The 139478-nt window shown below is 37.0% G+C and overlaps 1 protein-coding gene and 1 pseudogene across 14 annotated transcripts; one reads left to right on the top strand and one right to left on the bottom strand.

Moving 5' to 3' along the window:
- Positions 1-5501: 5501 nt before the first annotated feature.
- Positions 5502-120004, bottom strand: RAP1GDS1 (Rap1 GTPase-GDP dissociation stimulator 1). Of its 14 annotated transcripts, XM_045570646.1 has the most exons (17): positions 118666-119993; positions 118176-118245; positions 118028-118106; positions 105007-105117; positions 80523-80645; positions 75343-75468; positions 54498-54644; positions 39972-40100; positions 32591-32716; positions 23113-23256; positions 22253-22384; positions 20815-20949; positions 19785-19910; positions 18930-19069; positions 18226-18352; positions 11989-12117; positions 7339-9170 (listed from the first exon to the last, which is right to left on the bottom strand). In XM_045570646.1, the coding sequence occupies exons 1-17, from the start codon at positions 119757-119759 to the stop codon at positions 9043-9045; spliced, it is 3066 nt and encodes a 1021-aa protein (XP_045426602.1). In that variant the 5' UTR covers positions 119760-119993; the 3' UTR covers positions 7339-9042. The 14 variants fall into 14 exon arrangements, 13 of the variants coding, with proteins under 13 accessions (XP_045426602.1, XP_045426577.1, XP_045426575.1 ...); XR_004983140.2 differs by adding an exon at positions 5502-5597 and having other exon boundaries at positions 8980-9170; positions 118028-119996; XM_045570621.1 differs by having other exon boundaries at positions 118028-118993; positions 119072-119995.
- Positions 120005-131564: 11560 nt separating this feature from the next.
- Positions 131565-139478, top strand: part of LOC118721691 — a 14522-nt pseudogene continuing 6608 nt past the window's right edge.

Below are 139478 nucleotides of genomic sequence, written 5' to 3' on the forward strand. Positions count from 1 at the left end.
GGAAACTTCTACTTGTATGAGCCGTTTTAAGTGGGGGCTTGGATATCCTCGGACATTGGCAGGTGTTGGAATTCTCCAAAGGGACGCCTTCTCAAAGAGCCGAGTGTAACCGGCTTGAGTTAGCAGGGCCCCTATTGCATAAGCGCTCCTGACTCAGGGGATGCAGGGGATGTGAGGACACTTTTGGCCTCAGGAGAAGGCCTGACTCAGCTAAGCAAGGGCTTGCTAAATCCCCGCAGTCACCACAGGGGCTGCCAGCCCTGTGAGGGCACAGGAAGGTCAGCACCAGCTCCCTCCTACCAGCAGGATGGGGTGGGTGCAGGCTTGGGCACAGCTTGCAGCTGTCTGTGCTCCTGACACTTGCCAGACGGCAGCTGTCATGGCCCTCGGAACATGACGTCTTTCCTCAGAGGGGTGAAACGTGCAAGCTCGCACAAGTCCTAACAATGCTCTTGGGTCAAATATTATTTGGCCCGCTGCGAGCCATGGCCTTTCCCATAGTGCTGCTTCTCTCCCCTAAGGACCCGTGCCCCTGCCTGCTGCCTGCACAAGAGCTCCCTACGGGTCACAGACACAGGCTTCTTGTGGCCATAGAGTTAAAGGGACTGGGGAGGTGGGCCAGCAGGGATTCTAGCAGGCTAGAGGCATAGGCCCTGTCCAAAGGCGGTCACAGCCACAGTCACAGCCACAGGCTGCTCTCCTGAAATACAGCACCCCGGATTGCCAGAATTCACCATTTCAAAAGTCAGAAAAATAGTTTTATGCAAAATTGTCCCAATTTTAATTTATTTATATAAATTTCTAAAAATTTGTTTTAGAGAAAGGGGGGTAGAGAGGAATGGGAGGGAGGAAGGAAGGTAGAGAGGGAGGGAGGGAAAGAAAGAAAGATCAATTGGTTGCTGCACACACGTGGCCTAACTGGGAATCAAACCCTCCACCTTTTGGTGCATGGGCTGAAGCTCCAACCCAACGAGTAACAGCCGACAGGGCCATCCAGATTTTAAATGTTGACAGCTGTTCACTTTCCTCCACTTCTTTTTTTCAAAATACCAAAGATGTATGTGCCCCCTGCCGGTTTCCTGTGTGTGGTCTGTAGGAAGAAGCGGGTTAGCAGGGCCCTAGCATCCTGGGGGTACTACATGAGGATTCTCCTGGAAGAGGCGGCTCTCAGCCATGACTCCCCGCCCCCTGCTCCTGGTGCTGGGAGACAGTTACAGGTCCGAGCGGGGGCCACAGGCTTGCAAGAGCTGCACGGGGTGCGGGCTGTGGTTGATGAGTGTTGGCAGGCAATTAGGCTCCAACGAGCTGAACACCAGCTCCGTTGGGTGCTTGGAGGGGTTCTGTGCCGCCTCCTCTTAGGAGGCCACCCTGACACACTGGAAGGGGGTGGTGAACGGTGAGTGGGTGCAATGCCTAGATGTCCAGCATGGAGGCGCTGCCGCCACTCTGCCCTTGTGCCCCCTCCTCCCTTGTGGTAGGCCCCCTTAGAACAGTCATTCTCAGCTGGTGTGCTGCGAGAATTTTTAAAACCTGCAATACTCCACTACCTAGTCAGGGGCTCTGATCTTTTTTCCCTTAGATTGGATTGTCAACATGTGAATGAATCAAAATTACACTTTTTATTTTCTTGCAGAAAATATATTTTTGGGTGTGGCACAGAATTATAGTGATTGCTTTATGTGTGCCAGATATGACAAAGGTTGAAAATCGTTACCTTAGGACAGTGGTGGGCAAACTGCGGCTCTCATGTACTAATGTCTTTAACCTGAAGTCAAAACTTCTGGGTAAGGGTAATGCCTTATGCCAGTGGTTGGCAAACTCATTAGGCAACGGAGCCAAATATGAACAGTATGACTGAAATTTCTTGAGAGCCAACATTTTTAAACTTAAACAACTTCTAACACCACTTATTTAAAATAGACTCACCCAGGCGTGGTATTTTGTGGAAGAGCCACACTCAAGGGGCCAAAGAGCCGCATGTGACTCGCAAACTCATTAGTCAACAGATCGGCAAACCGGGGCTGGAGAGTACTTAAGGCTTAGGAGACTAGGGAGGGCTTGGCAGGAGCACGGAGTGTCCCGGAGGTGACAAAGGGACGAGGGGATCTGGCAGGTGCAGAGGCCACACGGACAAAGAAAGGAATGTGGCTGCTGGTTCAGTGTTAGGGGCAGGAAGTGGAGGCACTGCCAGTTTTCAGTCTAGGAGCTATCCTCGATCAGCACTCAATGCTCACAACTTAGCACTTGAGGTTTGTTTTTCCAAAACTGGAAACGTCTTAGTGTCCATATGTGGGAAAATGGCCAAGTAAATTATAGAACATCCATATACTTGAAGAATATGTGACTAATAAAAGGGGGGGGGGGGAGTTTGCGAATAGAATTCTGGGTAATGTGGAAAAAATGCTTGTTATAAGTGTGTGTGTGTGTGTGTGTGTGTGTGTGTGTGTGGTGAGTGTGTAAAGGATGTAGCTACACGTGGCATAATACTTTAACCACTAAAACAGGGCAGCGGCCATGGGGAGCACGCTAGGACAGCCTTCTGAAACCCTGTATCACACGTCAGCTTCCCAGGCCTGTGCTTCACAAAGGGACTGTCAGATCGGGTTACGAGCAGCCATTTGTTCAGGTAACTGTCCCCCGTCAGCAGCTGCACTTCTGGTTGCTATACATCCTGCTGACTCCTGTGGCTCAGGGCAGGCACTGCCTCGGTTATCCTGGTGTGGGGAGGGAGGGCAAGGCGTAGGAGAGGGGAAGCAGGGGTTATCAGGTACTAGACTGATATTTTGAAGCTCAGTGGTCACTCTGCTCTGTCACTTCCCCTAACTTCTGCTGGGCACTAGGAGGTGGAAAGGGTGGATGAGAAGAGTGGAATGTGAGCCATTAACTTCTCCTCATCTACTTTCCTTTCCTGCACGAAGAAGGAAATCATTGTAGGATGGGCATGGTGGGGAATAGGTTGCATTCTAGAACCTTAAAAAAAGGGAGTGTGAGGAGAAGGAATCGTCTAGTGATAGTTGGCTCCACTGAAATCAGGGACTATTTTGGATTCCTGCAGAGATGGGTCTGAAATTAGTTACTCAGGTTAATATTCCCTCCCCATTGTTTACCCTGATTAGGGTGGCACTTGGTATTCTTGGGTTGAGTTGCAATCTACAAGGCTTTGTGATCCTCACTCCTTCACAAGTCCTAATTATAGGTCCTTGTCTGATGTGCCCATGCTGGACATGGCAGGGCTCAGCGTGGCGAGGCTGAGCCGAACAGCGATGGATGGAGGACAAGGTCAGAAGGTGGCCAACCTGCTCTGGTCCTCGCGGGGCAATGCTGACCTTGGGAGAAGGGTTTGCATCTGAGTGCTCAGCCACCACGAGGGCAGAGACAGAGCAGCTGGCGTGGCTCTGTTCTGTAAATGGCAATACTTAAAAACAAACCAATAAGCAAAAACACCATCTGACTAGAAGGGAGGCCTATTTTTAAAGGAGGGATGGCTATAAAATTCAAAGTGAGCACTCATAGAAAGATATATTTTTACAGTAATCTGAGGGTACACCCAGAATTTCTCCCCCTCAGAATTCTTCAGGATTCCTGGGAGTCAGGAAGTGACAAATTAACAACTATAATAGTAAGTGTTGCCTCTCAATTTTACTTGAAAATAGATTATATATATATATATATATATATATATACACACACACACATATATATACAATATATATATGTGTGTGTGTGTGTGTGTGTGTGTGTGTGTGTTGAGGTCTATTATTACATTAAAAGTTTATATACTGGAAATCTGGTTAAAGCTTAAAAAATTTTATCTTAAGATAGCAGAAGTATAATAAATATCTTTAAAGTTATTTAATTAAAAAAATCATATGTGGAATCTAATGAAAAAAATAAGCTGATGAACAAAATCGATCCACAGATAATAGAAGCATGGAACAGACTGTCAAACCTCAGTGGGAAGGCAGGGGAGGGTGAGTGGATGGGAAGAGATAAACCAAAGAACTTGAATGCATGTATGCATAACCCATGGACACACACAGTGTGGTGACGGTCTGGGTGGGAGGAGACGGTGGGCTAGAAGAGATTAATGACAGAAAAAGGAGGCATATGTAATACTTTCAACAATGAAGATTTTTTTTAAAAATCCCAAATTCCAAAGTAAGATACTTCAAAGTACAACCGAGTTAGGCTTTATTCTTTCTTGAGGATAAAAAAAATCTAGCTTATTTTCTTACAACCTAATCCTGAAATGGGAAATTCTCTATATATGTGACCAAAACCAATTGGATACTATGAAGTGCTACACGCCACCGAACATGGCTTTAACTCTATGGCTAAGCAGATTAAAACGGCACGCATGCCTACCAGAAAAACCACGGACCTCTGAGCATGGACAAATTCTAAAAATGTGTTCTGAGGCCTGGGGTAAATCACTTCTCACCCGAGTCCCCATTTTCGAGCCCTAACCCCCCAACTTGCTCCATTTTGATTCCTTGAAGGCTGCATTGGTGAGGCTGCGGACCAGAGAACAGGGCTGCTCATGCATCACTCAGATCCTCTGGATGCCTTGGGAAGTGGGAGACTCTACATTCTTACTGGACAAATATGACACCAGGCAGCAGGACTGAGGGGACATCAGGAGAATTGTGGGTATCAATACTTATGTATTTTTCGGCGTATAAGACGACTTTTGAAACGAAAAAAAGTCAACCGAAAATCGGGGGCAGAAAACCAAAACTGCACAAAAATTACCTGCAGATCTTGACAGCAAAGTAAGTGTTTTCTTTGAAGTGGGGGGTAGTCTTATACAGCGAATATAGGCCTAAACCTATGTTTTAACTGTAAAATTAGGGGGTCGTCTTATACGCCGGAAAATACGGTACATGGTCCAAGTTTGGTCTAATTATAATGAATGAATTGTCATTATACTAAGTTCCTATCTAGTGTTATAAATAGGAGAATATGGTCCATTTTTGACATGCCATTAGATTAGAATCTCTGTAGCCATAGCTAAAAAGTTTTGGTAAAATGTTTTTATTTGTTTTCTAGGCAGAAACAAAGTGTGGATAAGGAAATAAACTTTTAAAAGTCAATTAAGAAGGAAATAAAAATTAGTTAAATTTAGAAAGGAACATAAATTCTATTCAAGACTCATTTCCCCCCCCCTCCCCCCTTCAAATACTGTAGCTGGGCATTCATGGCATATAAAGAGCAGTAACCTGTGGAAACCTCCAACATCAGCCTGTCTAGTCAAGAACCATAATGACAAGTAGGCTGTCACCAGTGGATTCACTACCATCTGCCTTCATGCAAAACACATACCATTTAAATGTAAGAAAAAACATACATGAACAGGTATGTATATAAAAAAAGTATATTTTATATATACTGATAAGTAATTGGGCAGCATGGAAAATGGGAAGGAGGATTCTGTTTCTATATTGAGAAAAAAACTCATAGCCTTATTTATATTGACTTAGTGACAATACTGAGCTACTTACTGTTCTTCCCACTTGACATATGAAGAGATAGGAAAAAGAAGTGCTGGTGGGGACCTACATTCAAGGCCTGCTCCGTAGACCTGACCACCTTAGCCTCTGGGGGAAGGACACAAGGGGCTACATTCTGCATCGACAACTGGGTGCTCCTCAAACTACTAATAGACACTCTGTCTCCCATTTGGCTGTTCTTTGAGTTCCTTTAGCTGGGAATCCTGCAGTGGGGACAGGGGAGTGTAGGTTAGGCCATAAGGTATCACAGTTCCATCCAACTTTACCTTCAACAGCTAAGTTTCAATTGTCACAAAAACCCTGAGAAGGGTTTTTATATTAATGATCCCATTATTAAGATGATTAATACTTATCATATTAATAATGGGATCATTAAACTCATCTTAATCAAGTAGGGAACATTAAACTCATCATATTAATTCCTTACAGGCCCAGAGAGTAAGGTATTTGGTGATGAAAAGAACCAGGATGTGATACACATCAGACAGCATCCAAAGACTTTACTTTTTGTACTTATCACACTTTAAAAGTGTTTAGCACATCTTAGACACACCTATAAAACACGCATCTATGAAGCTTCACAATATATAATTACACATGGATGCACAGAAAATAAGATCTCATCTTTGAAAAAAAAATCCTGTTTTCCTGGCTACAGCTATGAAGATTCATCCCTAAAATCACTAGGTGCTTTTTAATAGACACTCGTATAATTCTAATGTTATGTCTTAGAGTTTAGAAGTGGCTTTTAAACTTACCTGATTCTATTAACAGTTGGATATAAAGGGTAACGCTCACCAAGGTAATTCACATATTCACCCCTTGTGTTCAGCAGAATTAGATAATAAACCTTCTCATGATACCAAAGAGCGTTTCTTTTTCACATGTTCACATGCAGGGTCCCTCAGAACACTTCACGTGAATGCTTATATCTGAGAGCGGCATTCCATTCCATTCAAGAGGAAATCGTTTTAGAACTGAAGAATTTTGTTCCACATCGCCATGGCTATCAATATGCTCAAAACCTGTTTTAGCAAGGGCAACACTAGATTGTGGGCCAGTATTTAGACCATTTTGCTTTGAGTAGAGTGGGGTTGCTGTTTGGGCGAGGGTTAACAGGATTCCAAGGAGCTAATGCCGTGGGGAGAGAGGGTGGGAATACATGCTAGTGCATTTCACTCACCCATCTTCTTCCCTCCCATTTCTGGTTTTGCTCTTCATCTGTGATCTAGTCCTGGCACAAGGTGGTAATTCAAGCTTTGCATTCTCTCCCTTAGAAAGCACTCTTAGTGGGCAGCAAGCTAAAGGTGGCCTCCATTGAGATACAGGAGATAAAGGTTGTGCTGTCTGTGGGCTCCTACCCACTGTCATGGCATAGCAGCACACCACCCAGTGTGGGGAACCTCTGTCACCGTAAGGGCACAGGCTTCTGTGTCTTGTAGAACAGCTGCTGATTTGAATTGCATGTTGTTTTGCTGGAGAGGAGTTTCTAGCATATCAGCAAACTGATTGCTGGTACTAGACAGAGAATGGCACCTCTCAAATCTATGATTTGTGGGTGCCTCTGTTCTGAGGTTTTTCTGTATAATGGGGAAGGATCCTACCTTCAAAAAAAAAAAAAAACCCCACAAAACTCTGAAGTCAGACAATTATCTAAATCTCAGTTTCTCTAGAAATCTATCTAGAATTTTCTTGGGCAGTATGGAAGTTTCATGGAAATCGGAATTCATTCAACAAATATTTACTGAGCACCAACAATGAGTAAAGCACTGTTCTAGGAGATGGAAATAGAAGTAAATTATACAAACAAACCAAATGATGCCATCACTATGGTTTGATATACAACTTATTTATTTAGTTATTAATATGGACAGTCTTTACATTACAGATGTCTTTCAAAACTATAATAAAATATAGTCCACTATCCAGTCCAGGAGAAGACAATAAACAAGATCCTTCTTGCAGTAAGTGTAGCATATAGCAGTCCCTTTCTTGGGCATCAGGGGAATATTCAGTCAAAGGGTTCTTTATCTCCACTGGGGTTTTAACTTTCTTGGATTATAGCTGTTTCAGAGTCCAAAGTCCAATTCTGATCACCTAGAGAGGTACACCATGTGGAGAGGAAGGAGCCGCTATCCCTGGCTGCCCATTCTGTTCTGCAGTCCTTCCACATTGCAGCCTATTCTACCTCTCAGCCATTGTTTGTCAAACTTGGGCCCAGGGAGAAGGCAGGTATGTACAGGGACGCTTTGATTAATTTACAAAGATTGTGTTTCAAAGCTCTAACAATCCATTTGGTGGTGGTAGTGGCAGTGAAGAGTACATTATGGTTCTCCAAGGAGGTCTTCTCCTCTCCTGGGTGCCGGTGCTGTCACCTTTCCTGAGAGCCTTTAAGATCTGCAGTTCCCTGTGGGAAGTGGAGTTGGGACTCTAAAAGCCACTGGAATGAGGCCACCTGCAGAATGAACTGAACTGGCTACTATGGCTTTATAACCTGCTTCCTTCCTTTAATCTAGACAAAGGTTTTTAATGCTTTCCTATGTCCTGCTAGTTCTAATATGATTTAAAAGGACTATGAGAGGAAACCTCTTGCTTTTATGCTGAATGATGAAAAACGGGGGGAAAAAATCCAGTCTCCAATGAGCTACATTTGTTTCCTTAGTTGAAAACAAATGCCAAAGTGACTTTTACAGACAAGTGTTGGACAACCCTGATTAGTTGGTGAAAAAGTTCTAAAGTGAAACTGCATATATATATAAAATATAGCCAAAAATCCAAGATGTACTAGTGTAAAAGGGATTCCAGCCCTGTAGTTTCATACTGAAAACTACAAATGTTTTCAACATCAGGTTACTGATGACAGCCAATTAACCATGAAATTAAAAACCCCAGGGAAGTTTGGCCAAGATTGTGGCAGTTTCAAGAGTCTACATAGTTAGGAAGAAGGAGAAACCATAGGGTAAAGAGTTAGAGCACTGGATTTTATTTAACTCTAGGTACCATGAGTTTGACATTGGTAGGTAAGACTAATGAATGAAAAGCCATACAGTTTTTTGGTCACTGTGCTTACCAAGCACCGAAAAAAAAAAAAGAAAAAAAAAAAAGGAGCTATTTTTACTATTCAATATCATCTTTAATAAGCTAGACAGATCCTGCTGCATTCTTGTTTTTTGCTAATTTACCAGTACATTATTATGTAGTTTACCAAGTGTGAGGAGCAAGTCAGTATGTAGTACCAAGTTAACATCATCATAGGACTACAACATGCACATTCTACTTAATGTAGCTCAAGCAACAGGAATACAAAAGAACAGTTATGGGTGGAGACTTGTTTTTGACAAATTCATGTTCACATTAACTATGGGTTTAGAAATCTTATTAGGCAGGTACCTACAGAGTTCTTCGATTGGTATTGCAACATTACACGCATGCACAAGTGATACGGAAGAGAACGAAGCAGAAGAGGCACCCGGATGGAGGACAAAGGAGAAACCAGAGATAGGACGATGCCATTATCAGGGAGGGGCAGTTCTCAGCTCTCCACAGTAAGTCTCTGCTCTGTGAGAGAGGCCTGTTGGGCAACACTTTTGTTCTCATGACTGCGAAGTTTGGATACAACATCTAGAAAAGCCAAATCCTGTACTTCCTTGTGTAGAGATTCTGGAAGACAAAAATCAATATAACAGACACATATATCCAAAATGTTTATTTGGATGATAGATAAAACTAGAAAAAAGATACCATTTTAGCCTAGAAAGATAATCTTTAGAGATGTGTTATAATAATAAATAAGTAAATAAATAAAATCAGAGGACCTTTACTTGCCACATTAATATAAAGATAAATCAGATGTCACATTTTATGGTCTAAGGGTGATTAGGGTAATGAGTTATAATTAAACAGAACTCATTGTGTGATCTCAAGATTTTAGTTATATAGTTCAAATATGAAGGTTAGTGACTTAGATCTGTTTCAGATTAATTTTGTGGCAAATAGAAAAGGTTATATTTTACATCCATTCAATAAATTCTATGAGACTAGGCTCCCTTTTAAATTTCCTTTTTCTGGCTTTTCTTATTCTATTTAACCTCAATTACAGGAAAATTTAGGACTTGTAAGACTTTGAGAACTACTACATGGAAAGACTGAGATCCAGTAAGTATAAAGCAATCAGCATTCCTCAAATTGATGGCTTACTTTAATGAGATTGAGGTATAAAACTAGAACCAATGTTTTTAGTTAAAATAGAAAAACCCATATAAAATTCACACAGAATCTCAAGAGACTAAATAGCCAGAACAAGCCTGGGGGGAAAAAAGAGAGAGAGAGAGAGAGAGAGAGAGAGAGAGAGAGAGAGAGAGAGAGAGAGAGAGAGAGAGAGAGAGATATGAAGGTCTCACACTTCCTAATTTCAAAACTTACTAAAAAGCTACAATTATTAAACAGTATAGTACTGGTATAAAGACATATAGAGAGACCAACGGACATATAAGTACAGGAAGTGCAGAGAGCATCAAACAAGATGAACCCAAAGACATATCATAATTGAAATGTCAAATGTTAAAGACAAAAAATCTTAAAAGCAGCTAGTTACCTAAAGGGAGCTCCCACAAGACTGTTAACTGATTTCAACAGAAACTTTGCAGGCCAGAAAGTATTAGCAAGAAATATTCAAAGTGATGAAAAGCAAGTACTTATAACCAAGACCACTCTAACCAATAAAGCTATCATTTAGAATCAAAGAACAGATAAATAGCTCCTCAGACAAGAAAAAGCTAAAGGAGTTCAACACCAAACTGGTATTACATGAAATGTTAAAGGGTCTTTTTTTAAGAAGAAAAAGAAAAAAAATAAGATAAATATGAATAAAATGGCAATGAATACATATCAACAATTGAATCTAAAGTACAAAATAAATAAACATAGATACAGAGAACATTTTAGTGGTTTGTCAGATGGGAGGGAGTTGGATGAAAAAGTGGAAAGGGTTAAGAACAAATTGGTAATAAAAGAATAGTCATGGGGATGTAAAGTACAGTATAGGGAATATAATTGATAATATGCTAATAATTATATACGGTGTAAAATAGGTATAAGATTTACCAGGATGACCACTTAATATGTTATAGAATGTCTTATCCTGGGGTATACACCTGAAACTAATAAACTATTGTATGTCAACTATAATTGAAAAATTAGAAATGATGTAAAAAATGTACCCCTATGTTCACTGCAGCTTTACTTACAATAGACAAAATATGGAAGCAATTTAGCTGTTCACTGATAGATAAATGGATAAAGATATATTTATATACAATGAAATATTATGTGACAATATGGATGGACCTAGATGTTACTATGTTAAGTGAAAAAGAAATGTCAGATAAAGATAAATAATGTATGATTTTACTTATATGTTGAATCTAAAAACAAAACAAATATACTAACAGAGATCAAAAGGATGGTTAGCCAGGAGGGTGTGTAACAAAGTATAAGAGATTGTTAGGATAACATCCTAGCATTCACATTTGAACAAAGATGAAGAGGAATATAATCATTGATAATTTTACATGGTGGCAGATGATCACATCGTAAGGTATAAAAATGTCAAATAACTATATTATACACCTAAAACTAATGTAACTAATATAATACTATATACCGACAAAACAGAAGATATACAATCCAACAATATGCTGTCTTAAACTTCAAATATAATGATATAGCAGACTGAAACCAAAAGGGTGTTTGTTATTCAAAAGAAGATAGGAGTGTAGTTATTTTAATATTAGATAAAGTAGATTTTAAGTAAAGAAAATCATCAGAGACAGAAACATTACATAATGGTAGCAAGATCAATCCATCAGGAAGGCACACCAATCCTAAAAGTTGAATATACCTAGCAACAGAGCTACAAAACATGGGAAGCAAAAACTGATAGAACTGATAGAAGAAATGGATAAATCCATCATTACAGTTGAAGACTTCAGCACTCCTCTCTCAACAATGATTAGTCAGTCAGAAATACAGAAACTCAACACCACTACCAACCAAAGGATCTAATTGACATTCAAAGAATACTCCACCCAATAACAGCAGAAGACACATTCTTTTCAATTGTCCATGGAACATATACCACAAGACATGCCAATGATTACTTTAAAAAGTTTCTTAGCTAATATCATGGCATAAAAATCAGAACTTGTTCTTTATATAAAATATTTTAAGGTTGATGAAACTTACAGGTATTGATTTTTAATACTGATTTAGCTTATATTTGCTATATAGTGGGCTTTTAAAAATTTATTATAGTAAGAACCTTTTGGGAATATTTTCAATGTAAAAGTAATGCTATAACATCCATAAACTAATTTCTAATGTTTTTTAAACCCAAAGCCACCATTTACTATTATTTTGTATTTAATAATGTCAAACATATGTTGATGGATAGAAATCAAATGATAGAGGAAATACTTACCGGATCCCATGAGAGCACAGATCAGAACCATGGAATTATATTTTATTTCAGGAGCACTTCTCTCATCTATTAGCAGTTTGTGTAAAATCTGTACAAGTTTAGTACTTTCTAGATCTTTCTCAGCAGTGTCTAGAATAGGAAATAATTAAAGTAGCAGTTATATTCATTGTTTATGAACCACTACAATCTGAGTAAACATTGCTTCCTTTTCTATAAACTGATCATATGAAACTTTCCAAAAGGGACTGATAAATAATAATGATCTAGACATATGATACTAAATTCAGACTTTATTAAAAAAAAAAATAGAGCTAAATTTCAGCAAACGTTTTAAGTTTAAACTAATATTTAGAATTAAAACATTCCTTTTTTTTAAAAAAAAATATATATTTTATTGATTTTTTTACAGAGAGGAAGGGAGAGGGACAGAGAGTCAGAAACATCGATGAGAGAGAAACATCGATCAGCTGCCTCCTCTACACCCCCTACTGGGGATGTGCCCGCAGCCAATGTACATGCCCTTGACCTGAATCGAACCTGGGACCCTTGAGTCCACAGGCCGATGCTTTATCCACTGAGCCAATCTGGTCAGGGCTAAAACATTCCTTTTAAGTAAAGCAATTAAAAATCTTTTGTTAAACATATACAAAAGCAGAAAAGAGAGTATAACGATACCATGTGCACTATCATCTTTATAAATTATCATGGTCAATCTTGTTTCATCTATCTCTAGTTTCATCTACCTATTCTCACACATCTCAAATTATTTTAAAGCAAATCTTATAAATTACATAATTTCCTCCATATGTACTTTAGGTTGTATTTATCTTTAAGCGATAAAGAATGTTCATTCCTATTAAAACCCCAGCAGGGTTTTCTATAAAAATAGATGAGCTTATACTAAAATTTATATGAAAAGTTACAGGTCCTAGAAGAGGCAAACAATCTTGATTAAAAATAATGAAGTGGGAGAGATTCTTCTATCTGATATTAAGGCTCACTATATAGTTGTCAAGATAGAGCTGTATTTATTGATACATAGATCATAGGAACTGATTATAGGACTCCAGAAATAGACCCACACAAATATGCTCAACTGATCTTTGACAAATGTTCAAATCATTTCAATGGAGTAAAGGGAACCTTTTCAACAAATTAGACAGCTACAAAGAAAGTAACCCTGACTTAAACCATACTTTATACACATATTAACTCAAAGGGGATCACAAACTGAAGTGTAAACTTTTAGAATATATAAAGAATCCTCAAAACATTAGAAAATAAACTAAAGATAAACAGGTATTTTACCAAAGAATATATGATTGAAAATAAGGACATGGAAAGATGTACAACATCATTACATTTTAAAAAATGTAAATTAAAACCACAATGTGATATCCCTTGTAGCTATCAGAATGGCTAAAATAAAAAAGTAGTGACAACACCAAATGCTGATAGAATGCAGAGAAAATTAAACACTTATACAGTGGCAATATGAGTGTAAAATGTTACAGCTACTCTGAAAGACAATTTGATTTTTTTTAAAAATTAAACATGCAGTTATCATAGAACCCATCAATTGCATTCCTAGGCATTTAGAGAAAAAAGTTTATGTTCACATATATGTGAATGTTCACAGTAATTTTATTTTTTGAAGACTCAAACTGCAATCAGTCCACATGTCCTTCAATAGGTGAACGGCTAAACAAATTGTGGAATACTATTTTGCAATAAAAAACTGAGACACAAGACACATCTGATGACTCTTTAAGAAATTATGCTGAGCAAAAGAAGCTAATTCCAAAAGGTCACATACTACATGATTCTACTTACATAACATTTAAAAAATGAAAACATTTAGAAATGAAGGGAGATTAGTGCTTTCCAGGGGTTAGGAGCAGCATGAGAGGTAGGGGTGGAGGCAGGTGAGTGTAGTTATAAAGGGATCCTTGTTTTCTTATAACTTATTCAGTATCTTGACTGTGGTGGTAGATATACAGACCCACACATGCAAAAGACAAAACAAAACAAAAACACCTGTATAAAAAATTCACACATATATAAAGGAGTATAAGTAAAACTGGGGAAATTTAAATAAGGTAGGTGAATTATATCAATGGTTTAGAATATTATACTATTTAGTTTTGCAAAATGTTTAGCCTGAGAGAAAGTAAGCCAACTATACAAGGAATATCTTTGTAGTATTTCTAAAAACTGCATGTGAATCTATAATTATTTATTTAAAAAATATAAGATCTCTTTATAGCTTGGAAAATATAGTTTTCAAAGTAGGTTGTGTATGAAAAGATAGTATAGGTTTATTTTTATATCTTAAGCTCAATGAACCTAGGAAACAATTTTTTTTAAAAAATGTATGTATTGTCATTTTATATAGTTCTATGGGAAGGTGACCAGATCCAAGCAAATGCTAAATTATCAAGAAGCTTCAAAATTACAGCTTGTTTGGAAGATCCTGGCACAAAACCAGATTTATCCCAGGGTGGAAGGCCAAGGATATTCTGAAAATGCTCCTGTATTTTAAGCCACTTAAAGTCAGTCTCTGAACCCAGTTTGGTAGGCGACATCCTCACCAACTCCTACTCCTCCATCCTAGTTTCCATCCTTTAAAGAGGTCTGGATTCTAGACCAACTCACATAATCTACCCAAACCATGTGGAAATCACAGGCGTGGCTAGAACTCAAACTGACCTCCACAGCCTCTCAACAACTACTGAGAGTAAGCATACATTGTCTTGAAGTCTTTTATCTTCAAAATTCAAAAAATTTTTGAGAATCCAAGATGGCTGCACAGGTAAACACCTAGCCACAGCTGCACACTAACAATTTCAATAAAATACAACTAAAATATAAAATGGACATTACCCAGAACTACGGGAAAGCCGACTGACTGGAAATTCTACAACGAGAAGCAAGGAGAAAACCAGAAGGAAGAGCGGAGGAGCTGTAAAAGCCTAAGGTACGGAGACATGCTGCGCACGCTCTGAGAGGACGGAGCCGAAGAGGAGGGAGGCTGAGTGCCTGGCTGGCATTTCCTAGCAGGAAGGAGATAAAAGCTCTGACTGTGCTGGGCCCCAGTTCCGACTGCTCTGAACCCCAGTTCTAGGCCAGACCCCGGGGACCCAGGCTCATCCAGAGGGAGACTGGGCTGTAAGGTGGAACCCCAGGGGAGCGGCGAAAGGAGGTCCCGGAGGCGCGCACATTGTGCGCAGAGAAGGGACGGTTGGCTGTGCCGCGGAATTGCCCTGGCGGGAAGGAGACAGGGGCTCCAGACTGCTCCGAAAGCCACCTCCAACCCCACTTTCAACTGAGCTGAACCCCAATACCGGGCTCATTGGGGAGAGCCTAGACTATTTGGTAGCAGGTGAAAATCGAGGGCACCTTTCTCTCAGAGGCGCTTGCAACGAGTACTGAAGGACCCTGAGACTCAGGAGCAGTATAGGGCGGGGCTGACAAAAGCCAAAGCTGTAGGAGGCTCCACCCTGAAACCCCGCCCCATTAGGGAAGCTGCGAAAATGCCGAGATGAAATAGATCATTGTGAAAGAAATGGAGGACAAAAAGAGACTGGATATAGAGTTCAAATCTATGCTTATAAGGTTTTTCAAGAATTTCTTTGAAAAGATCGATAAGACCTATGAGGATATGAAAAGGGATCAATTAGAATTAATAAGGAATCAACAAGAAATGATAAGGGATCAACAAGAAATAAAGAATACATTGTCTGAAATAAAAAATATTATACAGAGTCCTAAAAACAGAATGGAAGATTGCAAGAATCAAGTCAAAGATTTGGAACATAAAGAGCCAGAAGACACTCCTCCGCAGAAGCTAGAAGGCAAGAGAATCCAGAAAATTGAAGATAATGTAAGAAACCTCTGGGACAACTTCAAGCGAACCAACATCAGAATTATGGGGGTCCCAGAAGATGAGAGAGAGCAAGATATCGAAAACATACTGAAAGAAATAGTGACAGAAAACTTCCCCCACCTGGTGAAAGAATTAGACTTACAAGTCCAGGAAGCGCACAGAACTCCAAACAAAAGGAATCTAAAGAGGACCACACCAAGACAAATCATAATTAAAATTCCAATAGCAAAAGACAAAGAGAGAATATTGAAAGCAGCAAGAGCAAAGAAGGTAGTTACCTATAAAGGGGCACCTATACGATTGTCAGCTGATTTCTCAACAGAAACCATGCAGGCCAGATGGGAATGGCAAGAAATATTCAAGGTGATGAATAGTAAGAACCTATAGCCAAAGATAATCTATCCAGCAAAGCTATCACTCAGAATCGAAGGTCAGATAAAGAGCTTCACTAATAAAAAAAAAAGCTAAAGGAGTTCATCACCACTAAACCAGAATTATATGAACTGCTGAAGGGGTTTCTTTCGGAAGAGAAAGTAAATAAAGATAAAAATTATGAACAACAAATACATAACTATCAACAAGTGAATTTAAAAACCAAGGAAATTAAAAAAAAAATCTGATGAACAATATTAACTGTTGAATATAATAGAATCAGAGGTATGGAAGGGAAGTGAACTGACGATTCTTGGGGAAAAGGGTAGAAGGGGATGTGGGAAGAGACTGAACATAAACAGTGCACCTATGGATGAGGACAATGGGGCTGTGGGGAAAGGGCAGAGGGTGGGGTGGGAACCTGGTGGAGGACAGCAATGGAGGGGAGGGGGGAAGGAACATTTGTAATAATATGAACAATAAAAATTTATTTAAAAAATAATAATAATAAATAAAAAATAAAAATCTGGATGAAGATTAAAATAAAATAAAAAATTCAAAAAATTTTACATCCTACTTATGATTTTTTTTAAAAAACTCACAACCCTGTAAGAAGACAAAAATAGAAATTTCCTATACCCCACATATGAATAAATGTGACACTGGAGGAAGATATACCATGTGTATCTTTTGGCCTTTCCTTCCTGAGAGAGGGATTGGTGGGTTCACTTTCCCCAGTGTGAGGATTATGCACATAAATCTTCAATGGAAAAAAATCATAGTATTTACCTGCAATGCTTTGAACTGGACAGGACACTAAGTAGAGTCTTCCTTTGTGTAAGGCAGCCCAAGGTGTCACCCACAGGCCATGTGACACTGACTGTCCCCAGCTGACTACATTAGAGGCTGGTTCCTAAAACAAAGGTGGCTACCCATAAGCTAAATGTGTATGAGCAAGCTTCTCATGAACAATTCTGACCAACAGGGAAGCTATATGCTATAAGACAGACATTAACTGCATAATTTAAACACTGTATTTGGAGAATTCTGAATATAAAACACACAGAAGAATGACATAGAAGGTGAAAATTAAAATGAAGGCAATGGTATAAAGCAAGAGAGGGGAATGTCCAGTCCAGGCCAAGGGCCATATAAGGCCCACAAAATCATTTGATTTGGTCTGGCCTGGCAAGACATTAGAGGTGAGTTAATTGACCAAATATAGCAGGCTAATTTTTAAGTTGATAATTTTGTATGGCCCCTCAAATGATGTTATAAATATCCAAATGGGCCCTTGGCATAAAAAAGGTTCCCCACCCCCACAAAGCAATAGAAATCAAGATAACAGAAGATTAGCAACAGAAAATTTAGTGGTAGAGATGGAAGGCCTGGATAGCTGGAAAAGTAGAAAACCCTAAGCCTGTTGCATTATAAAAATGGTTTCATTTCTCTGAGGCCTGCTAAAAACGAGTTCTATGTTCCCTAATTGCTTACAACTTGAGATAACACTTTAACTAACCTTAAAGCAAATGTTGCCAAAAGAACACAACCAAAAGGGATAGCAGTGGTGACAATCTGTAGAATATGGTTTTCCATATACTCATATATAGATACAAACACACACTGGCAAAATGCTTCTAGTCAAGGTTCTGACTTCTTTTTTTTTTTTTTTTTTTTTTTTAAATATATTTTATTGATTTTGTACAGAGAGGAAGGGAGAGAGATAGAGAGTTAGAAACATCGATGAGAGAGAGTCATCGATCAGTTGCCTCTTGCACACCCCCTACTGGGGATATGCCCGCAACCAAGGTACATGCCCTTGACCGGAATCGAACCCGGGTCCCTTCAGTCCCCTAGCCGACGCTCTATCCATTGAGCTAAACCGGTCCCGGCAAGGTTCTGACTTCTATTCCACTCCTGTGCTTCCTTTTATCCAAGATAAAAATAAAAGAAAATAAGTTTGTCACTAGGGTACTTACCCAATTCTAAAGCTGCTATTAGTGCCAAAGCAACAAGGGCCTCATTCTGCATTATTACATGTTCACTAGTTGCCATGGTAACTAGATGCTTGATGCCACCACTCTGTACAATGGTTTTAATTACATCCTATAACAAATAAATATCACAGAATTATAAACCTTAATTTTCAATATAAAGAAGCTGCATTATAATCAGTCAATTCATTGTAATTTGAGTGTCCTGTATGAGTCATTACATTATGAAGAAAAAAGCTTGAACTACTACCACCATTATCAGCATCAATGTCCAATGTAGTAGTTGCGGTAAAAATAGTAACAGCAGCAACCTCCATTTACTGAGTACCTGCAGTCAACCAGGTACCAACTGAGCATTCTATATGTGATCTCACTGAATCATCCTCACAACACTCACAGGTAGGGAACAGCCCAGTTTTTACTTAGAGGTGAAGACACTTGACCAAGTAAATAGAGCAGATAAATTATGAACTCATTTCTGTTTAACTCCAAAACTCTACTCTCACCTATTATGAATACAACAAAATTAAAAAGCTCAATCTTCAATTACTATATTTTCAGAACTTTTGATTAATGTATTTACAGATAAATTCATAAAAAACTCAAGCTTATGATGTACAATCTACAATATCGGTTTTACAAAAATGCCACTCAAATGTTCTTAGTGAAAGGTTTCTTCGGGAACTTACTTTTGATTTACTGTGTCGTATGAGGGCAGAGAGCAGTCTGTTTGACTCTCCCATCACACCAGCATGGTCTTTAGCTTCACACCATTCCACCAAACGCTCCACTAACTTAATATTCTTTCCCAGTTGTTCAGCAGCTTCTGCTATTGGAAAGAAGGCAAACCACAAAGGAATGAATCACTGGTAGGCAATCAACTGAAATAAAGAGTATGCAAGAAAATTACATGCTTAAAAAAACAACACAATTTTATTAGAGCAGGAACTGCAAACATAGTGTCCCATATCTGAAGGACTATTTGGCCTTTCCTATAAAGTTGTGGACTTCAGTACAAAAATATAAAAGAAAGCAGCTTCATATGCTTCCAGGTCAGCCTGGTAGTCTGTTAATACTCTGTCAAACTATAATAAAGAATTTTTAGGACGACTCTAAGGAATCAATAGAGAAAAGTTTTGAAATTTAGATGTAAATAAACATAATTCATTCCAAGGTTTCACTGCTGTCTCTGTACACAGAAAAATGATTTCCCTCTTTGCAAAGCAAATTTTTAAAATGTCATTATATTGAAACATGATGATTTTGAAGATGAGGTAAAAATGGGTATGGAATGCTAAAAAAAAAAAAAAAAAAAAAAAAAAAATCAGGAACTGCAAATAGAAGCCATGTAGTTTCCACTTAAAGCCAATTATAACAAGCATGAGAATTAATAAATGGGTTCTAAAACCAATCTCTTTTTGTCTTCATTTGCTATTTATCTTTATGATTACATAATTCTGAAAGCTGAAAACAAGCCCTTTTTCACTAGAGGCACATTGAGACTGTGATAGCAAAAGAACATCTTGGGAAAGCATTTCTTTTACCTTGTGCATCTATTAACATTCTCAATGTCCCCAGAAGTTTGAACTGAACCGGGGGCATTTCGGATTTAAGGAATTTCAAAACTGCCTCTGTGACCCCAGCTTCTAACATCTTTGCTTTATTTACAACTAGAAAGAGAGGGGAGGAAAAAAAAAAGGCCATGATTAAAATGGTGTTAGCATTCTTGATGATAATCATTCAATTCAATAAACATTTATTGAGAGTCTTATTATCTCTAAGGCCCTATGTTTTATATTTTTCTATTTAAAAAAAAAATCTTATATCCCATTTGTCTATAGGAGCATAATATACAAAATCAAACCTAACCTCTAAACACTTACCTAAATAGTTTGTAAAGGAAACCTGATAATGTTGCCTTCTATTCACAGAAAGCACAATTTCTCAACTCTGTTTTTTACCTCTGTTTTTGACCAGCTGTGTTAATATAGATGTCACAATAATTAATAAACATCATCTGCTATATGAAACAAACTAATTTCATATAGATTATATCTTCATACAGTTATATTATTTTACCTAACTAGAAATTTAATTTTAGAAAGTAGAATAAAAGAACATTTTAAATCATCTTCTATATTATTTCCAATGATAATGTGATTCCATGGCTTAAGTCTTTAATCCAAAAGGACACATAAGGGCTATTTTTAAAAAATTGTATGTTTGCAGGAAAATACAAACTTTAAAAGTCATTCTTTAGGAGGCTCTATTAATTGATGCCATTATCTTACCTAAACTGATGATGCTTTAAAAAGTGTAACTATACAATATAATGAAACTCTTAGGAGTTCACAGAGGGTAATAGAATTATTTGAATGATCTGAACAAAGGCAAGATTATGCTTGTACAATCTCAGAAAACTAGTTTATCTTCATTTATCAGTGAAAAAAATGTAAACAATTTGAAGATTTTTTTCCTTGGTCAGGGCAGATCTACAAAGCACATAAAGTAAAAATCTTACCAAAACAATAGATTTTATTTCTTACATCGTTGCCTTCCATCCTTCAGTCTTACCTGGAATGGCCAGGTTTCTGAGGGCACTTAGTGCTGCATGCTGTACCGTTACATTTCCATCTTCTACATGTCTGTCCAGTAAATCCGTAAGTTTCTCTACTATTCCATTGTCTACCATATGGATACAATTTCCATCTGAAGAAAAAATATTTTTTTCCCTCTGAACAAACATTTATAAATATTTTTTAATGTTGATGCCTACCCATTATCTACATTAGTGAAAATGGAACCATAGGGAAATCTAACTCTCCCTCAGATTTATAATTTTTTTCTAACTGAATGAGAAGTCCGATGAAAAGATTCTTAAAATAGAGAGAATTTTAAAATTAAGAAAACACTCTAGCTTAAACATATTGGAAGATAAATAAGTAGAAACCTCATGCTTAAAATGTCCACCAATAGTGAAGCATGCCTGAGTTCTGCCACTGTGACTGAGACAGTATTCTATATTTTGTTATCAATGCTGTTAGGTTATTTTTTAATGATAGAATTTTTGAAACATTTATAAAACAGAGGATGTTAAAATAAACCACTATTTATACCCCATATTTAGCTTAAACAATTATTAATCTTTTGCCAGTCTTAATTCCATCATTAAGGAGTTAATGATGGTTCCTCAAAAGAAGGAAATGAAAATGGAATAAGTCATCCACTATAATATAACAACAGTTCATTCTGCAATAAAATCAAACTAAACACAAAAGCAACTCATATTCCTACACCAGACTTCAGAAATAAATATGGAAGTATGGTGTCTCCAAAATATTAAGCTAAATTATTCTAACCTAAACCAGAGAATTAGCCACACTTAAGTTTTATAGGTATAAAAGTACAAATTGAGATACTACAACCCTACAATGAAAATTCGGATCATTAAATCCAAAATAAAGTCACCAGGCAAGAAAGACTATCCTTCTAAATCAGATGTGAATTAGAATGGGACTCAAGTTTATCAATCTCTGAATTGCCGAGTATTCAAATGACTTCATAATTAACATTCATGATCTTTCTTTCATAAAACAACAACAAAACTTTTAAAAATTGATTTTTAGAGAGAGGAAAGGAAAGGGAGAGAGAGGAACATGGAAGTGAGAGTGAAACATCTACCATCTGCCTCCTGCACACCCCCTACCAGGGATGGAGCCTGCAACCCTGGCATGTGCCCTGACGGGGAACCGAACCAGCAACCTTTTGATGCACAGGATGACGCCCAACCAGCTGAACCACGCTGGCCAGGGCTGTTCCAAGATCTTTAAACTAGCAGAACTTAGTGTTATTCCATAAAATATATAATTAGTTAGAAAGTCACTATAAATATTTCATATCTCTGAAAACTTTAGGTAGCAGTACACATACATATTACGTGCAATTCTAAACTGTTTGGTTTTAGTACATGAAATGTCAAAGGAAATTTTAAAAGATGCAGCAATATGCTTACCATTTCTGGCAAAATTTGCAATCGCCAACGCTCCAGCAAGCTGCAGCTGGTGGTTATTTGACGGAATCCAGGACAGCACCCTTTGAAACACATTACCTCTTCCTCCTTCAAATAATTTCTGCATGGATTCATCTGGAGGTAAATGAAACAAACAGATAAGAGGAAAATAATGTTGAGTAACAAATCCATATTTCTAAGTAAATAGCCAATGGGGAAACTATATACTTCAAAAATGAAAGAATTTATAAGGGGAAAAGTAATGCTTCTTTTTTACAATAAGAATCATTTTAGTAGAGACTGGACAAGAAACTTTAGAGTTCTTCTAGTCTAAGTCCCAAGTAACTATCTGGCTTTTAGTCCTGTGGTGCCACAGCCGTCTCTTCTATATAACAGCTCTTGAAATAGTGAGAGACAGTGAAGCCCAGCCAGGAAGGTTCAGTGGTTGAGCATTGACCTATGAACTAGGAGGTCATGGTTCAATTCCCGGTCAGGACACATGCCTGGATTGCAGGCTCGATCCCCAGTGTGGGGGGTGTAGGAGGCAGCAGATCAATGATTCCTTCTCATCACTGATGTTTTTATCTCTCTCTCCCTTTCCCTTCCTCTCTGAAATCAATAAAAATATATTAAAAATACATACATACATACATACATACATACATAAATAGTGAAGCCTCTCTTTTCCAGGCTTATTATCTCTAGTACTCTCTATGTTCCTTTAAGATTTCAAAACCATCACATCAACAGGATTAAATGAGATAGGAAAATGAAAAATGCTTTACATAGTGTTTTCAAAAGAGACAATAAATTTTTCAGAATCTGGCACCCATGTTCTTTGGTTGGTATAAATTATAACTCACCTCCAAGAAGTAATAAAACCATTAGATCGGAAGCAGTTTTGAGCTCAGCAATATCATCCTCTTTGTCACTATCCACTTTCTGTTGAACAATCTGTAGTAGACATTCTACCAAACCTGCTTCAACCAGCTGTAGTTTAATAGCATCTAAAAACATAATGTGAACAAAATAATCAAAACTTGAGATGAAAATAGAAATTCTGGAATAAGCAATCCATTACGAAGAATTACAAGAAACCAAGAAAACGCATAATTTAGATAACACACATTAGAAGATTTGAGTTTCAAAAGAAAGTGTCTGACAGTGCGGCCTAAATACAGAGAAGCTTTATTTCATTTTTCTAATTGAAATTGTTATCTTTCACAATGTTTGGCAGCTCCTAAACAAACTAATTCTCAGCTCTGAAGGTAAGTACTATCAAGCCACTGTTATTCTAAATATTTTATGCTCATGTTTAAAAGTCAATAAATAAGATATCCCACACTGTCTAAATTAAAACACACATACCTGCTACATAAAGCTAGAATATATCTATTAGTGAAGTTTAAATACAAATTATTTAAAAGTAAAGAGCTATTAGTAAATTGTAAGCTATATCACAAGTACATTTGGATTCATATTTGTATAAATGTTATCTTTCCAGGGTAGTTAAAAGATCTATAACTTTCTGAATTTTAAGTCATTTTTTTTTTTTTAAAGGCTTCAGGTTTTATTAATTTGAACCTTTTTTGGGTGATGGATACATATATGGTAGTTCATTATACTATGTTCTCTGTATATCTGACTAGATTTTAAAATTGCCATGACAGGTTAAAAAAAACACAACAACTTTCAAGCTTTCTGATGGATAATCAACAAAATAAGAAATTTTAGAGAATTTACATTCCAGTTGTATTTTTAAAATTTATCTTCATAGCAAATTCTACTCCCATATCAAATAATTTTGTTTATATCTCCCTAATAACAAATACTTTTTCATTATAGAATTTACATCATTGAAGATTTTACATTCACATCCATATGTGCCTTCTCCATCAGAGTAGATACATATACACCTCATTCATCTTCGTATTTTAACCTAAACTGGCCCACCTAAATGCTTTGGATATACCTAATACTACCTAGAAATACATTTGCTATACAGCAATCTTTAAACTTATACTAGTTTTATTTCTCAGTTGGATTTTATTTTATGTATAAGTTCTACAGCAATGGTTAGTATTTGGGAGAAACAAATATTTATTTTTATACCTAAGACTTTATCTTTCAGGCAATTTTAATGTGTAAAACTTGAGGATTTTGTTTTGTTGTTTTTTAAACTAGCAGGAAAACTGGTCTTTATATTATTTCCAAATACATAGAATATTCAACATGGAATATTTTTTTAAAAGGTACATTTGCACTGTGCCATGCTGAAAGTAGGGCGTTTCCTTGGTTACAGAATGCTAGGGCTTGAAATGTGCAGTGACTAGAAAGCCATGATGAAAAAGCCTTAAAAATACAAAAAGCAAAACAATAACAACTTTTGAATCATACAAAATCCCAACTGAAATGTAGGAATCACTTTCCTTTGCATATAAGGAAAAACAAGAATGATATGTTAAGGATGGTCCAGAAATAAGTTTTCAAAGATATCATTCAATCTACTGCACAGTTACAAAAGAAAAGTGAAGGTGGTGGTGGAGAAACAAATACAAACGTTATTTTGAAACATTGCAAGGCAGGTTACAGGTAATTCTCTGGCATAAAAATTGACTGAAGGTCATAATAAAAATTTCCTTTGGCCAAACTAGCAAAGAGATGAAAAACAAATTTCTCCCTACAGAATAAGAGCTAAGGCATTTAGAAAATTAAAAATTTGTCATGATTAAAGTTTACAGATCTCTCCTCTCACAGTTTGACTATAATCACTCTGTCACACAGACATGCACTCACACATACACAGCTGGGAGACTTAAATAGCCTTATTAAGGAGGATTAGCAAGGCATTTGTTACAGCAGAGAGTCCGTCACACACCTATCAACATCATTCTGTTCAAGGACATCTACCCTGTTACCCCGAAAATAAGACAGGGTCTTATATTAATTTTTTCTCCCAAAGTTGCGCTAGGTCTTATTTTCAGGGGATGTCTTATTTTTGGGGAAACATGGTACCTTTATCACCACCCTTTGCGCATATATATATACATATACATACATACATACATACATACATATATATATATATGCGCACTTATGTATCCATGCATATATGTATGCATCATACACACACACACACACGTATTTAAAAATCATTTCTAAATGGTTTAAAAAGTCCCACATTGCAGAGAAGTGTATAAAAATGTGCACTTAAATAACCAATAACCTTGTAACTACAACCTAAACCAAGAAATTCAGTCTGGCTGGTTTGGCTCAGAGGTTGAGCAACCCAGGAATCAAGAGGATATGGGTTCAATTCCTAGTTAGGACATATGCCTAGGTTATGGGCCCGATCCCCAACAGGGGGTGGGGCATGCAGGAGACAATCAATTGAAGTTTCTCTCTCATGAATGCTATCTATCTCCTTTTGTCTCTCTCTAAAAATCAATAAAAGAACAAAGGTTTAAAACAAAAATTTAATTGCCAACAATCCAGGAAGTCCCTCTGGGCATTCCTGTCACAAATCTCTCCCCTCCCTCCATCTCTCTCAAATTATTTTCCTAACTTTTATGGCAATCACAACCATACTTCTTTTCACTGTTTCACCGAATAATCACTTCTAAAAACTACAATAATTTTATCTTGTTTTGAATTTTACATACATGAAGTCTTACAATATGTATTTTCCAGTGTTGGCTTTTTCCTTTTTATGTTTATAAGATTTGCTTTATTTTTCTAATATATTTTTATTGATTTCAGAGAGGAAAGAAGATGGAGAGAAGAGAAAGAAACATCAATGATGAGGAGTAATCATTGATCGGCTGCCTCCTGCTCACCATACTGGGGATCAAGCCCAACTCCTGGGCGTGTGCCCTGACTGGGCATCGAACCGTAGCATCCTGGTTAGACTGACACTCAACCATTGATCCATACCAGCTGGGCTACATTATTGGTTTTTCAATATCTTCATTTCGTTTCTTAACTATATATTTTTACATTCTCTAAATAATAGAGGCACAGTGCACGAAATTCATGCACAGGGGGAAGGGGGAGGTTCCCTCAGCCCAGCCTGCACCCTCTCCAATCAGGGACCCCCTGTGGGATCTGGCCTAAATCGGCAGACAGACATCCCTCTCGCAATATGAGACTGCTGGCTCCTAACTGCTCACCTGCCTGCCTGCCTGATTACCCCTAAACGCCTCTGCCTGCCTGTCTGATCACCCCTAACTGATCCCCTGCTGGCCTGATTGCCCCCAACTGTTCTCTCCTGCCAGCCTGATCGCTCCTAAGTGCTCTCTCCTTACTGCCTGCTTTCCCCAGCATGTCTGATGGCCCCTAACTTCCCTCCCCTGCCAGCCTGGTTACCCCCAACTGCCCTCCCTTGCTGGCCTGATTGCCCCTAACTGCTTCTGCCTCAGCCCCCACCACCACAGCTTTGTCTGGAAGGAAGTCAGATGTCCAGAAGATGGCTTGGCAACCAGTCTAATTAGCATATTACCCTTTTATTAGTATAGATTACATTGCATAGGACTGCTTAAAGGGGGGGAGGGGGAGAGGTGAAGGAGCCTTTTTCAGCAGGAGATGCTCTTTGCAGACAAAAATATATAATCCCTATATCTGGACTGATAGCCAGCCATATGCACTATATGGCCAAACTGGTTATTAAAAAACAGAACTACTTTCTTACACCTTACACCAAATAGCTGTTGCCCTTAAAACCCCTCCTCAGCCCCCACATTAGGTTCTGCCTTCACAGTTCACCCAGATTAGGTTCTGATTGGTTGGTTTCTATGCCAGTCAGTGTCAAAAGCTCTGCCTCCTAGGCAGCCATTGGCTCCTTGCAGTTCACCCAGATTTGGTTCTGATTGGTCGGTTTATATGCCATTCAGGGTCAAAAGCTCCACTTCCTAGGCAGCCATGGGCTCTTCTGAGAAATCCAGAACAGCCCCACTGACAGCTATCTTTCTCTCCAGGTCTGATCCGCAGCCTCCATGGCAGCTAGGGTTCAGGCCTCCCTGCCCCCCCCCCCCCCCCCCCCCCCACCAGCAGCCGTGGAGGCTGCGGATCAGGCCCTGCCTCTCTCTCCCAGTCTCTCTCTCTCTGGGATTGGTCTGCAGGTGCTGAGGCAGCAGTGAGGTCGTTAGGCCTCCAGCCCAGCCCTGGGACAGCGGCTAATGACCTCACAGGCTCACCTTGCCCCACCCACCTTCCACCAGCTTCGCTGTGATAGGAGCCTGTGGGCTTGCAGGGGAGGAACCAAGAGGTGCTCCATGCACTTACTGGTGACCGGATGTCCATCTGGGTTATGATGGCCCTAGGCTATTAGTCTAGATACCATGATTTATGTATTCTACTGTTAATGAATATGAGTTGCTTACATAATGGAAATGAGCTGCTTACAATGTTCATCGTTTTGAATAGCTAGGGGCCCGGTGCATGAGATGTGTGCACTGTGTGTGTGTGTGTGTGTGTGGGGGGGGGGGGGGTCCCCTGCACATTCTCACAGTCTGGGACCCCTCAGGGGATGTCCACCTCCCAGCTTAGGTTCGATCCCCCTGTGATCGGGCTTAGCTGGCAGACATCCCTCTCCCAGTCTGGGACCCTCACTCCTTACCCCCCACCTGCAGTGGAGGCAGTGGGAGACTCCTGCCACCACCACTGTGCTCACCAGACATAAGCCCAGCTTCTGGCTGAGTGGCATTCCTCCTGTGGGAGTGCACTGACCATCAGGGGGAAGCTCCTGCATTGAGCATCTTCCCCATGGCGGTCAGTGTGTGTCACAGAGACTGGTCGTTCTGCCGTTAGGTAGATTTGCATATTAGGCTTTTGTTATATAGGATGCTGCTATGAACATTCCTTTAATGATTCCTGGTGCACATATTTCTGGATCATAGGGAATAAATAACTCCAACTCAGTAGATCCTGTTTTCTAAAATGTACCAATTTACTTTCCACCAGCACTTGATGATAACTCCTACTGCTACAAACCTTCATCAATGCTTGGTATAATCAGGCTTGTCAGTGGTATGTAGTATTGTATTTTGCATTCCCTTATTATTAAGGAGTTGAGCATTAATCCTTATCCAAGGATATGCGTATTGATTTTAGAGAGAGGGAGAGGGAAGAGAGAAAGATAGAGCCAGCAATCTAGGTATGTACCCTGATCAAGAACTGGTGTATGAGATGACCAGTTGCAAATATTTTTATGTGTTTAATAGCCATTTGGACTTTATCTTTATCAAATACTTATTCTAATCTTTTACACATTTTCCCCACTGGGTTTTCTACATTTTTCTTAATGATTTGTGGAAGTTTTAACATATTGTACACATTTTCTTGGTTATATGTTGTAAATATGTTCTCTCCCCCACTGTCTTCCTTTTTATTCTTAAGTGTCCAAATTGATCATTTTTTTCCTTTATGGTTAGAATTTTTTGTGACCTAAGAAAATTATTCATACTCTAAGATCTTGATGATATTCTCCTACCTTATATTTTAATATAAAATTTCTGGTTTAATTTTCACATATAGGTCAATAATCTATCTGAAATTAATTTTTAATATAATTTTAATATAGTATAAAGTGGGGATATATGTCTCTCCTATTGTATTTTTTTTTCTTATTCCCAGCACTGCTGATTGAAATGACTGTACTTCCTATACTGTTTTACAGTGAATTCCTTTTACTCCCTAATAAATAAACATCTATAAACGTATCCATTTGTCTTTGGGCTATCCTGTTCTACTGGTCTTTTTTCCATTCTTGCACCAGTACCACACTGTCCTTTAATTATTAGAGTTTCATCGGAATAAATCTTTAAATATTGTTATGCAGTGAAACAGTTCTGCTGCTATCTTGTTCTCTTTCACAGTATCTTGGCTATTCCTGGTCTTTGGGGTTTTGGTTAAACTTCACTGAGTCTACAGACCAAGATGGGTAGATATAACTTCATTAGAGCACTGAGGTTTCCAACCTATGAAAGTGATATAGCTTCCCATTAATTTAGATCTTCTCTAATTTCTCTTAATGATTTCCTATAGTTTTCTGCCAGAGATCTTAAATATTTATTAGTCTGTCCTTACAGTATTTAATATTTTATACTATGGTAAAAATGTATTTTTTAAAATGAGTTTCCTATTTTCTTTGCTGGTACACAATAAAACCATTTTTAGATTTTGTTTGTTTGTTTGTTTTGGCTAGCAATCTAACTAATTTTGATTAATTTTTAAAAATTGATCTATGGATTCTTTTGGATTTCCGACATAAACATATAACCTAGAAATAAATATTGTTTTATTTATTTCTCTACTATATATTTCTTTCTTATTTTACTGTACTGGATAGTTCTTACAATAACTAGAAATAGGAATGATCCTTTTTAGTCCCAACATGAAAGGAAATGCTTTTTGTTTCATCATTATATTGTTTTCTGTAGGCTTCTGGTATATATCCTTTTCGTTCTCTTCTAGTGCTGATTTGCAAAGTTTTTATAAATCATGAATGCATAGTTAATTGTATTAAATGCTTTTCTTAATCTAAGAAGATCATATAATTTCTCCCCTTTAATAATTTTTAATGTAATAAGATATATTGATTATATTTTCACTATTAAAATGTTTTATATTTTCAGAATAAGTCCCATTTGCTTTGAGGATAAATTTTAAATATATTACTGGGCTTCATTTACTAAAATTTTAAGGGGGAATTTGGATCTAATTTCATGGTGAAACTGGCTTTTAATTTTCATTCTTGTACTATCTTTCTATTTGGTATAAAGATTACAGTAGTCTCATAAATTGGTGAGTATATCTGCTTTTATTATTCTCTGGAAAAATTTAAGATTACTCAGCTTTTCTATTTCTTCTTGTGTCATCCATACTTTAAAACGTATTGGCATCAACTTGTTCATATATCCTCTTAATAATTTCTGTAAGATCAGTAGTAGGATCTCTTTTTACATTCTTGATTTTCATTATATGTCTTCTCTCTCTCTCTCTCTTTTCTTTCTGATCAACTTATGAAGGATTTACAAGTTTTATTAATTTACTTCAGACTCAACTTTGGTGACTTATATGCTTGTATTCATTTTGTATTTTCTATCTTACCAATTTCAGCTCTTTGTTTCCTTCTTTCAATGTTGTTTGGCTTCCTTCCCCCTAAGTTTCTGAGATGAATACTAAGCTCACTACTTTTACTTTTTCCTTTTCTAATATATTCATTTAAAGCAAAAAAAATTCCTCTTAAGTATGGCTTTACCTACATCCATAAGAGTCTTTTCATTTTCACTACAGAAAATGTCCTAATTTCCATCATGATTCTTCTTTGACCTCCTAAATATTAGCAGTGTTATTTTTAAATACCTAAATAGGAATTCCTAGTTATATTTTTATTAGACAACCCACATAAGTCAGGGAACATACTCTGCAAGACTGCAGTCCTTTGAATTTGTTGAAACTTGTTTCACGACTATGATTTAAAGTGTTTCATGTGTAGTTGAAAAGAAAGGGCTCTGTAGTTGGGTACAGTGCTCTGAAATATGTCTATTAAGCCAATTTCTTAATCATGTTGTTCACATATTCTATATCCTTATTGTTTTTCTTTTCTTTCTGAACTTCCTTTTGATTTACCTTTCAGTTTGCTTAAATCTTTCCATAAATTCTTCCATTAATTTGGTAATTATAGATGGTTTTAAAAAATTATTTTAGCAGTCACATTAAAAGTTGAAATCTTTGAATAACCAGAGTCTATTGGTACTTTCTATCCTGTTCTACTGGTCTTTTTGCCCATCCTTGCACCAATACCACACCATCCTTTAACTAATACAAGAGTCTTTAAGACCTTTCACCTCCTTCAAGATTTATGTTTATTTTGGGATATATATATATATATATATATATATATATATATATATATATATATATATTTAAACCCCACCATAAATTACTTATTTATTTTTAAAATCAATGTTCATGAAATTTATCTACTTACTAGTTTTTTGCTCTCTATTTTCCTATGCATCTAACACCTTCCTTCTGGAAGCATTTTTCTCTCACAAACACGCATTACAATTTCCTTTAGTGACTGTATAGTGGTGGTGAACTTTGTTTTTCATCTGAAAATAACTTTATTTTGCCTTCAATTTTGAAGGGTATTTCACTGAATTTAGAACTCCAAGTTGACATTTTTTTTTCAGTGCATAGATGTTTCACTGTCATCTGGTTTTCATTGTTGCTATTGAGAAGTTAGCTGTCAGTTGAACAGTTGCCCTTTTAAAATAAGCTATTTTTTTTTTCCTGGCTATTTTTAGATTTTTGTCATTGGTTTTTCTATAATTTCAATATGATGTAGATTTATTTTTATCATGTTTTAGATTCATTTGGCTTCTTGAATTTTTTGAAATTCTCTACCAAAATTTCTTTAAATACATCCTCTGCTCTCTACCCTCCTCCCACCCTTTTGGGAATTCCCAGAAATGTATGTGAGAACTGCTCATTTATCCTCTGTATCTCTTAGTATGTTTTATGCATATTGGTTCTTATCTTTCTGGATGTCCTTTCAATCTGTTTTCCAGTTCACTAGTTCCCCAAATCAACTACATTTAATTTGTCATTTCCATCCATTAATTTGGGTTTTATTTTTCAATACCAGAATTTCCAATTTTTTTTTTTTCAAATTTGTCATGTCATGTTTTAGAGTTTTCAGTTTCCTTCTAAAATTTTTAAGCTTGCTTTGAATAATAAGCATACCTGTTTTGAGTCAATGTCTAATAATTTCAATATCTGGAGATTTGCTGCTGTTGCCTGTTCTTAGTGCTGGTTCTTGCTTACAATGTCTTGTCTCCACATGTGTCTGGTCCTCTTTGATTATATGCTAGACACTGTATTTGAAAAATTATTCATATGGAATGGTTTATTTATTCTGGATCACTCTTATTCCTAGGGTGTATCCCTTAAGATTTTTCCCCCCCAAACACAGGAGTAGTTTACCAGTGTCTACACTGTAGACAGGCCAAGAACTCCAACTTTCATCCTCTTTGCTCTGCAAGGGTACAAAAGTGGGTTTCAGGCTCTCAGCTACCTTTCCCAGATCAGCATAAGAATGTGTAAGCTATAGAACCATCTTTATCAAGACTTCCAAGTTGAATGAATTTGAACAGTAGCTTTGGCCAATGTAGATACAGTTATGAAGTAGATAATGTAGCTGAAGTTAGAGATATCTAAATTCAAACTTTCATCATTAATAAATCAATTAAATGGCTAGCAATTAAATAATGTCAGAAAAAAATGGAAAAGACCTACATGATAAAAAAAAAAAAAATCAAGATGCATTTATTTTCTCACCATTTTCTGCCAATGGAGCAAGAACTTCAAAAATCATTTCCCTCTTATCATGTTCTGTTTGTTTCTGGAATAGTTTTACCATCTCTTCAGCAATGTTTGTACTGGCAAACTGTTCTTTACTGGACTCTGTTAAAAAAAAAAAAAAAAAGGAAAATTTATGGTAAGCAAATAAAATTAAAGTCAGAAATTGTTTGTTTCCTATTACTTCCAATACTTGGTCATTGTATACCATTACAGATAAACACTCTTCAAATACAGGAATTATCAAATCCTTTTTCTAATGCCCCTGAAAAGAAAAAAAAATGACTAAGGCTTTAAAGAAAATGTTCTAACCCAATTATGGTCAAGACTATAAAAAAATGATCATTACCATGACATAGCAACAATAAAATTACTAAGTTTTAAATTCCGTTTCAAGGTTTTGTCAAAAAAAAAAAATTACTCAGAACAGACTGAACTTTATGTGGTTGAATTAAAGATGACTAATCTTTATATCATTAAAGTGGTGTGAGTTCGCACTGATCCTGATATGCCTATTTTAAAAGCCGATCAATTCTTCACATGTATTTGGGGTCCCACTCATTCTTGTTTTTTTCACATATCCAACCTCTCCTCCATTCTAGAGCATCACATAAAAAAAGCAATATAAAAAATAACACCTTCCCTTTACTCCACTTTTCTTCAAATATCATCCATCTCTGTTCACTTTTACAAACAAGTTTCTTAACAGCATTGTTTACATACACTCTCTACTTTCTTAACTCACATGTATTAATTCCTAATCTTACTTTAGGCTGGTTTTGGGTCCACACATAATTGGGTCCATTTCTTTCCAATTCTCTTCTCAATTTCTTTTGCTGTATCAGATATCATATTAGTTTATCTATAAGTTTCTCTCAAAAGAATTCTGAACAAATTCAATCTACACTGGTTGCTCTCTGTTTAGGGGATACATCCTGGAATTTTTTATGAAAATTAAAACTTTTCATTAAAAATAGATATCTTTCATATCTATTATGAAAGATGAAGCATCAGCTTTCTTAACCCTTCCCCTCCCCCGTCTAAACCATATACCTCCGTATTCTCAATGTAATTATAATGTAACTAGAGGCCTGCTGCATGAAATCAGTGCAGGGAAGGGGGAAGTCCTTCAGCCTGGCCTGCACCCTCTAGCAATCTGCAATCGCTGGCTCCCAACCACTTGCCTGCCTGCCTGATCTCCACTAACCACTTGGCCTGCCTCCCTGATCACCCTAACCCCTCTGCCTGCCTGCCTGATCACCTGTAACCACTGTGCCTACCTGCCAGATCGCCCGTAACCACTCACCTGCCTAATCAGCCCTAATCACTACTTGCCTGCCTGCATCATTTCCCCTAACCCATCTACCTACCTGCCTGATTGCCCTTGACCACTCTCTTGCCTGCCTTGGCCCCACTGCCACAGCTTTGTCCAGAAAGACAGCCGGAATGATGTCTGGAAGGTTGTTCGGCTATCCAGTCTAATTAGCTTATTACACTTTTATTATTATAGACTAGAGGCCCAGTGCACGAAATTCGTGCATGGGTGTATGTCTGTGTGTACCTCAGCCCCGTCTGATCCTCTCATATATGGGACTCTTTGAGGGATGTCTGACCCACCGGGATAGGGCCTAAACGGTCGGACATCCCTCTCACAATCCAGGACTGTTGGCTCCCAACTGCTCACCTGCTCTGCCTGATTGCCCTTAACAGCTTCTGCCTGCCAGACTGATCACCCCCTGACCACTTCACTACCAGCCTAATAGAAACCTAACTGCTCCCTGGATGACCTGATTGCCCCTAACAACCTTCCCCTGCCAACCTGGTCAACCCTAACTGCCCTCCCCTGCCAGATTAGTTGCCCCTAACTGTCCTCCCCTGCAGGCCTGCCTGCCCTCAATTGCCCTTCCCAGCTAGCCTGGTCACCCCTAATTGCCCTCCCCTGCATGCCTGGTCCCTCTCAACTGTCCTCCCTTGCAGGCTTGGGTCCATCCCCCCCAACTGTCCTCCCTGCAGGCCTGGTCCCCCCCAACTGCCTCCCCTGCAGGCCTGGGCCATCCCAACTGCCCTCCCCCACCAGCCATCTTGTGGGGGCCAACTTGTGTCTTGGTGTGATGGTCAACTTGCATATTACTCTTTTATTAGATAGGATAAGAAATATTAGATGATTACCTTTATTCTAAGAAAATTCAAATGGGAGCAGATCACCTAGAGATGGAAATAATGACTGATGAGGCCTTCTGCCTCTCTTGGGAAAATGATAACAACCTGAATTATTTCAGGGATATTTGTGTGATCCTGCTATTGTTCCTGGAAGTTTAATGTAGGGTAAATGTGAGAATAAATGCTGAATAGGCAAAGGGTAGGTCTTGTCTGTTGGCTCAGAGCTCCATCTGTGCCCTTCTGTGCTTCCCCGTAGTTCAGGGGAAACTGTTTCCTAGATGCCCTTGGCAGCTAACTTCTCACTGCGGAGCCTGGGCAGAGTGGAGACGCTCCACTCTCTGCTCCTCACTCGGCTCAGCCAGGGTGGTGGCAGGGGCAGGGGCAGGGGCAGGGGCAGTGCAGTCTGAAGGTGGTTGTCTTCCTTGGCAGCACCGTTCCAATGGCAGCAGCACGTTCTCAGCAGCCTCAGCAGGGCATGATCTGGCTCCTTTATCCATGAGAGTGAGAATGGCTTCCTGTAGCTATTAATCTCTAACTTCACTTTTGTTTTCCTTCTCTTCTAGCCTTTCCTTTCCAACCCTTTGGTAACCAATTCCCAATATTAAATTCTATCTGTTTGAAATACCTAGTGGGGGCTCTATTTCTCCACTGATGCAGGTAAACCCACAGCCCAGACTATGCAAAGAATAATATGAATGGGCTGAAGGAGGAGGAGATCATTCATAGGCCAGAAAAGAAAAATCATATAGGACATCAGGGACAACATACTATGATTTATTTTTCCATTTTGGGGGAGGGGAGAGAGCGCGCGCGCGCGCGCGCGCGAGAGAGAGAGAGAGAGAGAGAGAGAGAGAGAGAGAGAGAGAGAGAGAGAGGTGAGAGACACATAAATTGGTTGACTTCTGCCATCTGCCCTGAACAAGGCTGATGATTTGAACCTGCAACCCAGGTTTGTGCCCTTGAACCTGAGATGCTTCAGTGGGCAGGTGGACACTCTAACCACTGAACAATGCTGGCCAGGGCCATGCTATGATTTCTGATGTTAGCAGTTGCAGGTGGTGATAAGACTCAGAGTACAGCCTTGGAAATAGTGGCAGAGATGAAGTGAAAGTGTAGTTTCAATGTAATTGATGATCTTTTAACTGGAATGTGATAGTGCTACTTGGTTCATTCAAGTTACTGTCAAAATAAGGAACAATAATTACAGGATATAAGATAGGGAGAAGGATGAGGGCATGTCAGACTGTGCCATGAAGGCTTGGAGCAGGCGCTGTGTGTGTGTCCGCTGGGGGCCTGCTCCCAGACTCGCTGCAGAGGCACCCAGAAGGTACCCCGTGCGTTCTTCTCTCCGGCTCCGGGCTGTGCCATGCCTGGCCCCTCCTCCTGAGTTGGTCATGACCATTACGCATATTTCTCATATATATATATATATATATATATATATATATATATACACACACACACACACACACACACACACACAGATATATATATATATGTGTGTGTGTGTGTGTATATATATATATATATATATATATATATATAAATTACTAGTGCTTTAATAATATACTATTTCATTTGCCCTGCAATTATTGTTTTCTCATTTGCTTTCTAAGTTCTTATCATAAATTTAACTCCAAACACTCCATCAGTGTCTAATCATCTCTTACTAAGCCCATTCACTTTTAACATTTGGTCAATTTCATGTCCTATACAAATTTCCCCAACCCTGACGTCAGCAGCTTTCTGATTTGTTCCAATCTTAACTGGGTGCTCTTTGAACACTGACCATTTGGGGCTCTCATGTCACCATACTACCAGGAATTTTTGTTTTCTGTTGGATTTCTTGTATCCAGATTCCTACGTTGAATTCTTTCATAACTTAATTACCTTGCAATGGTGGAGCACATCTTACAGCAGTTTCCAGAGGAAAGTTATGAAGTATATAAATTTTCTGAGATGTTCATGTTTGACAATGTCTTTATTATAACTCTATTTTCTTTTGGCTGCCAGTGTTGTTTTGAGACAATTGATGGGTACTGATTCACAGTCTTTTGTATACAATGCCTATAAAATGTTCTTTTCTCCATTATCCTAAAATTTCTCATTGATATGCTACAGTCTGGGCCTATTTTCATCTATTAGGTAAGGCATCTGACAGACCCTTCCAATCTATAAAATTATGTACTTTAATTCCATGATAGTACTAGAGGCCAGGTGCACGAAATTTGTGCATGGGGTTGGGGGGGGAGGGGAGAGTGGAAATAACCCCTCAGCTCAGCCTGCACCCTCTCCAATTTGGGACCCCTCGAGGAATGCCCAACTGCCTGTATAGGCCCAATCCCACTGGGCCAGCAGGGAGAACATTAGGGGCGATCAGGCCTATACAGGCTGTCGGACATCCCTCTCACAATTCAGGACTGCTGGCTCCCAACAGCTCGCCTGCCTGCCTGCCTGCCAACCTGATCACCCCCTGCCAGCCTGATTGACGCCTAACTGCTCCCTTCCCAACCTGGTTGCCCCAACTGCTTTCCCTTGCTGGCTCAGTCACTCCTAACTGCCCTCCCTTGCCAGGCCGGTCACCCCTAACTGCCCTCCCCTGCTGGCCTGGTTGCCCCCAATTGCCCTCCCAGCAGGCTTGGCTGTCCCTAACTATCTACCTCTGCAGGCCTAGTTGCCCCTAACTGCCCTCCCCTGCTAGTTTAGTCACCCCTAACTTCCCTCCCTTGCCAGCCAGGTTAGCCCTAACTGCCCTCTCCTACTGGCCCAATTGCCCTTAATGCCCACCCCCCTTGCCAGCCTGGTCCTCCCCAACTGTGCTCTCCTGCAGGCCTGGTCCCCCACAATTACCCTCCCTACAGGCCTGATCTCCCCTCCCCCCCACTTCCCTCCCTTGCCAGCCAAGTTGCCCCTAACTACCCTCATCTGCTGGCCTTATCACCCCCAATGCCCTCCCTTGCAGGCCTGGTCTCACCCAACTGCCCTACCCTGCTGGCCATCTTGTGTCCACATGGGGGCGGCCATCTTGTGTGTTGGAGTGATGTCAACTTGTATATTACCTTTTTATTATTTAAGATTGTTATATAGGATAATAGTATCCCATATTCATACTACCAGGAATGTGTTATGACCTTGATACATAGTTGTGTCAATCAAAATAATACTATGTGATTTGTTAACTCATAGGCCCCATTAAGCCTACTGAAAAGAGAAACAGTATGCTGGGATATACATGCTCTACTTTGGTGGTGATATATAACCTAGCTATTACATGGGCACAAGACTCATGATATAAACTCTAAAAATCTTCGAAAATAAAGGGGGTGAGAGCAGCAACAGCTGGGAACAGAGTATGAAACTGGGCTAAACTAAATTGGTGCATATCCATTTTTTACTATAGACCAGGGAAATTTAGGTGGTCTATATAATTCCCAAACAACTTCTAATATCTTAACACAGGCAATTCATATGAAATGTTGTTTGTTTCCATTACAGATTTTACAGTACCAGGGATTAAAACACAATTTGTTTTAATCTATAAACTATACTGAACACAAACTCTCACATTCCATTTTAATAATGGAAAGTAATAGCTTGTGAAAAGTAAATAAATATTCTTTCATTCTTAATCTTACTTAATATTGGAAATAATGAGACAGTATGAGAAAGAAGAAAAACAGAGGGGAGAAAAAAGGTTCACAAATATCAGCAGATGACCCACTGAAAAAGAATGAATTTTAAAATTAACTGTGATAATCTCTGTTCTTTTAACTTGAAGTCAAAGCAAAAGTAAAGTACTGAAATCAAGATTTTAATAATGTATAAGGACCTAAACTTTCAGTTAGAAAATCCAAGTTTAGAGTTCTGGTGCTTCTGTTTATCTGTAATAATAAAAGCAAATATGCTAATTAGACCGAACAGCCCAACGACCTTCCAAATGTCATTTTGGACATCCTTCCGGATGAAGCCACAGCAGCAGGGGCCAAGGCAGAGCAGTTAGAGGTGATCAGGCAGGCAGGCAGGCAGGCAGTTAGGGGCAATGAGGCAGGCAGGTAAGCAGTTAGGGGTGATCAGAAAGGCAGGTGAGCAGTTATGGGTGATCAGGAAGGAAGGCAGTGTGGTTAGGGGTGATCAGGCAGGCAGGCGAGTGGTTAGGGGCAATGAGGCAGGCAGGCAGAGACAATTAGGGTCGATGAGGCAGGCAGGCAGGCAGAGTAGTTAGAGGCAATGAGGCAGGTAGGCAGGCAGGCAGGTGATTTGTTAGGAGCCAGCAGTCCTAGATTGCGAGAGAGATGTCCAAGGAGTCCTGGATTTCAAGAGGGTGCAGGCTGGGCTGAGGGACACCCCCCATTCTGTGCATGAATTTCATACACTGGGCCTCTAGTTTATGTATAAAATAAGAATAAATAATAGATTTATTTTTTGTAGTAGCTATTATATTTACCTATGACAAAACATCATTTGGTTTCATTGTCTCCAGAATAAATAATTTATGAACATAGTTGTGCAGTAAATTCAGACTAGGAGTTGTAACTTCCTATTATGGGAAGGAAGGAGAGAGGAAAGAGTACTACACGTGATATAGAGAAAAATAAAACAAAGAAAAGGAAAACGGGTGCTGGGGTCATTAGTCCTCTTCTCTGCTATAACTGGACTATTTCTAGCATTGGTCTGTTTTTGCCTGACTTCTGATTTGCAAGGAGTTCTCATAATTTTTCTATTCCATTACAAATATATTCTTATGAAAAATTGTCCTATCATTTTTAGGGACTTTGTAAAAAGAGGAGGAGAGACCGTAGACTGATAGATTCCTTTTCATTTGAAAATGCAATAAATTATGAAGTCCTTTCTTTTTGCCCTAGAAATATAATTACTTGATTTTAAGATGATCACTCATGTAAAAATACTAAAGTCAAGGGTGATCATTTTAAATGTTCAACTCTATTAAATAATATAAATACAACACTTAAATTTCAATATATGAAACAATTAGGGAAGCAAAAATAGTTCTCAATTTTAAATAATACAATTTTAAGATATACTTCGATCTATATTTCTTTAACATTAAAGCAAATATCTATAATGCTTTAAAGAAATAATCTAATATAATCTAAATGGGTTTCCATGTTGTTAATATCCAAAGAAAAATTTAAGTACATTAATAAGTTGACTACATTAGTGGTTCATGACCAAGACTTACCAAGTTCTGCTAAATTGCCAAATGCTACGAGACACATTTCTGTAAGAGCTGCATTTTGGTAGTGGATGCCCAGTAATGACACTAGGGTAGGAATAACACCCATATTGATAAGCTGAGCCTGAAGGGAATCTGCAAAATCAAACAAAAAAATTTTTTTTGTACCAAAGAGACATTAGTAAAAAGAAAAACACCTCTTATTCTCTTTATTGCAAACTCAGTACTATTTCAATGACAGTAAAATAAAATTAAGTCCATTCATAAAATTGTATTGAAAATTTAAAGACATTAGTTCAGAAGAGTTGAGTCTTGAATATTTCCAATAATTAAAAGAAATTTAGAAATAAAAATAATTGAAATAATGCATCAAACATTAGTGTGTGTGTGTGTGTGTGTGTGTGTGTGTGTGTGTTTAAAGAGGCTCTTATACCTTTGCAACGTAGACTTTAAAGATGTATAAATGAATAAACATTACCATTGGTTTTTAAATAAAAAGGTTAGACTGGGTAACATCTGCATCACAAGAAATCAGAGTATATAAAAAGCATTTTTAAAAAGCAAGTTTTAATAAAGACCAAGAGAGAAGACAATTAGAATAACTTAATAAAGAATAAAAAGTATAAACATGTAATTCACAAAAATTTTTAATTGCAGCCGAGCATTCTCCAATGACTGCTAGGATGTTTCAACAAGGAAAGAAAGAGTTACTTAAAATATTTTTCTTCTCAAATTGGTATTTAATAATAGTAACAATCAACAAAGAAAGGAAAATTTGGCTTGATAGGTGAAGAGAATGAAAATGAGGTCAGTATGGTTTTGTCATCAATGCTTGTCTTCATATTCTAAGAAACTAACTGAATTTAAAGTACTTAATATGACTTGGATTTCCACAATGCTTCTTCATTTACAATAGAATACCTGTAACAAAGTTGAAAATAAATAAACCAAAATGCCAACCCTAAGTACTGCTTCTTAGAATAAGATAAGACATAAACACATGTCTATGCAAAACATCAAGTTACTGTTGATAAGTGGTTCATCCAAAGATACAGGAAAGTTATCAATTATTTTTCTTTAAAAATTGTATGTCATTTTCAAGCTAATAATTTTCTCCAAATTCTAGTAAGTTGCCTACTGGGAATCTAAAGATAAAAATCTGTTTTTCACAATACAAATTTTCCTCACAGCATGCTTTCCTTGACAGTTTGCTTACTAATCTCTTTATAATTCTTAACCTATAGATACGGATCACTCTGGTTGAGTGATTACCAGAAAAGATCATAAAGACAGGGTTGAGCTGTATCACATGCCAGATGATTATTCACCTGGTGGTCTTTATAGTTAATTTTTCCTACCTTTAGAAAGTATGAAGAGATAGCCAACAGAGGCTGATGGCCCTGAAAACTGATGAGTGGACAATTACAAATATTATCTCGTTCAGTTGTGGGAGACTATCTATACTAGAAAGGGGCCTATAACCAAAACAAGAATAAAAAACAGGTCTCGGGGGGAGGGGGGGGAGGCGGGTGGAAGGAAGTTTAAATTTTGAGTTCAGATAGTCTAAAACAATTTCAAATTTTGCAATAGAACTATTAAGACTTTTAAAAAGAGACAGAAATAAAATAATCAACTAAATGATCTGTTTTTAGGCTTTTGATGTTCAATATTTTTTCCTAACTATACAATTCAGCAACTAATAAATGATTCACAATATGCATCTTATAGGCAAATTACTTGTTATAGGATACAGTATTATACCTATATTAGAGGCGCAGCACATGGAGAAGCTTTCCAAGTTAGAAATTACGTGGATTACTTACCAGTAGATAGAGTTCTTTAATATTGAGTCACCTGCAGATCCTTGCTCTTTAGCAGTATTTTAAACTTTCAATTATTTATTTATTCGTTTTTACTACCTCTTCAAATACCGCAGAGCTGTTGAAATCATTAAATTTCAGGTATGTAAGCGTGAGCACTAGCGCATGCATTGAGTGTGAGTCAAACTCCGCTATATATCTGCATATATGTAAGCATCACACACCCCCCTCAGTACTGTTGGTACAAATCATAAAAATCCCACCGTCCAGGGACATTAGAAGAATAACAAATTCTGCAAAGGAGATAACTCAACAGGAGAATGCCAGTTAGAAGATGATGTTAATGGTCTCCTAAATGGGCATCTCTACTACTTTCATGGACCACTTTTACAGTATTATGAATTTTGGTTCCAGGGAAAAGAGTGGACAAAAAGTTAAGAAATGTTTCAGAGTTTCATACAATCTTTGGCATACAAATTGAAGCAATAATATTTGAAATTGTGATAGAGCAGGAAAAAAAAATGTAGCTCATCACAATGGCACATGGTGTGACTCGCCATAATTCAATAAAATCATGTTGCTTCATGAAAACGTATTTTACTACTACCCAGGAGCAAATTAATTGTATACTCACATACAATAAACCACACACAAGTATGAAGAGAAAACTGTATAGTTATCCAATGAAGAGACTCACTTTAGAATACTTGGCTGTTTTCTTTAAAATCTAATTCTATGATGCTAGCTAAAACAAAATTTATGCTCAAATAACTCTAAAATCAAGCAAGGAGACTTGGATAATGAAGGCCCAGAAGAAGAAGAAAAAAATTTAACAGGTTGATACTAATTTTCTTATGATAAGCAGGCATCCTAGAACATGGTTCTCAAAGTAGAATCTCCAAAACCCTTCTAGGATCACAAAGTCAAAACTACTTTCATAAATTTATCAATATTTTATTTGCCTTTTTACTGTATTGACATTTGCAATGATGGTGAAAACACATTGGCAAGTAAAACTGCTGGGGCTTTAGTGTGAATGCAGTCAGTGACACCCAATTGTATTAGTAGTCATATTCTTCACCATCACACAGTAAAATAAATGCTATGCTTATTTAGTATTTTTAAATTTTGAAGTTATTTTTCATACAAGTGTTATTTATATTAACATATAGTGGGGTTTTATTATTTTAAAAATACTAAATAATTTTAAAAATGTCTCAACTTATGTATTATATTTAAATACATATATTTAAATATATATATTTATTAGAGGCTCAGTGCATGAATTCATGAATGGGCGGGGTCCGGACAGCCTGGTCAGGGGTAGGGGTCATAGGCGGTTGGCCGGCATGCCTGATGGTCAAAGTCCTGGTCTAGGAGACAATTTGCATATTAGCTTTTTATTATATAGGATATAAACTGAGTGGCCAGGTTACTATGCATTCAGAGATCATAATAATCTGGCCACTCAGTGTCCAAAAGAGTCCTGACACTAAATGTTTAAGGACCACTGCCAAAGAATTTTCTAATTTTTACAGTAGACCCAAAACAAACACAAACAAACAAACAAAACTATGAAAGAGATTCTGAAATTCAGCAATGTGTATGGCATAAGTGATAATAAAAAAATAAAAAAACATACTAGAAATTCTTGATATTGGTGGTCAGATATTTTGAGCAAAATTACATTAATTAAGCACATAACCATCTGATTTTGCTTACTTGAGTAGAAACTCTACTTAAGCCTAGAAGAATATTCCATGACTGAGTCTGTTTGCCTATTTCAGTTACAACTTAGTATGCTATCAATAAATATTTGGGGGGGAGAAGGCTAAATAGGAGTCCTGTGTGTGTAGAATAAAGTAGTATTAATTCTTTTCACTGGAAGCAAATGATTATGTTGAATCACTTTTTTAATTGCCCAGAGATGCTGTGAATGGACTTCAAAGGATAGTAGCTGACATTAATGTTATCTTGAATGGTACCAGGATAACTTTTAAGTTAAAGACTAAGTGGAAGAAATTCTCAGTACCAGAAACACTTCACATCTCTAGATCCATTTGAGATAGTGAAATAATGCACGACTGATACTTTCTGCCTCCCTTAATGAATATCAGCAACTCCAGTGGAATGTTTATTCAGAGCTCAATAAACACAATTCACAAAAATGAAACCCAGGCCCATACACAGCACACAGTTATGTGTGATAGTCTTTAGACAGCACAATGTCATAAACACATCTGAAGACATTTTAAAATTGCTCCTGACACACATCACAGACAAATACTGACCAAAATACAGAATCACACAATTACATAATATCAGGATGACACAGGCCCTACATGATCTATGAGGAGGAAGAGATAGAAAGGCACTGAGAGGGTGCAATACAGATGTATATACAAAGAGATATAAGGCAATCAATGCATGCGCTGGTGTGAACACTTACCTACCTACATTTGAATTTCAATGGTTCCAGGTTCTTCAGGTCACACTCATGGAAACTCCAAAGAATGGAGATCTGGAGAGAAGATCTCAAGTTGAAGAACCTTTTCCCCCTGAGTTTTAAGTTTAATGTTTAAAAACATTGGTATAGACAGATTACAGGCCCAGAAAAGTATGCCAAGTAATTCAGCTGATGTTGATCAGTTACTTAATAGAAAAAGTTTCTTAAGAAGATTATAGCACATGTTTATCTCATTCCTAAGAAAGGCTCTTACAATGTTATAAAACTTTTTAAGTTTATTGGTAAATATGACTTAATGGATAATGAAACTTAAAATGACACACCATTCAAAACACAATTTCCACATTAGTATGTACATATGGTATGTATATTATTCATAGTATAAAGAGTATCCTATTTAAAGGTTTACATAAAAACCCATCTACAGTTAAATTAGTTATATACAGTTGAAACAATAAAAACAAGCAAATATAAATCTTGATGTGATGTTCTAATACAAATTGGCTAAAAACCATTACAGCATAATAAAGACTGAGTAAAAATGCCCTTAACTAATGGCCTATTTTATTTCCAAGAAAAGATAAATTAGAAATTACATATCTATGAAGTAAAACTTATAAGTTTAAGCAAGTTATAGTTCACTCTAACACTAAAAAATAAACTGTCTTAAATACAGCTACTGAGAGGATAATTCACAGCTAAAAACACAAGTACAGGTTCAAGTAAAAACTTCCTTTTACGTTACTTATTACTGAGTATCTTTTTGTTGATTGATAAGGAATGTAAAGAGCTGGTATTCTAAACTAGTGTTGATCATATAAAACTAAAAAATATTTATGTGATTAAAATTAATCTCAAAATCAATTCTTTTAAAAGCCCTCTTTACACAAAAGATGCATTATGGGCTTTGCACCAAGATTATCCCAGTAATATAAGTCCCAGGTTATACATTTTATTGACAGAAATTTCAAAGAAAAAAAAAAAAAAGAATCAAGATTCATTTGTATTAAGAATACCAGAGGTTTAAAACAACACATTTACACATCACATTTTTTGCTTTCTAAAAATGTGGAAAAGAGAACTGAGAAGTTTTTCCTGCGTTCTGAAAATAAGTCGCTACAGAACAAAATTTCCCTCTTGTAAGCGCTCTAGAGATAAAGGACCAAGTTACATGAGTAAGTGTAATGTAAAACAACAGTAACAAGAAAAGATTCCAAAGCAAAAATCAGAAGAGGAAGAAAAAAATGTAATTATTATTCTTAAAGAGACGTATCCATTTGTTTTCAATCCAACGACATCTAGAGTGATTATGTCTTAATCTAGATTTTTTGTCCCCTAGACTCATTAGGTTATATTATTTACTACAGATCAACTCTTCTTATAATGTATACTGCTACAAAGGAAATTTCTACAAATATATCTACTCTGATTACAGAAAACTCTGCACTTCCATCTCACAAAGAAATTGGCCTTTTAAAGGTTACAACTGAATTTGTGTTTGTTTTAAAGAGGACTGCTGCCAGCTGTTTTTTAAGCATCTCTTACTGAGAGAAATAAATCCAGTCTCTGCTCTCAGATGGCAGTGCTGAGAGAAAACCGCTATTTAAAGTATAAATTTACACCTAAATGAAGCTAAATGCCAGATTAACATTACCACATGTATATCTTATAAACATATGTGTTTAATATAATAATATAAAAATTGTTTTACAAAAGGATTAACTGGCTTTTTTAAAAATAAAAAAGCAATTATTAGTAGTTACCCTGAAACATTACTATCATTAAAGTTTAATTTCTTTATTGATTATGGTATTATACATGTGTCCTTATTCCCCTATTACTCCTCAATCCTCCTCCCCGATTCATGCCCTTACCACCCTGTTGTCTGTATCGTTAAGTTTTATACTTTAAAATTACATAGAAGTGATTTGGGAACACACAAATATTAATAAGGCACAGCTCTTATTATTTCTAGTTAATTCCCATTTTCCAAATAGTATTTAATTTTAAAATTTCTCTTAAATAAAATATAGGTAGTTTGATGTTAACTGGATTTTAATTGTAGTAGAATTACTTTAAAAAAAAGAAATAAAACTATTACTAATTTTTATATAAGTTAATTTACAAATGATATTTTTCTACCTTAAATTTCTCTCTAACCGGATATTTTTAAGTGGTCTAAATTAAATATACATTGATATTTGGCCAAAATCTATTATTTATCTCTAGCTTTAAAACTTGTACATGGTCCATATTCATATGCCTTGATGTCATCATACTTCAATGGTGTAGTGACATCAATAATAAAAGCAAGACCTGGCCTCTCAATTTTACTATTACTATTTAAATATTAATTTTCATATATATATAAATAAGTATTCCATATACAGAGAAAATTTCTCTATGTGCTTCACATTTTGGAATCCTATCAATAGTTGAAACATAAATATATACTTATACTAGTACAATATTAAAATGTGGCAATAACTACGTGAAAATATACAAATGTAAAAATTAAATGAAGGCAGAATAACAAAGATTACTTATTCTCTTTAGAATTTACAGCATGAAATAAATGTTAAGAGCTGTTTTTAATTTTTAGTTACTTAATTCCATTCAGGCCATGAGTCTTTCAAGAAAAATTCCAATTTGGGAATTCTCTATATCTTATGAAGATGAGTTAAAATCAGAAAGCCAACTCTGTCACCTCAAATATTCACTCTGAGGAAATTCTTAAAAATAATATTCATTAACATCTATGATTAATCATCTCTAGTTCAGACATAAAACAAATTAAAAAAAGAAAAACATATTAGGGAATGACAAGCCGCAAACATATTTTGTTATTCTGCTGCCCTCACTTAAAATTGGGTATTTATTTAGTATCACATTGCTGAGTGCACTATAATGATCAGGATCAATCCAAAAGCTGACAATCTGAGAAAAGTATTATTTCTGTAATATAATACCAAACTTTAAATCATTAAAAAAAACAATTATAACCACCATATACAATGATATATAAAATATAATATCATATTTTATAATAAAGTTTAAGATTCTTTCATTTAGAAATTCATTCTATAATGGCCAAAGCTGAATATTAATACCAATACTTGACCATCTGAAATTAAACCAAAATGTGCATTTGGTTTATCTCTACTATAAACTCAGTTCTTATCTTAGTCTGCCCATTAAGTAGCAGCTTTATTATAATAACTGCTTAGGAGGATTCTGATGAAATACTAACTAGCAGAAGGTACAAAAACAACTAATTTCTCTGACCTTCCATAAGACAATTTGTTAAAATTAACATTTATAACAGAATTTCATAGAAGCAACCTGCTATAATAAATTGATAAGTTCTATTGAACAAAGAGTAAAAATTCAGAGTTATTTCAAAGAAAATAACAGTTAGTAAAGAGCTGATATATTTTTTAAAACTTTTCAGCTTCACAAAAAAAGTCATTTACACACTTTAAGTACTTTGACAACTTGGGCTTCAAAAGAAGTGAATTTAAAAGTATATCTCCAATGCCTTTATAAACAGAAAACAACATAAATGGTATATTAGAAAATTAATATAATTTTAAGAAGACAATGAATTGTGAAGATAAAATTTTACATTTTTGAATTTTGTTTTCATTAATGTTAGGTAAAATGTTTTTAGTACTTAGTAAATATATGGAAGTATTAATTAGATTGTACCCACAGTAAATACACTTTGGGAATAGTTCCTCAAAGCAAATCATTTCCTAAACATCTAACTTCTGAGAAAGATTTTTTCTTACCTGTAATAAAGTAATACCAAAATATAATATACTCAGGGTCAAACTGCTTTTTAATTTTTAATTAAAACTATTCCTATATATAATTATTCCTATATAATTTATATTCTTCATTTTTTAAGTATGAAGTAAAAACAAGTAAGCCAAGGTTTCGAACTGAGTTCATTAAGATAATAACGGTATAAGCAGAATTATGAAATTGTTGCTATTGGTTGAAATGAAATTAATTATATATTAAGTGATCTTTAAATTAGAGGAGAGAAAGTACTTTACAGGCCTATTTTCAACAACTGAATTTAAGTATTAGACTTATTTAAATTCAATTATTATGCTCCAATAACAAATCCCATGAGCTGTAGTTCATAAATTGCACAGATGGCCTTTCAACCATAGTTCAGTTATCATTAAGTCCACATAAAAATAAATGTGAGAATATCCTGGAGAGATCTCAAGAACCATATACACACACACAAAGAAAAGAAATTCACCAACAGAGTTAAGATAATAGAGAAAAATCAGCTCTATATGTAAAAATCATATATACTAGTAAACACATACATAAATATATGTATCATATATAGGATATCCAGCCAAAATGTACACACACTTTGAATTCCAATGGGTTAAATCTAAAAATAAAGAAACATCAATTGAGCTATCAGCTATTCCGTGCATATTTTTGGGACATCTTGTAAATGATATAGGACACATGAAGAAGACAGTCCATAGACTGTGTATACTATTATATATCATTCATTTTAGAAGGAAAATAATTTTTCCTTTTTTATGCAATGTTTAATTCCTTAGTTTTCTCTTATGGCATAGTTTATGTAAAATAACTATAGTCATTGCTTTAATATTTATTAATTATTAATTTGCTTTAGAATTATAACATATTTATCCCTGTATTATGTGTCTCTACCTACCATAGGTATATTGGGAAATACATTAAGCTCTTAATTATATATTTATGACTAATAATGGTTACTTACAATAAAAATGGTGAACACCAATAGACTCCCTAATAAGGTGTTAAATTATGCTGGTACTTTGCTGTAATATCAGCAATTTTCAACCGGTATGCTACAGCACACTGCTGTGCCACTAATTTTTAAAACATGCAATACCTGACTATTTAGTTAGGGCCACTGACCGATTTTCCCTCAGATCAGGTGTGGGAATGCCTGGCCCATTGGCCGTATTGTAACACTTGCTCTGACCCTGCCAAGGCAATCACAGGCAGGACACGAAGTTCAATAAATCTAGTTGTGGTTTTTTGTTTTTTTATATAGCATCATAACTTTTAATTTGATAATTCTGTATGGTCCACAAATGATACAATAATCATCCAAATGACCCTTGGAGGAAAAAAGGTTCCCCTCCCCTGCCTTAGATTGTCAAATAAAAAAATGACAACAGCCTACAAAACAATAGCTGTCCAGCATGAATAAATCAAAATTATATATTTTTCTCAATTCACAAAAAAATGTACTTTTGGTATGCCAGAGAATTGTAGTAATTGTTATATGTGTGTCATGAGATGAAAAGTTTGAAAAATTGCTACTTTAGACTACTGGTTTGTTTCTATTCAAATTTCAACCAACTTTCCAGTATACATATGCAGATTTATCAAGTTTGTATATTTTATTGATTTTTTACAGAGAGGAAAAGAGAGGGATAGAGAGCTAGAAACATCGTTGAGAGAGAAACATCAACCAACTGCCTCCTGCACACTCCCTACTGGGGATGTGGCCGCAACCAACGTACATGCCCTTGACCGGAATCGAACCTGGGACCTTTCAGTCCGCAGACCAACGCTCTATCCACTGAGCCAAACTAATTTTGGCAATTTTTAACCACAGATTCAACACAGTTAATATTAGCATGTTTCCAAAGTCACTTTCTGTTACTGCCATGCAGATGAATATGGAAAATCAGCTAGTAGAGTGGACAAGAGTTTATAATGCTTCTAATTTATTTAAAGACAGCATGTATTCTAATATCACTTTTCTTCCAAGTTTCAATTTTGGTAATAAAAAATTTTTAGACAATACTAAATATCCAGAAAAGTAAACTAATAAATATTTAAATATTTTCCAAACTCCTACTATATGCTAAAATGGTGCTACAGTTGAAAACAGCTATATGTGAAACAAATTTTCAGTCTTCACTGCAATATTTGACACTGGAAAACAAAAGCTAGGAACAAAGATGTTCAAGAAATTAATGAGACAAAAATATCTTCAATAATAAGTTTGCGTTCCTCATTTATAAAATAATTAAAACTTTAAAGTTGTAACTAGATGAAGAACATATAGGAAGTTCAATACATTTCTTCAAATTGGATGTCAAAATGTCAATATGCTTCCTCTTAATTATAACTGTTAAATAGTTCTATTTTAAAGGGCTACAGCTTTGAAGAATGCTTATTTACCATGTGGAAAACAGATATAATTTTCCCCTAAAGCATAAATTGAAGTAATTTTTACTAAACAAAAAGTTTTTTCTTATTCTATTTAAACCTGATTTTATTTATACAATATTACTGATATGAATTTTCTGGCAAAGTAATTACAACTTTTTCTATTCATGTATTTCACACTCACCTGAATATAAAAAGTTTTAATTGCTTCACCAACAAGGAAACAAAATAATATATTCAGCTCATAGCTTATAAGTATATCATTTTGAGTGAGTTCAAAAGTTTTAAAACTAAGGAACCTTGAATTGTATGCACATTTATAAACGGGTAGAAAAATACCTTTATCGAGTAAGCATTTTCACAATATATGCCTTGCATGTGTGTAGGGAAATTGTTTTAGTCCCTATTTAATGGATTTAAAAATTGTGTATGATCAGGGTTAATCACTATATGGATAGAAATCAACATATCCTAAGTCTCAGTAGGGTGTCAATCTACTTTTGGGACTAATAAAAAATTTGAAAATATTCTTATCAGAGAAACTACGTTGGCGAGTCTTTGTGACCATTTCTAATACTTATCTTTATATTTAAATTTTTTATCTATGGAACTAAATAATAACTCCCTATAAATAAGGCTTAAATTATTGGGTCCATGGGTACAGTTTATTTTTCTGCTAGAATAACAAGGAGGTATTTATCACCCAACTATTCTACTCAGAAAGTAGCAGAGGCTTGTATACTCATATTCAATAGTCAATACAGATAAAAAGGAACTTCATTTATTTTACCAGTGCTAATAAAACGTGGCTCCCAAGTTTCATAAAGTTCTGCTGTTTTTTTGTTTCAGTGACTCATCTAGGTGGACAGGATCAAATGATTTAAAGTTAGCCAACAAAACCTAGAATTTAAGTTGGAAATTCTTTAAATGCATATTTTAAAGAAAAGAGTAAATACACACAAAACAAAGATGCTTAATAATTATGCAAATGAAAACTTAAAGGAATAAAATGTAAGTTAAATAGTGTCATGGATAAAAAGAACCACTTCTTAAACTATGATCTTCATGAAAGATAAACATAAAGGAAAGCAGAGGAAAGGGGATAATTATAAGTTTGGCATTTGTTCCTTTAAAATACGAAAATTGACTTTACTTCTATTTTACCTAACAAATTTAAAAAGCTGCATTCAAATTGCAGCTCTTAGGATAATGGAACAAAAACACCACTGCTCCAATAGTGGCCTAAGAAAAGATAGTAGAGTTTTCCAAAGTATGTAAGTTATTTCTTGGCAATACTTGCACACCAGGGAAAAAAAACTACTCCTACAGAAAAAAACACACATATTATGCATTTTGACTGTGCACTCATGGTTTTAATCATTGTTTTCAGTGCACTTCTCTAAACATTGCCATCCTATAACAAGCATGTCAAACTTGTGGCCTACTACGAATATTTTTGCGGCCCAGCCAATATAATGGTATGTAAGAAGCATTTTAATAAAAAATTTTCAACTTAATTTTTACAATATCCTGCTATACCATAATTACTAATAATGAACTACAATGTTCGTTGATGACTGATTACTATAATCGTGCTGCATTCATTTTCCTTACACGCAGGCACACCATTTCTCTCCACTAACTCTAGCAGCAAATATTTTAGCAGCCGATTGCCACGTCATTAGTTTTGGACTCACTTGTTTGGTGTGTGTACAACAGGAAATATTTCGTTTTCGGAGAACAAGAAGATAGGTTTATTTGCATTACGCTTATTTATTTGTGCAGCTATTCAGTGTCTGGTAAGTTAATGTTCAAGAAAAAATATTAATTTTTATTAAAATGTTCTATTATTTTATGTTAACAATTATTTACTTCAGCCCTTTGTATTTAGCATGTCTCTACTGAAATAAACCTATGTTTCTATGAAAATTGAAGCTTTTGTTTTTTTGTGGCTCACAAACTTAAACCTTGTTTATTTGGCCCATGTTAGCCTTTGTGTTTGACATGCTTATTCTAGAACGTAGATTCAATCATAGGCTCTTTTGGGTTAGAATTGGTGATGTTCTTGACGACCATCTGGCCATGTGACATGCTTTGGTACAGACTTTTGAGCAACAGCTTCCTCAAAGGACAAACAAGCAGATTAGATGCATACCAAGGCTAGTTTTTTATACCCAAAGCTGCTGTCACTCCATGACTAGTTTCTTTCATTTATCTTTCTAAATTATTCTCCCCCTTAGCATTTGTCCCACTTTTTCAGGTGTCCAAACATGAATGAAATTGAATAGAAAGGAAGCAAAATGAACAACTGACCAATGATTTCTTAATGCAATTTAGATACCCATGCTTCATGGTCAAATTTAAATTACTTAGGCACTAGCTATTCATTTTATAGGTTACCCAGACTATTGTTTCTGTTTCTCTTATTCATAGTTAGGACATTTTCTTTTAAAAAACGATTCCATGACAGCACAAGTAAAACAGAAGGAATTGACCTTGTAACAAAGACTACCATTTGTTATTAGTTTGGGTTTAATAGACAAGCCATTTGATGAAAGAAAATTATTATTATTATGGATAATTTTAACTCAGATTTAAAACTTGTTTCTCTTGGATTAATGTAATCCCAGGAAACATTCTGTTTAACTTATAAGTGCTAAAAAGGCAAATGTAATTGAACATTTAAAAATCAGGTGTCATGTGCAAAGCTGGATTTTCAGCTTACCTCCCTCCCCATAATGAAAATATTTGGTATCATTTGACCAAATTGCCATACAGAAACAACTAGCTAGAGAAGAGGGTAGTGGTTCTACCCTTTTAATGGGACAAGAGCCACAGCCCCTGCTATTTGCTATAATTTCCAACACCCGGTCATGTGTTATGGACATTCTTTTTTTTTTTTTTTCTTTTTTCTTTTTTTTCAATTATTGAGAATATTTCTTTGAACCCATGACTATTAAGTGAAAAATTTTTAAAAATATGCCTCTAAAAGGCCTTATGTTTCTAAAACACATGAAAGTTAAGAATAATATTGCATGGTCAATATACAAATAAAATGTCTCTATCATAGACTTCAACTTAAAATGGCATTATGAAATAAATCACAGAAAGAACTAATTTCTATTGTAGGAAACTACTAGAATTTTAACATCTGACCCATAAAGTAATTCATATAAAATAATAAGTAAATCAATTTTATGACAATTAAAAGTATAGTGAAACCTTCATGCCACTCTTTTTATGTTCATTTGATTAACAACCACACAGGCTATAAAGTACTTATTAAATTTCTCAATTTAATAAGAAATCTGAATTGCTCTAAACTTTATTTTTACAATGCTAGATTATATTAAAATTTTTTGTTATTCTTACAATTAAATCTAGTATCTAGATAAAATAACTTATAAAGACAGTCTTTATGGTTGTTTTTTGTATTTACAGTGTTTATGTTTTAAAGCTACTCCTGGTATTAATATGAAGTAATTAACATGAAGGTATTTTTTAAAAAATCCTCACCTGAGGATATGGCTTTATTAAGTTTAAAGGAAGAGAGGGAGGAGGGAGGGAGGGAGGGAAAGAGGGATGCGGAAAAAAAGAAAAAGAAACACTCATCTGTTGCCTCCCATAAGCTCCTTGTCCAGGGACCAAACCCAAAACTTAGATATGTGCCCCTGACCAGGAATCAAACTTGTCTGCGACCTTTAGAGGTATGGGACAATGTTCATATCCCAAATGAGTCACCTGGATAGGATAAGCTATTTAAATAATTTATTTTTTAAATGCTCATAGCAAGAAATCTTAAACCATACACCATTGTTGTTTTGTTTTGTTTTTTTAGTTCCTTTAATAACTAGTGTCATTTAATAAATTGGACCATTCTGTGTTTTTCAAAACTGTAATTTTATGTTAATTACTAATTTTATATGTCACAAATTCTTTGTTCATAATGTTTCCAAATATTTTTGTTTTTTGCTATAGTAATGATGATTTTTAGTTTCTCCCCCCGAGATAAAGCAAGTTTTCAATTTTGTTTACCATTCTCATTGCTATAGTTCATCAGCATGCCACAAAAGACAGTCAAGAGCTTCTCATTGGCGGGATCTGTTCTACCGCACAGTGACCTTAAATGGTCAATTACAATCTGTGCACCACCTGCTTGGTCAACTGCATTTCTGCCCTCATCTGTAAAACAAAGAGTTAAATTTAAAATAAAAGAAAAAAGAAATGTACCTTATAGTTTCAAATATAAAACATAACAGTGCTATTCCTTATTTAGTGAGTAAAAATATAAACCTAAGAAGAAAATTAAGTGTCTTTTTGGAAATACAAAACAAAACAAATAAACATGGAAATGGGGTGGGATGGGGAAAAGAGATAACCACTTCCTAAGAGAAGAAAAGATTATTTCCAATGGCATCAAATAGGAGCTTAAAGAACTGTTTTAGGAGTTTATGACTATCTCATGAAATTTCCTTCTCCTCTTTCACAAATGACAATTTTCCATAAGAAGTAAAAAAAAATAGAAATTAATATTCTTTTGGAAATTTTTCTCACCTTGAAAACCACTAACTATATCTTTCTATCAGTGGTTCTCAAAGTTAGATATTATCAAAGGAAATTGTCTATGGCATAGTATAATTCTAGATCACAATATATAATGCCTAAATATTAGGACTAGGGTCTTTTAAATGACATTTTCTATGGTGCATAAGCATGTTCCTTTTTTCAATTCTTGGTAGTTTGTGTACCTCACTTTTCCTTTTTCTCTTCAATCTAGAACACACCAATATACCAGTAGTTCAACGTTACAACAAATGGTTAAATGATGGTCATACGTACATATTATATACAACAGATGTCATTTAACTATTGGAACATATAAATTGCTTTAGAATAATTTCTAACCCTGGAACATAAGAATGGAAAGAGATGAAAAAAAAAAAGTCTTTCTAAATCTGACTTTCTTATATAAAATATAGAAGAATCTAGGAAAAGTTCTGTCCAACAGTTTTGACAGCCATAAATATAAGCCACATACATAAATTTAATAGCCACATTAAAAATGTAAAAAGAGGTTAAAAATTCATTTTAGCAATATATTCTATTCAATTCAATATGTCGAGTATGATCATCCCAACATGCAATCAACATACAAATTATTAATAAAATATCTTACATTCTCTTCAAAATAAAAGTATTTTATACTTACAGCTACATGTCAATTCAGACTAGCCACATTTTAATTGCTCAAAGAGTCTAATCTGACTAGTGGCTTATCACACTGGATAATGCAGCTATAGAAGCATTTAATAAGGATCAATAAAAGAAATTGCTCACGAAGGAAATATAGCTATCAAGTTAGTAAATAAAGAACTTTCATTTTTCTAATGAAAGAACTGAAACTAAGGTCCTATATATTGAATCACTGTCTATTAATATTATCTATATATATAAAAACCTAAGAGACCATTACGACCGAAACATTTGCTATGATGCGCACTGACCACCAGGGGGCAGACAATCAATGCAGGAGCTGCCCCCGGGTGGTTAGTGCTCTCCCACAGCCAACCTCCTGGGGCCGGCAAACCTCCTGCAATCCCTCCCCTGGCTGGCTGGCCGGATTGGCCCTCTCTACAGCCAGGCTGAGGGACCCCACCCGTGGATGAATGTGTGCACTGGGCCTCTAGTATAGCTAATAATATTAGTGAAACAATATGTATCATTTCTTATAATATACAAAACACAACTTATATAGCTTTGTATCATAAATACCTGCTTCATAATTTCAATATATTTTAAGAAAATCCACAGTAAAATGAAAAGTTTTTTGTCATTTTATTATATTATTATATTATTATATAGATTATATAGATAAGAACAGGGCTCTATGCTAATCAACTTTAAAAGATCATAGGAAATTCTTAATTGCCAGGGTAACTTAATTGTCAGATGAGCTAGGAAGAAAGTTTTATTTCATTTAGAAATTTAATTTCCAAAGTTTTATTTTCTAATAATATTATAAATTATCTGAATTGCTGAACAATTTGTAATTGGATGATGATGGAGAAAACTGAACATTAGGATTACAAATATAAATGTTCAGACTTTCAATAATGTGAACATACAGGATATACCACCCTTTAAATTACAAAGTTCAAATATATTTTTATTCTCATTGCTGAGTAAATATGAGATTTCAAAATATAAATAGTGTATGCTTTGAATTTAAAAAGCTTAGCATTAACTTCATGTACTAGAAAACTAAGGCTTAGAAACTATGTGAAGTCTATCTGCAGTGAACTGTAAAAGCTAAGCTGACTTCTCAAAACTCAGCTAGTCAATATTTTAAAAATTCACCTCAATATATTTTAATACAAATTTGTTCATCCAATTTAATGCAATATATAAGAATACAAGACAAATTAGATATTTGTGTAGCAGAGCCATAGTGTGTTTTTTTTTGCTTCCTTTTCCCATTCCCTATCTTCCCCCCTCCTGCCCTGTTTGGATTGTCTACAACATTGCTTTTAACTCATGTATTATTAAGAGTTGGTTGCAGGGAATAAACTCAAGAAATAACATTATTACCAAATTTGAGAAGACTAGCAAAGGAAAGCACAGATAATAATAGATATCTGAGTTGAAAAAATATTAACCTACACTACAGGAATGTTTATACCCATCTTTCTTCCCTCTCTCCCCCCTTCTTTTAACCAATGAACCAGGGAAATAAAATTAAGAGAATTTTATTTATTAAAGTTTTTTTTTAAAATCAGAGAATGCAATGAAATAAATTATAACTGCATTCTTTTACTGAACTAAAAGGAGCAAAAGTCTTTAAGGGCATCTTACAAATTATTTAAAATATCTATTAAGACACGTGTAATGCACAAGTCCATATTTTAAAACTTCACTTCAATATATTTTAATACAAATTTGTTCACCCAATTTATTAATGCAATATATAATACAATTAGAAGACTAATTACATATTTGTCTTGCATAACCACAAATATATAATTTTTCTTCCTTTCATTGCTTCCCTTTCACATTCCCTATCTCCGAATAAACTATTTTTCCAGTCAAGATAGCTCTATAGATTTATGTTATTATATTGAAATAGTATTATTATTCACTTAAAAATAATTTCCAAAGGTTCTTTACATAAAAATGTCTTATCTCTGGATGCAGGTTCACTTTTAACTCTTATCATAAGTAACTTGTGATTGTGAAGCAACCTGAGTAGTTACCTCAATAAAATTCGTATCTTTATTTTTCTGTCGATTAAGGTATTACATATGTGCACTTATCCCCCTTTTGCCCTACCCCCACTCATGCCCTCACCTCCCTGGTGTCTGTGTCCTTTGGTTAGGCTTATAAGTATGCATACAAGTTCTTTGGTTGCTCTCTCCTCCTTAACCCCTCCCTCACCTACCTTCCCTCTGAGGTCTGATCGATGCTTCTCTGTCTCTGGAACTATTGTTGTTCATTATATTCCACAAATGAATGAGATCATGTGATATTTATCTTTCTCTGACTGGCATACTTCACTTAGCATAATGCTCTCCAGTTCCATCCATGTTTTTGCAACTGGTAAGAACTTCTTTTTTGTACCGCCGCGTGTATTCCCATTGTGTAGAGGTACCATAGTTTTCTAATTCCCTCATCTGCTGATGGGCACTTAGGTTATTTCCAAATCTTAGCTATTGTAAATTGTGCTGCTATGAACATAGTGGTGCATATATGTCCTTTCTGATTAGTGTTTCTGGTTACTTGGGATATACTCCTAGAAGTGGGTTCACTGGGTCAAATGGGAGTTCCAGCTTTTGAGGAAATTCCTTACTGTTCTCAACAGTGGCTGCACCAGTCTGCATTTCCACCATCAGTGCATGAGGTCCTTTTTCTCCACATCCTCAGCAGCACTTGTCGTTTGTTGACAGGTGTGAGATGGTACCACCTTATTGTTTTGATTTCCATCTCTCGAATGATTAGTGGCTTTGAGCATGTTTTTATATGTCTCTTGGCCTTTCTCATGTGCTCTTTCTAAAAGTATTGATATTTATTTAGGTATGGTGCCCATTTTTTCATTGGGTTATGTTTATTTCTTCAAGTTGTATAAGTTCCCTGTAAATGCTGAAGTTTAAACCCTTATAGTGATAAGGGCAAATATGTTCTCCCATACAGTGGCCTTTCTTGTTTTCTTGATGGTTTCTATTACTGTACAGAAGTTTTTTATTTTGATGTAGTCCAACTTATTTTATCTTTAGTTTCTCCCTAGGAACTGTATCTGAAGATATTGCTTTGGCATACGTCTGAGATTTTGCTGCCTGTGGAAACTTCTAATATTTTTATGGCTTACAGTCTTATGTTTAAATCTTCAATCCATTTTGAGTTTATTTTTATATATAGTATGAGTTGCTGGTCTAATTTCATTATTTTGCATGGATCTGTCCAATTTTCCCAACACCATTTATTGAAGAGAATGTCTTGACCCCATTGTGTGTCATTGTATGTCTTTGCCCCCTTTGTCAAATATTAATTGAGCACACTGGTTTGGGTTAATTTCTGGGTTCTCTATTCTATTCCATTGGTCTACATGTCTATTTGTGCCAGTACCAGGCAGTTTTGAGAACAGTGGCTTTGTAATACAGCTTGATATCTGGTATTGAGATCCCTCCTACTTTATTTTTCTTTCTCAGGATTGCTGGGTCTTTTTTTATTCCATATAAATTTTTTGAGAGTTCGTTCTAGGTCTGTGAAATATATTGTTGGCATTGAATCTATAGAATGCATTGGGTAGTATGGATATTTTAAAGATCTTGATTCTATAAGTCCATGAACATGGTATGTTCTTTCATCTGATTATGTCTTGTCTTCCTGTATCTCTTTTTAAAGTGTGATGTAGTTTTCTGAGTACAGTTATTTTACCTCCTTAGTTTATTCCTAGCTATCTTCATTTATTTGGTACGATGGTAAATAGGATTGTGTTTTAAATCTCTCTTTGTTAGTTTACTATTGGTGTATAAAAATGCCATAGATTCTTTGGCATTAATTTTGTATCCTGCAACACTGCCAATTATTAAGTCTAATAATTTTTTGATGGCGTTCTTAGGATTTTCTATGTATACTACCGTCATCTACGAATGACAGTTTTACATTTTCTTTCCCAATCTGGATACCTTTTATTTCTTCTTGTTGTCTAATTGCTATGGCTAGCACTTCCACTACTATATTGAACAGAAATAATGAAAGTGGGCATCCTTGTCTCGTTGCTATTATTAGTGAAATGGGTTTAGTTTTTGCCAATTGAGTATGATGTTAGCTGTAGGTTTGTCACAGAAGGCTTTTGTTATGTTGCGTATGAGTCCCCCAATTTACATTTTGTGGAGGGTTATCAGGAAAGGGTGTTGGATTTTGTCAAATGCTTTTTCTTCACCAGTTGATACAACTATGTGATTTCTATCTCTTAATCTGGTTAGTGATGTATCAATTTTATTGATTTGTGAATATTGTACCATCCTTGCATCCCTGGAATAAATCCTAATTGTGTATGGTGTATGATCTTTCTAATGTAATACTGAATCTTACTTGATATAATTTTGTGAAGGATTCTGGCATCTATGTTCATGAGGTAAATTAGCCTGTAGTTCTCTTTTATTGTGTTGTCTTTATCTGGTTGTGATATTTAGGTAATACTGGCTTCATAGAATGAGGTTGGAAGTGTGCCTTCCTCCTGAATTTTTTTGAATAGTCTGAGGAGAATAGGTTTAGTTTTTCTTTGAATGTTTGGTAAAACTCCCCAGTGAAGCCATCTGGCCTCAGGCTTTTTGTTTGCTGGAAGCTTTTTGATGACTGCTTCAATTTCTTCCATGGTTATCGGCCTATTGAAATTTTTAGATTCTTCCTAATTAAGTTTGGAAGGTTGTATTTTTCTAGGAATATGTCCAATTCCTCTAGGTTGTCTAGTTCATTGGAACAGAGCTGTTCATAGTATTTAAAAAAATTATTTGTATTTCCATGGGGTTTCTTGTTATTTCACCTCTTTTATTTCTGATTTTGTTTATTTGGTTCCTCTCTATTTGGTTCTTGTGAGCCAGGCTAGAGATCCATTAATCATATTTATCCTTTCAGAGAAACAGCTCTTGGTTTCATTAATTTTTGTTTTTGTTTTGTTTTGTTTTTTTGTCTCTATGTCATTTATTTCTGCTCTGATCCATGTTATTTACTTCATTTGCTCTCTCTAGGGTTTTCTTGTTGCTCTCTTTATAATTCTTTAAGTTGCAGAGTTTGATGACTTATTACCATTTTTTTTTTTCGAGGTAGGCCTGTAGAGCTATAATTCCCTTTCAGGTCTTCTTTTACTGTGTCCCACATGTTTTGGGTTGTTGTGTTTTCATCGTTATTCATTTCCAGGATACTTTGAATTTCTTCTTTGATCTCTTTGGTAATAACCCAATCATTGTTTAGTAGCATGTTATTCAGCTTTCAAGTGTTTGGCTTGATTTGATTGTTTTTATTTAGTTAATTTCTACTATTATGCCATTGTGTTCTGAGAAGATGCTTGATATGATTTTGATCTTCTTGAATTTGGAGAGACTTTGCCTGTGACCCAATATGTGATCTAACATTGAAAATGTCCTATGTGCACTTGAGAAGAATGCATATTCCGTGCCTTTGGGGTGAAATGTTCAAAGACATTAATTAAATCCATCTGATCTAGTAGGTCATTTAGGATTGCTGTTTCTTTGATTTTTTGTCTAGATTTATTCAGTGATGTCAGTGGGGTACTAAAGTCCCCTACTATGCTTGTATTGTTGTCAATCTTGCCCTTGATATCTTCTAAGAGTTTTTTGTTTTGTTTTGTTTTGTTTTGTTTTATGAACTTGGGTGCTCCTGCATTGGGTGCATATATATCTACCAGGGTTATACCCTCTTTTTTTATGGATCCCTTTAGTATTATGAAGTGGTCTTCCTTCTCTCTTGTTATGGCCTTTACTTTCATCCCTTCACTTTCAGTCCATGAGAATCCCTTGTTCCGAGATCTGTCTCTTGTAGACAGTATATATATGGCTAATTTATTTTTCAATCCATTCAGCCACTCGATGTCTTTTGATTGGAACATTTAGTCCATTTACATTTAAAGTTATTATTGATAGGTACTTGTTCGTAGCTATTTTTATTTTTTGTACCTGTGTTCCTTCTTACCTTTTTATTTCTTCTTTTTATACCAGTCCCTTTAGCATTTCTTCCATTACTGGCTTGGTAGTGATAAAACCCCTTAGCCTTTTTTTTTTTTTTTTTTTTTTCTGTGAAGCTCCTAATTTCCCCCTTCAATTTTGAATGATGGCCTTGCTGGAGAGAGTATTCTTGGATTCAGTCCTTTGCTTTATATCCCTTTGTAAATTTCCTTCCATTTCTTTCTAAACTAATGTGTTTCTGTTGAGAAGTCATTTGATAATCAAATGGGAGATTCCTTGTATGTAACATTCTGTCTCTCTCTTGAAGCCTTTAAGACTCTATTTGTCCTGAACATTTGCCATCATAATTACTATGTGTGTTGGTGTGGATCTTTTTGGGTTCATTTTGTTTGGGACTCTGTGATTTTTTTTTTTTCTTCTTCTTCCCCACATCAGGGAAGTTTTCTGACATTTCTTCAAATAGGTTTTCTAATCCTTGTTCCTTTTCTCGTTCTGGCACTCCTATTATTCGTATGTTGCTTCGTTCCATGTTGTCCCAAAGCTCCCTTAGGCTCTCCTCCTGTCTTTTAATTTTTTTCTCCAACTGGAGCTCTGTTTGGTTATGTTTTGCTTCCCTGTCTTCTAACTTACTAATATAGTCCTCCGTTTCTCCTAGTCTACTGTTGAAACGTTTCGTGGTGTTGTTTTTTTTGTTTTGTTTTGTTTTTTTGTGTTTTTTTTTTATTGCAGCTATATCACTCTTTATTTCTTCTTGATCCTAAGTTAATTTTTTTCATCCACCTGGTTTATGGACTGTATCGCTCTTATTCTGATTTCTTTTTCTGTCATATTGCATGCCTCTGTTTCACATAGCTGCTTTCTGGCTATTCCTCCTTTTCTTTCCTTTGGAGGTTTGTCTCACCATTTTTGCTTTCAATGAAGGATCTAGTTGTTGAGTTATACAGAGGCTGCTCCTCAGTTGGCAGCGGCTCCTCTAGTGGATGCTGTTTGTAACAGTGGTGGCTCCTCTAGCTGGCCAGGAGCAGGCTGCTCACGCAGTTGCTGCTCCTCCTAAAATTTGTATCGTAATTTTCCATAATTTTAAGTTACCCAACCACTGGATAAAGTGTAGCCCAGCAAATCTGTAAGCCTTGCTATATTTTTTAATGATGACTTGTCACACAAGTTAGTTTTCAGCATAATTATGTTCTTTCTTCACACTATGTAAGAGCAGGGCTTTATATAAAAGAAATAGTGCACTTCCAGTACTGTTAAGCAGCCAAAAGCAGATAGTAGTAAAATATTTATATCTCAAAAAATATTGTTACTAAGTTTATTTCATTACCAGGTACAAGTTATACAGTAAGCTGGAAAAAAAATATCTAAAAACACCACTGAATAAAATTATCATGATGTATTATAGTCTATGCCAATTTCTGATTTTAGTTACATTTTTCCCCCAAATAGGCAGCAAATATTTCTCCATTTTGTACTATGCTGCAAATGCCTAGTACACAATAGGCACTCAATATTTACTGAATGCCTAGGATCTCTGGCTAGAATTTGGTAAGTTATCATTCACTTTAAGCATGAATGTGTGTGTGCACATTTTTATGTTTTAATCACCACATATGGTTTAAGCTTCATCTTCTTAAACTTTATTTCAATGAAATCATGTTGTATTTATTGTGCTATGCCTACCTTCTTACACTCAATAATATGTTTATAAGACCCATCCACTGTTTTATTCTTCTTTGCTGTAATATACGCATTGTATAGACACATCACATTTATTTGGCTGTTCTTTTTCTGATTAATACTTGCGTTGTTCCTAGGTTTGAGCAATTACTTATAATGCACAGACAGTATCATTGGTTCATATAATCTGTACATCTTCCACTTTTTTGATAATGACAAATAGGTTTCCAAAACCAGTGTACATTTCCCTCCAGTAGTGTGTGAGCTCACCTCTTCACTACTACTTCGGTATTATTTGATTTTTAAAGTTTATGAAATTTAATGGATGAGGTAGAAACTATTTCAGAGTATAAAAGGAACAAGTCTTTGTGACAGTCACTCTGATGTATGTTTAGTAAGGCTGTTAATTTTGTATCAAGAGTATACAGCATATGAAAAAAGAAACCCTGAACAGTTTAAGAGGGAGGGGAAAACAGAGAGTGGGCGGGGGAGACAGAAAGAGGGGGAGAGAGAGAGAGAGAGGGAGAGGGAGAGAGAAAGAGAGAAAGAGAGTGAGAGAGAGAGAGGTAAATGGATACACATATAGATATGAGAATTTGAAAGAAAAAAAAGACAGCTAATAGAAACTGACTATAAAACCTATGTAATAGTATAACTGAAGTAAATTCTGGATCATTTTTACATTCATGTTTACAGAAAAGCCTTATAAATTTTATCATCTCTATCATCACCAACTTTCCTAAATGAGAAGTTAAAAGGCTCAAATCTTTGATAGACTGAGGAGGACAACTGGGAGGCAACAGGGTGCTGGGTGTGAAAGAAATCCAGAAAGTGCAGCGTAATAGTAAATTCTGTCTAAAATTAATTTTTCTAAATATCGATTTATTTTTATAATTTAAAAGTCGATAAATTTCATGCTACTTTCCACTTTTGTGGCTTAATATCACTTTAAATTCTCTGTATGAAATACATTAAAAATTTATTTTTAAAACTATGCCTACATACATATTTGATCTTAATTTCCCTCCTACCCCTAATTATTTATATGATAACAGGCTCTTGGTTCCCTGTGTATCCATTTGGTCAAACTACTAGAAGTAACAATTCTTTGTGATATCAGGAATAGTTACTGTGCTAATAATTATGATGCAGCACCTCAGAAAATTATGACTCCATGAAAAATAAAACCAAGTTGGTCCGAAGGTTGAGGGTGATTGTTAAGCTGATTAACATTGTTAAGCTGAAAAATAAAACCAGGAGCTGGTCAGACTAGCTTTCATCTAAAATTTTTAAAAATTAATATTTGGAAAAATGAGAAAAAAAAAGTATGTGTATGTAGATATACTGCTGAATTCATTATCTTTTGTATTTTCAAAGAAGTTTTAGCAAATGAAAAGAGTCCACCTTTAACATTCTAAAGTGTTATGGATTATGCTCTGCCTCTCCCTCTGTTGCTATAAAAGCAGCATGCACATAACACTTGATGGGTGTTAATTAATGATGTTGGCTATGCATAGGCTGCACACACATCCACACACTACAGTGAGGCTTAAGAGTGTTTGGCCATAAAGATTGATTTTTAAGATTACTTAATTAAAAGCACCTGACCATTCACTGGGGGAAGGGATCCACCAAAGGGGGATGTGGGCACCTGCACAGTGAAGTGAAGGTGATACAAGGAAGGTACTTGTCTGACAGTCCATCCCAGGAAACCATGGATGGGCTGGGAGGAAGCCACTGCAAGCATGCGTAATCTTGGAAGGTTAAGAAATTCCCAAAGAATTTGCTCTCAAATTCCCCTTGTTCCCTCTCCCTCTCTTGCTCCATGACCTGAACTTGCCCGTGGGCTAGCTGCCATGTGGTCTTAAGCAACTGCATGGCCCATGGCCATGAGGACCCTACGGGCAACAGACTGCAACTGGGAATACAGGTTAAGCTAGCCAGTTGCTGGACTGGACTGTGCTTTGATATGGAGCAAAAATTCTTGTCAGTGGCCTTAACCCTGCTGAAGACAAGTTTGAAATTTTTCCATGATGGGAAAAGGGAAATGGGAGATTTGAAAACAAGGGGTTTAATTCCATAAAAATAAAGATCACCTATTACTTAAAAAGAAAAAGTTTACTTGATAGCCCAAGAGAAAGCTAAGGCACTTAGCAGACAAATACAAATGACATTTTTATTGTATATGTACATTAGACACAATGCTCTGATAAGTGAATTAAGATGACGTATAAAAACCACTTCTTCTTACATTTAAACTCTGACTTTGTTTAAAGAAATTATGATTAAATACCAGCATTCTTAATTAAGATTTGGAAAATATGAATTCTAACTCATCTTCCTTTATTAAATCCTAAAAATTATATACTGAAATATCCTTGCCAATCAGTTCAGCAAGACAATGATAGCATAGTCTTAGTATTAATTGAGAATCAATTTTTGAAGATTCATCTCTGAAAAGTTCTTTGGTATCTTTTCTAAAAAAATATTTTTAGAGTTATCATGAATTAAAATATTAAGACCAATCTATATAATAGTAGTTATAATGCAAATAAATAGAAGTCGACAGACAAAATCTATTTCACATATAATCGGTAGGAACTTGAAGAGACAAAGAGGCAATAACACAATTCCTATATCATTATAAAAATTCATGGAGAGTCACACATCCATTCATTGATATCTATTTTGAAATCAAGTAATTTCTAAAACTCCAAGAGATGTGCTTTAAAGAATAATATTTAGAAACACAGTAAAAAATAAACAAGTTATACAACTGTCTAACTCTGTAAAATTATAGGCCTTGTAAGTATGAACAAGTCCTTAAACTGTACTGCACAATCTTTTTGCAGGTCCCGTCATATTGCCCATTATGACCCATCCAAATAGTCACAACTCTATAAAATTCCTCCCTTTCCCAACCTCTGCAATCTTCATAGGAACCATGATTCCTACTTCAGAGAGAAACAGAAGACATCTACAGAAGATAAAATCTTCTTCCCTTTTTTACCCTCTCCACTATTAAATGTAGAATTATAGGTAACTATTTCTAATCATTTTCAGTATCTCATAAGTTAAGTTCAATTATAGCTAATAAAGGGCAAAGGAAAGGAAGATTTATTTCAATAGAAGATAAAACTTTTTCAAGTAAAGAAAGCTGTTGATATGGCATAAGCTTAAGGTCTCTAAAGACATGAATGGAAAGAACATCTTATGATGAAATACTAGGACTAGGCTTGGTTGTTAGAATGGGAATTATAATTTTTTGTTACCTAAAATGTTAAATGTTAATTTAAGAATTCCGAAGAAAGGTAGAAGTTATTTTTCAAAATTTTTAAAATATGCATTTTTATTGATTTCAATGAGAAAGGGAGAGGGAGAGAGAGGCAAAAACATCAATGACAAGAGAGAATCATTGATCGGTTGCCTCCTGCATGCCCCACAGTGGGGATCAAACCTATAACCCTGAGACGTAACCTGACTGAGAATCAAACTGTGACCTCCTGGCTCATAGGTCCATGCTCAACCACCGAGCCACAGAGACTGTGCTAGAAGTTTTTAATATTAGAAAAAATGTAATATCATTGAGTTATATAAGCTTTGAGTTTTATTAAGTTTGACCACAAAAAAGCCCCTTAATTTCTGTTGATGTCACTTTCTGATCTAGAAAAAGAAGCAGACAACTGCAGAATGCCCTTTTAGATCTGACATGCTCTCATCATTTCTGTTCTACTGTGTCCTTTTTGTGGACAGCGGAAGCAATATGCTGTGTGTGTGTGTGTGGGGGGGGGGGTCCTTTAACACATTAAAATAAAACCTTGAATTTTGCCATTGAAGCTTTCCAATCATTAATCATTATAAACCAGACTCTCATTTTTATTTTCCCCAGTTAAGTATTACTAGAGCCTAAAAAGACTAATGGCAAATAACTAAAAAATTTGTTTTATAAAATAAGCTGTAAAACTGATTTATGAATACTTTCTGGCTGAGTTCTGAAATTGATACTGTCTAGAAGCAATAATCGTTGATATACTCTCAGTGAACAAATGGTGATTCAGAATAGATGCTTAAAGTCAAAACAATTACAACTTGTCCTAGCCGGTTTGGCTCAGTCAGCCCGCAGACTGAGGGGTCCCAGGTTCAGTTCCAGTCTGGGCTCATAAGTTCCCCAGGCCCTGTTGAGGGTGCATGCAGAAGGCAACCAAAGAGCGCTTTAGTTCTCAGTGAATGCAAGCCACAGGTATTAAGAATTTTAGAAGCCTTAGAAAACTAAATGAAAAATATTACTGAAAATCCCCAAACTACACCATTGATGAGTTAATGAAATGATTGAGTTACTTAAATTTACCAGAATTCTCAGTAAATAATGATCAAAATAAACAGCAAATGTCTTTATTAAAATGTGATTTTTAAAAATTGATTGTGATCTTTAAATTTATATTATTAGGTCTAGTAATAATTAATGTAGTTTTCTAATACTTTTTAAAATCGAATTTATTTAAACAATACAACAAAATTTAATCAACAATATAGTTGCCGTTGTTTTCTACTACTTGTGCCCAATGCTCAGGAAGCATTTTAATCCCTCTGTTGTAAAATTCTTGTGATTTTGATGCAAAAAATTTGGTCAATGCATTTTTGAGGCATTCTTCATTATTAAATTTTTTTCCAAGAAGAAAGTTTTGCAAAGAACGAAACAAATGGTAATCGGAAGGGGCAATATCAGGAGAATATGCAGGTTGAGGGAGAACTTCCCATTCCAACTGGCGCAGTTTTTCAGCAGTGATTCTTGCAGTATGCGGTTGTGCGTTATCGTGGTGAAGAATTACGCCCTTCCGATTAATCAGCACGGGTTCTTTTTCTCTTAAATCTTGGGCTAACCTTTCCAATTGGGCACTATACACTGCACTTGTAATGGTTTGGTTAGATGGTAAAAGTTCATAATGAAGAATTCCTTTAAAATTCCACCAAACACACAACATCACTTTTTTCTCATGCAAGTCAGGTTTTGGCGTGGGCTGCAGAGCCTCATTTTTGTCCAACCATTGAGGCCGCCTTTTCAAATTAACATACAGCACCCATTCTTCATCTCCGGTAACAATTTGCTCTAAAAACGGCAAACGGTTTTGATGAGAGAGGAGCAAACTGCAAATTGTGACTCTTTGATTACGGTTGTTGTCGGTCAACTCATGAGGAACCCATTTTCCAAACTTTTGAACTTTGCCAAGTGCATGCAATTGACTGGAAATTGTTTTTTGTGAACAATTTAAAGTTGTCACAAGCTCTTGTTGGGTAATTTGAGGATTTTGCACCAAAAGAGCTTGAAGAGCTTCTTGATCAAAATTGGACACACGGCCTCGACCACTCTTGTCATCTAACGAAAAATTTCCCTCGCAAAATTTCTCAGACCAACGCTGGCATTTTCTGGCGCTAACTGCATCTTGACCAATAGCACTACAGATGTTTTTTGCAGCCTCAACTTGCTTTTCTTCCTAATTGGAACTCGTAAAGCATGCAGTGCCGAATATGCTCTTCATCCGCCATCTTCTTAGCCCTAGTTTTGCAACAAAAACCAAACCAAACACAAACTTTTTCAAGCAAAACTTGTTAATTGCACTTCACACGTTCTGTAGATACCACGTGTTTGAAGGTTATGTCAATACAAGTCAACGCCAAGCAAGATTTTAAACGAATGTTTAAAAACGACATTAATTATTACTAGACCGATAATTAAAAAAGAATAAAATACCAATATTTTTTCTAAAAAGTTAAAACACAAATTCATGATGCAGGTTTATTCATGAGTATATTTTTACCCTGTCTTTCAGATTCAGTAGTTTAATATCTTTATCTGTTTGAAATGTTATGCTTTTGTGATGCAGACATGGAGGAAGAACACATGGAGAAAAAGGGAAAAACAGTTTATTAAAAAATTTCACAGAAATTAAATGTTCATTATGTTCATAAGTATATTCACGTAAGATCTGTAAATTATGATTCCATAATATGAAGTAGATTATCCAGCAAAACTAAAATATTTTAGGAATAATATTAACTTAGATTACTGATTAATGATATATGGTACATTGCATAATCAACTAGTCAAGTTATTTAAGACCTCTCATCAAATTAGCATTTATTCCCCTGCCTTTATCAATCTTTTGCAGGATACCTACAATGTTTCACATACTGAGTTAGGTTTGAGAAATACAAAGACAGTTATTCACAGTTAAGAAGAGAAAAGCATGAAGAAAAATATTTAAGCAATAAACACAATTAAGTTTTCAGAGTACAATGGAAGCACAAATAAAGAAATTAGTTTTACCTAGAGGGTTTAGGAAAAAAAGATTCATGGTCATATTTCTCAGAATGTCCTTCAAGTCCTTATCTGTATTTATTATATGAACAAAGAAAAAAACAGTATGTACTTTACTGTTTAGATATCTGATGGATTATCTTCCTTAGCAAAGCTATTAAGAAAAAACTTATGTAACACAAACTACCGGGTTTCCCCGAAAATAAGACATCCTCCGAAAATAAGACCTAGCGCATGGAAAGATAAGACATCCCCTGAAAATAAGACCTAGTGCAACTTTGGGAGAACAAATTAATATAAGACATTGTCTTATTTTGGGGGAAACAGGGTATATAAATTTGAAAATGTGTAATTGATGAGATTTAATAGTTCTGAACAACCCAGAAACTACCAACACAATAAAAATATCAAACATTTCATCACAATGAAAAGATTATTCATGTTCCCTTACAGATCATCTCTCCCTTGCCTCTGGCCCTAAATAACCCACTGTTTTTCTGGATTCATACAGTATGTAATCTCTTATATCTAGCTTCTTTAATTCAGCCTAATGATTTTAAGATCCACCAATAGTGGCAGGTATGTTAAATGACTTATTCTTCTTTACTACTGAATAGTATCCCATTGTATGGCTACATTACTATTTTTACTTTAAATCCATTCATATTTAAAGAGATTTGTTATGTTTCTATTTGGGGACTATTGTGAATAGAGCAACTATAGAAATACACCAGTCCTTTTCTGAAGCTGACTTTAATGTAAAACTTTTCTAATTAATCTTGCAATAAATAATCACCCAAATCACAAAATAAGAAAAAAATCAGAGCTAAACGAAATATGTGATAAGAAGTAAAATTTGAAAAGACTATGAAGAAATTATGTCACAATGATTCAGAATAATAAAGAAGGAAAGGGACGAGACCTTCATGTAAGATTTATGCAATTGACGCTACTCTCAGAAATCATGAAATATTTTCACCTGTAGGCTTGGCTATTAGTTGATCAATTTTAACATCAAATTACTTTTTAAAAAGTTGCGTGTGATTTCCACACAGTTATGGTTCCCTGAAAAATTAGAACCCATCAATATCTTTACTAAAATTTAAAATGCATTTTACTCATGATCCAGGTGCAGGCAAAATGCATGAAAGCCTAGATTTAAAAACAAAAGCTATAAATGTTACCCCAGTGAAATTATAAAAATGACTCATGAAAAAAAACAACCACCATGACTGTTAAATATTCATATGTCAAAAAAGAAGCACAAAGCTTCTTGTGACAGAGCATTATATCCAGGTTTAAAGTCTGCCTTCATGAGGAAAATTCCAAATATTTACATTTATAGTGCAGGAACAGGAAAGCACAAGTCCCACAGATGCAGTATAAAATTAGGTCATGGCATGGCATAGCTCATGTGTGTCTGCTGATAGTGGTATTAATTTCTGTAATCCAATAGATTTCTCACATCAGTCAAAATTTTTTGACAATTATACTTTTCTCAAAAAGCCTTTATATAATAATGAAACATCTATAAATCACCAGACATTTCCTAAAGAAATCACTAAAGTTACACTATTTCCTATGTTTTTATATACTTATTTTATTAGCAGAAGATTGTGGTTACATATAAAAGAAGTAAATTATTTCCATAAAATTTTCTTAAATGACTTCTAAAGAACATTCAGGTAACAATGGAAATAATTTATTGCTCCAATTAGTCCAACTGCTCAAGATCAAAATAAATTTTATTCCAATTATTTTAGAAATAAAAGATGCTTTTGTATCAAACTATTTCATGCTAAAATAAATCATGCTAGTCTATGTGTGTGTGTGTGTATGTGCACATGTCCATATAGCTCTGATTTAAAATTCAACTTGAAGTGATAACAGTACAGTTTCTCTAGAAGTACAACTCTATTCAGCAGGAAAAGGTTAATTATTCACCTTTTTTTAAGGCATAAAAAATTAAAAAGATTCAATTTAAACAGCAAAAAAGGCAGTTATTCAATTTTAACATGTATTAATTTGAATTATATATTATACATATTCTCGAATGTATTAAACACATATATTTAATATCATGTAATCATTTTCTTCAAGCTTCTACTATCTAACTTTTAAACAGTATATCCCATATCAATTATTTCCTAACCTTAAGCAGTAACATATACAAACAGGAAAAAACTTCTTCCATCATCAATTTATCCCTATGAATTATAAAAGGTGTAAATTTAATATGGAGCTCTTCAATACTGTAAAACTATTTAAATATATCAGCAATTTAAAATGTGCACAGCTATATAGACAAAGCTAATACTGAAAGAAAGGGCAAAGATAGCCATATAAGGAAGATAAAATAACTCATTGGAAAGGAACATGTAATTATACAGGCCAAAGATGTTCATTACTGAAATGTTTAAACGTGTTTGTTTGTTTTTTAATTTTAGAGAGAGAGAAACCTTAACCCTGACTTTAGGGGTCAAACCCGCAACCTGGGTACATGCTCTGACTGGGAATCAAAATGGCGATCTTTTGTTGCATGGGACAATGCTCAACCACCTGAGCCACACCAATTAGGGGTAATACTTCTGTTTATTTAAAATCACAATCCCTAGCATATTCCAATCACAACTTTGCTGATTTCTAAAAATGAAATACAACTTTCTTTTTTGATAGAAAAGGTTATTTTGCCAAAGTCCAAGAGCAAGAGAGTTTAAAATGTTGCTTATATCAAAAGTCTGCTTGCATAGTTCTAAAGAGAAATCTATAACTGAAGTGCCTTGAATATTTTCTGGAAAAACAGAAAAAAAGACCAGGTATTTTAATGTTTCCACAAAGCGATTCTTTCATTTCTATATGCAAGAGACAGCCTGGGAATTAAAAAGCTCATCAACAATTAAGCCTCACTATGTCCCATTGAGCAGTTTTATCGTCTGTTACCAGATGTTAGCATTATGTAAGATTGTTTCCTCCCATTAGGAAGCTTTCCTAAGATCTGGTAAAAGCTAGTAAAACTGAAATCTAACCTATTTTCAAAAGATTTCCATGGATTTATATATAACTGAAATATGCTTGCAAACACTTTACTTTTTAATATTAAAATAAAAATCTGTAAAATAGGCACACATTTCTCAAATTTATATTTCTAACAGTGAATTCATTGTGGTTCTTTACTATCATAAACCTAGAATTATTCTGAATAAACTCACACAAAAAATTATACATTTAGAGTATATAAAATGTAAGTAAACATTATTCCAATGTATAAGGTTTATAAAACACAAATGTGAATTTTAAAACATATTATTTATAAGAAAAAGACTTCTTGTATTTAAAAGACTTCTTGTTATTTATAAGAAAAAGACTTCTTGTATTTATAAGACTTCTTGTATTCTTTGAAGGATAATAGAAAACTACATTCTCAAGATGGAAAGTTAAAATTAAAATAGAAGCCATTCAAAACTTTTAAAAAGAGAAATCTAATTTCTGGGTCCTTTCAAACTGCCAATTGTCATAAAATATGAAAAATACATTTCAAGTAAATTCACAAGTCAATTACATAGCATCATATTTATAGATTTTTATGTTATTCTTGTAATTCAAATATAGGTACTATGTTTTTCCTACAATTCTTTGGAAAAATCAATAAGAACTTCACAGAAAATTAATTTCAAATAAAAGGTAAATAAACATACATTCTTAGGAAAATTATATGCATAAACAGGACACAATGAACACATTTCATCAAATGATTTATAGTAATAAATTACTTCTTATATTAATTTTTAGGACAATTAACTTCATTTTTCTTAAAAAAGATTTAAAAGTATAAAAAACAGCCTGTATTCACTATGCTCAATTTTCCATGGAACTATAATTTCCATTAAATTAAATGAGAACAAAGTGGCTATAAATATTACTGATAAATGAAATTTAAAAAACGAACATCATAGCCTAAAGATTTTATACTGTATACCTTGTAAGAACAGAGTAAATGGATATGATAAAAACACTATAATAATGGACTGCGGTTTCATCAAAATAATAATAATATTTATTAGACATTTATTACCCTAACTTCAAGGATCTTTAGAACACAGGAAATAAAATTACTCTGTGCCCATAACAACCAGAGCAATATGAAACAATAAATCACTATGGCTGTTTCTTCTATTTTAGCAATATTAATTGAAACTCAAGGCAAAAGTATACTAAACAGGTATCTCCTATGTTCAAATAATGGGTAATTCAAGAATAACTAAATTAAAAATATTAAAAAAATACTCTGGATAGCCTTAAATTCTAAAAATAAAACAGGATTGTAATGATCAGTGCTCTCCAAGTATATGCCATCAATCATTCACAATTACTCTGTAGAAGTCTTTATAATATATATTGTTAAAATTAATCATGTAAAATATAAATAAGTGGATCATTCTTGAAAACTAACATTGTAAGCTATAGTGTTTAATAAAAACATTAAGTATGAAAATGTAAATTATAAACATACAGCACTAGAATTTTGTAAATAAAGTTAACATCCTAGCAAAAAAGAACTAGCATCTATTTCTTCAGACATAATAGTTAATGTTCCAGAAAAAGGAAGTAAAGGAGAATATAGGAGGCTAAACTTACCGCCACTGCTACAGACAAGTTATGACTGAAAGCTGTAGTTTTAACCCTTTTTTCAATTTCTTTCTTTTATCATAAATGAATAAGTTTATTACCTTATGTAATATCTGGTTTATGTGCACAAATCACTATTGGAAGCACTGCCTATTATAAAAAGGCTTTGTCTAGTGTGTTTACAACAAAATAGAACTCATGTAAAAGGTGAATCATAAACTCAATGAAGAAAATAAGCAATAAAAGTTATCCTAGTTATATAATAGAATTAAATTCCTAGGAAATTTTAAAGGTGAAATTTAAAGTATTTGTTTTGGGCTCAGAAAACATAAATCTAAGGAAAATTAGGATAAATCTAATTAAATTAAATGTACTCAAAATTTTTCTATATTTTGCTTACATATATGTGACAAAGGAGAAGTAGGAAGTGTAAAATTTTTGCAATATATCCATATCCAAGTTCTTGCTTTCTTTTTTTGCCTATAACAGTGTGTTACAGAAAACGGTGAGGGTGATAATGGCTTTGTGACAAATAGGAATGGACTCAATGCAGATGTAGTAGGCCAATCTAGCTTTTGAGAAGGTAATAGTTTTTATGGTTTTACTGAATTGCAAGTAATTAAAAGTATATTTGGACTGCCCTGGCCGGGTTTGGCTCTGTGGATAGAGCATTCATCTGTGGACTGAAGGATCCCAGGTTTGATTCTAGTCAAAAGCACATGCCCAGGTTGTAGGCTTGATCCCCAGTGTGGGGCGTGAAGGAGGCACTCGATCAATGATTCTCTCTCACATTGATGTTTCTATCTCTCCCTCTCCCTTTCTCTCTGAAATCTATAAAAATATGTTTTAAAAAAATGAAATAAAAATTTATTTGGACAGACTTCAAAACTTTAAAAAACTGTGTTCATAAACATTCTCATTCAGAGACAGTACTGTCATATAGATCCATGTTAGTGGCTTAGCCTAGAAAAGACAATGCTAAGATTAAAAGGGAAATTAGTCTGAAAAATCATAATCTTTAAGCAAAAGTTTATAAGTGTATCACTGATATTTCAACACTTACGGCTATCATAGCATATGTTTCCTAGAGCCCTGCCCGTTTGAAGCAGCACTTCCTGGTCTTTGCTATTTAGCAGCTGCACCAGTGGTGAAATCAATCCAGCATCCACACATGGAGTTCGCATGAACTCTGAAAATAAAAGACATATTTAATTAAAAATCTAAAAATTCACAAGTTACATATAATGTTCCCTAATAAAATAAATACTATTAAAATGGTTAAAGTGGCTTACCATTGAAGAGTACATTTCTGTTCAAAATTACCATTGGTATTCTACTACATGCTTCATGAAAAAGTACACAAAATGAGTGGGGTCGTATTTTCCTTTGCTAATAGTCTGCCATAAACCAAAAGGATTTTTAATTAACTTACTTTATACCTAATTTATCACCATTTTCTTATAATGATTGTATGTGCTTAAGAAGCAGCATGTGAAGGTGGAAACACTGGTAATAGTCTTTCCATGAGCCTGATAATGAAAGTACAGCAGGTCCTCAAACAGCTTGTTCTGTTTAATTCTGTTTTGTTAAAATGCTGATGAGATGCAGAAGAAATCTAAGTCTTGTTTATATCAAATTAGCCTATGGTAAAATCAGTTTTGTCATCCATTGTTTCACCACAATTCTATGAACCTATTAATAACACTAAGTGAGGACTACTATATTACAGTTACAAACTAAGCCATCAAATTGCATAATTTTCACTCTATATTTTCCAGAAATTCAAAATACAATATTTTTATTAGGTCTAGTAATAATTAATGTCGTTTTCTAATACTTTTTAAAATCGAATTTATTTAAACAATACAACAAAATTTAATCAACAATATAGTTGCCGTTGTTTTCTACTACTTGTGCCCAATGCTCAGGAAGCATTTTAATCCCTCTGTTGTAAAATTCTTGTGATTTTGATGCAAAAAATTCGGTCAATGCATTTTTGAGGCATTCTTCATTATTAAATTTTTTTCCAAGAAGAAAGTTTTGCAAAGAACGAAACAAATGGTAATCGGAAGGGGCAATATCAGGAGAATATGCAGGTTGAGGAGCAGATAGGTGTTGATCAGGCTGGCAGGGGAGTGGTTAGGGGGTGATTAGGCTGACAGGCAGAAGCGGTTAGAAGCAATCAGGCAGGCAGGCAGGCAGGCAGGCAGGCGCGTGGTTGGGAGCCAGCAGTCCTGGATTGTGAGAGAGATATCCAACTGCCTGTTTAAACATCTCTTGAGGGGGTCCCAAATTGGAGAGAGTGCAGGCTGGACAGAGGGACCCCCCATCCCCGTGCATGAATTTCGTGCACCGGGCCTCTAATTCTACATAATAAAAGGCTATTATGCAAATTGACCGAATGATGGAACAACCAGTTGCCATGAAGCACAATGAGCAACAGGGGATAGATGCTCAACGCAGGAGCTGCCCCCTGGTGACAGGAGCCTTTCCCGCCTCAGCAGCAGTGCTAAGCCATCATCAGACATCCAGAGGGTGTTCCCAGACTGCCAGGAAGAGCAGGCCGGGCTAAGAGACCTCCCTTAACACCAAGTGCATGAATCTCATGCACCGGGCCTCTAGTCATAAATATACCTTTTCCATTGATAAGATTCAAAAGAACCATCTATTCCTTATCTTCATTCCTACTCCTTATTAAAATTCATTTTATGGATCACTCATATCTGCTGCTGTTCCCATACATTTGATCTAAAGCCTCAAACATATTCTTATACTTCAAACCTTATTTTCCCTTGGGTTTATAATATACCATTCTAAATTTAACACTCCAATGATACCATCAGAGTCATGATTAGACAAACTTTTATAGAATGTCTCATGAGAGACTAATACAAAATTTAAGGATATAAATATACCTAATTGATGAAAGTTCTCTAATAACCAATATTAGAATCATCCTTTTGAATATCACAACTTACTGAATGTTCTAGTCAATAGAGATCTAGTTCTTCAAACCATAATTTATCCTACATAATCCTTTCACTCAGCGAGGGTGAACTCCTTAAATGGTACCACAAGTAGCCGGGACCGGTTTGGCTCAATGGATAGAGCGTCAGCTTGGGGACTAAAGGGTCCCGGGTTCGATTCCAGTCAAGGGCATGTACCTTGGTTGCGGGCATATCCCCAGGAGGGGGTGTGCAAGAGGCAGCTAATCGATGACTCTCTCTCATTGATGTTTCTAACTCTCTATCTCTCTCCCTTCCTCTCTTTACAAAATCAATAAAATATAGTTTAAAAAAAATGGTACGACAAGTACCCTCCATAAACAATATCCCTCTTTTCCTTCATTTCAAATTCTTAGAGCATATCATATAGGGCTATTACGTGAACTGTTACCTCTGAAGCAGCTTCTTTTCTCCCTAACATAGCTATTAAGTCAAGAGGTATTCCTCTCTACCTAAATAAAGGATTGCATTTCTATCATATCTCTTACTCACCTCTAAATTACTGAAAATCCCCTATAATTTAAACTCAAAGATTAAGAATATTTTCTTACTTCTAAAGCTAACCTTTAAGTATATTGTCAATGTTTTGTTTTGAACTCAGTATTATGAGATATTCTATGACCTACTGAAAATTATACTATATAATAGTACTTCCATGGTTTCAATGACTATAGAAAATGACACATCAGTCTACTTATCTACCTCTTAAATTAATAGTTACTTTAGAATCTATAGATTTCAAACCTTAAAATAACTTGTCACTAATTCAAATTAATCAAATTAAAGGCAGATCTTCATTATGCTTTTCATCTCTCCCAATGCCTAGTTTTCAACAGTGAAATATTTAAATGACTACAAAAATAAAAGATTTAGGAACAGTCTGATTTGCATTCATTTCATAAATGGAATCTGTGGTTACATCTTTTTTTTTTTCCTGTTTGTTTTGTTGTTGGTATTCTTTAGGTAATGGTAGCACTGATGAATTACTATTTTTCTTTGCTTTTATGTTCTAATTGTCTATATCAACCTATCTTTCAAATTTTTGATGCTGTAATTGATACTCAGTATTCTTGAAATGAAAAAGGGTAAATAATTACAGGAAAATTGTGGATTAAGTAAAACTGTTCTGAACTGAATTTTTTATTCCAAAGCATATAAAGAATACTTTAACCCAGCCAGTGTGGCTCATTGGTTGATCATCAACACGGAAACAGGAGGTCATGGTTCAATTCTGGTCATGCCTGGGTTGCGGGCTCAATTCCCAGTAGGGGTGTACAGGAGGCAATCAATCAATGATTCTCTCTTATCATTGATGTTTCTCTCTCTTCCTCTCTCTGAAACCAATTTAAAAAAACAAAAGAATACCTTAAATATACAAAATGTTATATTTTAATTAGCTCAATTTTTTTAAAAGATAAAATTAGTATATTCCTCAGCTTTTTCAATCAATGTAAAAGCATCACTACCAGTACCTGGAGAAAGTAAACTTCTTCCAGAACCTTTTGCTTTTCAAACAATTTACTTTTTAAAGCAAGGAGTGCAGCCCCCATTAGCTAGTTTTAAAAACATGAAGTTACCTACTTCAGATGGATAAATGTGAAAACATACCAGTAATTTTTCAGGAATATGTTTAAAATAAATTGATCTACATACAGAAATATAGATATTATTACAGAATGACTGAGATGGTCATCCTCTCTCAAAGTGGTACCTACTATCTACATCCCTGGTATCTGGAAATCTATATTGTGATTCTAATGAGATTAAAAATCAACGACTTGATCTTAAAAATAAAGCTTCTTTGCATCTAAGAGTCAGATAGTGGTTGGTCTATATCCGTGGCCGGCAAACTGTGGCTCACAAGCCATGCGGCTCTTTGGCCCCTTGAGTGTGGCTCCTCCACAAAATACCACGGCCTGGGCGAATCTATTTTGAAGAAGTGGCATTAGAAGAAGTTTTAAAAAATTGGCTCTCAAAAGAAATTTCAATTGTTATACTGTTGATATTTGGCTCTGTTGCCTAATGAGTTTGCCGACCACTTGTCTAGATTAACAAACTATTTCTGAGGGGGATCTATTTTCAAACTAAATCTGCTTCATAAGTTCTTTGTTGTCCTGAGGTAATCACTGCTAATTCACAGCAGTTCAAATCTGCTTGAGGTATATGAAATATTTCAAGACCTGAATGTTTATGACCAGCTGAATCCAAAGCACAGTATAGTGATAATATAATTATAATAGCTATTTGTGATTTAAATATAAAAACCTTACTGAAGCCTGAAAGACATTTTGAGAACCTCTAAACAAATGAAAATAATGTCATGGTAATTTTCTATTTGGTAATACATTTATGAACAAATTGTTTTACTGGGCTAAAAACAACATATATTGGTATTGTACAAAACCACCTGACATAGTGATTACACAAATGAGGCCAGAATTAAATTTTTTTTCTTAAAAGTGCAATTTACTAAAATAAAATGCCTAAAACAATATACTGAGACAAACTAAAGGTATTCCATTTAGTTTGGCCCTCTTTTAATGTTAAAAACTGCTTTAAGTCAGGGTTTTCTCAAATTGACCAAATTAAAAAAATCATATGCAAATATTTCTGTTACAATAAATTCTTGTAAAGAATCTCTTATTAGATATAAACTATATGTAATGGGATGGATTAGCTATTATATGATCTAAGCTTTGCTGTCATTATTGTTTTTCCAGAATATTCTTAAATGAAAATTAAAAAACTAAATGTTTTCCATGAAGGTAATGCAGAAAACAGAACATATACTCCAACTGCTCTGTTGCTGTCAAGTGCCAATGTCAGGAGGATAGACCAGACTAAAAATAAATAGTTCACACCTGGGTACAACACAAACAATATATACATTTAAAAGAATAAGCTAAGCTCTCTATGACAATAAAGATAAATGATTCAGTGGCAAGTTTAAGAATCCTATAACCAAAGTAATAAAGGATATAGGTACATCAAGGACTAGTAGTGTTTTCCTTTAATTCTACTCTAAAAGAAGGGAATAGCAGATGCGAAATGTATAAATAAAATGACTATAAGTATAGTCATTTTAAACAATTACTCGAAAAAGGCAAAGAAAACAAATATAAAAAAATGAAAAATGTCTAATCTACAAAATTAAAACATAAATTAATAAAACATACTGACAATTAAGGTGTAAAACTGAAGATGTTCCCAGCAGAAAAGTTCTTGAGGAAAACCTCACCATTTTTGGCAACTTCAGCTATGATGTTAGCTACTTTGGCTGTGCAGGGAGACTGTGGAATCAACAGAGTTTCAAACAATTGAAGTATTCCACTTTCTTGGATTTTTTCGCTTGTTTCCATATCTGAAAGAGATATATACAAAGAGCTTCAATAATAATCTTCAGCAATAACCTGACAATTTTATATACAATACATTCTTCAAGAATTCTCACCATCCAAATGAAAATTTGTTCAGTTTACATTCAAATGTATGCAATTTATATAAAACCAGTGCATGAAATTCGTGCACGGGTAGGGTCCCTAGGCCTTGCTGGCAATCAGGGCCTTCCTTCCCCTGGCTGCCAGCTAGGGCTTTCCTTTGCTCCATGATGCCCCTGGTGGGCAGCACACATCACAGCAGGTGATCAAACTCCTGGTCGGTAAACTTCCAAGGGGACAATTTGCATATTAGCCTTTTATTATAGAGGATTACCTTCATTTCCACAACATGCTTTTGAGTTTTTGTACAAAACACTTTATAATGCAATCTTTTATCTATCTACAGTCAGATTATAAAGGAATTGTTTCTGAATATACCATTTGTATACTAAACTTACTTTTTTAATGTCATTTCCAAGCCTGTCTGTTCAGAGTAGGAATGTCTTTTTTCTACTTCCCTTCTGAATTCTATGACAGTGTATTATTTTTACATATATTTACACACTTGGAATGATTATAAAATTAGTGTTTATTTACATAGTAGAGGCCCAATGCACAAAATTCGTGCAAAAGTAGGCCTTTGCTGCCTCGGCCCTCGAGGACCCAGCTGCCTCGGCTTTGTGTGGAAGGTCATCTGTTTGCATATTATGCTTTTATTATTATAGATAATTCATTTTCAAGATTTAAAAGAATCTACAGAAATGATTTTTTTTTTGTTTGTCTGTCTGTTTGTAAATGCCTGTTTTCAAACTGATGACCATTCTGGTTCAAGCACTGATAATGCAAAGCAATGGAATTGCAAACATCAAAAATCATTTCACTTGGTCTTTATGCAACCTCAATTTGTCGACTATTGCAGTTTTGTACCATAAACTTTGTTATGTATCTCCATTAAAAAAAAAAAAAAAAAAGTCTAGTAGCACTTTAGGATAAATTTTCTTTGTTCAAAGCTTAGTCTGACTTCACATTATTTCATATCAGTTAAACATGAAAAGGAGTGAAAATTAAGTGAGTTATCAGCTGTTAAAGTGTGTGTGTGTGTGTGTGTGTGTGTGTGTATAAATATATATATATTTGGACACTATATATACCGTGGGGCAAAAGTAGGTTTACAGTTGCCTACTTTTGCCCCTCCCTTTATGGTTTGCTATATGCTGTCATAAATTTTTAAAATTAGCAATTAAATGAGCAAAAAAAAATCACCTCATATTTTATATGGAGTGATAGAGGAAACTGTATTTCTATATGACTACTATGTTTTTCATTCAACTCTTCAAACCACCTCTAATGATGAAAAGAAGTAGTGAACAGATTTAGTGATATAGAAAGTCAAGAAACCCCTAATTCTATCTTTTTTTTCCTACTTCTATCTTTGATAAAATATATAGAAAGAACTTTTCAATGAAACCAAGTTACTTCATGTATCTGTTATTAAAAACATGACCTATTAAAAATAAAAGATAACAAGAACACCTGAAATGAAGATGCAAATAAAGAAAAAAATCAAGGAAATAAAACATAAAATTGCTATTTGATGCTAAACAATGAAGAAGCATAGCAGCCCTATCTGGTCTAGTTCAATGGGTAGAGCGTCAGCTTGTGGACTGAAGTGTCCTGGGTTCAATTCCAGTCAATGGCACATGCCTGAGTTGAGGGTTCGATCCCCAGTAGGGGGCGTGCAGGAGGCAGCCAATCAATGATTCTCATCATTGATATCTCAATCTCTCTCCCTCCCTCTCCTTCCTCTCTCTAAAATCAATAAAAATATATATTTTTTAAAAGAGGCATGGCATATGTTTAAAGATAGAGTGGTAAGCTTATTAAAACATTCAATTTAAAATTGTTTCTATGTATAGATCCTCTATCTTTACATACTTTAAATATACACACTAATAAGAGAGAAGTCTAAAGATTTCTTAAGAGACTAGTAGCTTATGTGATCAATAGAGTAGAAAAGTAATTTTAGTAAAATAATGAGAAATTCTACAAAAATAATGCATTTTTTTATAGTAAGTGCAGATTAGTGCAATGTTTTTCAAACTGTGGGTCCCAATCCATTAGAAACTCTGAAATGCATTTAGTGAACAAGGACCAGCAATTTCTTGAAGAGACCAGAATGAACAACACCAGCAAAAGCAACAAAATAGGACAAATTTTACCCAGAGTAAGGTAAAAACAGTTAGTGAAACTTTGAATTATTATATGCACATGCGTAATTAACTGTATGTGTATTCCTACTGTATGTAAAATGTATTTCTAACCACATGCTCTGGTAAAAATGTTAAGAATCGCTTTGCTGTGCACTGCTTGACTACCCAGGGTTATAGAACCATAACACTCTCTTATTATCAAGAGAAGCTCGAGTTGTCAAATGGCTAAAGCAATAGGAAAGTGTATAGGTACTTATACTTCCATGTATTTATTATCTTTGAAAAAGTAATTTGCATTTCATTTATATGTGTTTATCCATGACATTGGTACTACAGATAAGTAGCCAAGATTATGCAATGTTGAAACTCAATCAATGCATTTTCTTTTCCTCGAATAAGCACAGTGCATTTTCACACAGCTAGTACTATTTTAGTTTCTAACATTTTATGTACTACAAAAGATATACGTAGTGCTTAAGACTTTATTTATTAGTTGAAAAAACAAAAAACAGATGCCCAGAAAAATGCAGTAAACTTGTCTAAAAGTCACCCATCATACTAATCACAGAGCATAAACATCAACTTCAGATCCTACTGAACTAACAAACTGAAATGTATGTCACCTGGCAACCACTGGTGTTATTTTTTACAACAGAAAACTTAAACATAAATAGCTGAAACCTGTCCTCTTGTATGCTGTCACTTACTAGATTTCTTATAATTCACATTATTCAAAATGTCATGTACACATAATGGGGACATAAATATAGCAGTTGTCTTTTTAGCAAGCCCATTTATAAAATACAATGTGCCCTTTTGCTTTGGTTTTGTTTCATGGATTAAAATAAGTTTTTAAGGTACCACCTGAAAACCTCACACCAAATTTCCATTCATTTTTTTTTTTTTAATCAAGAAGCCAAAAAGAAAACCCAATTTTCCATAGTAACCCTCTTCCTTTTCTGACCAGAAGATGTACAACCTTAGATTGCCCCAGGGGTCTTGTGCCACCATCTATTAGTGCTAGGACAAAAGAGTAGGAGTATGGCATAAGGCATGGATCTTGATTAAATGTTAAGTCAAGGCATTTATGTGCTTGGAGGCAAGCACTTAACTGCAAATCACCCATGCGTGTCTCCCTTTGACTATAACTGAAAGAAAAGCTTAACATCAGAGCTGATGGGGAAAGAGGAAGAATGAAAACAATACAAAATTCTTATACTCAGATGAGACAGACTTTCCAGATTATAATCCAAGGAATTGGAAGAAAAGTTATACTAAGATGAATCAAGAATTTGGGAACAGTGTTTTTTATGCTATTGTCAGAGAAATAAAAGGAATAAATATAATCCTCTCTCATGTAAATCTGATTTATAATTTTAAAAAATCTAACAGGAATTCTATTTATTTGGTAGCATCTGGATTTCTATATAGGTTTAGAATTTAAAATCAACAGTTGGAAATTACCCTTCTTTCCTGTGGCATAAATACACAAAGGACCAAATACTGCTTTTCACTAAAATGTAACTGTTCCATAAAAAATTACAAAGTTTCAGCCTCATTTCATATATACTTTCTGCACTGGCATTACATTGCATTTCAAATGCACAGTGATTTGTGAAACTAAAAGAGGTTCTCAGATATCTGTGAGTAACCTGAAATTATTTTAAAAGAGCATTAAGTAGTAGTCAGCAATTAGTATTTGCGGGTCTAAATAAAGGAAGGGGTACTTGTAAAAAAAAAAATCAAGTACTGAGCTCAAGAGGCCTATAAAAAGGTAAGCTTTTCATTATTTTTGCCAATCTACTATAGACATTTAAAAATATATATATTTTATTGATTTTTTACAGAGAGGAAGGGAGAGGGATAGAGAGTTAGAAACATCGATGAGAGAAAAACACCTACTAGCTGCCTCCTGCACACCTCCTACTGGGGATGTGCCTGCAACCAAGGTACATTCTCTTGACCAGAATCGAACCTGGGACCTTTCAGTCCACAGGCCGATGCTCCATCCACTGAGCCAAACTGGTTAGGGCTACTATAGACATTTTAACTACATGTCTTTTAAATGCTTTCAGGAATCACTATCTTTCTCCCACTTCACATTTAGGTGCGGTGGTAAAATTGTCTGAGTATGTCTACAAATTACAGGCGCTGGCAGTTCTTGAGTTTTAAAGGACCCATATATGATAGGCAATTGCTCCTCTGAAGTAATATCTGTAGGTCCTACTGCAGAAGTCATATCCATCACAGCAGCCCTTGTAGTGCAGGAAGCGCTCATTCTGTCCCTGTAGTCCTATGTCCACACTTGACTTGGCCTCCTGGTGGCAATAAGCAGTTTAGTTATGAAACTGCCACTGACAAGGGAAAAGAAAACTGAGCAATCAGGTCAGGGAACTTTAAAGAAGAGCACATCAAGAAGCTGGGCTACAATGGCATTATGGGGAGGAGAAGGTAAAGCACCGCTTGCAGAACTTCTCAAGGTCAACCACCTGGTAGAACAGAGGAAATAAATGAGATGGGAATAACTCATAATTTAAGATATAGCTTGAGAGAGGCTGAAGTTCACAAGAAAGCTGCCAAGTAAATACAATAAAGAATTGGCTTTACAGTTAAATACCAAGATGGGTTTTTCAGGTATGCTACTATTTACAATAAGTTGAATTTCTGATGTTCTGTTAGCATATAGGCTTCATGAGAATAAATTAATAAAAAGCATTTGATAACAAATTTACAGTGAACTCCAAGTTAGAAAAACAAAAATAATGACTGTTATTACTATAACTCACTTGGGTTAAAAATATATTTAGATAAATTGACAGTATTTTTTCAAGTAATAAAAAAAATACCTTTTTTTAAAGCAATAAAAATACCTTTTAAAATCTGTGCAAAAAAAAAAAAAAGAAATTGAAAGGGGAAAACCCCTCTCGGGGGTGATGCATGCATTTATCAAATTAAACTCTTATCTTCTGCAACAGCATGGACAAATCTAGAGGTTATTATGCTAAGGGAAATATTGTAATCCAGTCCATGAAAGACAAATACCATATGATATCACTTATATGTGCAATTTAATGAACAAAATAAACTGAGAAACAAAACAGAATTAGACATGGATATATGGATCAGACTGACAGCTGTCAGAGGGTAGGGGTGAGGGTAACTCATGAAAGAAAGTGAAGGGATTAGCCAAAGCACAAATATGCATAATGCATAGGCACAGACAACAGTGTGGTGAGGGGAGGTGTGTAAAATGGGGACATCTGTAACAGTGTAAACAATATTAAACAATACAAAGAAAAAAAAATTAAGTCTTACTTAAAGAACTAGTATCTTTATATTACATATCCAGAGAATCCTTATAACAGATTTGGATTGACTGCAAGTACCAGGAATATGACTTAAAAAGGAGGCATGTGTATCCTTGTCTCTGAAAAACTACTCACTTCTCAAGGGGTAAATTTTTAGAATAGGGTGTAACAAGTGACCTTGCCCTGGGCAATCTGATCCAAATTCAAAACTTCATTTACTAGTACAACACAGACCAGTCCCAAATCCCCTCTCCTTTTTCCAACTGAAAACAAAGCATTTGCACTTGGAAATACCATAAATACCTGAAATTTAACATTCTTCAAATAAAATTTACCCTCTTTTTCTTTAAAATCATTCTAGTCTCTATCTCAGTGAAAGGCAGAGAACCCACCTCAGCCAGAAGCCCGCAAATTTTTTATTTAGAATGATTGCAAATATTTCTCTTTGAAAATGAGTAAATGCCTATCAACCACCCACATTCAATCAGAACCGGAGTTCCAGATTCCATCTCACTAGCATCTTGTGCATCTATCCTTTCCTTTATACATTCTTATTATATCAAGTTCTTAGTTCTGACCTTTATTAAATGCAACAGCCTCCTCACAAGTCTCCTGAACTCCAACCACAGATTCCTCCCACTGCTCCTATCAGTGATCCCCAAAGATACCAGAATAAACTTCTGGAAATGCAAATTTTGTCACTCCCTAATTTAAATATTTAAATGATTCTCCTAACTTTTTTGTTTTTGTTAATCCTCACCTGATATTTTTTGCCTTCCAGAGAGAGTGGATAGGAAGGAGGGAGGGAGAGAAACACATTGAGAGAGAGAAAACACATTGACTAGTTGCCTCCTGCATGAGTCCAGATCACGAAACCTAAGTACATGCTCTTGACCAGGAATCAAAACTGAGACCTTGGTTTCAATGGCTGACATCTAACCATTGAGCAATAATGGCCAGGGCTCCAATATTCAAGCACATCCGTAATATTTCCCAATCCTATCTCCTGATACTCTTCCATGACAATCTATATTCTAGCCACCCTAAATTATTTTTAGTAAACCAAATTAATCATCTTATTTATTACTTCCTTACTGCATTTGTTCCCTCTGAAACATCACACACTCCCTATCACTTTAGCTAATTCCTATTCAAACTCAGTGTGCTCATTTAAAGGTACTTGACTGATACATTATCTTAAATTTATTTATTTATTTAATATATTTTATTGATTTTTTTACAGAGAGGAAGAGAGAGGGATAGAGAGTTATAAACATCGATGAGAAAGAATCACCAATCAGCTGCCTTTTTTTGCACACCCCCTACTGGAGCTGTGCCCACAACCAAGGTACATGCCCTTGACCGGAATCGAATCTGGGACCTTTCAGTCCATAGGCCAACGCTCTATCCACTGAGCCAAACCGGTTTCGGCTACATGATCTTAAATTTATATCAAAACATTTTTTTAAATTCTGAAAGCATTTTCAAACATATTCTCTATTTTTAAAACAGGTCAAGTGAGATAGGCATGCTAGGTCATGTTCTCTTCATATCACAAATAAGGCTCTATAATACGATTATACTGGAAAAACAAGAAGAATCCAGTTTTTATGGTTCCTATTTCACTGCTTTTCCTACCATAACTGTTATTTTAGAAGAGATATGGTGATGACAATACCCTGACCAGATTTGTCAAGTTATTATGTGAAAAAAAATTTACTTAACATATTTTGCAGGAATAAGAACTACAGTGAGGCAACTGAGTGATAAGAAAGTGAAATGTGTTTAAAATATTTAAAACACAGAAGAGGTGGGTTAAAGTTCAGGCATGACAAATGAGAAGGCCATGTTTCTAGGAGAAAATGTGAGCACAGAAAGTGGGGCAGGGGGAAATGAATAAAATGACATTTCTTTCACTGATGAGACCCTTTTTTCCCCAATAAGGATTTTAAGCAAATAAAAGGAACATGAGATACAGGAAGTAAAAGGATGTATGTAGCTATGAAAAGAAAAGAGGGCAGAACAAAGACACACTTTACACAGTGACACACTCTCAGAAACAGGTCTTACTAAAACATTAAGTTGTGAGAGTCATTTTAGAAAATTACAAGTGATTTTGGTAGTCTTGCAGTCATTTCAATTCTAGGATAATGTAAGCTGTGGGAGTCAAAGAAGTTACGTGTGTGAAAATCATCACTAGAATAAGCAAGAAGATCTGTTAGTTTGACTATTTTCTTTAAAATAACCACTAACTAGGTCATAGAGTAGTTGCTAAAAAAATTAACATCTGTATGGTTAGAAAACAAATGAAAGATATTTACTGAGAAAATAAACACTAGGAGGAATTGTGTTAATGATTAGGGTAAAAGCAGAGTATATAACTAGAACTGTTCACCTAGAAGTTCAAAGTAATTACTGAAGAAAATGAGAATACAGTAAAATAGAATAAAGGAACATTTTCAGTAAAAGACCCATCTCCATCCTATTGTGAAATACCTAGGTGGAAAATATGAAGTAAACAAATCCAGAGATCTGGCATATACACAACTGGATTTTTTGAAGACCTTAATTTATTAATGTTAACCAAAAGCCTACAGAAATATATACCGTTCCTGAAATAAACAAATTATTTCCTAAGGAGCATCTTAAAAAATGAATGATCCACCCTAGCCGATTTGGCTCAGTGGATAAAACGTTGGCCCACATAGACCAAAGGGTCCTGGGTTAGATTCCGGTCGAGGGCACATAGTTTGGTTGCAGGTTCCTACCCAGCCCAGGCCCAGTCTCTGGTGCAGGAGGCAACTAATCGATGTGTTTCTCTCACATCGATATTCCTATCTTTCCCTTTCTCTAAAATTAAATTGAAAAATATACTTGGGGGGGAAAAAAAAAGAAAGAAAAAGTGATCCAAGGAACCCACTTAAGGAAATATTACTCTTTGTAAACAAGTCAATGTGATGAATGCAAAATTTACTCCTCTTTTTTCAGGAAAACAAAAAGAAATAACAAAAAGTTACATATACAAGAAAAAAGAGTAAGGAGTGACTTAAAATGGGCATTACTCTTAAGTCTGGCAAAAGGAAACAGTTAAATAGCTCATGGTATCATCTTAAATTAAGATATAGCCCTAGCCTGTTTGACTCAGTAGATAGTCGGCCTGCGGACTGAAAGGTTCCAAGTTTGATTCTAGTCAAGGGCATGTACCTTGGTTGCAGGCACATCCTCAATAGAGGGTGTACAGGAGGCACGGGATTGATGTTTCTAACTATCCCTCTCCCTTCCTCTCTGAAAAAAATCAATAAAGCATATTAAAAAAAATAAAAAAGACATAATTTAAAAATGCCCAACAATAGATGAGTACTACTGTGGACTAACCATCCAAAAGAACATTATGTAATCATTAAAACGCCATTTTAAAAGTTCATCATGTTAAATGCTAAAAAAAAAAAATGCTATAAAAAAGGAACCTACATTTACATGGCATAATGCAAATTTTATAAAATAAAAAAATTATAATTTTTTCTGTTTTCCAAATTGTTTACAATAATGCTCACATTATTTTATAAGAAGAAAACCTATTTCAAATCTGTATAAATCAGGGCATACTACTATATACTTTCATACTGTACTCCAATTGGGAAATTTATTAGCTCTCAGTTCACCTAACTGTGAAATCTAGAAACAGAGTGAGCTTCCTGAATGATCTTTTAGGGCTCCTGCTCCATTTTTCTGAAGTTTCCTCAACTCACCTTTGTGTTAGCATTATCAGACTAGTTCACATCATAGTAGGAAAATGGCAATAAGTTCCCAGTCTTAACAGGCAAGCAACAAAACAAACAAACACAAAGTCCCATGGTTCACAGCAATTAAACTAATATGACTTAATTAATTTGGCCATATAAATGCCACACCATGTATTGATTAGTTTGGGCCTAAGAGAATATCAGTGAAAGGACTCTGTGACTTAGGGAGTAAAGATGAGGGTCATCTCACTCAAATCTCAGAATTTTCCCAAAGAGGAGAAGGAAAAAGAGCAAGGGAGGTAGGTAGGGGCAGAGAAGCGACTCTTAAAAAACAAATAAACAGAGTATAAAAGAAGCAAAGAACTGTTCAAGATCTGTAGTGACTTGCTTTATTAAAAAACTCAATGAAAGAGAAAGCAAATCCAAGTAAAATCATGTTGGTTTGGTTTAAGTAAACCTGAAAAGTTTTGAAAGTTTGTGGATATAGATTTCAATTTCCTCTCAAGTATAATCCTTGAGAGCTGAAATTTAAAGTTGGCAAGTGAGGCTCAAGAAAGGGCTGAGAATGGGGAAGAAAAAACAGATTATTATTATTAACCAATAATCAAATTTGATGCTAATTTCCCAAATGTTAAAAAAAGAAAGAACTTAATGCTGAAGTGATAAAAGAATCAATAATTTATGTAAGATTTTGGCAGAGGTTTTTAATGATTAGGAAAAATGTCTAGGGTATAGGTTATATGTGACATAGGAGTTGTTGACTATAAGACATTTTGAGAATATTAATATCTTAAAAAGTGTAGATTTTTAGAAGACTATGGAAATAAATGGAGAAAAGAACAAACCAAAGCACTTCAAGAAAAGTAATATACAAGACTGTCAGATGAAATAGTAATTGTTACAAAATAAGTCATGAGACAAAAATGATTATTTTATATCTGTGTGAAGAAGTCAAGAATATGACTAAAGAACCTGTTGGTAAAAAGCTGTTAATTTATTTAAAAATATCTTGTCTAGAACTACAACTACACTGAATTATTCTGAAAAGAGGAGGAAATCCAATACTTTTCAAACAAACAGCTCTTCTCAATATACTTTAGCCACAACAATGACTACAAAACCCATCAACTCTAAACTGAAAAGAGAAGCAGACTTCAGGCCACGATAATCTACCAAGAGTAGAGTAAGCATATGTGTTGAATTTAATTATCGCTGATAAAATAGTAACTAAACTAAACAATGGATCTTAAAATACACACTGTACTGAAAAGCTATCAGTAAATCAACACACATTAAATCATGGAAGTGACTGGATGCATTTAATACACTGATTCAGCATTAAATACTTAAAAAGTACCAGATAATTGGCTAACCAGATGCATATTTGCTCTCAAAGAGTTTATAGTTTAGTGAGGGAGACTAGTATAGTTTGAATATCTTTTTTTTAATATATTTTATTGATTTTTTACAGAGAGGAGGGGAGAGAGATAGAGAGATAGAGACGCCAATGAGAGAGAAACATCGACCAGCTGCCTCTTGCACACCCCCTACTGGGGATGTGCCCACAACCAACGTACATGCCCCTGACCGGAATTGAACCCGGGACCTTTCAGTCTGCAGACTGACGCTCTACCACTGAGCCAAACCGGTTTCGGCAGTTTGAATATCTTGATAAGAATCCCACAACAGTTCGGATGGTGTGGAGGCCATGGTCAGCGCACATGCCCAAGGTTTTGGACTTGATTCCAAATAAGGGTCTGCAGGAGGCAGCCCATCAATGATTATCTCTCACCGAGTTTTTATCTTTCTCCTTTCCTTTCTCTGAAATCAATAAAAAACATATTTTCGTAAAATCCCCCAACAGACATAATGTACAGAGGTGTTAGGTAGGAGATTAGACATGAGCAGCTGCCCTGGGGTCCTGACAGGGGACAGAAACACTGCCTTCAGCCACCTTTCTACGGGTGGCCTTGCAGTCAACAGTTCCTGAAGCAGACCACCAGAAGGCAGTTTCAGAAAGAGCTGGTTCTCAGCTCAAGGTCAGAGGAAGATGACATGACCTCAATGCGACCTTACTAGAACCCCAGACTAATTTACAAAGGGTCAGTCAGAAGCACAGGTTAACATGTTGCCTGGGCTTGTGATGGCATCAGAAGTGGGGGCAGAAAGCAGTCTTGTAGGGCTGAACCCTTATCCTGTGGAATCTGACACTACATTCAAATAGACAGTGTGGGAACTGAGTTGAATTGTAGGACGCCCAACTAGTGTCCAGAGCATTGCTAGTTGTTGGTGTGAGGGACACCTGCTTCTCCTACACACTGGAATTGGGTCTAGAAATCTAAAAGAACTGGCAAAATATCCTTGACCCTTGATTTGGAGATGTTTATACTTTTTTAAAATATATATATATTTTATTAACTTTTTACAGAGAAGAAGAGAGAGGGATAGAGAGTTAGAAACATCGATGAAAGAGAATCATTTATCAGCTGCCTCTTGCACACCTCCTACTAGGGATGTGCCCGCAACCAAGATACATGCCCTTGACCGGAATCGAACCTGGGACCTTTCAGTCCGCAGGCCGACGCTCTATCCACTGAGCCAAACTGCTTTCGGCTGTTTGTACTCTTTATGTAATAATGCCCTTTGTAGACTGGGCAATAGTAATGTAGGGAATAGTAATGTATAGCACCCAAAATGAATACTGAAAGGTTTTCAAGTTGGCCCTGGATTTACTAGATATAATGGCATTAAAGCAATTGCTTAGGTCTCTATGTAATGCCCAAGACAAATATCAAATTGAAAATCCTACAAAATCAACAAGGGAAAAGGTCAAAACAAAATGTCCTAAAATAGGAAAGAAAGCAGAGTTTCACAGGGTGGCTCTACTTAAATGATAAGGAGAAAAAGTGTGAAGGAGGTCTGTTGATGGTGCCTAATTCAGGAGAACAAAGGAGGAAATAATATTAGTCAAAGAAGAATTCACTCTCTTAAAGGAGAGAGGATGAGAAATGATCATAAATCTTATCTAATAAAGGGTAATTAACCATCACTCTGTCACAAAGATGGCAGCGCCCAGTCCTCTCACCCCCACCAGAGTCCCCCAGTCCTGTGGGAGTGGCCAATGAGAGCAGGAAGCATGAGCAGCCTGGAGGAATACTTGCTTTGTTGCTATAGCGACAAGGCAAGTGTTCTGACCCTGGCCATGGATGGGCCTCTGGGCTGTGAAGAGCCTTTAGTCTACTAGGGGTGTCGAACTCAATCAGAGAAGGGGCCAAAATCTAAAATCCAGCCTAAATCGCGGGCCGAATGGTTTACTGAACAGTCATAAACTGTCATTGTGATGGAAACGCAGCAGAGTGCAGTGATGACAGCGCGGTGCGGGCCACATTGCAAGGCCTGGCAGGACGGATTTGGCCAGCGGGCTTTGTGTTTGACACATGTGGTAGGCAGTGGGCACAGAGCACCCAGGCCCCGCTGACAGCTACCAGCACACAGATTTGTGCACAGGAATACTAGTAAGAAAATAAATCACAATCTTCAAGCCATATAACTAGAACAAGAAAAATTGCAAGATGGTTAAAGAACTTTCCTATCTCACAGAATTTCCAATCTAGACCAGAATTTTTTTCTTCAGAACTAGTTTTGAACACTCCTACCCTTTGGATTTCTAAATTATTTTTTTAGGGTGGGGTTTATTGTGTTACTTTTTTGTTTTGTTTTGTTTTGAGGATCTCTAAACTTTCTAAACCAATGCCAGATACTCCCAAAACACTACCTTCCTCCTTTCACTGCTCTTCAGCAGAATTCAGCTCTCTTTTCCTCGCCTTTTAGCCCAAGACTGAGAGCTTGAAGCTTGGGTTATTGTTTTCTTAGCTGAAAAATGTATTTTTGAAGTCATTTGTCCTCTGGCTTCATGCGAAAATTAGTTCTCTATCTGCCCCATTCTCATCACTAGCATTCTAATAACCCTCAAATTCAATGGAGCTTACTCTCAAGTTTTCTCTCTCCTACAATTCTTGCTATCATCCTGAACAACTATGAATCTACATGAAACGGTTAATAACATGGCCTCACATTCCTTGACTTTAATAAATGACCAAATTCTCTACTGCACTTTAACAATCCACCCCACAATCTCACAGGACCCCCTTATTATGTAGAACTGCTCAATGGTTGAAAGCTTAAATTTGGAAGTTACTTTCTGAGCATAGTCTTCTATTCTATCATGTATTTTATTTCTCTAATACAGGTCTAGAGCACGAATTTTGTGCAAGGAGGCAAGGGGTGTGTCTCTCAGCCTGTCCTGCACCCTCTCCAATCTGAGAGCCCTCAGGGGATGTCCTACTGACGGCTTAGGCCCACTCCCTGTGGTTCTCTGCTCTCTGAAGGGCCTGCCTGCTCCACAACATGGCAACTGCCAAGCAGGCCGTACTGGGTGCTGCCTGTGGGCTGCACTTGCCTGCTTCCATGTTGCTGTGGCAATAGCCAAGCAGGCCATGCTGGGGAGCTGCCTCCTCCCTGCTGTCAGTCTCCATGGAGGTGATGAAGTTAATTTGCATACTCACTCCTGATTGGTTGGTGGGTGTTGTGAAAAGTGATGGTCAATTTGCATATTTCTCTTCTATTAGTATAGATTAGTGAACATTTTTAACTTCACTGAAACCTCTAATCCTTCAACTTCTTTCTTCCAAATCTATCAGCCCTCTCCATGCTTCATTTCATCCCTACATACTCTGAAAAATGATCAATGACTTCAGCAATTTTCCTAAGACTCTATCTATTTCACCTTGCCACTCAATCCCTGACAGTGGATAAATCCAGCCATGTAGGTCTTCCTGTTCTCTAATTTTAAAATGTTATGTTATTAAATATTAGAGGCCCAATGCATGAAGTTCGTGCACTGGGGGGGCGGTCTGCCCCCTCTCACATACTGGGAACCCTCAGGGGATGCCTACCTACAGCTTAGGGAGCGGGCCTAAGCTGCAGTCTCGTGGGAGACGACTAGACTGATCAGGGAAAAGCACCAGCCCCATCACCCCTCTGCTGGAGCCACTGCCAGTCACCACAGCCACAAAGATGTTTTCATCAACAGACTCCAGTCCCTTCACCATGAAAAAAATGACAACTTTCTTTAGACATTTTTAAGATGTGTCTTTCAAAGGAAATGACATTTCTTTCTCTTTTTTTTTATCCTCACCTGACTATAAGTTTCCATTACTTTTAGAGAATGTGTTAGAGAAAAGGAAAGAGAGAGAAAGATCAAAGTGAGGGGAACACTTTGATTGGTTGCCTCCTGCATGAGCTCTGACCTGCGCCCCAGCCTGCAACCTAGGTACATGCCCTTGATCAGAATCTAACCTGGACCCTGTGGTTGGCAGACCTAGGCATTATCCAGTGAGCCAAACCGCCTAGGGCAGGATATGACATTTCTTAGCCCTGCAGCAGCGAACCTTCGTGTTTTTTTCTCCAGGAATATGGTGGAAAAGCTCTAAATCATCTTTTTGGATTCTTATACCCAAGTTACTAATAATATTACCCTGTTTCCCCGAAAATAAGACAGTGTCTTATATTGATTTTTTTCTCCCAAAGTAGCGCTAGGTCTTATTTTCAGGGGATGTCTTATCTTTCCATGCGCTAGGTCTTATTTTCGGGGAAACACGGTAGCAGTGGCATACATGGAGCTTAGCCAATGAGCGGTCAGAAAAGATGTTTCCTCTGTAGTTCACACCTATCTCTTCTGATTGCCCAGCCCCGCCCCCAGCCAAGGCCGAAAGCCTCTGGCAGAGGCTCAGGCCCTGGGCAGGGACCCCCAGCTGGCTTGATCGCCTGGCTCCGCCCCCAGCAAAAGTTGCAAGTCTCTGGCCTAGGCTTGGTCTCTGGGCAGGGAACCCTAGCTCACTCCAATCACCTGCAGGAGACCCCAGCTGACTCCAATCGTCCAGCTCTGTCCCTGGCCAAAGCCGACAGCCTCTGGCCAAGGCTCGGACCCTGGGCACCGACCCGCAGCTGGCTCCAATCGCCCGCTGATGGCCAGGCTCCACCCCTGGCCAAGGTCAGCAAGGGCAGGTGGAAAGCTTGGCTTCATCCATTGCTGGGGAGACCCTAGCCTCCCTCATGCTCTCTGTGGCAGCAGCCATCTTGGTTGGGTTTATTTGCAGATTTGCTCCAGACTGACTGGTGGGCATGACTTGAGGGTGTGGTAGAGGTACAGTCAATTTGCATATTACTCTTTTATTGGATAGTATGTTAACTAGCACCACAAGATAAGTTCTCACTTTACAATCTTAACTAGACCTTCTGCATTGTTCAGTAATGTTTTAGTTAACTCTAGTTATTTCCCTGTTACATTTCCTAAGCCAGAAATTCTAAACATTTACTACTCTCTGTGTATACCAAAAAAAAGTATACTCGGGGAAGATAACATCTGGAAAAAGGAATAAGAGATCCTGAAAACAAATAATCTTGCCTGGTATCAGAGTGCAAATATTTTTACTCCTTCATACTTAACCATGAAGTAAACTACCCCTAACTCCAGTCTCTAAGAAAAAGATAGATGTCCTCTTTTTTCCTTATTAGCTAATCTGATTTTTATTTGCTTTCAGTAGTTTCCCTTAGCATGATGCTAGAGTGAGTTTGTACCCTTCTCCCCCAATTATGTTGAAATCTAGCCCCAAATGTGATGGTTTGGGGAAGTGCTTAGGTCATTAGGGCACGCTGAGTGGGATTAGTGGCTTTACAACTAGAGATCCTAGAGCGATGCCTCAGTTCTTGTACCATGTGAGGTCCCAGCAAAAAGTCATCTACCTATGCGTCAGGAAACATACCTCAGTAGATACCTTGAACTTGATCTTGGACTTCCCAGCCTCTAGAACTGTTAGAAGTGCCATTCAAATCTAGGCTATTTTGTTATAGCAGCCCATGTGGACTAAGATACATGGGATGTCTCTCATAATTTGACCTCTTACTCCCTTTTCCAGATATTATCTTCCCTGAATATACATTTTTTTGCTAGCCATACCAAAATTTTCAGTTTCTAAATGAACTAGATTTTCCTCCACCACTATGACTGTGTACTTTGCTTTTTATGCTTGAATGTTCTTCCCATAATTCCTGGGTCCTCACATTAACTGGGTGAAGTACACTATATTTTCAAAATCCAGAATTCCCTGATCCTGCTCATCAAAATCACCCCCCTTCCTAATACTCAATGCTGTAATTGTGTCCAGCTGTTAGACTAAAGACCTGAGAATGAATAAGATTACTCAAGGAAAATATATTTTTACTGAGTCCCTCCTGGGGATATAAGCTAAAGAAGACAAGTCATAACCTCACAGAGCTGTCTATTAGAGAAATATTTTAACAAATGATGACTGATACTACCATGGAGGTTAAATACAACAGCTCCGTGAAGATCATGGAAATCTTCATAAATAAGGTAACATTTGAACTGAATTTTAAAAGATAATAAAACATATAGTAAGCAGTAAAGAGAAAATATATATTCTACAAGAAAGAAAAAGCATTACTAGCTGAGGACAGAGATCCTAAATTTCTAATAGCAACATTCTATACCATTGGGTGATTTTCTTTTTTTACTTTTTTTTTTTTTTGAGCGGGGGGTGTGTGTGTGTGTGTGTGTGTGTGTGTGTGTTTGTTTTTGCCAGCAGCTGAAGACTATTAACATTGGGAAGTGAAAAGGCACATGGTTGATATTATTCAAAGTTTGAAGAAAAAGGCAGGTAGAAGGAGAATAGTATGGAAGCAAAACACCTATTTATCCATCATAACCCAGGTGAAATGTCAGTCCCTGTACGACATTCAATTTACAACTGTGAGTTGAATACAGCTCTCTGTTTCCCCAACATTTTATAATCAGCTCTACTATATAATGTATTAAACTCTATCAAAATTTAACTATTACTGGTCTGACTAAACATTTCAGGGCATGGTACAAAATATATGGTGGTACCCAATTAATGCTAGTTCAACAGAATTGTCTTGCCCTGAAGGAATTTACAACTCAACAAATGAAAAAAGAATATACAAATAATATACACTGAAATAAATTGGAATAGAGGAATGGATAAACAGTTATAGATGGAGCAACTGAGTAACATGTATTGATGTTGTAGTAGTTGTAAGTATTTCTAACAAAAGAACTGAGCTTTTTAAAAGACTGTCTTATATTTTAAGAATTCTCTCAAGAATGAGACTTTTATAGAATTACTTACCAATTACTAGCTCATGCAGAGACTAAACTTTTCACTTTGCATTAAGCTAATCAAGTCCTAGATTATATTTTTCAAAAGCAAGCATATGCAAAAATGTTCTTTAAATCTTAAGAAATCATTGTAGAAAATTACCTTGTCTTCTTTATTATCCCTCCCACATGCATATATCAGAAAGAAAAGATGAATAATCCACAACTGTTATAATGAACCAAATGACAACATTCTGTTTGCTCCTTTAAGCAAAGAGGAGAAAAGACGTGTATGTAACAACCATAGGAAAGTGAAAATCACAAGCATCTAAAATGAATTCATCTTATAGAACATTGTGTGCTACAACCTAGACTCTGAATACATACTTCTCCTTAAAAAAAAACTAGACTACCATTACTGTGCCTTTTGGAGCCTTGTTTGGGGGCTTATCAAAATGAATATTATAAAGTAAGTCCTGAAAAACCTCAGTAAAATAAATTATAGATTCCTTTCTAGAAAGTTATAATACCAATGGCATCATTCTTCACTAGCTGTTTTCCCAACACATAATTATTATGCCACAGAATCCATTTTGATACTTTAGTGGAATATAAATATCTTTTGTGATGGTTAGTTACTTTTACTAGTATGTGTCAACTCAGCTGGGTAAGGATACCCTTATATTTGGTCAAACACTACAGTATTCTGAATATTTCTGTGAGAGTGTTTTTAGATGAGGTTAACATTTAAATCTGTATACTCTGAGTGACGCAGTTTGCCCTCCATAATGTAGGTGGACCTCATTCAGTCAGTTGAAGGCATGAATAGAACAAAAGACTGATTCTCATTAACAAACAACACCCACCCACCTGCCCCACCCCCAGTGCAAGAGCAAAAGAAAATTCTATAAGTAATTCTGAAGATTTTGGACTTGCTAGGCTCCATAATTGAGTGAGATTCCTTAAAATCTCTCTCACTTATTTTTTCCTATCTATCTCAGAGAATTTCTACAATACCTGACTATTTAGTCAGGAGCACTGCCTTCTTTTCTCTTAGATTGCCAAATTTTTTTTAAAAAATGACAAGAGCCAATACAACACAGCCATCCGGTGTGAATGAGTAAAAATAATACCATTTTTCTTTCCGTCATATTGGCAAAAGGCAAAATATATTTTGTGTGCCAAAGAATTTTAGTAGTTAATGTGTTCAATGAGATTAAAAAAAAAAAAAAAAGTTAAAAATTTCTGATCTAGAGATATCAATCTGTCTTTATATATCCTACTGGAGGGCCAGTGCACAAATTTGTGGACAGGTGGGGTCTGGCCAGCCCGGCCCCAATCGCAGTGGGTCAGTGTTGGGCCTATTGGGAGGAGGAGGTGGTGGGAGGTTGGCCGGTTGATCAGGGCCCAATCAGGGGTGATCTGGCTTGAGGGGAGTGGCTCTAATTAAGATGCAGGGGCCAATTGGGGGTCAGCGGCCAGAGGAGGGGCTGTGGGAAATAGGCTGGCCAGCCCCACCCCGGACTAGTGTGGAGGGGGCTGAGTGGGAGTGGGGCCAGCTGTGGGGAGAGACTATGAGTGGTGGACTGGCTGGCCCCATCCCCAAATGGGATGGGGGTGGCCGATCGGGGACCAGTGGCCTGGGGGTGGGGTCATGGGTGGCTGGCAGGCCGGCCGGCCGGCCGGCCCTGCCCCTGATCAGAGTAGGGGACCGATTGGGCCCGATCCCGATGAATAGGCAGTCAGACATCCCTCGAGGGGTCCCAGGTCGGAGAGGGTGCAGGATGGGCTGAGGAACACCTCCCCCCGTGCACAAATTTCATTCTAGTTTAGTTCTTAAAACAAAGATTGGCAAAAGTAGGTTTATAGTTTTAAATACGAGAAACAGAGTATAACAGAGAATAAAGCTACTGTAATAATCATAACCCACATATCTTTGCCATATCAACTATAAACCTACTTTTGTCCACTCCTGTATTTATTTAGAAATAAAATGATTTGATAATTTATGTTTTGCACCAGTGTAAGCCCTTGTGGACAAAAAACACAATAACTAAAAGTGCCTTGTGATAAAAAAATCCGTGAAGGAAGTGAGCATAGTCAATTAGTTTACGAAGGAAACATCATCACTTCCGTGGTGTATTTGATAACATAGGGTAAAAAGGCATAATAAGGCATAATCTAGGTATTCCTGTGAAAGAATTAAGTAATAATTTTTTTCGTTTCTATGAAAACAGCAGCAATCTTTCATGTTCAGTGATTGCAGATTGAATATGGCTATTGAAAAACAGTTGATTATTAAGTTTTAAAGTCCCTTACTTAAGAAATAATTTTAGTAAAACTGAGAGTAAATTTGTTTAGAAATATTAAAGGCACAAAGCAGACTAAAAGCAAATGACAAAAGAAAGTTCTTACTGTTAGAGAAGATTCATACAGTAATATGCATTAGCAACTTGTGTACATAATTTGGTACACTTAGAATTATAACCTAGAAGGGAATAAAAAATCAATATAATGACTAAGAAAACCTACGAGTTCCACAGGTAGATGAGTATTATGATATAAAGTTAGGAATGCGGAACTAGATAGCAAATACTTTTTTCTTTCTAGAATACATTTATATTCTCTCACAGGGTTGTTCCATAGAAAACAAACTATTATGTGACTCTTATATAAAATAGGAATTGTTATCAGGCAACTAAACAAAGTTAAAATACAAAGGTAAATGAAACAGGTAAACAGCCTAATCTGCAGGAAAAGAACTGAAAGCTGTGCTGGTTATCAGGATGGCATTGTTTTTTGGTACCCCAGCAATGCAACATGGTCCCCATGTTCTTAATATGAAACAGATTTTCTATAATGAATGCACTGTTAATATCTCTTGTCTTTGGGCTTTTGACTTATGATACTTTGCTTTGCAAGATGATCAGATGTCATACTTTCTATAAAGACAATTCCTATGTTAAGTTTAGAGGTGAAAATAGGTGGCATATTATTTTAATTTTCAAGTATGAAATAGAGTAACTGTACTACAATTCAGCAAGCATTTGTTGAGACTCTCCTAACTAGACTCTGAATCAAGAGACCAGAATAAACAAAAGCTGATTTCTTGGCTGGTAGCCTTCACATATTTACTAAGAACATTTAAAACTGAGATCTGAAGTATTTATATGAGAAAAAGAATACTTCCACATTAAATTAGATCAGAGATTTACACAAAATGCTTGCTTAAACAAAATATTTTTCATTAAGTCTAATAAGTATTCAAATTTTCTAACTCTTGTCTCTAACGATTCTGACACATATACTCTATTTACTAGTAATGTCACCCAAACAAAAAAGACAGACAACCACTATGAAGTCACATATCAAAATAAAAACTCTTAATTTCAGATTGTAATCATTTGTAATGTACAATTCAAATATACTAAATTCCCAGAGTAAATTTTAAAAGCATAATTTCTTTCCTTACAGAATTGTCTTTTTAGTAGATTATAAAAGTTTAGATTTCTAGGACATACGTTGCCATCTTACTGGTATACTTGAACAAAACGATAAAAAATCATTCTTTCTTGATCAGGTGCAATGCTGGTGCAAACAGTGATATTTTTAGTTAAAACATCTGACAGTAAGGAAAAATTATGAAACTAAAAGGTCTCTGTTTAAAAGAAAATAAGAGTACAGATTCATGTAAGTTAGATGTTTTATTATTTTACCTTTAAGAGAACAGTAGCAATCGAAGAATCAAAAAGAACAACTATAGAAAATAAACATCTTACTGATATTTTTACCCTTTCTTGTTTAAAAGCCAGATGCTAATTTTATAAACTATATCAATAAATACTTATAAAATAAATATATTAGTCTATAGCTCAAGGGAAAAACAAGGTTTATATATCAACCTTCTCATTCTTCTCTTTAATAATAATAATTTGAAACTTTTTTTTAAAAAAAAGAGCAAATGTTTAAGGCATAATATGTTTTAAAATCTAGCTCCTGAAAACAATTTCACATTCTACAAATCAACAAAATCTGCACTTTACTCAAAATATAATTTTTAATTTTGTAAACTAAGAATTCTAACCCAAACTCTGATTCTATCAGAGCAAAGCAAGTATCACAGAGTCTGTTTTCTTATCTTTCAAACGCTGATGGTAGTATATCCTCGAAAGCTTTAGGAAAGATTAAATAACAGATATAGTGCCAAGTTCAGTATTGAATACATAACAGGTTGTCAATCAATGACAGCTATCACTTTTAAGTCAAAAGCTATCAATCTTTAGTCAAAGACTGGATATCTGCATGCACTCCCTCTTACTATGTCAAATTATTTTCTATCAACAGTCTTAGATGTGAGGACATAAATTTTTATATAGTTTCTAAAAATGACATATTCCTTTTGTTCCCTTCCTGGGGAGTCAACAGTTATAATGATAGAATTTATTATTTTTATTACATAATACCTTGTGGCTACTTGGTCTTAATACTTGATGAAATTCAAGTTCAAGACCATTTTCAAAAATGGGTTCCATGAATAAGTCTGTAATAGGTCTGAATTTTAATCCAGCAATTATGTAATTCTCAATATTTCTTGAATAGGTTCTTTAAAAAGTCATAAACTTTTGCTTCCTTTTACTCATCTCTCTCTCTATCAGTATTTCCAGGAGAGGACTGAGCAATCCTCCCCACATAACGGATGACATCACGTCAGTTCCTGAACCAATGATCCATTTAGGTAATTCTACTTTCTCTAACACAAAGAGAAAACTGGGCCATTAAAAACAGAACATTATAATAGAATAACTCTTTTTTAAAAAACGAACTTGAAATACTCAATTTACCTAGTCTAGTTACACTATAAAATAAATCTGCTTACATATTGTAGATACTAGAGGCCCAGTGCACAAATTTGTGCACCAGTGGGGTCCCTTGGCCTGGCCTGTGGGATTGGGCCAAAACCTGCTCTCTGACATCCCCTGAGGGCTCCTGGATTGTGAGAGGGTGCAGGCTAGGCCAAGGGACCCCACAGGCGCACAATCAGGGGTGGGGAGGGACTGCGGGAAAGCTCCAGGCTGTGTCTGGCCCGACTCCCTCAATCTTGATTGGCCAGACCCCAACAAGCTAACCTACTGGTCTGAATGTCTGCCGCCTGGTGGTCAGTGCATGACATAGCGACTGTTCAACCATCTGCCCACTGGTGGTCAGTGCACATCAGTTGACTGTCTGCTCCCTGGTAGTGCCCGTCATAGCAAACATTGAGTGGCTTTAGCATATCATTATAGCATATTATTCTTTGATTGTTGAACAGCTGACCAGATGACTAGAAACTTAGCATATCAGGCTTTTATTATATAGGATGTGTGAAAATCAGGTCATCACATGATGTTTCTACCTCTAGACCAGTGTTATCCAAATAAACTTTCTGTGATCATGCAAAATGATTTGTATCTGTGATGCCCAATTAGGTAGTCATTAGCTAAAGATGGCTACTGAAAAGTAAGATTAAGGAGCCTAATTTTTAATTTAATTATTAGATTTAAATAGTCACATGTACTATGATAATGGATAACACAGCCTTAGACTTTCCTCTCCTATTCTTGTTCTATACCATTGTGAGTCTTATCTAGATGCTCTTATTAAAGTCCCTGTGTTAAATGCTTTCTCTGTTATCTCTAAGATCAAAAGAAAGAGAATTACTGTAAAGAATTTTCAAAGCTATCTTTAAAATGTGCTTTTTGATGAAGAGTACTAAAATTAATTTTAGATTTTCTAATCAATTTACTAAAAAATAAAATTAAAAATAAATAGCATATACATCTCTGAGTGCTTGAAATGGAAACTTTTAACAATATATACTTTCTCCTAAATTCTTTGTCGGCTACATAATTAGTTCCAGAATAAAATAATGGCATAATTACAAATAAGTACAGTGCAAATCATAGCACAACCAAGCAGAATTAAGGGAAAAAATGAAAATCATTCTGTACCTATCTCTTCACTGTGAGAACACAGAAATGAATTAAGAGAAATATGATAGCTCAAATGCAACAATACAACGTGTATGTCAATCGAGAGTTGAATAACTTTTATGGGTGGTACTATTTACCTCCAAAGATTAAATCTTACCTCAATTTTAAGGGATTTTTGAATGAATACTAATGGTTCTTTTCTTTTTTGTTAATCCTCACCTGAGGATATTTTTCCATTGATTTTTTAGAGAGAGTGGAAGGGAGAGAGACAGGGAGAAAGAAACATTGCTGTGAAAGAGACATATCAGTGGTTGCCTTTACACATTCCCTGTTCAGGCCAGGATCAAGCCTGCAACTGAGGTACATGCCCTTGGCTGGAATTGAACCTAGGACCCTTCAGTTCCCAGGCCGACGCTCTTTCCACTGAGCCAAATCAGCTAGGGCCTAATGGTTCTTTTCAATTAAATCTAAGCATACACATTCATTTAAAGTAAAATTATTTAAAAGGTGGCCATAAGATCTCAGATTAAAATATTAGGTCTTTAAAGCTCCCTCTGTTTCTCCCCCCTAGTCTCCGCACATATGAACACAGTCATATTTTAAAGAACAAACGTAGGTTTCAAGAAAAACAACTATCTGTTAAAAATGAAATAATGGCCTCTCTCTGGGAATGGTATTAATGTCATCATCACCACCAATCAATTCCTCCTTTTTTCTATGAATTTGGCTTTCAGTACCCTGGGGGTGGGGATATGGGGTAGGAGGATGAAACATGTAAAACAGCCTCAGTATTCAGAGATAGGATTCAAAATATTCAAGTTATATGAATGCAAGTTATGGATAAACTACATATCAATTTTTGAATGACTGCTGATCTTTTTGTTTGGCATTTTGAATAAACATAATGAAACTTACTATTTTGAGTCAGTGCTTGAAGCAGATAATCCAAGCATCCTTCTAAACTATCCTCAGTTCTGTCAACAGCTGTTATCTTCAGCTTCTTCAAGGCATCACTGAGATTATCTGGTTATCAAAGAAAAAAAAAGAAATCAGAAATCTTACTATATATATGGCTATCATATGCTACATAACAAACAGTTAGAATAATAGGCAAAGGGCTCTCATTATAGTGAAGTAACATCCACATACATACCAAAATGGCAATGGACTATACTACTACAAGTTTATTAAATAAAATTTTATCTAAGTCAAATATGAAGTATTCATTCTGTATATATAAAATATGAATAGTCCACAAATTGTTGCAGAATATCTTTTTCAGCATTCTTTTCTTAAAAATATATTTTTTTATTGATTTCAGAGAGGAAGGGAAAGGGAGAGAGAAAGAAATACATCAATGATGAAAGAGAATCATTGATCGGCTGCCTCCGCACACCCCATAGTGGGGATCGAGCCCACCCTTGTACAAATTCGTGCACTGGGCCTCTGTCTATAACAATAAATATGCTAATTAGATCAGACAGCTAAATGACCTTCCGGATGTCCTTCCAGACGACCTTCTAGATGAAGCTCGGGATGCAGGGCCGAGGCAAGCCGCCGCAGCTGTGACAACTAAGCCCCTTGCACAAATCTGGTGCGTCAGGCCTCTGGTTTGGTTAATAAAACTACATAGATTTCCTGTATACAATTCTATCACACATCATCTGCATAATGCATTGTGTTCACCATATATTTGACCCCCTTTACCTGTTTCTACCTTCCCAACTCCCCTTTCCCTCTGGTAACCACCATACTATTGTTTATGAGTTTTTATTTGTCTGTCTTCTTTGTCATTTGTTGATTTCAGTTTTATATCCAACACTAGAGGCTCAATGCACAAAATCCGTGTACTGGGAGGGGGACCTCAGCAAAGCCTGTGCCCTCTCGCAGGCTGGGACCCCTCAGGGGATGTCCACCTACCAACTTAGGCCTGCTCCCAGCAGGAAACGCGCCTAAGCTGGCAGTCAGACATTCCTCTCACAGTCTGGGCTCCCGTGCTCCTTACTACCTGCCTGCTCACTATTCCTTACTGCTTGGCTTGTTGCTCCTTAGCACTGCTGCGGAGGTGGGAGTGGCTCCTACCACTGCAGCTGCACTCACCAGCCCTGAGCTCGGCTTCTGGCTGAGCAGCCTGTGGAGCACACTGACCACCAAGGGGAAGCTCCTGCATTGTGCATCTACCTCCTGGTGGCCAGTGCATGTCATAGCGACCAGTCGTTCTGGTCATTCCACCATAATGCTTGCTTAGACTTTTATTATATAAAAGATATGAATGAAATAATTTTTTATTGACTTTTCCTATGTGACTTATTTATTTTAGCATGATATTCACAAGATCCATCCATTTGGTTGCAAATGGCAGTACTCATCTTTTCTTATAGTTGAGTAATATTCCATTGTATATATGTACCACACTGAAAGGAGTGACATTTTCTCTACAAATCTACATAATGCCTGTCATAATGGAAGACAATGATTCTCATATCTGCTTTTGTATTCAATCTTTTGTAATTTGTTATTTTGGTTGAGTAGATGAGAACCTAGTCTCATCATACATACTACTATATGTACATAGTTGAAAAACAAGAATATGCTAATAGCCTTTTCAGATAATCATGGATATTCTTTGATACATATCAAAGCATAACAAGTGGTAATTTGTTATGCTTTGATATGTGAAATCTGAAACAATATTAATGAATGTTTCCAACTCTTACATTACAATCCATTGGTTTCTTGCACTTTGTATCATATATACATACAAGATATTTACCATCAATGCATTTGGTCGTTAAAAAATTTGGTGAGAGTTATGCATACATTTCAAATATTGACACATTTCACTGTACTATTTTAAAATACCACATTTGTTAAAATCACTAATCTTATTAAAAGACTTCTTTAAGTACTGGGACCCTGTCCAGTTCAAGGTGATACAAGTTTTCTAAAATTCTAATTTTTTCTTAAAAACTCCAACTTTATTACTGGCAAAAAATACAGTCAGTTGGATTCCTTAAATGGCAAATTAACCTCATTCATTTGTGAGAAAATATCTGTACTGAAAAGATGAGTACTGCCAAATAAGAAAAACCAGTTTGTCACTTCCTTCAAATAAACTGTTATTCCATGAAAAAATACCTTGGTCAGCTCACAATTCAAACAGTTACTCACATGTTTTTCTTCAAATTACCACCAGACTTTGTAATATAATGTAAGTATTTATATGTACTTTCCATTTCATCACATAGGATATTTTTAATTTTACACAAAGGCTGAGATTTTTAAAAAACACTATTTTCCTGCTGCATTATGGACATTCTTAAATGAAAGTGGTATTTTTCATTTCAAGAATATGATGGTGAAGAATATCATAACTAGCCCTAGCCAATTTGGCTCAGTGGATAGAGCAACAGCCTGCAGATTAAAGGGTCCTGGGTTGGATTCCAGTTAAGTGCATGTACCTCGTTCATCTGTTGCAGGCTCACCCCCCACTAAGGCCCTGGTTGGGGACCGTGCAGGAGGCAACCAATCAATGTGATTCTCTCACATCTTTCCCTTTCTATTCCACTCTCCCTAAAAAATCAATGGAAAATATCCTCAAGTGAGGATTAAAAAAAAAAAAGAAGAAGAATATCATAATTACTAATATAGTTTGGTGCTACTACTACCCTGATTCACACAGACTAAAACATCAGCAGTTTTACCCACAACTGCTTTTGCACCATTGTCAGTGCAAATGTCAACACAATGAAAAAGACAAACGATGTCTTGATTGTATTATGCAAAGAGTTTTGATCTCATGGACACCCTCATAGGATACTGAGGACCGCCTAGGATGCTACTCTCATATTAGAATTTTAGGCATTTTCTTACTTCAAAGTAAGATATACATTTTGATAGACTTTTGTGCATTATCAGCTCATGACAATTCAAAAATATGATGTAATCCTCTATTATGAAATGAGAAATCATTTATTTTCCATGTCAACCCAGGAAAAAGTAGCCTAAAAAAGTACATTAAATAACACTTACATTTCTATTGATGCCTAGTTTAACTAGTAACTAATCTAGTAAACCTAAAACGATACTTTATTAAAAATCCCAAGTTATCATTCACAAACAAGATTAATATTTATTTTCTTAGAAAAAAAGTTTTGAAAAATTGATTTTTTTCTAAAGAAAAAGAAAAACTATATATAAAAGTATCCTATCTAATAAAGAAGGAATATGCTAATTGACCCTCATTCTGTTGCAAAGATGGTAGCACCCATAGCCAATAAGGAGGGAATATGCTAATTGACATCCACACCCTCAAAGATGGCAGTGCCCACAGCCACAAGATGGTGGCACCCAGTCCCCTCAATCCCACCAGGGCGGCAGGTGAGCAGCAAGCCCAGGCCTACCCCGCCCCCGTCCCCTGGCAGGCCCAGCCATTCCATGCATCTGCCTTAGGAGCTGCCCAGTCCCCTCAGCTCCCCAGCCACCCAGATCTGGCCTGAGGCATAGGCAAGCCTCGGATACTGGCTGCCCAGCCACCCAGGGCCGGCCTGAGGAGCAGGTAAGCCTTGGATGGCAGCTGCCCAGCAGCCCAGGGCTGGCCCAAAAGTTGTACTGCCAGCAGTGGCACCAATAGAGGTGTGAGGGGGCGTCACCTCCCGCCCCTGAGGGCTCCTGAAAAAATGTCTGGGTTGTGAAACTAAACTTCAGTTTTAGACCTGACAACCCTTTCACATTGATACCTCAACATGGCAAAAAGTCTCTCAGACAACAAAGGAGGGAATGCACAGTTTTAAAACATAAGGAAGCCATCACAAGTGCTAATGATGCTAAGGGTGTGAAAGAAACAAGGGCATAGGCAACTGAAGAGGTAGAAAAACTGTTGATTTGGATAATTAAAAAGCAGTTAGCCAGTGCCAGCATTCAGAGGCAGCCATATATGAACAAGATGCTGCATACTGACCTGAAAGACACCCCTAACACTAGTGCTGAAAATGGTTTGGTTAAGGCTAGTAGGGGTGGTTCGATGAACTTAAGAAGTTCAGTGTACTATGTATAAGAAAGGTTAAACCAGGAAATCATCTGTGGGTCTGGAATAGATCTATTCAATATACATTATTTCTAACGGGGAAAAAATGATTCGGTTTCCAAACTGCTTCTCGAACAACCTTCTGGAAAAAAATTAAGAAAGAATGGACTTTCCACTTTAATCTGTTTCTTACTGAGACAATGTATCTTTAAAGTTTTATAACTGTTCCAATTATTACTGTTACATAACAAACCACCCCAAACTTACTGACATAAAACAAAAGCCATTTTATTGAGCTCAGATTCTCTGAACCAGGAATTCACAAAGGGCACGATGAAGTTGGCTTGTCTCTCTGCTCCACCAGGTCTGGAGCAGAGTCTCAAAGTCTAGAGGTATCGCTGGGAGTGATTCAATGGCTGAGGCTGGCATCATCTGAATGCACAGTGTAATAGCTCCTTCACTCACATGTCCAGGGACTGGTCTGGAAGGACTTGAAGGCTAGGACTGACCACCTGAAACCTTAGGCCTCTCCACGTGGCTTTCCTCACAACAGGGCAGCTTCCGGGTCTCAGACTTAGTGCTCCAAGCCGCCAGTGTTTCAACAAACAAGGTGGAAGCAGCATTACTTTTTAAGAGCGAGCCTGAGAAATCACACAGCGTCACTTCCGCAGCCTTCTACTGGTTACCAACAGGCATGCGCAAATCCAACAGGAAGTGAATTCCCCAACTCTCAATGGGGAGCAGTAGCAAGTTCTAGAAAAATATGTGGGGCAAAAGATATTGCTTGTGGTCATCTTTGAAAACTATAATCCGCTACAATAACTCTGTACTCACTGCATGATTTGATTAAAATAACACAAGTAGCACTATATCCTTTGGTTTTAACCAACAGTACAAAATAATATTTCGCCAAAATAGTATTTTCAGCATTGGAAACAGAAATTAAAATTTATATGGATAGCTCTGACAGAGTATCATAATTGGTTAAAGCATCACCCTGATATGCCAAGGTTGCAGGTTCAATCTCTGATCAAGGCACACGCAAGAATCAACTGATGAATGTATAAATAAGTGGAACAACAAATCAATGTCTCTCTCCCCACTTCTCTCTTTAAAATAAATTTAAAAATTTATGTACATATTATTTTATGTAATATCAATAACTACCTTGTGAAATAGATGTTATTAGTACCTATATTTTAGTAAGATGAGAAATTTAAATTCAGAAACTGAGTAACTTGCCCAGAAAGGTAAGTGCCAGCATTGGGATAAATCCAGATGTATGTCTTCAAAGTCCAGGATCTTTCCATTGAACAGACATTTTGCACAGTACCATCATCTATATCACATATGTGTCAAACACAAGGCCCGCGGGCCAAATCCGTCCCGCCAGGCCTTGCAATGTGGCCCACACCGCGCTGTCATCACTGCACTCCGCTGCGTTTCCATCACAATGACAGTTTATGACTGTTCAGTAAACCATTCGGCCCGCGATTTAGGCTGGATTTTAGATTTTGGCCCCTTCTCTGATTGAGTTCGACACCCCTAATCTATTGTATATAAAATGAAGCTACCGTAATGACTATTAACGACCTAACAACCGGTCACTATGACACCCACTGTGGCCAGCGAACAAGCCGATCAGGGAGTGGGGCCAGCAGTCAACCTCACAGCCCCTACCCCCTGCTGGCCTGCCTCTGATCGGACTCTCCTACCCCGATTAAGGGCCAAGACTGCTGGCCAAATGCCCCCTCCAGTCCCCCTGGCCAGCCACGCCACCATCAGCCTGCCCATCACAATAGACCCGTCGCATATCATAACTCCCACACCAATAGTGGGCATGGCTGGGCAGCCAACCTCCTTGCAGCCCCTCCCCCTGGCAGGCCATGCCCCTGATGAGCACCCCTACCCCCATCAGTGGCAGGGCCGGCTGGCCAACCAACCATGGCCTCTTCCCCAGGTTGCATCCCCCACCTACCCCATTCAGGGGCAGGCCAGCCAGCCCACCACCCCTCCCCATGGCTGGTTATGCCCGCAATTGGCCCCCCGATTCCCCAATTGGCCCCCTCAACCCCAACTGGGGGCAGAGGCATGCCAGCCAATCACTTAAGGCCCTTCCCCTTGATTGGGGGCCCTGTTAGGGCCTTGATTCAGGCAGGCTGGCTGGCCAACCTCCCGTCATCTCCTCCTCCTGACAGGCCCAGCCCCAATCATCTCTGATTGGGGCTGGGCCAGCCAGACCCCACCCGTGCACAAATTTGTGCACTGGGCCTCTCATCTTAAATAAAATTCATACAGATCCCATGCATATTGGAGCTATGCAAAGCAAGGACTACGTGTATCTTGATTTATATAAATGTAAACTCTTTAAGAATGAATTTATAACCCAAATATGTTAGATAGTTGTACTAGCTAATAACTATCTATATAGATCTGAATATGTTAAATTAAAAAAAATCACAATGAAATGTACCAGGGAGCACTCTCTGCCCTAGTGTCTCAAGGGTGGTACAGTGCTGAGTACATACTCTACCTTTCGTACTGTGTAACTGATTAAGTAAGTGAATTCTAGAGAAAATTTTCCAGATGATTGTAATAATAAGCACTTACAAATTTCAGGGAGCTGTACTAGATGCTAAAAAGCTAAATATGATCTAACCTCTCATTTAAATTCTTTGGCATTTATGTTTTGGGAATCAGGGCCTTATCTGTATCTATTATTCATTGCTTATTATTCTTCATCTACCAGTTAGAAGTGAAGCTTTTAAAAAGCAGAAAATGTGGCTCCATTGCACCACTTATTATTTCACTTTCCGTAATGCCTGATATAGCTGTCTTGTGTTTCTGTTTTGAGTGACTGTTCAATGTACAACCTATATCAAAGCCAGAAATGTGGCACATTGGACAGTTAATTCTCTTGGAGCTTAACACTACCCTCCCACAAAATGCATTTTTGCAACCAAAAGGAAATTTATCAAATCATGTAAATTTTCTATCTTTGTTCTAAATAATTTTGAGGCCAAATAACTTATAACTCTATAGGCAAACATGCATTTCTATGGAGGATAAATATATCAATGTAATGTTTGCTCTTTCTAATGAATAGTCTCACCTTTTATCCTGGAGTTACCTAATAAAACATCAAAAGGGAATATTTTTCAGAAGAATTAAAGAAAATAGTTTTTAACAAAATGACAAATTTGTTGTTAAAATAAAATTATTCCTGGTTTGTTTGTGTTTTTTGGCTATGAAAACACCCATAAATTATGGCGCTTCCTAGATATTTAAAATTACAAATGTTACTTAAAATTCTTTTTATATAAGATTTTAAATAAATTTTTAAGTTTAAAATCATAGGGTTTTATATATTCATATAAATAATTTTATATAATTCTTAGGTTAAAAAATGTTTTCCAATATGTAAGAAAATTACATTCTGTTCAAACTATCCAGCAGCCCTGTGCTTTGGTGACTTTTTAAAATTGCCATGCCATCGTTTTCCTTTAAAAGAATATTTAATGTTCAAGGAGCAAAGTTTTTTAAAGGAAAGAAAAGAGATGGACCTTGGTTTCAGGGCCAGTAACTCTTTATTAGGTAATTAACCCTTTGCACTCCGAACCATTCTGGGCATTGGCTACCAGCTACTCAACGCTACTTTGCGGCGGAAACGTGCGCTGAAATAACTCAATTCCCCGTAATCACTAATAAACTGCAGTGTCCCCTGAGAGGGGACATCGAGTGATATGCTAGAATTCCCATGTCCCCGGAGAGGGGACAGCGGAGTGCAAAGCGTTAATCTTCAAGGCTTCTATATTATAATTGATATTAACTCCCTAAGAAACAGATTTGAAATCTACTCCTTGGTTCTTATTCAATAACAATATTTTAAAGATATACATGAAACGGCGATTTAAAGAGCTTAAGTAACTTGCCAAAGGCTAAACTACACAAATAAATTATGAAAGAGAGAGTCTATTCTATTTTCAAAATGTTCTTATTGATTTTTTGAATCTAGAGGAAGGGAGAGGGAGAAAGAAACATCAACGTGAGAGCAGAACATCAATTGATTGCCTCCTGCAGGCCCACTATTGGGGATCTAGCCCATAACGCAGGCATGTGCCCCAAGAGGAGAGCAGAACCAGCAACCTATCGGTGCATGGTATGGCACTCGACCAACTGAGTCACACCAGCCAGAGGTATTCTCTATCTTTTGATTTCTTATATCATTCTGGTCAATTGAAAATTCAGTGTAAAGATGATCAATATATTTGTGGATAACTTCCAGATCTTTAGTTGGAATCTTCTCTTGAGAGCTAAAATAACTGTCTGTTAAATACTTTGTACCTAGTTTCAGTCAGTCAATAAATTTTTACTGCATAGCTGCTATGAGCCAGACACTAGTGCTAGAAATGTATTCAGAACCTAATAAGAAAGTCATTGTCTTCAAGGAACAGATAATCTAAATGGCAGACCAAAAAGTCTAACTCTAAAGGTCCAAAATGGATTACTGCTGTTTCCTCTTCCAATGGATTCAACAAATTAATAGACCTCACATTCTCATTACTGCCAAGGCGATAATGTGTAACTCCTTTCTCAATTCCATATTCGATCTGTTACCAAGTAAATGCTGTTCTTTATTTGCAATATTCCATTCCCACTGCCTGAGCCTAGTTCAAGCCATTCAGTACTTTCATCCAAACTGCAACAACCATTGCTTCTGAAGCATTGTTTAATTTCTCATCTAATACATCCTGAACTCAATTAAGAGGTTAATTTTCCCACAGATGTGCTCCATCACTTCACTAAATAAAAATGTTTAATAGTTCCTCAATAAACAATTCAAACCCAAAAACTTCTTCAGCTTGGCATTTATAGTCCTGCATTACTTGGTCTGTATCTATTAACTAGAGGTCCATTGCACAGAGATTTGTGCAATAGGCCTTTCTTCCCTTGGCTTCCAGCACCGGTTTTCCTCCAGCACCTGGGACCCAGGCCTTCCCTCTGGCTGGAGTCTGCCTTCTTCATCTTCACTGCAGACTCGGGCCAGAGCCTGCCATCTTTGCCTTCACTGCTGCATCTGGAGTGCAGCTCCTGCAGATCCCTTCTCTCCCTCCCTCCCTCTCAAAGCAGGCATCCTGCCCCTGACTGGCTACTCTGTGCCTTGAACAGCAGGGTGACCTCCAACTTTGTCCTTCTAATTTGCATATTCCCTCTTGATTGGCTGGTGGGCATAGTGGACCGATGGTCACTTTGCATGTTTCTCTTTTATTACTGTAAACTAGAGGCTCAGTGCATGAATTTTATGCTTGTAGGGTCCCTAGCGGCTGGCAGAGGCTGGCCGGGTACTCCCTTCCTTCCCCTGGCCTGCCCAACCCCCTGGTCAAACTCCCAGAAGAACTACCTGTAAAGGGGACAATTTGCATACTACTATTTTATTATATAGGATAGGAGCCCGTTTGCAGGAAGATTCCTGCAAGCGGCCACTGCTGCCACCGCCACCTGCTTCGCCCAGCCCCGCCCCACCCGCCCCGCTGCAGCTTTCCCTCTGGCAGCCACTTTGCTTTCCGCTTTTCCTCCCTCTTCCTTCTAAGCTGTCTTGTCTTCACTTCTCCCTCCCTCAGCGTACGCAAATTAACCACCATCTTTGTTGGGTTAATTTGCATACTGGCTCTGACTGGGTGTGGGCATAGCGAAGGTATGGTCAATTAGCATTTTACTATTTTATTAGTGTAGATACTTTTTTTTATCTCTGCCATCCACTATTTCCTTACCTTTTGCTCCAGCCAATATGGCTATTTAATCTTATTTGGAAATTCCTTAAATATTCCCTACCTATTTTCATTTATGTCATTTCTCTCCTCCAAACCCCAACCTGATTTAACAACCTTCATTAATTTGTACCTTTCAGAAACTTACCCAACCTTTGTTTCAAATAACATAATTTTTCAAAAATCATCCCTCCATCCTGACTCTATAATATATGTGTAAAGGCTATTTTTTAAAAAATATTTTGTTGATTTTCCACAGAGAGGAAGGGAGAGGGATAGAGAGCTAGAAATGTCGATGAGAGAGAAACATCGACCAACTGCCTCCTGCACATCCCCTACTGGGGATGTGCCTGCAACCAATGTACATGCCCTTGACCAGAATCAAACCTAGGGCCTTTCAGTTCTCAGACCAACGCTCTATCCACTGAGCCAAACGGGTTCCGGCAAGGCTATTTGTAATGTAACTTTTACTTTATTTCTAGTATATTTACCTATGTATGTTACATCCTTCCTGTTAAGATTATAAGCAACTTGAAATATGTCTTATTCATCTTTGTCCTCCCACAGTACATTACACACGGCTGACATTCAATAAATATTAAATACACATTAAACTGAAAATAAAATATATACATAAAATAAAAGCATGGTCCATAAAATTATATAAGAAGTTTCCTTCACTTTCTTAGGGAGAAAAATCACTGCCATGAGAATACCTTTTGTAAAAGTCACCTTATTTATTTTTTATAATGACAGATTAAAACGTGATCCCCCCCAATATTAATCAGTACACCTTCCACCTTATGTGTACATGAATAATTATAAAAACTTCCTTAGCTCAGAATATAAAATTGCTTTCCAAGGTTTCAATTTTACACTATCGTATGTACCTAAGGATCATACACTCAATCGCCTTACCATTGGAAATAGTATAGAAGGAAATGGCTTGCCTGGAGGCTGCCCGAAAACCCTATCACTAACATAACCCAATTTTTTTTTTTTTTAGAGCGAGCCAGTCATAGTATAATTATACTTCTTGGTTTTGCTCCCTCCACACTTTCAGAACACCTATCAACCCAAATGTTTGTATAGAGTCATACTTTCAGGTTCACCTGTTAAAAATGATAGATGTTAATTCAACAAAGATTTACCGAATACCTACTCTGTGGAAAGCATTGTTGAGGACACAAAAATTAATGAAAATGCTTATCTTCTGGAACTCATGATTAAATGCACTACACACACATAAACAGCTCCATTATAAGGCAGATTATGTAAGTGCTAAAAAGCTTCCAATAAGGTACAAACAGAGCTCTATGAAAGAGAGAGATGAATTTAATCAAGAGTTATGAGAGGGGTTTCTATTTGGCCTTTTTAAAATCAAGCAATAACATTCACGATTTTCAAGATTATTATTTAAGTAAATAATTACATTTGTTTTAATTATTTTTATTCACTAATAATACAACAGAATTGGGTTTTCCCCATTGAAAAGGTACTGATGCAACATGTAAGTTAAAATTTACATTAAACATATTTTTTTAGCTCACTTTGAAACATGGGGAAATGTATTTTACAGAAAGAACTTGTGGGTTATAATTGAGAAGATTTTTGTATGTTCAAGAGAAAGACATGTGTCCAATAACCTCTATTAATAATTACTTAAAACTATACTTTCAGAGAAAGGCTAGGTACATACATATAAATGGGCCACCCAATTTTTCAGCACACTTAATGGTACATTAAAACGGAAAACAGTGAACAAATGAAAATAAAATCCAGGGCCCTAGATTCATTTTTCATTCATACCACTTCCTGCAACATTGGCTTCTTCCAGATATATGGCCAAAGGTCTGAATCAGACCTTGAAGCATTTGCTTTTCAAGTAAGCTCCATGGACACCAACCATTTCTAGATTTAGATACTTCCTTGAAGATCCTGAGCTGCCATGACCTAACGCTGGGTCTGCGGAGCACTGTACAGCAGATGAAAGGACCGCACGCATTTCAGCTTAAAATAACTTGCACAAAGGGGAGGGGAAAGTCTGGGTTGACAGATGCCTATGGAGCACATTTAAAAAGAAGAAATTATGATAAGACAGGAGTGAAAGCCAACCAGGGAACATGTAAAAATTAATATGGCATTCCCAAATTGCTACTGTATGTTTTAAAAACTTTCGGCGTTTAATTACAATTATGAAATTCACCAGAGGCTTTGGAATCGCTTAATTTAACAGTTAAGCAACACATTAGGGGGGGAAATTGTAGGGTAAGTTATATGTAGTTTTAGAAAACATATCTGCATTTAAGTATTTCATTAAAACCAATCTCTTCAGATTTACTATTATATACAAAGGAATCCGATTATGTAGATTAGTCAGGGGAAGCTGGGAAGGAATTACTAATGTAAGTTTGGTAACATAACAGGCTGCACGGCGCAGTTTCCTGCTTACAGCAGACAGGCGAAGGAGCCCAGTAAGTGGGTTGAGCACAGCAGTATTTGCACAGTGTAGTCATCCAACAACAGCTAGCGGCTCCTGTCCATCCTCCCTCACGTCTCTCCTGGCCTCTGACAAGTCATCCCTTTCAACCTGTGCGCCAGTCCGCTCCACCCCAAAGAAAATGCTTTCCGTGCAGGTGGTCAAATCGCCCTCACACTCGACTTGCTCGCACTTCCCCGCTGGGGAACGAGCGGTCTGCAGGCCGGGGGAGTTCGGAGAAGTGGTCTTGCTCGCGGTCCCACCCAAGCTCGCAGCCCCGCAGACGCCGGGGGAAAGGAAGCGGGGCGACCTCGGGAGGACCGGCGGGTGGGGCAGAGGATGGAGGCACCGGCTCGGGGGCTGGCAGAGTGGAGGCGGGGAGCGAGGCGCCGAGGCGCCGAGGTGGGCGGCGGCCCCGAGCCGCCCCGCGCTCCTCCCGGGGCCCTCCCCGCCCGCGCGGCCCCGGCGTGCGCCCCGCGTGCGCCCCCTCTCCCCGGGCCAAGGGCCGCCGCCTCGCGCTCCGGAGATCTGAGAATTCGGCAACTGTGCGCGAGAAATGCTGCCCAGCCTGCATGCAACACGCCGAGAGAGAGAGAGAGAGAGAGAGAGAGAGAGAGAGAGAGAGAAATGTCCGGCGATGACGGAGGAGGAAGGGTGACTTACCCATGCTGCTCCCGAGGGTGGGGCGCTCGGAGGGCGAGGCGGAGGTCTCCGGGGCGGGCGGCGCGGCGCTGGGTCCTCCCTCTGCCTCGGTCTCTCCTGCAGCCGGGGAGGTCGGAGGCCGCTGGGAAGGAGCAGCCGGTACTGGCACCTCTACCTCGGTTTTCCCTGCAGCCGGGGAGGGACCCGGGTTGTTTGGCCGCCGGGAAGGAGCAGCTGGTACAGGCACCTCTACCTCGGTTTTCCCTGCAGCCGGGGCGGGACCCGGGTTGTTTGGCCGCCGGGAAGGAGCAGCTGGTACAGGCACCTCTACCTCGGTTTTCCCTGCAGCCGGGGCGGGACCCGGGTTGTTTGGCCGCCGGGAAGGAGCAGTCGGTACTGCCGCCTTCACCTCGGTTTTCCCCGCAGCCGGGGAGGGACCCGCGGAGATGGGAGGCCGCCGGAAAGAAGTACTCGGTACTGCCGCCTTTACCTCGGTTTTCCCCGCAGCCAGGGAGGAACCCGAGGTGGTCGGCCGCCGGGAAGGAGCACTCGGTACTGCCGCCTTTACCTCGGTTTTCCCTGCAGCCGGGGAGGGACCCGCGGAGATCGGAGGCCGCTGGGAAGGAGCAGCGGGTACTGGCACCTCTATCTCGGTTTTCCCTGCAGCCGGGGAGGGACCCGGGTTGTTTGGCCGCCGGGAAGGAGCAGCCGGTACAGGCACCTCTATCTTGGTTTTCCCCGCAGCCGGGGAGGGACCCGCGGAGATCGGAGGCCGCCGGGAAGGAGCAGCCGGTACTGGCACCTCTACCTCGGTTTTCCCTGCAGCCGGGGAGGGATCCGGGTTGGTCGGCCGCCGGGAAGGAGCAGCCGGTACTGGCACCTCTACCTCGGTTTTCCCTGCAGCCGGGGAGGGATCCGGGTTGGTCGGCCGCCGGGAAGGAGCAGCCGGTACTGGCACCTCTACCTCGGTTTTCCCTGCAGCCGGGGCGGAACCCGGGTTGGTCGGCCGCCTGGAAGGAGCTGCCGGTGCTGCTGCCTCTACCTCGGTTAGCCCTGCAGCCAGGGAGGGACCCGCGGAGGTCGACCGCCGGGAAGGAGCAGCTGGTACTGCCGACGCTGCTGCTGCTGCAGCTGCTGCTGCTGCTGCAACCGGCTCGGCCGGGGCGGGGACGAGCGACGGGGGACAGGACGGGGCGGGGCAGGGCGGCGGGCGCGGCCTGCAGCGGGCGCGGCTCCGGGCGGGCCGGAAGCAGAGGCTCCGGAGCGGCCGGAACTGCATCCGCCCCGACGCGCAGGCCGTGCGTCCCCTGCGTCCCGCCCTTCCCCCCACGCATGCGCAGTACCTCCCCTCCGCAACTCCGGGGTAGCCCGCGCGTCTGAGCGGGCGGGTGGGCGTGTGTTTGCGGGTGGAGAGGCTCCATTGTGGCCGCCTGACTGGCGGACGGCGGGCCCTGAGAAGACGGTGCACGGCGTTTCTGCACCCCGGCCTCGTGCCGTGGGCCCGCCCCACGCGTACTACCCCGCCAGCCCACCACCGGAAAACGGGCCCGCGTTCGTTACGGGACGGCGGGCTGTAGTAGACGAAATTTCCCGGAGGAAGAGGAGCCGCCGGGTCGGGCAGGGGGAAGCCTAGCGGAGGCCCCCAGCTGTCTAGGCGGTGGGACCGGCGCCCCTGGGAGACAGATGCTGAGGGGCGCTCGTTTTCAGAGCGGCCCGGGGCCCCGCTGGGAGAGCCCTGGTTGTCAGTGCTCATATCAGTGACCGTTCAGGGTGTCCTCGCTGCGGCTGGTTCGAGGACGGAGCGGTCCGGGCAGCCAGGAAGAGGGGGGCCGCCCAGGATTCCCTCGGGGAGAGTATGGTTCCCCCTCGTAGAGGGGCGCGGGCTTCCATTCCCCGGGGGACGCGGGAGGAAGCCGTTGAGTGAAGTGCCTCCGGCGTCAGGCTCCACCCTCCCGGGACGTACCCAGCTCCGCCCCTCTCCCTTTTAACGCGGCCCCCCCTCCGGTGGGTGGACTGGCCGCAGTTCCCGGCGTCCGCTGGGCCGCCGACGGCTCCCGGCCCCTCCCAGCTGCGGGGGAAACCTGGGCCGCGCGCTCCCTACCCAGGGCGCCCTCCGACTGCGCATGCGCGGAGGGGGCGGGCGCCCGGGCTGGGCCCTGCGGCCGGGGGCGCTGCCCCGATACCCCGCCGCCGGGCCTGGCCCCGGCTCCTCCGCAGCCGGGGTGGTGAGGAGTCAGGTCTTGCAGCGGAGAGCGGAGCAGTTAGCCGCACCACCTGTGGGAAGGAGGTGCTGAGTAGTTAAATCGAGGTTTCTTCAACACTTTTCAACTTTTACTTTTCAATCCTATGTTGAGGAAAGGTGTTTTTTGTTTGTTTGTTTGTTTGTTGTTTTTGTTTTTTTTTAACCCTCTTCCCTCTTACGGGAAGATCGGTTGGTTTTCGTTTGTATGACATACTACAAGCACTCAAGTCAGAATGGGCCTTGTAATTTGTTCAGGTATGTGTGCTGACCAGGAATCAAAACCTAAACCTTTTTAGTGTATGGGACAATACTCTGACCAACGGAGCCGCAAGCTGCGGCAGTATAATTTTATAAACTCTAGTACCTCACCAAGTAAAACTAGGTATTCAATGTTAGTTTATAGTGATGATGATGATGATAGCTGCTTTGTTGTTTCTATCTTAGACTGAGTCCTCCATTGGAGAGAGACTGTACTTTTTATGCACCAGTTCACTCAATAGAGATTTATTGAGTGCCTACTATGTATTATATCAGGCATGATAATAGAATCTAGAGATAAAAAATAAACTCAAAAATCTTATGTTAGAAAAATTGTTTTGATGATAGTTCTAGTCATTGCTTACATAAAGCTAGAAAATATTCATCTGATATCAAAAGACTTTTCCAGAAATAAATCTGGTGCTTATACTCCAGTAGATGATCAGGATGTAATTAGGCCTCTACCTAATAAAGGAGGAAATTCTGGCCTAATGCAGACATTTTCACATTCTATCTAAAAATATATATTCAGCTGAAACCGGTTTGCCTCAGTGGATAGAGCTTTGGCCTGCGGACTGAAAGATCCCAGGTTCGATTCCGGTCAAGGATGACTCTCCCTCATCGATGTTTCTGACTCTCTGCCCCACTCTCTTCCTCTAAAAAATCAATAAAATATATTTTTAAAATAATTATATATATATATTCATCAAGTATCTCAGATTTATTTGAATAACAAGTTATTGTTGAAAATTGATTTTTGACTAACCAGTAGCTTTTGGGGGTGCAGAGTGTATGAAGGAAATGTTTATTAGAGAGGATCAGAAGCATTATATTTTGATAAGGTTTATAACAACTTACCTCATTGATGCATGTAACCTTACAGAGATTAGAAGGTGATTTAAGTTCTTTAAAGGAAATGTATTGAGAGGGGCAGAGAGGAAGGAGAAGGAGAAGAGAGAGACTATTTAAAAGAATAGTAGGGAACTGATTGCCTCTGAATATCATTTAAGGGAATCTCACTAACTGAAATTTGCAGGGATAAAAATTATTTCACAGTGAACAATCTTCTGCTTAAACTCTATTTTAAAAAGGTTTCAGTAAGGTTAGAATGATCCAGGCTGAACAACTGAAATGTATTATATTAACCCCTGGCTCATTGTAACTCTCCCTCCCCCAACTCTCATTTACTTGCTATATTAACCATTTTTCTAAATCTTATAAAATCCAAATTTTTTCCCATAGTCTATCACCTCAAGCTGATTAATGTCTATGTAGTTCAAAGAAATATATACCTAGATTATATATGTTTTTAGATGGGCTCACTTTATAAGAACCTGCAAGCAGCCTATTCATGATAGAGTGAAACACACATTCCATTCTTCCCGGGGAAAGAGAAAAGGTCCTGGAACTAAAGTAGACAAGTAAGAGATCAAATTCTGTAGGGCCTCAGTGACTGAGGTGAGGTATTGGACATTATCCTGAGGGCAGCAGCAAGTTATTGGAGGTTTTAGTTTGAAGATTATACAGTTTACTAGAGGCCTGGTGCACAAAATTCATGCACAGGGTGTGTGTCCCTCAGCCCAGCCTGCACCCTCTCCAATCTGAGACCTCCCCCCCCCCCCCCCCTACTGGGAATGGGTCTAAATGGGCAGTTGAACATCCTTCTCACAATCTAGGACTGCTGACTCCCAACTGCTCACCTGCCTGCCTTCCTGATTGCCCCTAAACACTTCTGCCCACCAGCCTGACCACTCCCCTGCCAACCTGCTTGATGCCTAACTGCTCCTTGCCAGCCTGTTTGCTCCTAACTGCTCTTTCCTGCAGGCCTGGTCACCCTAACTGCCCTCCCCTGCAGGTCTGGTCATTCCTAACTGCCCTCCCCTGCAGGCCTGGTCCCCTCCAACTGCTCTCCCCTACAGGCCTGGGTCCCCCCACAACTGCCCTTCCCTGCAGGTCCAATCACCCCCAACTTCCCTCCTCTACTTGCTTGGTCACCCCTAACTGCCCTCCCCTCCAGGCTTGATCGCCCCCAACTGCCCTCCCTTTCAGGCCTGTTGCTTCCCAACTGCCCTCCCTTGCAGGTCTGGTCCCTCCCAACTGTCTTCCTCTGCTGGCCATCTTGTGTCCACATAGCTGCAGGATCCTTGACCACATGGGGACAGCCATCTTATGTGTTGGAGTGATGGTCAATTTTCATATTACTCTTTTATTAGATAGGATATTTTATTAGTTGCAAAGTGGAAAGTGGCTAAGAATGAGGTCTAGATGAGACTGGGAGGCTATTAGGATATTGTTGTAATAGTCCAGACATGAGTTGAACTAAAATGGAAACAATGGGCATAGAGAGCAATGGACAGTATTAAGACATATTAACAAAGTAGTATTGGCTTGGAGATTGATTAGATGTTGTGTGGTATTGTTTATATGGGAAGTACAATGATTTCAGCTATGCAAATTATGAGAGAGGTTGAATAACTTAGGATCTATAATTAATTAATAAAGGCAACAAAACCTAAGACTTTCTAACTCCATCCTTCACTACAATAATATTTAGATAAACTTGTTGAGGGAAAATATCTTATATTTTGTGTGACCTCAACAGACTAAATAATAATACTGGTTTGAAGGAAGAGTTTCTTGTGTAAGTATTTTTTTCTCCTGCCTCTCTGAACTTTACAAGTATAAATGGCAATATTTCTATACTACTATACTATTATATTTATGAATATTTAACAAAGTTACTTTTAATTAGAATTTAGGCTCAGTAATTCTTTAAATAATATTCAGCCTATTTTAATCTCAGTTGACTTTGCCATTCTGTTGCATTAAAAGGGGGCTTAAAAGCTTGCTGTGTTTTCAAGATTCTAAATCGCAGCATGTAGGAATCTGTAATATTTGTATGTTTTAGAACACTTGATAAGTAAGAGAAACTTTGTTTCCTATCCCCTAAATTTCAAATTTAACTCAGTCCTTAAAGAGTTCATTAGTGAGATACCAGCTCAGACAAAAATGAAATCTCAGTTTACAGGCACCTTCCTGAGTTTTCTCATTACATTGTATCTTCCACATTTCATTATAATGAGGAAATAGTGCCAGAGTAAAATTGCGGGCGGCTTGAGAATAACGAGATCTAATGGTTAGGCTATTATTTTAGAAGGAAAGAGAGTTCAAGACATAAGAATGCTGAGTCTATTCCATCTCTAACTACTTCTTTGGCAGTTCATTTGTCTTTGGGACCAATTCACATTGTTTCTATCTCTCAGATTTCTTCTTTGTAAAAATTGTGACTGATAGTCTGTCAAGGGGAGAAACTATGAACTGTTTTTCAAAATTAATTTTGTGTGTGTGTGTGTGCTTGAATCTAATAGAAGCATTTAGTTCTACTACCTGAAATTATCTCTCTCTCCACCCCATCTACCTACATAGGCACATCCTCACAGACTTACTAGAGCAGTGGTCGGCAAACTCATTAGTCAACAGAGCCAAATAGCAACACTACAACGACTGAAATTTCTTTTCAGAGCCAATTTTTTAAAAGTTAAACTTCTAACACTACTTCTTCAAAATAGCCTCGCCCAGGCCATAGTATTTTGTGGAAGAGCTACATTCAGTATGGCTCAAGAGCCGCAGTTTACTGACCATGGTGCTAGAGCAATACTCTTAAGTCTTAAAACATTCCATCTCCCCCCCTCCCCCAAGCTGGGCTGTGGGCTGGCCTAAGGCAAAACTGAGAAGTAACTGAAATGAGCCTGGTGCTCGTAGGATCATGTACATGTCAGAAACTTTCATGTAATACATCTAATACTAACCACATGAGTTAGATATTTTACAGATAAGAAATGAAGACTCAATTTTAATTTAATTTTAATTAATTTGCCTAATGTCACATGACGAATTAAAGGTAAAGCTGTAAATTGAACCAAATCTGTTTGATTTCGAAGTCCCTGCTCCTTTCGTCTCATCACCCTGCCCTGTATAAGCATGTTTCCTCATCCCTCAGCTCACCTTCACTATGACTATGCATGAGGAAAAGACACCTACATTTTATCTCACCTACTTCTCCACATTAGCCAGTTTACCTATCTGGTTTCCATTTAAAAGTACCTTCTTTTCAGATGATAGGATGTTAACGTAGTAATCTATATTAATAGGCTTATACCCATACTTTCTCTTGTGAAACATATCAGCCTTCTAAGAATGATCTGTTAGATAAAAATAAAATATTCAAAAGAGGAATTTTGGTTAGATTATCTTGCTTCCTTCATATACATATGCATACCGTATTTCCCCGAAAATAAGACATCCTCCGAAAATAAGACCTACTTACAGGTTTCCTTCTGAGTGAAATATAAGGCATCCCCCTGAAAATAAGCGCCCCCCCCCCCCCCCCCCAGGCTCTGTCTCAGAATGCTATTGCTAAACATGAGAGATTTGGTCCACTGATTCTGAAAAAAATGGAGTCACGAGAAATTCACCAGGGAATTCAGGAATTGGATTGTTATGATGATGTTCCAGAAGATAATGACATGATTGTCATTGAATAAATGAGTAAATTCTTGATACTGTAGGATTCACAGTTTGGTTTGTGTTGACAACTACCGTACTACGGTACCATATACAGGTAATAAATTTCCTTTATTTTCATTTAACAATAAATGTGTACCATATTCTTCATGGAAAAATAAGACATCCCCTGAAAATAAGACCTAGCGCATCTTTAGAAGCAAAAATTAATATAAGACACTGTCTTATTTTCGGGGAAACAGGGTAGTATGTGTAGGTCAAGTCACCAGTATTGTCCTTTCTCCTACTCTTAGCACTTTTCTAGATCCTCATGAAAGACCTACTGTCTCCTTTTCTACTTAAAAATTCACCTAAAGACTTCTTTAAGATGTATTCTAATTTAATCTCCTCCAACCCTGATTAGTGCTTATATAGGTTTTGTAATAAAAATGCTCATTCAGACTTCTGAACAGAAAAGCATGCCTACTTACTTACAGTTCACCAGTAATTAATTCTTAAAATGATGATCCTAAGGTGCTGTAACATCCTGAAGTATTAAGGACTGAAAAACGTTTGTTTAATATATTAGTTTCCTATGGCTGCTGTAGCAAATTACCACACAGTTATTGGCTGAAAGGAACACAGATTTATATCTTACAGTTTTGGAGGCCAGAAGTCCAAAATGGAGCTCACTGGGCTAACCTCAGGATTGGCAGGGCTGCTACCTCTCTGGAGGCTCTCGAAGAGCATGGGTTTCCTTGCCTTTCCCAATGTCCTCGGCTGTGTGCCCCTTCCAGCCAACAACCACATCTCTTACTCCCCTGTCTCCTTCATTCTCCCACAAGGACCATGCAGGATAATCTTCCTATCTCATGATGCTAACTTAACCACAATTGCAAAGTTCCTTTTCCCATGTAAGGAAACTTAAACTTCTTCTAACGCTACTTTTTCAAAATAGACTCGGGAACATAGTCACAGGTTCCAGGAATTTGGACATGGACATTTTGGAAGTCAGGGAGGAGCATTCTACTTACCTCAGTACTCAAATTTATTTTGTTCTTTGAAATGTATGAAAATTAGTAAAAACCTATATGTACCAATGATATATATAATATGTATATATGAGTATACTTGATAAAGTTATGTACTAATTCTCTATCCTGGAAAACAGACTTTTCTTTTATATTAAAAAAATATTGATTTCAGAAAGGAAGGGAGAGGAAAACAGAGTTAGAAACATCAGTGATTAGAGAGAATCATTGATTGGCTGCCTCCTGCATGCCCCCTACTGGGGATGGAGCTAGAAACTCAGGCATGTGTCCTGACTAAGAATCAAACCATCACCTCCTGGTCTACATTCAACCACTGATGCACACAGGCTGGCAGGAAAACAGACCTTTCATTTTATAGGCATACTTTAATCATTTCATCGATATACATTTTCATCTTTTCAGAACCACCATCCAGACCCACATTTTATGTCTAATATATATATTTTATTGATTTCAGAGAGAGAGAAAGGAGAAGACATCAATAATGAGAGAGACTCATTGATTGGCTGCCTCCTGCATGTCCCACAAGCCTGAAACCTGGGCATGTGCCCTGACCTGGAATTGAACCTTGACCTCCTGGTTCATAGGTTGATGCTCAAGCTCTGAGCTACCTTGGGTTGGGCTAATGATTTTTTTTTCTTCCTAGAATCTAGTAATAGTTATGTGTGTAAGTTAAGGCACTTATCATTAATTTGACTACGCATCCTTAAAATAATCATCTCTCTAAGGCATTTGGACTTTTGAACTTTTGGAACCTGGTTTGTATGGTAAAGAAACCAATTCCCGATTTTCTGGATAGGAAACAATTACAGGAATATGAAAAATTGCTCTGGAAATTAATTGGAATAAACACTTTGTAATTATCGTGTCAACAAACCAGATCTTAATTCCAAGTTGCTATTTTCATGTAATCATTTGTTTATTCAACCAATACTTATTACTAGCCTGCTATGATCTAATCCTTGGGGATATAATGGTAAACAATAAAGACTTGCTCATTTAGTGAGCACATTTGAATAAGGTGGACAAACAAGCAAATTAAACAAACATAAAGATGTGATAAGTACTGTGAAGGAAGCAGAGAAGGAGCTAGGGCAGACAAAAATGGCAGTGGGAAAGTAAATTTATGTAACATTGAGTGGGAAGGCCACTCTTGGGACTTGGTAACGGATGTGAAACCTAAAGCTAAGAAGCAAATCTTGCAAAACCCAGAGGAGGAACTTTTCAGGCAGAGGGAGCTGGAAGTGCAAAAAGCCTGCAACAAATCAACAAACAAGTGCCGGTGAGGATATGGAGAAAAAGGTACCCTCCTGCACTGCTGGTGGGGGCCATGTTTTAGGAAATGAAAGGATGCCTGAGTAATTGAAGCCCAGTAAACAGGGGAGAGAGGCAAAAAATGAAGTTGCAGAAGTAGCTGAAAGTCCAATGAAGGGAAATTGGGGTCTTTAAGCCCTCTGTGTTATTCCTGAATTTAGAACCAAGTGGGATATAGGACTCAGGAGTTAGATTACGTGGAGATCAAAATAGCAGCTGTTATCACTGATTCTGGTTATTGGAGAATACAGTAAAATTGGTTTCCTAGTACTCTTCCCACTTACTTCCCCTGTTACCCCAAGCAGACTGAATTGCAGACATTCCCTGAGGGGAAGCAATTTACTGAAGAACAAAGGAGAATGAAGCCATTCTGAAAGAAAGAATCCAAGAAGTCTCTGAAAGAACATTCAGTTTCTGTTGTTACCTGTCTCACCAGTGAGATAATTCCCTCTTTCTTGTAGGAGAAGAAAGGTGAACTAAGGGATGAGAGTGGAGGGGGCAGCTGCTGAGTACAAACAGGAATATTTCCATATTTTCTTCCTATACAGAGAAAGTTCTCTCTTTTCGGCGGAATGTGTGTAGGAAGGGATAAATATTACCCTTATACTCCCATCAGATGGGTTTCATAGGTCATGGTACAGAGTCTGAATTTCATTCTAAGTACAAATAAAAATCAGTGAAAGGTTTTCAGCAGTGCAATTACATAGACTGATTTATAATTTGGAATGATTACCTTGGCTGCCATGGAGACCTGTGGAAATAAAGAGAGCTGATGATGAGAGAACTGTGAGATCTGTGAGCGATGATGTGGCTTGCACCAGAATAGTTGTAACAGAAAAGGAGAAAATAAGAGGATTAGAGGTCTAGAGCTTGAAAGGCTGGACTTGCTGATGAATTAGATTTAGGGGAGAGAGTCAAAAGAGGAATTAAGGTTAAGTGATTAAGGCTAATAAGGCTAAAATTTCTGGTTTAAGTGACTGAATGATTGGTGGTGTCATGGATTCAAATGAGAAAAACTAGGAGAGAAATAAGATGGCGATGCAGTTATATTCTTTGGATTTGTCAAGGAGAATGTTGATGATTCTGCAAGAATATTTTTGTGAATATTGGGAAGCAAGCAAAGCCAGATTTAGAGTTTGAAGAAGGACCAGTAGGTGATTGCTTAGGCTGTTTCCAAATCTTAGCTATTGTAAATTGTGCTGCTATGAAGATAAGGGTGCACATATCCTTTCTGAGTGGTGTTTCCAGTTTCTTGGGATATAGTCCTAGAAGTGGGATCACTGGATCAAATGGGAGTTCCATTTTAACTTTTTGAGGAAACTCCATACTGTTTTCCACAGTGGCTGCACCAGTCCATCCCCACCAACAGTGCTCGAGGGTTCCTTTTTCTCCATATCCTCACCAGCACTTGTTTGTTGATTTGTCGATGATAGCCATTCTGACAAGAGTGAAATGGTATCTTATTGTTGTTTTGATTTGCATCTCTCCGATGATTAGTGATTGAGCATGTTTTTATATGTCTCTTGGCCTTCTGTATGTCCACTTTTAAAAAGTGTCTATTTAGGTCCTTTACTCATTCATTGATTGGATTATTTATCTGCCTTTTGTTAAGATGTATGAGTTACCTATACATTTTTGAGATTAGACCCTTATAGGATATAACATTAGCAAATATGTTCTCCCATGCAGTGAGCTTTTTGGTTGTTTTGTTGATGGTTTATTTTTCTGTGCAGAAGCATTTTATTTTGATGTAGACCCATATTTTAAATTTTCTCATTTGTTTCCATTGTCCTAGGAGCTGTATCAGTAAAGATATTGCTACAACATATGTCTTCTATTTTGCTGCCTGTGGATTCTAAGATTTTTATGGTTTCCGATCTTATGTTTAAGTCCTTTAACCATATTGAGGTTTTTTTTGTTTTTTTTTTTTTTGTTTGTTTGTTTGTTTGTTTTGCGTATGGTGTAAGTTGGTGGTCTAGTTTCATTTTTTTGCATGTATCTGTCCAATTTTCCCAACACTATTTATTGAAGAGACTGTCTTGACTCCATTGTATGTGCTTGCCTCCTTTGCTAAATATTAATTGAACATAATGGCTTGGGTAGATTTCTGGGTTCTTTGTTCTGTTCCATTGGTCTATATGTCTGATCTTGTGCCAGTAGCAGGAAGTTTTGAGAACCATGGCTTTGTAATATAGCTTGCTATCTGGTATTGTGATCCCTCCAACTTTATTCTTCTTTCTCAAGATTACTGTGGCTATTTGGGGTCTTTTTTTTATTCCATGTGAATTTTTGGAGAGTTTGTTCTATGTCTTTAAAATATGCTATTGGTATTTTAATGGGGATTGCATTGAATCTATAGATTGCTTTGGGTAGTATGGACTTTTTAATGATGTTGATTGTACCAATCCATGAACATAATATATTCTTCCAATTTGTTTATGTCCTCCTTTTTTCAATAATGTCTTGTAGTTTTCTGAGTACAGGTCTTTTACCTCCTTAGTTATGTTTATTCCTAGGTATCTTAGTTTTTTTGTTGTTGTTGCACTGGTAAATCAGATTGCTTTTTTAATTTCTTGGTATCTCTTTCTGTGAGGTTTTTTTTTTTGTGTGTGTGTATTTTGTGTGAATTCCTTATTGGTGTATAAAAAACACATAGATTTCTGAGTGTTAATTTGTATCCCACTACATTGCCAACTTCGTTTATTAAATCCAGTATTTTTTTCAATGGAGTTTTTAGGGTTTACTATGCACATTTCATCTGTGAATAAAGACAGTTTTATTTCTTCTTTTCCAATTTGGATGCCTTTTATTTCTTTTCCTTGTCTGATCGCTACGGCTAGCACACTTCACTACTATGTTGAACAGAGTGGAGCATCCCTGTTTGTTCTTGTTCTTAGGGGAAATGGTTTTAGTTTTTGGCCATTAAGTATGATGTTGGCTGTAGGTTTGTCATATAACGCTTTTATTATGTTGATCCCTCTATTCCCACTTTGCTGAGAGTTGTTGTTGTTGTTTTTTAATCAGAAAAGGATGTTGGATTTTGTCAAATGCCTTTTCTGCATCGATTGATATTATTATGTAGTTTTTATTTCTCAATTTGTTTAGTGATGTATTATATTTATTGATTTGTGGATATTGTATCATCCTTGCATTCCCAGAGTAAATCCCACTTGGTCATGGTGTATGATCTTTCTAATGTAATGCTGTATCTGATTTGCTAGAATTTTGTTAAGGATTTTAGCATCTATGTTCATCAGAGATATTGGCCTGTATTCTCTTTCTTTATGGTGTCTTTATCTGGTTTTAGAATTAGGGTAATGCTGCCTTCATAGAAAAGCCTTGAAAGTGTTTCTTCCTTTTGAATTATTTTGAATAGTCAGAGGAGAATAGATTTTACTTCTTCTTTGAATATGTGATAAAACTCCCCTGTGAAGCCATTTGGCCCAGGGCTTTGGTTTGCTAGAAGATTTTTATTATTATTATTACTGCTTCAATTTCCTCCATAGTTATCAGTCTATTCAAATTCTTTTATTCTTCCTGATTGAGTTTTGGAAGGTCATATTTTTCTAGGGATATGTCCATTTCTTTAAGTTGACTAGTTGGTTGGAATAAAGTTGTCCATAGTATTTTTTTTTTAAATAATCCATTGTATTTCTGTGAGGTCTGTAGTTACTTCACCTCTTTCATTTTTGATTTTATTTATTTGGGTCCTCTCTCTTTGCTTTTTGGTGAGTCTGGCTAGAGGTTCATCAATCTTGTTTATCCTTTCAAAGAACCAAATCTTGGCTTTACTGATATTTTGTATTGTTTTTGTAATATACATTCTTAAAAGCATTTTTACTCTGAAGTGAGCAGAGAAATGGCATAATCGAGGTAAGATGGTATTTGAAGAGATTTTTTGTTTTTACACTGAAGTGAATGATCATCGGTGATGCAAAGTAAACACAACAATGGAAAGATATAAAATCTATGAAAAGGCAAGAAGGGTTGGGACACAGAGCTCTAGTGGGGTGATGGACCTGAGAGACAGATGTCTGAAGTGAACCTCTGTAACAGATGTAAAGATACAGACAGATGAGTTGGTAGATTTAAAATGGCAGGAAAATTAAGTGTCCATTTAATTACTTCTGTTTTACTTATGAGATACAAAGCAGGGGAAATAACTGATTTGAAAAAAAGAAGAGACAGCATGAAGTTAGTTGTGTCCAAAATGATGAATGCAAACCAAAAGCAGAAATTAAGTAGTATTGCTAGGAGTACTGAATGTCCATATGAGGTTTGTAATTATCAATGAAAAATATGGCAGCCTGATTGTTTGATTTTCTTTAATGTTGCTTATTAGAGATTCTGATGTGATAGAAATGGTTGTAATATAGTTAATAGCACATGTGAGCTAAAAAAAATATTTGAAATTGAAATTATGGAAGTGATTCAGTTTAAAAGTTCTAGGGTTTGACTATGGGAGCAGATGGCTGAAGAGGAATAGAGGCAAAATTAAGAAGTCAAGGAATTGAGAGGGAGGTTGTAGGTTGAATCATCCACATAGATGTTGAAATCAGAGAGCATAATAACATAGGTAAAAGGGGAGCCAAGGACTAGGTTATCTTTGAATAAAGAGGAATAGCCAAGAGATCAGCAGGTGGAAGCAACATGATTTAGAGAGGGATATAGGCAGATGGCAACAACTTCAAAGGAGCAGAGGTTTCTGCAGGAGGACAGCAGGGAGCAAGGAGACTTCCTACTCCATCTACCGGCTCTGTGGTAGGTGGAGTGTGAGGGGAAAAGCATATGTCACTTGAAGGCTGTAGAGTAACATGTCCTCAAATGGAAAGTCAGTTTTCAGTCCAAAAATTAAAAGTTTTCCAGAAGCTTGAGAATGTGACAGAAAGTTTTGTTATCAACTGCTGGTCAGTAAACCACACCAAACTAGTGGCTGAAAATAACGTTTTTATTCTTTTTCCAAGTACTGTAGGTTGACTGGGCCCAACTGGGTTGTTCTTCTGATTCACATGATGTTGGATGGGACTGAAGTCACCTGGGGCTTTAATTCGGTTGGAAAACCCAAGTTGGCATTTATATATCTTAGTGGAGATAACAGAAAAACTGGGCTCAGCAGGATTCCTAGGCCTGCATCTCTGTCTCTGTCTTACTCTCTCTCATCTCAGGGTCTCTCCCTCTCCACTTGAACTTTCCAACAGTATAACTGGACTTCTAACATGACAGTTCAAGGCTCCCAAAAACACAGAAGTGGAAGCTGCCAGAACTTCTTGAGGCTTAGACTCAGACTGGCTTTGCCTCACTTCTGCCACATCCTATTGACTACAGTGAGTCACAGGGCCATCTCAGATTCAAAGGAGGGCACTCACAGTGATGTCACATCAGGACATGAGATCCACTGGGAGTCATCAATGAGATTAGCTACCACAAGAAGTGTGTTGTTCTGGACCCAGGCTTTTTAGAGGGCAGAATGAAAAGGTTGACATGGGAGAAGGATTCAGTCAGAATATAAGATTACAGAGCAGTATGGGAATGGAAGATCAGGTTGTAACAGATGATGGGAGGACTTGTACTTTTAAAGATGAATGAGGTACAGAAAATTGAGACATGATGACATTAGTTCTACTAAAACAGTGATCTCCAGAATTTTAAAAATTATGCTCCTCAAACTAAAAAAACAAAACACACACACACACACACACACACACACACACAGAAGAAAGAAAATTATTGAATTATTGGGGTGACAAAACCATACAGGTTTTAAATTTACAGTTCAACAAGACATCATCTGTATACTTGATCGTGAGCCCATTGCCCAAAGCAAAACCACTTTCAGTCCCCACCTTCCCCCCCACCCCTCCACTTTGCCCAACTCTACCTAGCTCTGCCCTCTTTCCCTCTGGCTATCACCACCATGTTGTTTATGTGATATATATATTTTTAATTCTTTCACCTTCTTTCATCCAGCCCCCTTAACCCTACCCGTCTGGCATCTGTCAGTCTGTTCCTTGTATCCATGCCTCTGTTTCTATTTTGTGCATCATCAAACTAAAAATTATTAAACATTCCTCATCTGTTATAATTTTATAATTATCAATTATATATAATAAGGTTCTGCTGTAATATGTATTTTGTAGAACAAACATAAAATAAATATTAAGAACGATTAGATTAGAAAGAAAGACTAAATAGTTGTCATATTATTTTATTCTATTTATCAATGGTTCAATAACCTCTTTGCTTTCTAGTGAGAGGAATTTGATTGACGAAACCTCATCAATTTAAAAAATCTTAGTTTAATACCTTGTGATATAGTGGCTCACAGGCCTGATTCTAAGTTCAGTTTATTCCCATGTTGGCTATAATGGCTGTTTTAGCTGAAAGAGCTATCTCACAAAAGTAAGTACAGCCAGATGGAAGAAGTGCACCATTAGCTGTGCTTGCTAAATCATGGCACTCATTTTTCAATCCCATCCCCCGTTATGCAAAAGGTTTTGTTGAAATTGAGCTAGCAAACATATATATAATCCCCATATCAGTCAGTTCTTCTTGAAAGCTAATCAGAAGTTATTGCATCTTTGGAATTTTTAAGAAATAGATTCAAAACCCATTGAAACTGCTCATTGAAAATATTTTTAAAACAGTTTTTAAAACTATTTCCAAGTTTTCAAAGGTGCAAATATTAAAAGTTTTACATTGAAATTGTTTTCAGCAACAAAATTATATAACAATTGTACATTTTCAAGTATTTATTTAAAAAATGGAAATGCTCTCTCCATAGCACAAATGTCTTTTGTGCTGCAATTCCTTTCTCCTTCATTATTAAAAATGTCACTTTTACCTTGAAGAGACTGATTAAGAATTTTATTTTTTCAAAAAAACAAAACAAAACAATTGGGACACAGGCAAAGTCTCTTCAAATTCAAGAAGATAGAAATCATATCAAGCATCTTCTTAGATCACAATGGCATAAAATTAGAAATCAACTACAATAAGAACAATGAAAAATCAAACACTTGGAGGCTAAATAGCATGCTATTAATCAAAGATTTGGTTACCAAAGAGATAAAAAAATAAAAAAATAAAAAAATAAAAAGCATCCTGGTAACAAAAGACAATGAGAACACAACGATCCAAAATCTATGGGACACAGTGAAAGCAGTCTCTTCAGAGGGATGTTCAAAGCTCTACAGGCCTACCTCAAAACTCAAGAAAAAATGATAATTATCTAATCCTACAACTCAAAGGATTAAAATAGAGCAATAAGAAAAGCCCAACATAAGCAGAAGGAAGGAAATAATAAAGATCAGAGTGGAAATAAATGACAGAGACCAAAACAAACAAACAAACAAAAATACAAAAGATCAACCAAACCTAGAGCTGGTTCTTTGAAAGGATAAACAAGATCCATGAACCTCTAGCCAGGCTCACCAAGAAGCAGAGAGAGGACCCAAATAAAATCAGAGGTGAAGTAACAACCAATCCCAGAAACACCAATCAGAAAGGATATATGCACCCCTATGTTCACAGCAGCACAATTTATCATAGCTAAGATTTGGAAACAGCCTAAGTGCCCATCAGCAGATGAGTGGATTAAAAAACATTAGTACAGCCCTAACCAGTTTGGCTCAGTGGATAGCGTGTTGGCCTTCAGGCTGAAAAGTCCTGGGTTTGATTCCATCAAGGGCATGTACCTCGGTTGTGGGCAAGTCCCCAGTAGGGGGTGTGCAGGAGTCAGCTGATGGATGTTTCTCTCATCTATATTTCAACACTATATCTCTCACCTCCTCTTTATAAAAAATCAATAAAATATATTACACACACACACACACACACACACACACACACTACCAGTGGTATATCTACACAATGGAATACCACACCACTATAAAAAAAAAAAAAAGAAGGAACTTTTACCATTTGCAACAGCATGAATGGAGCTGGAGAGCATTATGCTAAATGAAATTAGCCAGTCAGAGAAAAATAAATATCACATGATCTCACTCATATGTGGTATGTAATGATCAACATAAACTGATGAACAAAAATAGAACCAGAGACAAATGGCAGGGGAGAGAGCTTAGAGAGCAACCAAAAGACTTATATGCATTCATATTAGCATAAACAATGGACACAGACACTGGGACCGTGGTGGCTTGCCCTTGGGGGTGAGAGTGGTGGAGATGGGAGGGTGGGGGGAGACATATGTAATATTTTAAGCAATAAAAACAAAACCAATCTCACAGTCATTTGTATTAATAGAAAAGGTCAGAAAATTGGGAACATTTTCAGGTTATTTTTACAGAGAAGTGTTACTCAGCTTTCAGTTGGACAGTGCTTCTTACAGAAAACCTATAATGGGTTGCCATGTGATAAAAATGATTTTCATGATCAACCCTTATCTTATTATAAAGTGTTAGAAAGGCTCCACTATTATTTTAAAGATCTTATTTAAAAAAAAACCATTCTGGGTAGCACATAAACTGTGGTATGGTATAATTCATAGGAGGGAAACCAACTGAAGAGTGCCTCGAGGACAAGTGAGGACAGCAGTGTCAGCCAGCACAGTAAGTATTAGAAAAACATACATCTCTTGATATTTTATAGACATAATCAATATGCATCAAGTCTAATATTTCATTCTTCCCATTGTTTACATATTCTATTCGGGAAACATTTTTTCAGTAGAATGAAGAAGTAATAGGATACTTGGTCCTATTTAAACAGTAAAACAGTGACTTTGGGGTCACTGCTCATCTTGGCAACATTTGGTGTCATAGAGGCTTTACTGAAAAGTCTCACTGTAGTACAATTATTAAGTACCAACTGTAAGCAGACAATAGTTATAACAATGACTTTTATGTTTGAAGGCAGGAATTGGGCAGGAGAGAGGATTGACACTAGTAGTTTGTTTTTTGCCCACAAAATTTCTAACCACCGAATCAGAATAAAAACTGTAGTGTCTGACAGGACCTTTCGGTGATAGATCTGGTCTGTCACTGAAGCTTTTCCCTCAGCCAGGAATGATCTTTCCTCAGATATTTCCATAACTGCTTTCTTCTTGTCATGCAGGTCACACTCAAATATCTCAGAGGAACTCGTTTGCCTTCCTTTTACCATGTACACAAGCAAACAGGTCTAAAGTAATTGAAATCTATCACATCATTATCTGATATTTTCTTATTATATTTATTTGTTTTCTCTATACTAGAATTTAACAAGAATGAATACAAGAATTTTGTCTTTTTTGTTCACTGGCACTGTTAGAACGGTGTCTGGCATACTTTTAAACATCAATTTAGTACACTGAAAGAGAAAGCTTTAAAGATAGAATATTATGAGCCTCATTAAAAGTGTCCCATATGTAATGTTATTTAATGGGAGAAGGGGTTATATCCAATAGCAGTTGTTTGATAATGGGTAAGATGTCTAATGGAAGAGCTGTTTTCTAAAGAATCTTATCTTTAAATTTCTGGTTCAACTTAATGAATAAATAGATGTAAGGAATTTTTCTGAGTGTGTGCTTTGCTGGTGACAGTGATAGGATATAGGAGATCAGGATATAGGACAGTGATAAGATATAGGAGATAAGATGATGGAAGAGCGCCAACTCATTTGTCTAGCTGATTATAATATGAAGGATTGGAAGACTAGGACACAGAGATAGTATTAAAAAAAAAAAAAAGAAGAAAGTATAGGAGATATACAGGTGAGAGATGGATAGAATCCAAATCAACATAAACAGAGATCAGTTACTATAAAACATGATTCATGCTTTCAAAGAATTTTACAAAATAAAAGTGGAAGCAAATATGAACGCAGTTCAATAAAATCCAAAGTCTTCTTGGACTTACCTTATACACATCTTCAGACCAGGGCACTCAGTTTTAGCCCTTAAATAAATTCAACTTGTGAGGGAATATACCCCCTTCTCTAATTAAATAACATTCTATTGCGTAGAAATATAGACTTACTGAAGATTTAATGAGAAAACATTAAAGGAGTTCTATAGGGAAGCAGCCTAAAATACTGCTCTTTCTGCAGTTTCTCTTTCCTTATAACCAATCTTATTCCTCCCTTAGAATCCCCTCAGCAGCCTTTTTAATTGCCTTGCTCAGTCCTCTTTTTCTTCGCTCCTTCTTCTCTAGCCAGGGTGCATAGGAGTCAAACCAAAATCTAACTGTGAGCCAGACTATGACCACCTATTGTTCCTCACCTGCATTTAGGATGGTGGGCACAGGAGTGTGAGTGGGAAGAATGACTCAACTCTTATGCCGCAGATAGCAGGAAGCATTTTAAATTATGTGAGAAGTAGATTGTTGAGAGGTTTCCTTTGTGTCTAGCTTTGGAAACCAGTTGGAAAGGGATGCAATTATCGGAGTTAGGGAATGTAAACAATGAATAATTGCTATTTTTGAATGCATTTTATGATTTCTTTTTGTGGGCAGAGGTAATAATTTAGATGTCAAAGGAAATTCATTTCGTCAAACCAGACAAATGTGAACAAGAAAGCAACACACTGAAATGAAGATGGATAGCATTTGGAAATGCAGGTAGGATGTTTAAAGGAAAGGTCAAAGCGAGGGGGAAGCAGCTGTACTGAATGATGATGTAAGCTGTGGAAGCAGATAAATGATGCATGAGCAAGTGTGGAGCTGGAGGAAAATAATGCTAAGAACACGTACATAAAAAGTGTTATTTTAAAGACGTGTATGGGAAATAGCAGCAGAGAAACAGATTAATCTAGAGTTGTAAGAAATAGAAGGACTATAGATAAAGATCAGACACTGTGGGAACAATGTGAGAATTTAGGAAAAAGAATTAGGGTAATTTACAAGTGGATGTGGCATTCTGATATAACATAGTGTTTAAATCATAAAGTTTAATTATGATAAGCCCTGATTAGCTAGGGGATGGTAATAAGGAGATGAATTCAGGGAGAATCTTCTGCTATGAGGTTGGGATAGAAAGAAATTCCTTTTAAGGGCTTTTTTTGTACAAGTCTAAAAATGTAAATTTAGACCCCTTAACTTTCTCCATGTAATCTTGATGTGGGGTCAGCAAATTTTTTCTGTAAAGGACTAGATAGTAAATATTTTAGGCTTTTGTGGGCCGTATCATCTCTGTCCCAACTACTTACATATGCCATTGTGGAGCTGAGGTAGCCATAGATAAAAATCATTTTTGTCTTCACATTTTAATCCAAGGGTGGTAAAATCAGTATGGTGTTCATTCAAGTTCCAAAAAATAAAACAGTATTGTTAACCCATCAAGAACACTTTTGTGGCCGAAACCGGTTTGGCTCAGTGGTAGAGCGTCGGTCTGCGGACTGAAAGGTCCCGGGTTCGATTCCGGTCAAGGGCATGTACATTGGTTGCTGGCACATCCCCAGTAGGGGGTGTGCAAGAGGCAGTTGTTCGATGATTCTTGCTCATCGATGTTTCTAGCTCTCTATCTCTCTCCCTTCCTCTCTGTAAAAAATCAATAAAATATATTACAAAAAAAAAGAACAATTATGCATCTTATTTGTTGCATAAATCCACATTTTGCTTACATGCAAATTAATCACTATTATTAAAATAGGTTCAAAACACTCAAAATGAGTTACCTTTAGGTTTTCACCATTCAACCAAATTTTTCTGTGTGCTTTATCCAATTATGCTCCTTCCTTTAGTCCTAGTTAAAAATTTTATATTCATTCATTCATTCATTTATTCATTGACATCTCATGAAGTGCCTGAGTGCTGTGTGCCAAGCAGAATGCAATATGCTGGGATATAAAAATAAGGTCACTCTCTGACCTTGACATGTTCACTGTCAAAAGATAAAAAAGCTTCCAGATGCAAGGAGTAGTTAACAGTGTCAAATATGGCATAGTTGTCAATCTTGAAAAGAGAACAGAGGCCATTGAATTTAACAGTAAAAGAATCAGAGAGCAATTTCAGTGGGTTCTTCAAACTCTTAACATGCTCAGATGCCCAACAATACAGCTCAATGGCAGAATCTTTGTTTCTCAACAGAGGTTATACAATGTAATTTCTTAACTTTCCAGGTGGATTGGACCTAACAGCTGTTATCAGTAGGAGTTCTTAAGTTTAAACAA

The sequence above is a fragment of the Pipistrellus kuhlii genome, unplaced genomic scaffold (assembly GCF_014108245.1).
Source record: "Pipistrellus kuhlii isolate mPipKuh1 unplaced genomic scaffold, mPipKuh1.p scaffold_m20_p_1, whole genome shotgun sequence".
NCBI lineage: Eukaryota > Metazoa > Chordata > Mammalia > Chiroptera > Vespertilionidae > Pipistrellus > Pipistrellus kuhlii.

Bases quoted from the DNA above. Each gene is read 5' to 3' on its own strand.
- RAP1GDS1 (XM_036410981.2), bottom strand. From the start codon at position 119,759: ATGAGCACTGACAACCAGGGCTCTCCCAGCGGGGCCCCGGGCCGCTCT. The intron at 80,646-105,006 runs GTAAGTTTCATT...TATCTCTTTCAG, and splicing joins TCAAGCACTGACTCAAAATA to ATATGGAAACAAGCGAAAAA. The intron at 9,171-11,988 runs GTAAGTATTTCC...TTTGTCTTCCAG, and splicing joins CTGTGCTCTCATGGGATCCG to AATCTCTACACAAGGAAGTA.